The sequence below is a fragment of the Cervus canadensis genome, chromosome 21, assembly GCF_019320065.1.
Source record: "Cervus canadensis isolate Bull #8, Minnesota chromosome 21, ASM1932006v1, whole genome shotgun sequence".
Lineage (NCBI taxonomy): Eukaryota > Metazoa > Chordata > Mammalia > Artiodactyla > Cervidae > Cervus > Cervus canadensis.
In genome coordinates, this window is record NC_057406.1 from 9,427,889 (window position 1) to 9,567,481 (window position 139,593).

Consider the following 139,593-nt stretch of genomic DNA (forward strand, 5'->3'; position numbering starts at 1 on the left):
AAGCCCTCGGGCTATTCCGAGACGCTGTTTACGTATCGGCTCCGACGTACGTAGCGTTAAGCTGGAGCAGTCTCAGCGCTGGCCGCCATTTTGTGCAGTCGCTGGGAAGGAAGGAGACGCCTAAGCCGCGGCACTGCCGGGTTTGAGCGTAGCCAAACCTACCCACTGCTTTTATAACCCCGATTCTCTGTGTTTTGCTCCCGTCTCCGACGAGAGAGGCGGCGACGGTGGCGTCTGCGACGGGAGACAGCGCGTCGGAGCGAGAGAGCGCCGCGCCTGCCGCCGCCCCAACAGCGGAGGCGCCGCCGCCATCGGTCGTCACCAGACCGGAGCCGCAGGCCCTCCCGAGCCCGGCCATCCGTGCCCCGCTCCCAGATCTCTATCCGTTTGGGACCATGCGCGGAGGCGGCTTTGGGGACCGGGACCGGGATCGTGACCGTGGAGGGTAAGGGGGGAGGAGGAGAGGAAAGGTCTTGTGTGAGCGGGGGGCGGGGAGGAGGTTGCTTCCTAAGGAGACCGCAGCCTGCGGTCAAGCGGAAGACTGGGGAGCCGACTGCAGGCCTAGGAGCGAAGCTTCCGACGGGGAGGCGAGGTGACCCGGGACTTAACAGCAGTTTAGTGCGGGGGCCTCTGGTGGGCCTGGGCCCCCGGGTCGCTGGCGGGGCGATGGGGGGAGGGGGGCGGCGGCTTGGCGACGCCCCAGCCCCTGCTTGCGGACGGTCGTCGTGGCGCGGCGCGGCGCGGCCGGGCCTCAGCCCCACAGGCAGCAGGAGGGGAGCTCTGGCCTCCGCCGACTCAGCCCGGGCCGCCTCAGTTTCCCGGCTTTCGAGCCCGGCGGGTTTGAGCGAGTCATTTGATCTCTGCAGGGCTAGTGTTCATCCGTGAAACGCGGATGTTCTTGCTGAGAGAGAAGGATGAGGTCTCCGAGTTCACCCTGGGAAAGTCTTTTAACGGCAAATGGCTTCCCTGTTTATGGAACTGGAAACATGGTTCGAAACTAGAGACTTTTAAGAAGCGGACTTGCAGATTTTAAAATATTTTAAAATTACGTTTAGTTGTACTTTAACTCGAAGGAAGCACATTGGAATGCCAGCGACATTTGCTGGCATTATTTGCTGTCTAAAACTGTTGTTTGGCGGGAGGGAGGAGTTTTTTGTTTTAACGTGTTTTTTTCTTCTCTAATTGGCCTGAAGCATTAACGTCTTGGTCTAACTTGAAATTTTTTGATCTAGTAATGCCACGGTTACTGGGTTGGAAGTTAACAGGATTAAACGTTAAGTCTTCCCAGATGAGATTCAAATCCTAAGGTTCCTGTTAATCGAAAAAGTCGCTTTAAAAAAAGTTTCATCTATGAATAAAAATTTTTGGGACGCCACGTCTTAATATATATAGATTGTGTGTGTGTGACCTTGGGCGAGATCCTGAACCTTTGTGAGCAGATTTTCTCGTCCGAAGATGGGGTTGGTAATTGCATTGTTCCCCGGAATTGAGATGGTGTGTGTAATTGTCTCTGTAGTAGGCATTCTGTTAAAGCTGTTTTCTCCAAACATTTTTGTCTTCTGTGGTTCAAATGCACAACTATCAGACCTAGTAGTCACACGCTCCTCAATTATTATTTGTTTTACTGTGGCTCAGCTGGTAGAGGATCCGCCTGCAATGCGGGAAACCTGGGTTCGATCCCTGGCTTGGGAACGTCCCCTGGAGAAGGGAGAGGCTACGCACTCCAGTATTCTGGCTTGGAGAATTCCGTGGACTGTATATAGTCCATGGGATCGCAAAGAGTCGGACACGACTGAGCGACTTTCACTTACTAAATAAAAAGGACTGTTTTGACTTGTACTTTGTTCGGAAAGGAAATACTTGATTTTAGCTTTAAATTCAAAAGACTATAAGTGAAATGTTTGCTGATTTTAGCTTTAAATTCAAAAGACTATAAGTGAAATGTTTGCTTAGTGTTTCACAGTATAGCCAAATTTATAGTGAATTTCAATACAACCACTTAGGGAAAAGAACTTGATGTTTCCTAGTAAAATGAAAATGACCCAGAATTCCTCTCAAGCCTTATACCCTAGACTCATAGGCCTAGAAAAACCCTTGTACATGTACTTACATATCCATGTTTATAACAGTGTTGTTTATGACAGAATATTAAAACAGTTCAAATGTCTGGATAAATTCGTCCCATAGAATACAGTACAGCAGTGAAAAAAAAACATATCAGGCTGTATGATTCACAAACATAAATATTAAGTAAAAATACAAGGTGTCCTAGAAGGATAAGCTAAGTAACAGATGACAAGACCAGAATAAAAGGGAATGGTTAAAATTGGTATGATGGGGATTCTAACCTTGAAGTAGGCACATAGAAGCTACTGAAGTACTGATAACATTATTTCTTTACCATGGATGTTTTATATATATGCTTTAATAAGAAAAGGTTTATTATTTGAAAAGCCAAAAAATTGAGTTGCTGATCCATACTTAGTTTATCCCATATTGACTTTTAAGTATCAGATATTAAGAAAAGACTTAAAAAATAATGTTTCAAACAAAATAGCCTTTTGTAAGGTCTGTGCCCTAACTCCACTTTTACTATGAAATTTCTTTAATTATTTGAATTGCTATTGTTCTGTTCTTAACTGTACAGAGCTGAAATGGATTATTTTGAAAGGGGAATGAGTGAGGTAGTGCATGTACATGTACAGTCCAAACGTGCATTGTAGATGATTCTGCATGTTAATGTGTAAATCTTCGAAACTGGCATTTATTGCAAATCTAAATTAAAATTAATACTCAAAACATTAATGAGCAGCATAGTATGCAGGGGGTTAGGATATGTAGATATTTAAATGATGCAAATGCACTCAGGTTCTACAAGAGGAAAGGCTCTCTTGGATATTGTAGTCAACCTTATACAGGTGGTAGAAAGCGTATTTTTAAGAATCCCATATTTCAAATTACAGTATATCTTTAGAGAAGGATGATATATAGCTTGGTTAAAAAGCCAATGCAATAGAGGAAAAGGAAAAACTTTGAAAAATAAGGGCTATTTTGAATAAGTCTTGAACATTGTTTTCAAAAGTTCTGTTTTCTTCTAGGTTGTTATTTTAAGGTCTGAGTAATATTGGAGTGCAGCAGCAGCATTAAAATGGCATTTTTTAGGAACAACATTTGTTGTTGTTCAGTCACTAAATTGTGTCGAACTCTTTGCAACCCTGTGGACTGCAGCACACCATGCTTCCCTGTCCTGTCTCCCAGAGTTTGCTCAAATTTGCGTCCACTGAATCAGTGGTGCTATCCAACCATCTCATCCTCTCCCTCCCTCTCTCCTGCCTTGGCTCTTTCCCAGCATTAGGGTATTTTGTGAAGAACCACATAATTAGGCAGCCAATCTCTGAAAATTAGTCTTTGGTCATTTTTCTTTGTAAGACTGACAGTTTAAAGACTTGGCTTTTTTATTTGTAGAGAACCTTAGTTATTGATAGAATTGTTAGTTGCTTCACCTAAAAGGGAGGGAGGAGGGGTCAGTCTCCTGTTTGGTCTTAAGCCTGAGGACGAGTTGAAGGTGTTGATTGGTATTGATCAACAGTAATATAAATGGAATCTGCCAGGTTCTGTCTTTTTGAATGTAAATACTTAATGGTCCCAATAAAATTTCCTGCCATCAATCTTTGTATATTTGTATTTAGAGAAATATCTAGCCAGCTCTTTAAGCCAAGAACTTTTAAGACCATTTTGAGTTCCAGGAAATTGACGTGCTTTAGAATGGTTAGTACATCTACTGCCTGTTGATTAGTAAACTCGTGGAACCACTTGCAAGATGATGTTATGAATGAGTTAGAGTAGAAAAGAAGAATTAAATTTGGTGTAGTGTTTTCAGGAGTAAGGAAATGGGATGAAAACATTGTTATTGGTACACCAAAACAATGTTCTGCACTTTAATAGGTTGAAATACAGAAATGAAGACCATCTTAGTCTTACGATTCTTCTTAGGAAACAGAACATTTCAAGTTTGGCTAATGGCCATATTTGTATTCCAGTTGAACTTGTCTGTTGTGAAAGCAAGGTAAAGCAAAAAGAATGATTTTTTAAATTGTTTTAAAGACCTTAGATAACTTTCTACCTGTCCACAGTTTTGCCCTAATTTAAACTGAATGTCCTCACTTAGCTTCATTTCAGAATATTACATAACAGTAGCGATTTCTGTTCACTTCAGTATCTCTAGCACCACTTAAAACAATATCTGGTTTATAGTTGATACCCAGTAACTATTTGTTGAATGAATATAATTACTGCCAGTTTGTATTGAGTGTTTACTATGTCAGATACTGTTTTAAGTACACAAATATTTTTTTGGAGGGGGCTGGTAGTATCTTAAGAGTTGCATCTTTTTGCATGTTTTTATGGCACCTGAGATATTTTGCTTTAAAAATACTAATAAAAACAAACAAAAAAAATACTAATAAACTGAAATTTTTGATGTTTCTAGATTTGGAGCAAGAGGTGGTGGTGGCCTTCCCCCAAAGAAGTTTGGTAATCCTGGGGAGCGTCTACGTAAAAAGAAGTGGGATTTGAGTGAGCTCCCCAAGTTTGAGAAGAATTTTTATGTTGAACATCCAGAAGTGGCAAGACTGACTCCAGTAAGTTTGAGGGGTGGTATTTATTTACCTTTTCTTCACATGCTGTAGTGAACCAAGGAGATAAATTAGCCAAAGTTTACTCATATATAGAAAGTTTACTCATATATATACAAAGTTTACCCTTGTATTTTTTATTCTGGTGTGGTGGGACTTTTCCTTTGGTTCTTGTTAGGAAAGCTGATACTCGTAAGAGAAAGCACTTGATTCTCATATGTTGGTTATATTTCATCTTTCTGAGTTAACTATTCTCATGTGGAAAATGAAACTCACTACCTGCTTTGTTGACTTAGAAAGTTGTGTGAAGTTGAACATACATGAAAAGCACTGTAAGAGGTGTTAAACATACTTTCCATTGTAATTGTGAATTTGATCATTGTTATGCTTTATTGGAACATAAAGTTTTGCACATTTAGAATAAATTTGTTACTGATTTGTCTTACTTTGTTTCTTAAATAGTATGAGGTTGATGAATTACGCCGAAAGAAAGAGATTACAGTGAGAGGGGGAGATGTTTGTCCTAAACCCGTGTTTGCCTTCCATCATGCTAACTTCCCACGTAAGTGCTTTTCAGTCGGGGATATTAATTGTTAATTTAGCTTGAATGGTCACTGTGGTCATAAGTTATTTAAAGGTTTTGACCCAGCTCAGGATTTTGTTAAAAAGACAAATAGAAACTTTTCACAAAAGTTCTTCGAGTTTTTTGGGTGAGTTTATCTTTTTAATGTGCATGTGTTCTCAGTTTAGAACTTTTTTGGGTCTTTTGCAGGGGTTTTTTTTAATTTGTTTGGTTTTCATCTTTCCTTGGGGTTTTGCCTCTACGTTTTAGAAAAATAGCAAAATAAAATTGCTTTCTACCTGGATAAAATTTGGATTAGATAAACAGTAGGTGGCTTCTAGGTACCTATGCCTTGTACCTTAGATACTTTAGAGCAATGGTTTTCAAGTTTTCGAGAATAAGGGTGGATGGCTATGGCAGTAGCCTTCTTGAGAAACAGCAGGTCAAAGAACTGAATTTCAGTAACTGAAGACAAAACTACTGCTTCTCTTGGAGAGATGTAAAGCTGGATAATTATTGCCTTTGGTGAGCTTAAGTTTTTATAATTTCTTTTGGCTATAGGTTCACTTTTTAGTTTTACCTAAAAACAGTAATATCTGTTCTTGTACAGAATACGTAATGGATGTGTTGATGGATCAGCACTTCACAGAACCAACTCCAATTCAGTGCCAGGGATTTCCCTTGGCTCTTAGTGGCCGGGATATGGTGGGCATTGCTCAGACTGGCTCTGGGAAGACGTTGGCGGTATGTACCCGCAAGGGAAGACTTTGCATATTGTGGTAACTTATTTTGCTGTTGTAAATATTACATATATTCTCAATGCTTAAAATTCTAATTCAGATAGTGGAAGTAATGTTTTAGCTTTTTTAGCTATCTGAAATATGTGGAAGCATTTTATGTTCACATTTGCACTGCATATATGTGTAAGAGATGTGAATTCTGTTTTCCTTTTCCTAGTTACTTAGACATTATCAATTACTGTGATAAGTTAGAACAGTTGATATAATGGCTTAGTTTTGGTATAAGACTGTCCTTCTTTCCTCCTCCAGTATTTGCTACCTGCAATTGTTCATATTAACCACCAGCCTTACTTGGAAAGAGGAGATGGCCCAATTGTAAGTGTGTTTCAGTTTGTTTATACTTCTAAAAATAACTACAATTTATTATGTTTCAGGCACTGTACTTTACATGTGTTCTCAGATTTCATTCTCAACCCCACCTTCCATATCTGGAGGAAATATTGTCTTACTGGTAAATCTTAGGTACAAAGCAGTTAAGTGACTTGCCCAGGGTCAGACAGTAATTAAATTGCTGAGCTCGAATTTGAATCAGTCTTACTTTTCTTTTTTTCTTTTTTATTTTTTTTAATATTTATTTATTTATGGCCACATGTCTTGTGGAATCTTAGTTCCCCAACCCGGGATTGAACCCATGCCCTGCTGCTTTGGAAGCACAGAGTCTTAACCACTGGACCACCAGGGAAGTCCCTCAGTCTTACTTTTAACTACTGTGCCTGTTAGCATCACATGTAGGCATTTTCTGTGCATTAAATACAGATGCGCTGCTTAATTGCCCATCGGTACTATGAGGGATACAAAGGTATAAAATGAGATTCTTGATCTGTGGATAAGTCAGGTTTGGGATGTGTATTTTTTGTGTTTAAGTAATGCTTTTGTAAATGTTTATAGAGCAGCACCATTTTCTTGTTTGATCATTTTCAGTTAATGCTATTTACTGTAAAATTTCAGTAGTGGTCTTCAAACATTTTGAATGTACTTAACATTTTTTTAATAGAGCTTGCACTCACTGTATGTTTGTAAATATGTACATTATACAGTATGTCTTGATGCACAACAATAAGTGCATTAACTTTTCATTACATAATATGTAATGTATTTCATATGGTTAATGGAATTAGCTATATTATCATTAACTAATGTCTAATGGATTGATATACCAAGTGAGAGTTATTGTTACCAGTGTATATGATTCCAGTTTCAAAGTGTCTTAATTTTATTTGACCAACTTCTTGTCACAATGTGTATAAATCATCCTTGTTTTTGCCAGCTTTGCCTGGCCAAGACCTTAAACTAGATGTCAGGAAAATGTCAGCTCTGCTCTTTTCTTGTTCTGATATCTAAGTAAAATTTGGGACTTGACCTGGTTTTTTTACAGGAATATTGTAGCTACTTAATCATTTTGTGAGTTGTTTAGTTAAAACTAGGTAATACAGTCTATAAATCTACTTACGTAGCACACATTAATGAATCGTGTCAAAAGTCAGCCATCATACTACATGGCAAATATTAGTTCTCAAATTGGATTGACCAAAAGATTCATTCAGGTTTTTCTGTAAGATGTTAGGGATATAATTTTTAGCCACATTACAGTGCAATATCTTACACCTGCTGCCTTCTCAAGCTCCCACCCCAGATTAGACAATAGAGAATTAAATAACCTTTTTGTACTTTTTTTTGTTCCCCTTAAACTTGGGGTGGTGTCTCAAATGATTTGTTTGTTTTAGTGTCTAGTTCTGGCTCCTACCAGAGAGCTTGCCCAGCAAGTACAGCAAGTGGCCGATGACTATGGCAAATGTTCCAGATTGAAGAGCACTTGCATTTATGGAGGTGCTCCTAAAGGTCCCCAGATTCGAGATTTAGAGAGAGGTAAGAAAAAAAGAGCGTTTAAGAATTTTTAGTTTCATTTTACCAGGTTTTGTAAGTGAAATTGAAGAAGAAAATAGTGGATTTCTGGTGGGGTGGGGGGGAATCAGTATTTCAGTAGCTTAGAAATTCTCAAATATGGTTAAAATGCTATTTTAGGAAAGTCCAGTGTGGCTAGAGACTTTAACGGGATTTCAGATGTTTATACATAAATTCTTGTTACATCATGTTTTTTCCAGGTACTTGTTGAAGCTTGAACAGCATTTAAAGAATTCTTAGTTGAATAGATCTTTGGTTTTGTTTTACAGGTGTTGAGATCTGTATAGCTACTCCTGGACGCCTGATAGATTTCCTGGAGTCAGGAAAGACAAATCTTCGCCGATGTACTTACCTTGTACTGGATGAAGCTGACAGAATGCTTGATATGGGCTTTGAACCCCAAATTCGTAAAATTGTTGACCAAATCAGGGTGTGTAAAGCTTATGTTTTTTTATACCCTTTGCCTATAGTGGTTCCTTAATCTAAAAGAAAGTCTGTCTTTTCCGGATAGCCTGATCGGCAGACATTAATGTGGAGTGCCACCTGGCCGAAAGAAGTAAGACAGCTGGCAGAGGATTTCCTTCGTGATTACACGCAGATCAACGTAGGCAATCTGGAGTTGAGTGCCAACCACAACATCCTCCAGATTGTGGATGTCTGCATGGAAAGTGAAAAAGACCACAAGTATGAGAGATTCCACTGTTTTGATAATGCTGATAAAACTTTTCCTCTAATAATCTTCTAAAATTAAAGTGTTATGCATAGAAGCCAGTATTTCCTAGCCTTGAACACATTAAAAGCATTGTTTTCCAACAATCCGTTCTTTATGTTATCAGATCATTGAGGTTAAAGGCCAAGAATTCTGGATTCTTGAATTTGACCAGCTCTGATAATTCCCAGCTGTATTGAAAGTTATTTGAAAAGAAGATACTAAAACTTTGAAGGGTTGATACTGGAAACGTAATATATAAGGAGGTCTTCTCTAGATGACTTCATTGTTTCGTCTTTTTTCAGGTTAATCCAACTTATGGAGGAAATAATGGCTGAAAAGGAAAATAAAACCATAATATTTGTAGAGACGAAGAGACGCTGTGATGACCTCACTCGAAGGATGCGCAGAGATGGGTAAGTGCAGCAATGATGTAATTAATTTGCCTTGGACTTTATAATTCAGTAGGAATTTCTAAATTGGTACTCTTAATGTTGTATAGTATATGAATAATTCCTAATATGTACTTGGCTTTTTTTTCTGACAGTTGGCCAGCTATGTGTATCCATGGAGACAAGAGTCAACCAGAAAGAGATTGGGTACTTAATGGTGAGTTCAAAACTAAGCATTGTCCTTACAGTGTATTTCAGGGATAGACCAACATTCTGTAAAGAGCCAAATAGTAAATATTTTCAGCTTTGCAGATTTTATAGTGGTTTGTGTCACAACTGTTCAGCTGCTATTGCAGCACAAATATAGCCATAGACATTATGTAAAGAGAGCCTGGCTGTGTTCCAGCAAAACTTTATTGTAAAAATGGGCTTTGTGCCACATTTGATCTGTAGACCAGAGTTTGCCTAGCTCTGCTCTGGTTTTTTGAATATTGGGGGCATTTTTGTCATCTCCACTGTACTCTTAATGTCAGTAATGATGGGTCTTTATACTACTTTTCCACCACTTAAACCACTTTATCTAATAAGTTCTTGCCTTTATAGATATGTACAGTGGCCCGGAAGCTCCCAGAAATTTCAGTGGAGGCTTCATCATGTTAACTCGGTCTCCATCTCCTCTCATCTCCTCTGAGGATTGAGAGTGGAGCTCCAAGTTCCAAACTTCTATCATGGCTTGGTCTTTCTGGTGACCAACCTCTGTCCAGGAGCTCTTCTGGAGCCCATCGTGTCATTTCGTTAGAATAAGAGACCTCTTATCACTCAGGAAATTTGAGGGATTTAGGAACTCTTGTTCAGGTACCAGGGTCAAAGGCTTTTAAGTATTAGAATAAAAAATTCTCCTAGCATCTGTTTCACAAGGGTTTTAGGAGCTCAGTGCCAGGAACTGAGGGTAGAGACCTATAGATTGGTCTCTATTTCATATATATATATATATATATATATATATGAAACTCTATTTCATATATATATATATATGAAATTAATACATATGTGAAATATATATTATTGAATATATATGTGAAATTATATTTCATATATATATAATATATATTTTATTTTTATATATATATTCTGTTATTTCACAGGGCAAAGCTATAGTTTCCCCTTTCATTTCACGTCTTTTAAACTTCCTCTCCCTTTCCCTATCCCTTCCCCCACCTCGACTTTTGGTTTTATTTGGGAGATTACTTTGCTGTCACAATTTAAGAGAAGAAAAATTCCAACTCATGTTAATTTTGTTACAAACTGCTCCACCATTTTAATGTTACTCATTGTTAGGTAACTTTTTAATCTATTGCTTCTCTGCTAATGGTGAATATAATAAATATTTTCAAAAGAATTACTGTTACCTTTAAATTTAAAACAGCTTGGTATGTTCTGACACCATTACTTGAAATTTTAACGTGGTAGAAAAGGTCAGAGAGCTGGGGATGTTTATTTGGTCACTTTTTAAGGTACATCACATAGCTTTGATTTTATAACTTACATGATATCATCCTTGTTTTGCAGAGTTCCGTTCTGGAAAGGCTCCCATTCTCATTGCCACAGATGTAGCCTCCCGTGGGCTAGGTTTGTATAGATAGGTGTCTCTGTCAATGGTATATGTATCTTTTGGTTTAAAGATTTGCTTGTCATTTCACATTAGAGTTGCATATACATGTGTTTAGATAAATATTTAAAAGAGAAGAATTACATACAAAGTACGTGATTTCCCCCCCACCCCCCACATTTTTTTTTAAAACCTTGGTGGGTTTTTTGTTTGTTTTTTATTTTCTTTTTATTTTCAAAGTCTCTTCCTGCTCCTAACAAACAGGCTTTGGTCTGCAGCAAGGCCTAGGCATGACTATTTAAACAGTTGGAGGGAGAGGAGACATTCAGTTGAACAGCTCAACTTCCTGGTTTTATTCTATTTTCTGGGTGAATAGAATGAGCTTGATTGAACCTAGCTATTAGAAGCTGGTTTCTTCAGTTACTTTTTTCTCCCTCTACAAACATATCTGTGGAGGTACAATTCCATGAATGCCAATAATATTCTTGGGATTTAGTAAGTCTATAAATATGATACCTTTCAGCAATTAAATCTGCTTTGCCCAATTTAATTTACTGAAGTAAAATTATCATGAGCACTCAGTTATCCCCTCTTCCCACTCATAGTCATATTATTGATGTGCTGTCTTCCAATTTAAGATCTTAATCTGAAACTGATGTTCTGGAGTTTAAACCCATTATGATTTTATGCAGAGATGTGGTACTTTAGCCCATTCTGAGAAAAATAGGTGTAATTCAAAACTTATTTTTAAAGAACGACAAGAGTATTTCTATTACAAAGATACTTTTAAATTGACATCTTTCTTGCTGAGTAAGGCGAGAAGCAACCGTATTCCCTGTGATACTCAACATAAAGCAAGTATTTGAACTGGATTACAAAAGGAATGAAGGCTTTTTATACATTGCACTCAACGTATTCCCTCCTTCAGAGGTGGTGACTTGCAGCCATGACTGAAAGATTGTCTCTACCCTCTGAGGTCATGTCTGGATCTGTGCGGTTAGAACTTGGGCCTGTTGGGAGAAGAGGCTGAAGCCTGAAAGCAGTTTACATAAAAGCTTTCAGTGATGGTGGTTTTTAAACAGGCTTGCTATGTGCTGGTAGCTTCTTTGTGCATCTTGCCTAGACAATTTAAAATATTTGTTCCATGTCCCCCTGCATTTCTAAACCAAATCAATTGGCTGCCATTAGAATAACTTAGACTCTTCATCCCACCCCCACTCATCCAAGAGAGGGGAGAGGGAACGTATCTGAGTCTGTTTCTTGTTACTCAACATCAGTGCTTGTTTTGGGCCCCTTTGTTTGCTGCCTTGTAAAAATCAAAAGGAAAGGGGAAACCCACCAAAATGGCAGAATGCTGACCAAGGTCCTACAAGATCCTGGAAAGTGAAGGCTTCTACCTCATAGACAGGGGTGCAATTTTCAGCTGAGTCACCAGGCCTTTTTTCACTTCCTGTCGAACGATGGCCTCTTAAATATTCCCTTCAGGTAAGTTCTCTGATTCCCATAACTTTATAATAGTTGTCCTCAGGAAATAATAGTCATCCTAGTCATCTTTATAATAGTCATCCTATTTATTCCCCTTCCAATGGGATATTTTTAATTTTTCCTTTTTTTTTTGTTTAAACTGCACACTGTTAAGCTGAAAGTATTGAATTTATTTTGTTTTGTTTTTTAACAGAAGCTTTGATAGCAGCTGCAGATCACTCAGTACATGGCCGAGGCAAATCTACATTGGCCGGAAGCAGCTCTAGATGAGCCTATTGGCTAGTCTCAGCCCCTCCCAGTTAGTGATTGGAGATTCAGGCCATGTCATAGGGCTTCTCAGACAAAAAGTTCTTACCCTAGGCAGCTGGCTAAAACAGTAACTTTTTGATTGCTTACTCTGCAACAGCATCTTCTCTAAAGCCACCAAGGTAATATTGTGACAGTGCACAAATAACATCAGGGCAGGCTAGACTGGAGAAAACCAAATTCTGCACTTGCTCTTACATGCCCTTAGCCTGCTATATGTGCACATACAAGAAGCCTTTCTAGTCTGAAGAACTTGCACCATGTCTGTCCCCTATTGAACCTCTCCAAAAATACTCCCAAGTGTTAGTACCTGAACTGTTGACTCCAGTCCCCAGTGCTTTCTAGTAGGAAAGCACAAATCTTCATCCAGTGCAATAATTCAGCCTGCTCTGCTGCCTGTGGTCATACACAATGAGACTGACTAAGGAGCATTCTAGCTCTGAAGATGCGATCATGGAGCATAATTCCCTACTTTCCCCATCTCACATCCATCCTGGCCCTGTAAATTTTTGTTTTCCTTTTGTTACATCATCAACCCTAGCCGGAGACTCACGCTGCCCCCTGTGATAACTGCCTTCTCGTCTTTCTGGTGTGATTTCAGGACTTTAGGGGTCAGTAAAGACTGAGGAGCCTTTATTGTAATAAGAAACAGACATAATGCCCCTTTCTTCACAGGCCCTTTAACAACAGCTGAATTTTTTTTTTTTTAATCATCTCCCCTTTCCCCTGAAATTAATCCAGTCTGGGCAATAGATGCAGTCTGACCCTTTGGATGTAACTTACATTTTTTTATTAATTATTTTTTTCTACAATCACCCCAATTATCCTTGGGGGAGGCGTTGGAGGACCTGAAATTTTTACCCGAACCCAGGTTCTCCGGCGCTTGGCAACCAAATGGGGCTACAGAGAAGCATCTAAGCCAGTTCACAGAGCGAGCGTGTGTGGGGACTTCTCACTGCCACGGACCCTTGATGCATGCTCCCCGCGCTCCAGTGGTCCCGTGTCAGAAGGCGGAGTTTTCGAAAGGAGGCCGCCAAAAATAAAAGGCAAAGAGACGGGATCGGCTGCAGCGGTTTCCCAAAGGAGGAGGGAGTGTGCATCGGTCTGGTAACAAACAGAGAATGTTTTTTAATTATTTATATCACAAAAATCTGTGTTTTATCTAGGATATTTTCTGAATATTCTTTGTAAAATGCAGATTTTTTTTCCACAAAACATTAGGATTCTTTGTTATATTCTTAAATTTGTTTGTTTAAGTAGGTAAAAATATACATTTAGTTGGAAGCATTACACTAACATTTACATACTTAAAAGCTTTAGGAGGTTGTTCAATTCCCAGCAGTGGACAGAACATTAAACTTGTGTCTCAAGGTTTCATGATGTTTTCCCACACTCTTTGGCTATTTAATTTTCCAGGTTATGTAGATAATCTTTGATAATTGAAGTAAGGACTGAGTTGAAGTAACCTTGAGTTGAGAAAAAAAACTCATTTGGCAGAGCTGGGCTTGGTATAGTACAGTGAAATTTTAGTGTAATGTGCTCTTGTGGTAATTGAAAGAAGAAAGATAATTTGGATGTTTCTGCAAAGGAAAATAAGTGTATTTAACTTTGGCTCTGATCAGTTTTGTCTTTTTTTAATATAAGCAAAAATTTCTTAATCTAAGTATCTTAAGTCTCCATGTAAATGTAGTAATAAAGTATATGAAGTTTTTGTGTTTTTGTTTTTTTTTGTTTGTTTTTTGTTTTCATTTTGCTCTGTGACTGGTTTAAAGGTAAGTTTGTTATATTACTGGTAGATTTTGCCAGGCTCTCCCAACAGAGTAGAAGTGATTTGGCCTTGTAGCTTAATGGTGGTATTACCTTAAACATTCCAGTTTTGACAAAGATGGAACTGGAATTTGGTACAACTCCTGTCAGTATGTTGGTTAAAATATGAAAGAGGCAGGAGTTTGAATGGTTGAATGGGATTCCCTTAGGATTTTACAGCTGATGCTTTCTCTGCATGTCCCAAGCATCATTAATCCTCTTTTACTCTGTTGGGATGAGTCTTTTTTGTTCCTGTTCAGAGTGGTTACTAACTTAGTCTTCTCTCCTCTTGCTGTCATCTGCATTCGTGCTTCCCACCTGTTGTTGGCATGTCCTTTACCTTCTCTTTCCCTGCCACATCAACCTACACACTGACTCATCGTTGGCTTTGAAGATGTGGAAGATGTCAAGTTTGTGATCAACTATGACTATCCAAACAGCTCAGAGGATTATGTGCACCGTATTGGCCGAACAGCCCGTAGCACCAACAAGGGCACTGCCTACACCTTCTTTACCCCAGGGAACCTAAAGCAGGCCCGAGAGTTGATCAAAGTGCTAGAAGAGGCTAATCAGGCTATCAATCCAAAATTGATGCAGCTGGTGGACCACAGAGGAGGCGGCGGAGGAGGGGGTAAGGGTAAGTCCTGGAGTTTTCCAGGTACTGCCAAGGTATCTTTTTGTGTGTTCATTGTGCCCTGTTTGTTGTTGATCCAGTGGAGGTTAATGTTAACGTTGCTTAGTAATTGTTCATAATCTCTTTTGAGTAAGACAGTAAGAGGTTTGAGTGACTATCATAGCCTTAGGTAGTATGTTTTGAGTTTTCCATATGGGGAAATCAGTAATGTTATAGAGGCATAGTTACTGGATTTGAATTGGACAGTTGTGAGATATACTGGCTAGGATCTGTGTTTCATGCCCTTTCCCTCAGCTTACTATATGTTGAAGCTCTACATCACAATTCCCTTAGAAGTTTTTAAAAGTACAGACTTTTTTTAAGTGGGCTTGGAATTGAACTAGGAACCTGAACTTTTCAAAACCCTAAAGCTTGAGAGATTACTCTGATGCAATTAAGGTCTGCAAAGTAACATTTGAGAACCAGTGTGCCCTAGTAGAGGATTCCTTTGCGGTCATATGAACCTAGCTGCTTGGGGGTTTTGTTTTTAAATCATCCTTACCATTTTTCCTACATTTTCAAGAGTGTGTTTCTTGGTAATCCTCAAAGAAAAGGCAAAAGATGAAAAGTTGAATATCCTTTAATGTTTACCATTCTTTGAAGGTATCTTCTTAAAGAACCAAATTATGAATATATTTTTAAAGTAGTGATTTGGAAGCTGACTTGGCTAAAGATCAAGAAAGAATATTGAATACTTTCATATCTAGTAACATTTTTATATGTGGTTATGTCTGGATCATATATCTGGCGTTGAAAATTCTTGTGTCTTCATTAGGCGGCCGTTCTCGATACCGGACCACTTCTTCAGCCAACAATCCCAATTTGATGTATCAGGATGAGTGTGACCGGAGGCTTCGAGGGGTCAAAGATGGTGGCCGGAGAGACTCTGCAAGCTATCGGGATCGTGGTGAAACCGATAGAGCCGGTTATGCTAACGGCAGTGGCTATGGAAGTCCAAATTCTGCCTTTGGAGCACAAGCAGGCCAATACACCTATGGTCAAGGCACCTATGGGGCAGCTGCTTATGGCACCAGTGGTTACACAGCCCAAGAATATGGCGCCGGCACTTACGGGGCCAGTAGCACCACCTCAACTGGGAGAAGTTCACAGAGCTCTAGCCAGCAGTTTAGTGGGATAGGCCGGTCTGGGCAGCAGCCACAGCCACTGATGTCACAGCAGTTTGCACAGCCTCCAGGAGCTACTAATATGATAGGTTACATGGGGCAGACTGCCTACCAATACCCCCCTCCTCCTCCTCCCCCTCCTCCTTCACGTAAGTGAAGCCACTCAAGTGGTAGTGACTTGTGCAGACTTAACTACATTTAAAGGAACTCTATCTTTTCCTTTTTTCTCTTCCCTTTTTCTTTCTCTTTTATAATTTTTCCCCAGCCATTGTGATTTGTCTTTTCATGCAGATTAGTTAGGATTCACTGCCAGGTTTCTTCTGCCTGCCAAAATGATCCAGTCTGTAATAACAGATTTTGTAAAAGTATATATATGTATGTATAGCCGACTGGAAGAGATTTTCCCCCCAACTTCTTGCATGTTGAGGATATTTGAGCTATTTTTCATCTTAAAAGAAAAAGTAAGGTATTAGGCCCTTTTGTGGGAGCCCCCCCCCCTTTTTTTTTGTCCTGAGTTTGGGTGAGGGGTGGAGGGTTGAACTCTGCAGAAGATGGCGCCTGTGCTTTAAATTGCTCTCGTACTGGGATAGAAAACCAAGAAGGAGTTCCCTACACATTTTCTGTATTTTTTTTTTCTTTGATCTTTTTCAAGCTGGAACAGGGTTCCTTAGGCCTGATGAGTTTTTAAGACAGTGCTTTGCCATTGTCATTGTGGCTCATTGCTTCTTAAGTGCATTTGATAGTTTAAAAAGAAAAATCCTGATTGGCTTTGTCTCCTTTACATTCTGCCTTCCCCCTTCCCAAGTATTGAAACAACCATTTCTAATTGTCAGGTTAGAAATTAAATTGCTGAGATAAGAGTTTTTATAAGTGTATCTTTAAAAACCCAAATGTTTATTGCAATGGTTAAATGTAGTGTCTCAGCATCTGGGTGGAAGCTGCCTATTTTTCTTCCCCATGACCAGGGACCATCTGAAATATATCTTCCTAACCAGACAGCTGCTGTGAGCAGAAGGAACATAAATGCTCACTGGAAATTTATTAACCGGTTAAATATGCATTCACCTGCAGTGTAGGAACTAGTTTAATTATAAACAATATAGTCAGTGGGCAAATTTTCTTTTTAAACTCAGTATTTGTAGAGCTAGAATAACAGCAACTCTTCACTGGCTACTCAGCCTTTTGGGCCAAGTTATCTTTAAGGGTCTAAAGGGTTTATTGAGAAAGAACTCTTATAAGTCTTCATACTGTGTTCTCTTCAGTGCTTTGTAACAGCTTTTGGATGCACTCTTTCCTCAGCATCCTTTCACACTCAGCTTTTTACAGGTAGGTAGTGCTTAATAAAAGTTACAGAGGACTAAAGCCCAAGTCCTTTTACTTTTCCTCCACCTGAAAGGTAGGTGAGATTGTCCCTTTTGTAGTAATACCAGCTGTTTTACCGAGACTTCCTATAGCAGATGGGCCTGGAAAGAAAATTCTGCTCTTATGTTCACTGTAAGAGGACAAGGAGATGAGACAGCCTCAGAAATCTCTTTATTTCCAGTGTGGAACTGTTACTTTTTTATTGGTGTTATCCAGTATTGTTGATGGTGTAGTTAAAGGGGGAAGCCTTCATTGCATTCTTTGGCTTAGGCCTGAGAGTGCTTACTGGTTTGTAAGATCAAAATATCTAAATGTTTGAGGTCTTTGTTTTCCTCTTAAAATTCTTCAGGGAGAGAGAAGGGATTGTTTCTGAGGGGTACTGAAAAGTGTGGTTGAATGTGCAACATACAGGTAGGTTGTCAGCATAAGCTGAAATATATGCATGTGAGAACTTTGACATCTTTTTTCCCCCCTACTTTCTTCTTTCTTAACTACTCTTTTTTTCTCCTCGTAGAAGTTGAGGCTGAGGGAGGATGGTAGGCACAGGAGAAACACGGCAGCACTTCTCTGTGCTTTCAAACCAAAGTGTCTCCCGCACGAAAGAAGTGTGTCTCAGCACTGATTAGTCCACTGTAGATATTTTTTTTATACACCAAAATCTGATTTTAACACAAAGGTGCCACCATGGGGGTGTCCTCTCTTGTAACTGAAAACATCACTTTGTGAGAAAGGTCTTGGGGCAAACAAGCAGTTAAGTATTTGGTCTGCTTGCTTCCCTTTTTCCACCAGGGATTGTTATGATAAAGTCAAAATAACAGCATATCCTGAAACTCAAAAGCTGTTGTGGCCTGAACACAGCTAAAATCTTAGTATTACTGAGCTTTTCCTATATAGCTCCAGAATGAAGTCTTCTTCTGCCTTTGTGTCTGCCACTCATTCAGGTTCTGCCTTTGCTTCAGAACATGAGCAGAAGAATTCTCATTTGATGCTAATAATTGCAGTCATGACTGAAACTCATTTAGGGGAAGGAGTTCTATATTAAGCTGTGGGGCTGCTTCTCCCCATTGCTCCCTAACAATTCATTGTGTGGACTTCTCTCATCTAAAAGGTTGGTGGCTTTTGCTTGGGATCAGTGCTCTCTATTTATGTCCTTGCTGGTCTCTGAACACATTCCTGTTGCATTAAGACTTGAAAGATTTGTAGATGTGTGATGTTCAGGCACAGGATGCTAAGAGCTTATGTTACTATTCTTAGTTTGTAAATTGTCCTTTTGATACCATCTTGTTTCTTTTGTAGGTATAAATAAAACACTGTTGACAATAAGGTGTGAGATTTTTATTGCTTAAAAAAAGGTGTAATCTAATGATAGTCTCTTATTTTTATTTGCTTCAAGACCATGTTTGATTGACTTGACACCTTAGCACCTAAAACTGTGAAAGGGAGGTGGGATTTAATTGGTCTTAAAGTGAAAAAAAATTTGAGTCACAAAGCATCAAGACAACACCTAGTAGGTAAAAAGCCTGTGTTTCCTCATAACATTTCCCACCTGTTGGTGACACCTTTGTATCTTGACTCCCTAAACATGATGGTCTCCTACCTGGAAAGTGAAAATTAACCACAACAGTATACTCATTTGGGGCTTTTGTCTCATACACAGTAGGGTGTATTTCCAGATTGGGATTGGCTGTTCGTTTTCATGAGTCTCACACCAGGGCCTTTAAGAGAACAAGAGTTGACTCCATCCATTCTAAGGTTTGCTTGACTGTTCAGTTGACATTGTGAGGGTGCACCATACTTGCATGATTGGCCCATTTTAATTACCTCTATAATTTAAGGGAGAGAGAGATGAGAAAATAGAAGGATCAGTGCTTTGCTAAATTCCACATGAAGTATTTCTCTGACTTCAGTTTGAACATTTGGTTAGTTAAATCACCCAGGAGAACACGTCGGATGGCTTGTTTGGTGTCCTTGTTAGGGTGTAGAACATCTCTGATGGCCTTCAAATTGGCATTGGAAGACTTAACTTCTTTCCTTTAAGGACTAGAAGAAAATGAAGCTGAAATTAGAATTTTTCATGAAAGGACTCCTTTACAACTTTGTCTAATCTTAGTATCTAATGCCCTTTTCACAGGTGTTCACTTAGATGTTAAGGGAAGATGCCACTGCCGGTTAACTGCAGATACACTGACTCCACCTTGGACACATACCACCACTCCCTCTTTTGATAGGCCATGAATCTAGCAGTTGTCTTTTTTTTTTTTTTAGCAGTTGTCCTTAATTCTGTTTTTCCCATCTCACAGCACATCACCAGTTTTCATCAGCTGCACTGATGTCCCCATCTCTCTACTGGTGACCTCCTGCTGGACAATTACAATTGCCCCATATCTCCCTACTCGGGCTGCCTTTTCTCCCACACAGCAGTTGGTGGACTGGTTTTCATATGACCCTGTTGCTGCTATTTGTGATTAGAATGCAATGTGAATGTTTTACCCTGACTTAATGAGACCCTAGGTGATAAATCTGGATTGATTGATACCTCTAGGATTATAGGGCTTCCCTGGTGGCTCAGAAGGTAAAGCATCTGCTTACAATGCAGGACACCCGGGTTCGATCCCTGGGTTGGGAAGATCCTCTGGAAAAGGAAATGGCAACCCACTCCAGTACTCTTGCCTGGAATCTCATGGATGGAGGAGCATGGTAGGCTACAGTCCATGGGGTGGCAAAGTCGGACATGACTGAGCGATTTCACTAGGATTATAGACTGACCATACTAGCCATTTTGTCTTGTTATCATGCCAGGCTGGTTTCTGCCTTGGGGCTTACACATGACAACCTTTATTGCCCTAACCCAAGTGTCAAATGTCGTATCACAGCTGTCTTCCCTGCACACTGTACATAAAAATAGGATTATTGGTCTGTATTTTTTCATTGCACTTAGTTTCCTGAAAACATTTTTGTCTTCTGTGTTAGAATGTAAGCACCATAAAGCACAGACTTGCCTGTGTTCACTTCCATATCCCCTCGAATACTGAGTGGATTATTAATCCTGAGCCGGTGCCAGTGACACTGTTCTCCCAGCACCTACCTTTGGTCACATACAAGTAGAAGAAGTCACAGTAGAAGATGGTTTGTACTACCCCAGACACCACTGCAATTTGGTCATAGAAATTCTCAGTCTGGTACCGCCTGATCCAGTTAGCCAGGTAGAGTGCCCGGTATAGCCCAAGAAAGAACAGATAGTGAGTAGTAATGGTCTCAGCCTCTCCAGTCTTGCTGATCATGAAGAGCTGGGGCAGGATGGCCACTGATTCCAGGTAGATGGAGAAAGTCCAGAGGATCTGAGCCAAAGAGAAGGTTCCAGAGGAGGCTGATCAAGAATGGGCCACCTTTAGTTACCAAAACAATGTTTATTTGGTGAGAATATAGTGAAGCAAAACTATTTTTTTTAAGATAAACTATTTCACCATTTTTTCAGGTTTTACTTACTTAATAGCCTCTCCACACAGCTTGCAGGACCAGAGATTGAACCAAGGCCACAGGCAGTGAAAGCCTGAAACCCCAACCACCAGATGGTCAGGGAACTCCAGAATCATGTTCTTGAAATTTTTAAATGTTGTCATCAGTGTATCATTCTACCCCTTTCTTTGTAAGTAAAAAAAATATTTTAAAAGATTAAAGTGTACTGCTTTTTCCAGAACAGTATGAATGTTGCTATGGAACAATTTTTTGGGGGGGAACAATTTTTAATTGTTGCAGAATTCTATCATATAAACTCGCCTTAATTGAGGCTCTGGTTTCTCAAAATACAATCCATGAATATCAGCATCACAATCTCCTCATGCTCATTGCCCCACAGATTCTTGAGTCAAGGGGCCAGACCTACCAAGTTGAAAACGGTCTGGACTGTGCTTTAGTATCCATTAATCACCTGTTGAACAGAGGGTCTCAGCCTTATGTGGTGCTGTGATGCCTGCTTTGTTTATGAACACAACTATTTAGATGTGCCAATTTTTAAGAAGAGCACTGTGGATAGCTTATTGGTAATTTCTAAACTCAACAAGTAACAGCCACAGTTGTGGTAGAAAGCTAGCCCTGACATTACCAAGGTGAGGGTTTTAGGGAATGTGTTTACCTTTGGAAATGAGTACTCTGGGTCCCCTCCCTTACCTCCAGAGGAGTGAAACTGTAGTTCTCAAGGAAGGAGAGGCCAATGACTGGGACCAGAAGAAACTCCAGGCGGAATGTGTCATTCTCACTGTCAAACGTTTTCCGAAATTTCCCATAGATCATGTACACTGTGATGTAGGCACAGAGGAGAAAAACCACCTGAAAAGGGAGACAGACACGGGAATCAATGAAGTCATTTCCCAACCTATTTTTGGGGCTTCAAAGTTACCCTAAATACAGTTCAGTCGTTCAGTCGTGTCTGACTTTGCGACCCCATGGACTACATCAAGCCAGGCCTCCCTGTCCATCACCAGCTCCTGGAGTCTGCTCAAACTCATGTCCATTGAGTTGGTGATGCCATCTAATCATCTCATCTCTGTCGTCCCCTTCTCCCACCTTCAATCTTTTCCAACATCCAGGTCTTTTCCAATGAGTCAGTTCTTCACATCAGGTGGCCAAAGTATTGGAGTTTCAGCTTCAGCGTCAGTACTTCCGATGAATATTCAGGACTTATTTCCTTTAGGGTGGACTGGTTGGATCTCCTTGCTGGGGACTCAAGAGTCTTCTCCAACACCACAGTTCAAAAGCATCAATTCTTTGGCGCTCAGCTTTCTTTTCTTACATCCATACATGACTACTGGAAAAACTATAACTTAGACTAGACGGACCTTTGTTGGCAAAGTAATGTCTCTGCTTTTTAATATGCTGTCTAGGTTGGTCATAGCTTTTCTTCCAAGGAGCAAGTGTCTTTCAATTTCATGGCTACAGTCACCATCTGCAGTGATTTTGGAGCCCCAAAAGATAGTCTCTTATTGTTTCCATTGTTTTCCCATCTATTTGCCATGAAGTGATGGGACCAGATGCCGTGATCTTAAGTTTTCTGAATGCTGAGTTTTAAGCCAACTTTTTCACTCTCCTCTTTCACTTTCATCAAGAGGCTCTTTAGTTCTTCACTTTCTGCCATAAGGGTGGTGTCATCTGCATATCTGAGGTTACTGATAGTTCTCCCGGCAATCTTGATTCCAGCTTGTGCTTCATCCAGCCTGACATTTCGCATGATGTACTCTGTATATAAGTTAAATAAGCAAGGTGACAATATATAGCCTTGACATACTCTTCCCAATTTGGAACCAGTCTGTTGTTTCATATCCAGTTCTAACTGTTGCTTCCTGACCTGCATACAGATTTTTCAGGAGGCAGGTCAGGTGGTCTGGTATTCCCATCTCTTTCAGAATTTTCCACAGTTAGTTGTGATCTACACAGTCAAAGGCTTTGGCATAGTCAATAAAGCAGAAGTAGGTGTTTTTCTGGAATTCTGTTGCTTTTTCGATGATCCAACGGATGTTAGCAATTTGATCTCTGGTTCCTCTGCCTTTTCTTAATCCAGCTTGAACATCTGGAAGTTCACAGTTCATGTACTGTTGCCTGAGTTGGGACCTACCAAACCTGAGGGCGAGTATTCTGCCTTCAGTTGGAAAAGGTGTGTTTGAAATTTCTCTTGGGTCAATGACAGAATCTGAAGCTAATGGTCTTTTTGTTAAGTGACTCCATGCTTCTAACTGGGACTGATAGTGCTACCATGATGACCCAGAGGTGCCCAGGTGTCCTCTCACTGTGGAGCATTAGGCAAAAAGAAAAAAAAGAACAGGTCTTTGTTGAGTGATTTAGCAGTAGCATTCCAGGGCTCTTTTAAAGCCTCAAGTTCTTGGGTCTGCACCAGTGAATTGAGAGCATACTTCCACAAAGACTAAAATTCCTTGACTCAGGTGATAATCAATCCTTCAGAAAAGTGCTCTTTTCCTAACTAGAGTAGCTGTCCTCCAGCATATAATGGTTTTATAATTGGCCTCTAACCTAGGCCAGAGGCTCTCAAATCTGAATGTGCATCAAAATACAGAGGGCTGCCCCTGCCCCTACCCTCAGGGGCAGGGGGGTTTCACTTAGTGGGTCTGATTAGGCCTGAGAATTTTGCATTTCTAGCACATTCCTGTGTGATATTGCTGGTGGTGGTCCAGGACCACACTGGCCTAGAAAAGTGTTTGCACTTCAAAATTCAGATTATTTCCTCAAAGCCTTTTTCTCACCAGAACGAGGCACACGTGCTCTGTGTCACCATACCCCCACGTAACAATACTCATCGCTGCTTGTGATCATATGTTCTGTAAATGTCTATGGACCAGCCTGTCTCCCCTTGGAGAGGAGATTCCCTAAGAGGGTCCATGCCCTGTCTGCCTCTGAATCTAACTCAGGTCCCAGCACATAACAAATGCTGGAATGAGTGAATGAATCAATGAAATGGAGATCACTTCTTCATTTCACATATTTGGAAACTGGCCTCTTTGAATATCCTAGGTCTACAGTTCCTGCCAGGACTGCCCAAGCCAAACCCTTGGGAAGAGAAATTAACTAAGCAGGCAGTGTTTGCTGCTTCTGTGTTGGATTTAAGTAGACAGCGATTTCAGGACCTCAGATTGAAGTTCACACTGAGTTCAACACACCATAAGGAAGAGCATCCTCCATTCTACCAATTCTAGGAACAAGATGCCCAGAATCCCAAAAGGACATCTCTGATATGGAGAAAGAGAACTCACTTTTAGTTAAATACCTTCTGGGAGCTAGGTACATTACATAGATTCCCATGTTATCTTCACAATAGCCCGGCAAGATAGGATTCCGCCCATGTAGCTTTTTCACCTTAAAAACGGTCCTCCTATTAGACAATGTGCCCAACTAAAAACTACATATTTCAGCCTCCTTTGCAGATAAGGATGGTCAGTGACATGCAGATGGAAGTCACTGGAAAGCTCGATGAAAAGGGTTTACCCAGCTGGCAGGCACCCTATTGCTCTTTCTTCCCTTCCTCCTCCTTCCTATCCCAAATGTGATGTGATGGTAGGAGCTCTAGCACCTATTTTGTGACCCTGAGGCAAACTTAAGGATAGATATCACATTCAAGCTAGCTATATCATTTTCAGGGCTTCTTGTTAAAAAATAAGAATTTCAAAATGGCAACAGCAAAGCATTAAACCAAGCATAGGGCCCTTCTGAGCAACTGCATGGGTAACAAACTCAAGTACTGGTCACACTAAAGCCGGCAGAGCAGAAAGTTAAAAGAAGCTGACATTCCAGGCTTAGACTACCCACTTCCAGATTTTGTTTTATGAGTAAGGTAAAAATAAATCCTAACATTATTAAAATAATCTACATCTCTGCTACCAGCATCCAGTTACATCCCATTTTACTGACTCTGAAATCTGTGGACTCTTTCCACTAAATTGTGTTGGATGATTGGTTAAAGCCTCAGAAAATGTCTCACTCCAACACAACCTCACAGCTATGACCCAGGGCTGAAAGCTGTTCAGTTTCTCCTTCTGTAAAATAGGACCAAACTTCAAAGCAACAGCTTCCCACTGCAAAACTGAATCCAAATGGTTCACCTGCACCATCTGCCTTCACCCAGCCCTCTGTCCGCATCCCCACCACCAGCAGGCAGCCCTGGCCTTCTGATCTCCCACTGAGTCTGCCTTCTGTCTGCCTTTTGAATACATCAAGCTTGTTCCTGTCTTGGAGGGGGTCTTTGCACCAGTTATTCCTTCTGCTTGGAAATGTCTTCCTCTGAGCTTTGTTTCCTGTGTCATTCGAATCTCAGTTTACACATCCCCTCTTTGGAGAGGCCCTTCTTGACCACACTCTCTAAATAGCTCCCTCAGTGCAGTCACTCAGTTGTGTCCGACTCTTTGCAACCCCATGGACTGCAGCATGCCAGGCTTCCCTGTCCATCACCAACTCCCAGAGCTTGCTCAAACTCATGTCCACTGAGTCGGTGATGCCATCCAAGCATCTCATCCTCTTCTCATGCCTTCAATCTTTCCCAGCATCAGGGTCTTTTCCAAATAGCTTCGTAGTCATTCTCTATCATGCAACTCTGCTTTTAAAACTTGTTGTCTTTATAATTAAAAGGAAACAGCATCCCATTTTAATTATTTGCATAGCCTTCTCCCTAGCCAGTTTTTCTTGTTTCATTATCTGTCTCCCCAGTTATATTGTAGGTCCCATGAGTACGGGTGTCTTGTATTTCTCCTTCAGGTTCCTAGCTCACATGCATGCTTAGTTGTTCAGTTGTGTGCCCTTTTACCCTATGGATTGTAGCCCACCAGGCTCCTCTGTTCATGGGATTCTCCAGGCAAGAATACTGGAGTAGGTTGCCATTTCCAACTCCAGGGGCTCTTTCTGGAGATCAGAGGTTGAACCAGAGATTGAACCCATGTCTCTTGTGTCTCCTGCACTGACAGGAGGATTTTTCACCACTGGGCCACCTGGGAAGCCCTCTTAGCTCATAGTAGGTACTCAATAAATATTTGTCAGATAAATGGACCAATAAGCTCTCTGAAAGCTCAGGGCATTGTGTTTCCTTTTTTGCTTATTTTTTAACCATTGTAATAGTTTTTATTGAGTTTTTAATATACGACAGGTATTGTATATTTACATGTATTACCTTGTTTAATTTTCACAACAAAACCTTCTGAGGAAAGTACAATGATCTTCATTTTGCAGAGGAGGAAACCAAGGTACACAGAGGCCAGAAGCCTTGCCCAAGCCCAGGCCCCACAGCTACTAACAGCAAAGCCAGGAATCAAACCTATGTCTGGCTGGTTCCCCAGCCTGAGTCCCCAAGCATAAATAAACTGTTTCACCATCTGGGGGTGCTCAGCAGGCCCCCCACCATGGCTGCCCATCCCCCTCACCTTCATTACTGTGTTGTAGATGGAGATGAAGTTGGTTAACAGGTCCAGGTACCTGGTGGTAAAGACGAGAGCGAAAAGGATCTGGCTCTTCCCAGAGATGCCTGCGGTTGGATAGGGACAAGAGACAATAAGAATACAGGCTCCCAGGCTCCCAGGCTCACACACACTCCAAAAGCCCAGGAAAGGCCTCCAGAGTGCCCGCTTAGTGGTGACACCCTGTCCAGGGCACTGTCACCCCCAAGGGTCAGGAAACACTCCTTCCTATTGGATTCCTTCCTATTAGGATTCCTATTGAATCCTAATAGATTCCTTGAATCTATTCCTCTCACCAGACTGTAATCTGTCAGCCAGTCTCCAAATAAAGACATGGATACCGAGTTCCCAGGGCCCCTGCACGTGCCTGCCTCAGTTCTTGCTCTGGGAAAGTTGTAGGGGTGGTGGAAGTTGGGCTTGAGAGGAGAGGTGTCAAGGCTTCTCTTCATTCCACCTCTATTGTTCCATTGACAGTCCCCAAAGCTCCATTTTTTTTGGAACAGCTCACTGGCTCCACAAGGTGTTGATTCATCAGGGAGACCACAGCAGGTGGAGGAAGGCACAGGGCCAGGGGAGCATTCTATTTCATGTTTCCAAATTTTAATGAGTAAAAAAGGTTTTTTTTCTAGTTATAAAAGTTACAACTATTTTTACTCTCTGTAAAACAAAAACCAGGTAATACATGTTTAGTCGCTAAGTTGTGTCTGACTCTTTGCGACCCTATGGGCTGTAGCCTGCCAATCTCCTCTGTCCATAGGATTTCCCAGGCAAGAATACTGGAGTAGGCTACCATTTCCTTCTCCAGGGGGTCTTCCTGACCCTGGGGCTAAACCCGAGCCGAGTCTCCTGCTTGGCAGGCAGATTCTTGAGCAGTGAGCCACCTGGGGAGCTATACACAGAGATGTAAGTTAAAACCCAGCAGTCATCTGAATCACAAAGCCTGCATGTACAACCTTCTAGATCCTTGTTGGCGCACACACGAACACCACACACACACGCATGTACAACACATAATGGGTGCTCAAGTTGACAACACTGGGTTCCCACTTACCATGCTCTTTCCTCATCCACTTTGGTCTCTTTCTTTATGAACTTTTTATTTGAAATCATTTCAGATTTACAGAAGAGTTGTAGACAGTAAGAGAGGCCCCATACACCCTTCACCTGGCTTCCCCTAATGTTAACACCTTGCATGATGTCAGGCGAGCGTATGCTCCTTGGTTCTTTCTCGTCCCAACAAAGATTTGGAGTGACAGACATTAAAGTCATCGGCGTGTCACAGCTCTTGGGTCTTGGACAGACTGTGTTATAGCTCTCAGGTCGCGAACAGACTGTGTTATAGCTCTTAGACAAATCAGTGTTACAGCTCCATGTTACAGCTCTATTTTACTTAGAAAATAGCAGGAAAAACCATCCTCGAGGTGTGAGGGCATGTCGACCCAAAGATGCAAAGAGAAGAGCGCCCCAGCGCACAGGAGAGAGAGAGAGACCCCCAGCCATTTGGCTCCTCTTTTTATATGCTTTTTCCTCCCCCTGGGCCTGCCCTATGTAAATTGGGCTAGCCAGGAGTGTTGTTTGTTCTACCTGAGGTCCTCACTCTGGTCCTCGGACCTTCCTTTGTTCTATTTTCCTGGGCTTTTCCCTTCCTTATCTTTTAGCCACTGCCATTCTGGACTCCTGTTTCCTATTCTAACCGAACATTTGCCAAAACTAAGAACCTAACATCAGTAGAGCACTATTGGGGCATCCCAATAGTGGATAGCTCCCAATAGTGAGCTGGGTAGCTCAGCTGGTAAATAATCCACCTTCAATGCAGGAGACCCCAGTTCGATTCCTGGGTCAGAAAAATCCCCTGGAGAAGGGACAGACTACCCACTCCTGTATTCTTGGGCTTTTCTGGCGGCTCAGATGGTAAAGAATCTGCCTGCAAGGTGGGAGACCTGGGTTCAATCTCTGGGTTGGGAAGATTGCCTGGGGGAGGACATGGCAACCCACTCCAGTATTCGTGCCTGGAGAACCCCCAAGGACAGAGGAGCTGGCGGGCTGCAGTCCACTGGGTCGCACAGAGTCGGACACGGCTGAGCGACTAAGCACAGTACAGCACAGAGCACCGTTGACTAAACTCCAGACTTTATTCAGACCTCACGTTTGCCCACTGATGCCCCTTTTCTGTTCCAGGCGCCAATCCAGGAACGAGGCTGCATTTAGCCATCATGCTCCTTGGTCAACTTTTGGCCACTTTTGATACATGGTCAAGGAGGTGGTTCCAGGGTGAAGCAAGCAGCTGCCCTGCTTCCTGTTTCTCTCACCCCGTTAAACCCACAGTGGTCTGGATCCATCACCAACCCACTCCTATGGTCCATGATGCCCACGTTTCTGCAACCACACATCAACTCTGTCCTCACTCACCCAACTCTTCAAGAGTCAGTGGGGCACTCCATCTATTCCAACCACACCCTTCTCCAGGTTTCTGCCACAGCCCACACTGCCAGCTTCTCACCTCCCCTGGCTGCTCCTGTCCTCCTCAAACTCTAATCCTCAGAGGGCGAGCTCTCTTCTCCCTCTGTCCCTTCATCCCATCCCACATACAAGGGACCCTCCAGCTCCAGACTCTCCTTGGCTCTCTGACCTACATATTCCTGCCTGGTGGAGCCCACCATCTCCCCCTGAATCCTCTCCTTCTCCTGTCTTCCATCCTTCATAAATGCCACCACCATTCGCTCTATGTTCAAGCCAGAAAACCAAGAGCCATCCTTGAGTCTCTTTCACCTCTGTCCCCTCATCCTTGGACTTCACTCTAAATGTGATGGGTCGACTGGGTAGCTGGACACCCAGAAGTGACATTACCTGATTCAGGGTTTGACTCCTTTATACACCTGATTGGTACCTTTTCTAATGATCCCTCTGGTGGGGGACATCCATTCTGGGGAGAAGGGGACAATTTTAATGCCTAAGGATGAACACTGCTGAAGCCCCTCACATTTTGGAGGGCTCTGGGTCCATGTGTCAGCTTTCCTACCAGCATGGCAAGCCTGAGTCTCACACTTGGCATCTGTAAACTGGACTGACATGAGGCCTAACTAGGATTCAGTGTGGAATACAAGTGTCTCCTTGCGGGGTTGGCAAGGGGCCTGGCTGCGGGGGAAGGAGCCCTCTGGGGGAGGAGGTGGAGTCCAGGAGGCAGTAACTAGGCCAGGTTGGGCTGTGACTGTCTATACCACCTCCCAGAGCCTGCACTTAGGTCTGGCCGGCTCAGGGGGCCTCAACCCCATTCAGGAGGGTCCAGTAGGAGGCTCTAGTGGGCGTCACAAGGCTATCCCCCCACATAGCTTCTTTCCACGCCTCCCCTCTTTCCATCCCCAGCCTGCCAGGTCCCTGGGCTTCACTCACATTTTCCCTAGCGTTTTGGGAGCCCTGGCAGTCTTGAGCACATTGGTTTTCCACACTCTTTAAAAACCAGTGAGTAATTTCCACCAAAGCAAGCCACACACAGAGACCTCAGGACGGAGCGGAGAACAGAAGCCTGAATCTGGCCAGGATCCCTTGGGGGACCCATTGACCAGGTGCAGACCTCCTACCCTTTGACAGATAAAGAAAACTGAGGCCCCAGGTCACACAAGGAGTCAGTGGCAGGAGCGCCAGTCTCCTGCCTTTGGGGCTGGGTCGCTGGGGCGTCACACCTGGCCTGCTCCTGGGGGAGGCGCTCACCTCCATCTGTCCTCAACCAGACCTGTGCCGATCCCTCTCCACACACAGAAGGGCCCTCCTGCTCATCCGCCCTTTGCTTTTCCCATTGCTGTTGTTTAGTTGCTGAGTTGTGTCTGACTCTTTGTGACCCGATGAACTGTAGCCCACCAGGCTCCTCTCCAGGCAAGAATACTGAAGTGGGTTGCCATTTCCTTCTCCAGGGGATCTTCCCGACCCAGGGATCTCCTGCATTGCAGGCAGATTCTTTACCACTGAGCCACTCAGCATCTCTGACAAACCATATAATTTAGTTGGTTGCTACCACCGCTGCTGCCTGACGGTCTCCCACCTCTAAATTCAGCCCCACCAGGCCAGGATCTCTGCCAGTATGGCCGGCTTCTACCCCAGGTGCCTGGCAGAGCGGGTGGGGAACAGCGCCCTCTCCTGGTCACGGCGGCTCACCCTGTCCAGGACCCTTCCGCGCAGAGACAGGTCCAGGCTAGATTCTGCCGCTCACTGGAGCCTCTCTCAGCGTTCCTGGCCCACTTCCCCTAAGTGGGAACCCGAGAACCAACCTGTGAGTGCCTGTCTCCCTGGAGACCCCAAACCCAAAAGGCCTCCAGGTCTGGAATCACTCGCTCCCTCTGCAATGACGCTCACAGCACCACCTCTTACCCCCAACCCCTTCCCTCCTGCCGGTAGCTTCTATGATGCTCTCTGAACCTCTCCCACAGCTTCCAGAGTCCCTTCCGAGCCCCCTCTCTTGCTCCAAACTTTCCTTGGCTCCCAGTCCCAACTCCCTAGCCCATCAGACAAGGCCCTTTCACATCCGACCGGCCTCCTACGCCTGTGGCCTGGTCTCCCCCCAGGACCACCCTGAAGACAGGCTGCTCCCCGTTTCCAGGACATGCCCTGCCGTCTATGACACCACAAGGCCTTCCTGTGTGACACAGTGCCTGTCTTCCAAGACAGAGCAGCCCAGAGCTGCTCCCTCTGTGAAGACTTCAGGGGTCCACTCCCTGCCTCGTTGGTCCCCACGAGGAGTCCGTGCCCCTCTCTGTAGGCCCTCACCCCTGCGCCAAGCACAGGGCAGGCGCCTCCAGGACTCCAGTGGACAAAGATGGCTGCAGGCCGCTCGGGCAGCCTCTTAATGCACTGGGTCTGTTTGGCCACCACCGGTCCAGCCCTGAGACATCTCTGACCCTCTAGCGGGGCCGCCAGACTGCCGGGCAAAGGGGGGACCCCCTCCCACCCTCTCTGGGCTTCTGTTCATGGGCAGTTCCGTGCCCACGTGGGCCTAGCTGATGCCTCTCCTGCCACATCACAAGGAAAGCGGGCCCAGCTGCGGGGGTGGGGTGGGGTGGGGGTATGTCTGGCAGGGGGCAGGGGAGAGGGGTGGGGGGAGGGCAAGAGAAGACCCTGAGAGTCTGGAGCCACTTCCTGTGTGTACACCTCCTTCGCCCCCACCTCCCATTCCCCACCTCGGGCCTGAGTGAGGGTAGAGGGCACAAGAGGCCCCAAGTGGTGCTGCTCCTGGGCAGCAAAGGGGGTGTCACCTCCTCTCTATCCCCCTCCTTCCAACCACCAGTGGCCATGCCAAGGGGCGGAATCCTCCCTTCGTCATCTCCACGGGTCCGTTTCCTCTGATACGGTACAATTGTACATTTTCTTTGGAAGCTAAGCTGTGCGAAAACAGTTTCAAGCACCCCAAAGCCGAAGTCCCCACCCTGCAGAGACATTCAGGAGCCTCTCCCCTTCCAGCCCCGCAGCAGGGGCGTGGGGCTATCGCCCCCTCCTCCGCCCCCGGTCCCCACCTCCCGTCCGGGGCGCCCCCACCTCCCGCCCAGGACGCGCGCCCTCACCCGCGCAGCACTTGGACCTCCAAATCTTCCCCAGAAGCAAGATCATGGCCAGGAGATGGCTCAGGTCGCCGAGGATCCGAAACACGTTCATGGTCCGGACCGCGCGCAGCCAACTCCTGGGAAACTTTTCCGGCGGGCGAGGCGGCTGCCACGTCCCCGGCCCCGGCCCCGGCCTGTGGGTCCTGCGCCCCCGAGCTCCGCGCTCCCGTCCGGGCGCCGCCGCTCCGCCAGCGCGCTCTTGGCCGGGCGGTGACGTGGCCGGGCCGGCGGCCGTGCCAGGGAGCCAGGAAGCGCCGCCGCCCGAGATCCCGCCTCCCGGCCCAGCCCAGCGCCTCGGCTCCCGGGGCGGGGCCGTCCCGCGGGCCGGGGGGCTTCCGGCCTGGGCTCGCCGACTGCCGCCCGGGGCCGTTCTGTGCCCACGGGGAGCCTGCCACGTCCCACCCCGCCGATACACCTGAGAGGGGGTCCCCCCGGAGTCCGGGCCCCTGCCTCCCCTACTCGGAACCGAGGGTGACCGTGAGCGAGCCACTGGGCCCCTCATTCTGCGTTGGTTCCTTCATCTATACACAGAGCTAAGAAGACCCTTTCTGGGGTGAAGTGGGGTCCCGCGTGCCACTGCTTGGCATGGGCTTAGCAGGTTGGAAGCCCCCAGAAACGGGTGACCCAGTGCTATTGTCATCAGCCTGGGGTTTGAACTCCCTCCTCCTCCCGCGGGGAGAAGAGCTGGAACCAGTTTCCCCTTCCTTTCACCTGTTCCTTTCAGGAGCCACCTGACCTGACCTGTTGGACAACGGTAACCGAAGACTCGCTGGTTGGGAGTCAGGTGGGCCTCGATTCCAGCCAGGGTGCTGAGAGACTTTCCTTCTCTTGGCCGCAGTTGTTTCATCTGTAAAATGGGATGACGGTGGGCATGGAAGAGGTCAGGTCTGTCAGGGAGATGCAGGATCCTCACTAGCATCTCCCTCTTCTTGGTGTGACAAGATGTCAAATAGGAGCGCAGGCCAGGAGAGACTCCAGAGGGCAGTAGGCCAGCAAGTTGGGAGGGTGAAGGGTGAAGGACCAATGGAGGGAAGGAGTCCTGTCAGTGCTGTGTGGCCTGAGCAGACCGGCCACCCTCTCTGGGCCTTGGTCTCTGCATCTGTAGTAGTGGGTCACATGTGTTCCCCACTTTTGACCCCTGTAACCCGTTTTCCTACTCAGGACCTCTACCTCTCCTTAAATTACTGACTTCCTCTCTGCCCCTTCCCCCATCACAGACAGCCAGAGCGGCTCTGCCCTGATTAAATCTATGACCCCTCTACTGGTGACCCTTCCACGGCCCCTTCACCATGCCTCCCAGGGCATGGCCGTCCTTCGAGACTCGACATGTGGTCCAAGGACCAGGAACACCTGTATTGCCTGTTGGGACTGTGGAATCTCCGGCCCCACCTCAGACCCACTGAGTCAGAATCTGCGGTTAAACAGCATCCCTGGGTGATGTGTGTGCACACGAAAGTTCGAGAAGCACCGATCTAAGCAAAACTAAGAGGGAGGTACTATAACTCCCACTCTACACCGGGAACACTGAGGCACAGAGAGGTAAAGTAATTTGTTTAACATCACACAGACACTAAATAGTGGAGCCTGGATTCCCACACACACAGTCTGATTCCAGTGTTCATGCAATTAAATCATTACCTTACACTATGGGTTGTCACTGGAGGGGGTGAGCTCCCTGTCATAAGAGGTAGGTGAGCAGAGTGGGGTAGGGGTGCCCATTTGTCTAGGATGCTCTGTGGGGACTCCTGCCCTGGTGAGGATAACCATCAAGTATTGAGCACCTACTGAGTACTGGGTACCAGGCACGGGTCAGGCATATTAGGTTCTCTCAGTTTGGCCTCAACAGTCACCTTCTGAAGCAGGTTTTAAAGCCTTGCTTTGCAGGTGAAGGCTAGTGAGACCCAGCGAAGTGAGCTGTGTGGTCCAAATTCCTGTGGGAGGAAGAACCAGGCACTCATTCCAGGGCTGTGATGGGTTCTGAATGGGCTGCTGTGTTCCCTGCTCCCCCCAAACCCTACCCAGATGCCTCCCCTCCCAGAGAAGGCGGCGGCTATTTAAATCCCTCAGGTGTGGCTACGGTTCTGTCTGCCCAACCAGCTGGCATCTCCTTCTAGGCGCCCACCTCCTCCCCAAGCCAGGGAAAAGCACGTGCATTTGCCATTTGGTGAAACATCTGTCCTCCTGAGAAGCAGCCCCAACTGCCAGCGGGGGCTAGAACAGGCTCGAATCCTCCTCTCTTTCTCCAGGGGGACCACAGGGGAACTGGTCCCAGCCAGAGGAAGCCTGAGGAGGGACCATCATTGTGGTGGAAGGAGAAGAACTCAGGCTGGGTGGTCCCAGGGCTAAGGGCTTGTCCTGGGCCGGCCAGAGTGGCCTTGATGTCTCCTCCTTGGGTCTTCACTTTCCCATCTATTAATGGGGATAATGAAGATAGACATATTGCTGACTGGGGATTGATTCCCTGGTGGTCCAGTGGCTAAGGCTCCACGCTCCCAATGCAGGGAGCCTGGGTTCCATTCCTGGTCTGGGATCTAGATCCCACATGCCGCAACTAAAACTCAGCACAACCAAATTAATAAAATATTAAGAAGAAGAAGAGGAAGAAGTATTGCTAACTGGTTACTTGGTCCTCCTTAGAGCTAGTCTTCCAGTTTCCCTATGAAATTGGTACTTCCTGTGTCTCAGGACAGGGAGCTCATCACTCCCATTTTACGGATGAGGCTCAGAAACTTGTCTCTTGCTCCTGCAGGTCACATAGACCTCTTTTCCCCAAAGTTCTACCACTCTGGCCTTAGTAATCATCCCCACCTTTTTCATACCTATCCCATCTTCAAGGTGGAGCATTTTTCAAAGCTCCCCATGAAGCACAGGGAAAACTCCCTCCTCATTTTACCCCCTCTGTCTCTAGTCCATGCCAGCACTCCGACCACCTGCACTGTCAGACCTATCTCTCCCAGATGCTAGGGGTTCCTGACAAGTCCCTCACCCCTCTAAGCCTCACTTTTCCTGACATCTGAAATTTGTCTGCTCTAGGAATGAAATGGAGGGGAAGCCAAGAGGGAAATTTCCTTCAGTTCAAAGGACAAGGATTCTTTTTTCCTCATTAAGAAAGCAGATTGTATGCTTTCAAAGTCAGATTTATGGGAGAGAGAATGGGGGAGTTGTTTAATGATAGAGGCAAAAATGTATATACAGATTTTTTTTTTTCCTTCCTGGTCCTAATCTTTTGTTACATTGCACCACTGTATGGAATATCCTGCTAACTGTCTCAAATTCTGTGTGGATGTAAGGTGAAAATCACGATCACGAGGACGTCCGGCCACCTAATCAGCCGTCTCTGGCTGGGCAGGACCCTGGAAAGAAGAGGAAGCTATGGACCTGGGCTCTTGGGACTCTCTTTGAGTTCCTGGGGGCCACTAAGGCTTTTTCTGTTCTTGGCAACAAGTGGACACTCCTCCACCCGCCATGGAAAGAATGAGCTTTTCCAAGGCAGGTGTTTCAGAAGCTCCCCCCCTTCCCACTCTGCTCAATGTATTTTGAGTGATGTTCCGTAGGAACTAGTGTTCGCCCCACTTTCACGGGGCAGGAAACCAAGGTTAAAACCTCTCCTCAACTTTCAGTCCCAGGCACATTTATTGATGACCAGCTGTGTGCCAGATGCCTTGAAAGCTGTTGTAGGTGTAGACTTAAGGAGCCCTTGGGGCGCCGTGGGGGACAGGTGCCCGGGCAAGGATATGGTGCAGAGGAGAGTGTAATTACCCTGGGGGTTGGGGGAGTCAGGAGGGAGAACTGCAGGTAGGAAGGCTTTCAGAGAATGCCAGAGTGGGCTCTGAAGGATGAGTAGGAGCTTGCCTTTAGGGCAAAGCCAGGGGGAAGAGAGTACAGTCCCAAGTAGAAAGAACTACAGGTGCAAAGGTGTAGACATGTGTATGATACCACTGACTCTCCCAGCATATTTTATTTGTAGCAATCTTTAAAAGGTCAATGAGTGGGTTGGGGCAGGGCGTGGGAAGAGGGAGAGGGGATGGGACTTCCTCAGAGGTCAAGTGGTTAAGACTCCATGCTTTCACTGCAGGGGGCACAGGATTCAAACCCTGGTGGGGGAACTAAGATTTTTCAAGCTCCACTACTTATGAGCTGTCTGAATTTGGGCAATTTGTTTAATCTCTCCAAGTCGTAGTGTTCTCATCGGTCATTTGAATGCAAACCAAGTACTGATTTCAGATGGGTAAATATCAGGGTCAAAGTTTAGAAACCTAGGTTTCTAAAGCGCTTTGCAAGGAATAAACCCCGTCAACAAACGCCAGCCCCGGGTCCCGTTTACAGGACATCAAAGCCCAACGAGGCAAAGTAAAGCTAGGAGAAAACACGGAAAGTTCATGTCCTCGGGAAGCGATCACTCCCTCGCTGGTTTATTCCCCGAGAAGTGCAAAAACGATTATTATTGGTAACCTCTCGCCCGAGGACGCCTTCTGGGGTGCTGGAAATGTTCTGTATCTAGATCCGAGTGATGGTTACATGGGTTTTTAACAAATGTAAAAAATGGATTGAGCTGTACACTTGAGATGCATGTATTACCGTTTGTTAATTACACCTAAATTAGAAGTAAAAGTAAAAGAAACCAACCCTGGCCGCGATGCCCCCTTCCTTCGCCTCTGGCGACAGGTGTCTTTCGGTGAGTCCTAAGGCCAATATCCGCGCGCGGCGCAGGCAAAGCGCTCTGAGCCGGGAGTCGGGCACGGCGCACCCGGGCCTGGGCGAGGTTCCCAAGGCAACCGCAAGCCGCTCTCGCCGCGTCTCCCGAGTGACTAGGCGCCACCGAAGCCCCGGAGCCCGGATTACGGAACGGGAGCCACGGAGCGAGGCTGGAGGGAGAGGGCGGCTGGCCAAGGGCGGAGGGCAGAGACTCCGCGCCCTTTGTCCTTGCACTGGCATCCCGAGGGCATCCGGCAAGCTCCACTCCCCAACCCTGACCGTGGCCATAAACTGCTGCTTGAACCCACCCATCCCTAGGGATTCCTTCTCGGCTTTCCAGGTGGGGAGATGGAGGGTTTGACTACTCCCCTATATCACAGAGCAAATTAGGGGCAAAGCCAAGCGCGACACCCTGGTGGCCTGCTTTCCAGCTTGTGTCTGGCAGCCAAATGGATGGCACATAGGGCTGTGTGCCGGCATCTTCTTGGAGTCTGGTTCCAACTCTGCTAGTGACCTGCTCTGTGGTTCCCTCTCTTGTCTGGGTCTCGGAGATGGGGACAATATCACCACCATCTCAGCATAGCTGCTACCAAGTATGTGAAATAAGGGGTGTAAAGGTGGCTTATAAACTGTTAAGTGCTTTGCATGTGTCAAGGACCGTGACCATCGCTAACCCACTGCCTTCTGCTCATCATCACCCTAGCCCCAACCACAGCCTGGGGGACAGCCAGCTGCACGTGAACTTGGGGTCCGGAACTCTCTGCAGGTGAGAGTTCCCTGCCCCCATTTTCTGCTTCCTAAGAAATGGGTTCTGAGATCTCTCCCAGATACCAGGGATCCTTTGGTCCCCAGACTGTCCATTTAAAGGTGTTCACAGAGACATCACCCTCCACCCACCCTCCTAATCTTCCACCCTGCGGCTGGATCACAGGGGTTCTCCACTACAAGAGGACATCTGGAGGTTCCAGAACGTTTGAGGTCCCAGAACAGAACCCAGGACTAACACTCCTCAATGCCCTTGAATGCCTCATGCCGGGCGTGTTTGGGCAGTTGTGTGTGCATGTGCTGTGAGGCTATAAATATATATATTGGTGTATATGTGTCTATTACACATGTGCCCGGCATGCATATGTTGGGGTGTGTGTGTGTGTACTTGGGATGTGTATTTGAGTGTGTGTATGTAAATGTGTGTATTTAGGGCTGTGTGGTATGTGCTTGCAGGTGTGTGTTGTATATTTGTGGCATATGTGTTTACCCATGCATCTATTTGCGTCTTTGATGCTGTATATGCATATTTAGGTGGACATTTGTGGGATTTGTACTTGTGGTGTGCACAAGTGGGTGTGTGAAGCTGTGAGGTCTGTGATTGTGCAAGTGTGCTGGGGGTCCTGGGTGCAGGGACTCTTTCTGTCCCATCTCCCTTCCTCTGGGTGACCTTCTCCTAGCTAAGGACTGTGGCTGAGGCCACAGGCATGCTTCTGCTTGCTCTTGCCCTCGCTGCAGACCTGTGGCTGCCCAGGTCTTGAGCTAGCCCAGGTCTTTGACCACTGTGGGCACTGGGGGCAAAGAGTAGGTGGGTGAACCTAGGGCCAGGACTCGTGTGCCACCCCCTCTCTGCCTGGCCTCCTCCCCTCCCCACAGCAGGAGCAGCAGCGGGAAAGGTTGGCGGAGGGGGGCTATTTTGGGAGCGTCTCCTTAGCAACAGCTGCCACGGCCGTCTGTGGCGGTTTTTCTATAGGTGCTAAAATATTCCACCCTGGTGACTAGTGAGTGCTGGGGGGTGGGTGAGGGTGGGAGCGGAGGGCGGCAGAGACCCCTGCAGTCCTCTGTTCCCAGGGCACAGCTTGCTAGGATGAACCCCCAGTGTCCCTTTCCCCACCTCTGGTCCTCACCCCTCAGGATATCTGGGGCTTGAGAGCCCCGAGACAGGCCAGCTGTGTCCCGAGGTGATTTTTAATCTAAGCAGCTGGGCTTCCTCAGTTTGCCCCATCTGTAGAATGGGCTTGTCTGACTAAGAAACTCTCTAGGTGAAAATTTCTGGACTCTGTGACTCTGCTATTTTGAGGTAGACTTTCCCTCCCCTCCCCAGCTGTCCCAGCTGCCTGGCCCAAGTTCCCTTCCCCTCCAGTCCTCCTAGCTCTCTGCACAAGCTCTCAGGGCTCCTGTTGAACCAGGGAGGCCTGGTTGGGCTCCCAGAGTGAGTCTGTTAGTGGGTGCTCTGCTGGCCTGGGGTGACCTTTCCCCAGAAAATAGGAGAAGGTTCAAATCGTGGCTCAGACACTTGCTAACACCCTGAGCAATCTCAGGCAAGGCACTTCCTCTCTCCAGGTTTCTTACCTGTGAACTCGGGGTAGTCAGAGTCTCCACCTCAGCAAGCTATTATCAGGGTCAAATGGGAGAATGGAGAATGGGAAGGAAGCTTTGGCAAAACATACAGATGAATGAAGGTTTTTACTATCATCCTCATCAGACTTCAGAGCAAGTCTCACCCTTGCAGAGAGAGGTTCCGGGCCACCCAGGGCCAGGCCACATGCCTCAGTTTCCCCACCGGTAACAAGTGCTGTGTCGTAGAGCTCCTGTAAAGGTTAAATGAGACAACACTCTTGAAGGCCTAGAGCAGGGCTGGCTGATGACAGGCACAAAAAAGGAGGCTTGCTTCTGCGGTCAGTTCAGTTCAGTCACTCAGTCGTGTCAGACTCTTTGCGACCCCATGGATTGCAGGACGCTAGGCTTCCCTGTCCATCACCAACTGCCAGAGCTTCTTCAAACTCATGTCCATAGAGTCGGTGATGCTATCCAACCATCTCATCTTCTGTTTTCCCTTCTCTTCCTGCCTTCAATCTTTCCCAGCATCATGACAAAGCCTATTAACCCTTTGGGACCCCAGGCCAGATTGCTCCATGACGGATTGAGGCCTCTGAGGTCCAGTGAGGAGAAGCAACTTGCCCAGGGTCAGCCAGCTTCTGACACCCAAGCCTACCCCCTGCAGCCTTTGTCTCTCAAGCCTCCCCCCAACTCCCCACCCCTGCCCTGGCCCTCTACTCAAAAACGGCAAATTCTTCTTTAGTCTTTAATCATCTCAGAACAGCCCCTTCAAGTGGATATTATCCTCCCTTCTTTACATGTGAGGAAATTGAGGCCCAAAGAGGAGAGGTGAGTCGTTCAGAGTCACACAGGAGTGGGTGGTACCGGAAAGACTCTTTTCTCTGGGGTCTGTAAAGCTCTCCCTGTCCGGAGGTCCCCTTTCGGCCTGTCCACACTTCCCCTCAGCCCGCCCTTAGCCTCCACAGGACGCCACTCCTTACAGGAGATGAGCAGTGGAGGCCACAGACTGCAGCCCCAGGTCTAGCAAGTGGACCATCACCAGAGGTTTCCTCTCAATCCCTGCAACTCAGAGCCACCAGGCCTCCTCCTCCCCTCTCGCTGAAGCCACTACCCCTGAGTCCCCACTCTCTCCTTAAGCTGCCACCCAGAGACCTAGCATTGGGTTCGATCCCAGGAAAACAAACTCTCTAGGTCTCAAGATACCCCTGTCCCCATCTCCCCCTCCTTCCCACTCCTCTTCCTTCCCCTGAACCCCTCGCTCCCAAGGCAGCCACCAGGCCAAGCCTCTGGCCAGGTGAAGAGACCACAGGCCATTTGCCTCACCTGCGTCGTCTCCCACTTTCAATTCATGGAGAGGTATGATAGCTACCAGGCACACATGGCCGCTGACCCAGCATTCAGGCTGCCTGAGTTCCCCACCATTCACACATTAAAGACTTATTGCATGTGACATCGGGACATTGGTCCTAGTTGCCTGCCTGGGAGGGCACAGCAGGGTAATGAGGAAGCAGGGCATGGGATGGGCCATGCGCTATGGAGCTCTGCACAGGGCTGAAGGGAGGACCGAGGAGGGATGGCCCTGTTTATTGAGCACCTACTATGAGCTGTGCGTTTCTAGTGCATCCACCTCACTTGATCTGCGCCTGTGAGGTCCTCACAATGGTGAGGGTGCTCATTTTACAGACAGATTAAATACAAAAATTTGCTCAAGCTCATGCAGCTCCTAGGTGCTGTTGAGCCCAGGTTGGCCTGACTCCCAAGCCCACTTAACAAGAACCAAACCTGTGCCCAGTGCTGGATGAGTGAATGAAGAGGTGATGTGTGACTTCTGCTGAGGGCAGCAGGAGGCCTTCCTAGGGGAGGTGGCGTGGAGGCTGCACTGGGCAACTACAGGAATTCTCAGGGCATTTCAGGCAGGAAGAACAGCATGTGCAAAGGCAGAGAGGTGTGGAGGCATCTGGTGCGTTCTGGAATCCATAGGAACCAGGGTGTATGTGTGGGTATCTGGGGTGTGGGATAGGTGGGACCTCACTCTACACAACATGGAGGAGTCGGGACTGGATCCTTTAGGGTGGGAAGGGTCTGCAGAGATTGGAAACCATCATGGTGGTTCACGTGCTCTGGTTCCTGTGGCTGGCGCAACTTCAGAGAATCGGCTTGAAGGAGGAGCCAGAGATTTCGTATTCGAGAAGTTCTCAGTCTGGCTTTGGGGTGCCTCAGTCTCTCTCTCTCTTAACTGGGGCCAGTCAGAGATGTCCAGGCTCCCAGGGAAGTCCTTCTGGCTGTCTAACTGCAGGCATTCTCTCATCCTCCTACCCTGCCTCTTCCAACCTTCCGCATCCTGGGAGTGTTGGAGTGAGGTGACAGAAAGGCCACGGAAGTGGCTGACTACCCAGAGACTACGAAGCGCTGGGGTCTTCGCCCTACGTCCAGAGTGTGGGGCCCAAACCTGGGCGCTACTCAGTGCGAGAAGGTGCGATCTTCCCTTTTAGAGACACTCTGGGGTAATGGGGATGCAGAGAAAGAGAGCCTGGGGTTTGGTCCACCTCTGGGTGACCTTGGGCAAACTTGTGACCCCCTCTGATCCTCAGTCTCCCCGTCTGTAAAACGGGGCGGTGCTACCTAGCTGATTGTGAGGGTCGTTTCAGCAGGGCCACACCTCCGTCGACAGGAGCGGGGTGTGTAGGGTCCTTAACTGCCCGTCCTTCAGGAGAGGAAGGGGCCGCAGAGGGGGGCGGCCCGGCGCCACCGAGCCGGGTACCGACCCTCTCCCACCCACAGTCCCTTCGCTGCAAGGAGGAACCCTCTCCACCTGCCCCTGGGGGGGTGAGGGGGGCGAGAAAACCCGGGAGCGGACACTCGGAATGGGCTCCGGGAGGAGCGCTCCTGGAGCGAGGAGGAAAACCCGGGCAGGATCTCGGGCAGGAGCGGACCGCGCGGCCCCCCAGCCCGGGCTCGGCCCCGGCCGGCGGGCGTTTGGGACCGGGGTGTGATGCCCGGTTAAGCGGAGGGGAAAGGGGCAGGGCCGGGCCCCGCGGGCCGCCCGGGGCTCCGGGGCTGGGAGGGTGGGGGGCGCGGCCTCCGCAGTGGGGCGCGGGTCACGTGTGAGGAGGGGCGAAAGTCTCGCAAAGCGGAGCGGGTGCCGCGAGTTGGGAGTTCTCGGCGCGCCGCGGGCGGCGGGAGCTCGGGCTCCCGGGCGGGCGGGCCGGGGACGCGGCGCAGGCGACGGGGGCCTGGGTCCGAGAGCGCGGGGGCCGCAACAAGAGTGGGAGGGAGAGAGAGAGACAGACAGAGACCCCGAGCGAGACAGAGAGAGAGGGAGAGACCGGGCAGGGGTGGAGGACGGCAGGGAGCAGACTGGGAGGGCGACGGAGACGAAGACCGGGACCCGCGGGGAGAGAGACCCAGGGGGCGGCAGAGATCTGGAGAAACAGCCCAGCGCGCGGCGGGGAGGTGGCGGCGGATCCCAGGTCGGCCGGCCGCGGGGGTCTAGGGGCCGGAGGCGAGCGCCGCGGGGCCGGGATCGGAGCGCAAGGCGGGGGACTGCGCGGAGGGGACATCGAGAGAACGGTGGGGGCGGCGAAGGGAAGGCGCCCGAGGCGGGGGCGGGGGGGCGCGCCAGCGCCATGGGTCCCCGGACCCCCGCGCTCTGAGCCCCGGCCCTGGGGCCCGACGATGCTGAAGCCGAGGCGGCGCCGAGGGTGCGGCACAGGGCAGCGCTGAAAAGTTGGGCGGCCCGCGGGGAGCGGCGCGGGACGGCCCGGAGACCGGGAGACCCGGGGACCGACGGCCAGACCCACAGACAGCCGGGGAGGGGGGGCGGGGCCGGCCCGCCGAGTTCGCGGGGAGGGGGCGCCGGGACTCCCCTCTCCCCGCCCGGGACGCCGCCCGCCGGATCGCGCCTGGGATGTAGAGCCGGCTCGCCGCCTCCCGGAGACTCGTCGGACCCTGCGCCCCGCGGTAAGCCGGGCCCGCGCTTGCCGCTGGCGCTGTCCTTCCGTCTGTCCGGCCTCGTGCGTGTCTGTGTGTCCCGGGACCTGGCGGCTCCGGCCCCGCTCGCTCTGAACCTGATCTCTAACCCGGGTTCCCGCTGCCAGGCGCGCGTTCAGCGCGGTCAGGCGACTCCCTGGGATCTGGTGAGTTTTGTCCTCTATCTGTCGTCGTCGGAAGCATCGAGGTCTGGGTTTTTGCCAGAAAACGGGGGTAGAGGTGAGGGAAAGGCGCCTTGACCTCCTGTCCCGGCCATGACCTTCCCTGCTTCCACCCACCTCCAGTTGTCACACTGGGTTGGAGGAGTTTCGAGGCAGGTGACTTGTGGCAAGGGGGGAGGGGGGAAGGGTCCTTCTCCTTTCCATCTCCCCAACTGCAGCCTGTTGGCAAAGGGCCCTGACAGAACAAAATCCCACTTGTGTTTCGAGCACCTACTTTGGATCCCAAGACCCTAGGGTGGGTGGACGGGTATCCAGGGAAGAAGGCAGTTCACGTTTCACAGTGTGGGAGGCAGGCTGTGGAGAGAGGCTAGACTGCTTTTCCCTAACCAGACGGAGAACCCCCAGGAAAGAGGTCTGAATGAGCCCTGGAGTAGGGAAACTTCCCTGCAACTGCAACGGTGTCCAGCGTTCCCCCCACCAGCATCTCCATCACACTTCTGCCCCCAGGCTCTACGATGGGGATGGGCTGGGGGTGAGGGAGAGACAGGTGGAGGGTAGCCTGGCTAAGTTGGCAGGTGAGGGCCTCAAGAGCAGTAGGGTGTCAAGAAGCAGATTGAGGTATTGGGGAACTAAGAGAGGGAGGCCCAAGAGCCATCCATGCAAGGTTCAGAGAGGAGCTGGACCGCTGAGTGTGTGTACGTGTGTGTGTGTGTGTGTGTGTGTATGTGTGTAATATGTCTATTCTGCTTCTCCCCCACATCCATTCTTGTGACCTCCAGGGCTTTGGGACTTTGGGGAACCCTTGACAGTATTTGGGGGGCCTGAGAGCCAAACTGTGGCCCTAGCTTGGACAAGGATGAAGGGAACAAAATTTAGAAGAGGGCGTGCAACATGGCAGGAGCCAAGGCTATTGGCTGTTGAGCTGACCCATAGCCAAATCAGAAGGCTGAACCTAGAACATTCTACCCTGTTCTCCACCGAGAGGATGGGCTTTCTCTGGGGTTTTCCATGCCAGGCAGTGGGCCTTGTATATCCTCCACTCAGGCTCCTAGGAATCAGCTCAGCTAGCTGAGGAGCCAGCACGGTGGACAAGTCCCTCTCCTCCCTGACCCTCAGCCTCTGTATCTGTGGAATGAGGACATGACTGCGTGTCCCACTGACCTCCAAGTCGGGGTGGGGGGGCCTTGGCTCACGTGAGCTGAGAGCTATTCACAGGCTGGGGAACGCACTGAGCAGTTGGGAGTGAGGATTCCTTTTACCTTTGGGAAGATGAAGCGCTAATGGGGAGAGGGGAATATGGCCTGAAATAGGGCTGACCAAGAAGAGGAGTGTTCAGAATTAGAGGAGGGACTTGGGGCTTGGGAGCTAGTCCTCAGGAATCTTTGGGTTACCCTTGAATGAGAAGCTTCTCTCCCATAAAAAGTTTTGGGGATAACTTGGAATAGACAGAGCTGGCCTTGAATTTCTGCTGGGTGACCTTGGGCCTCTTGCTTGACCTCTCTGAGCCTCAGTTTCTCCAACTGGAGCGTGGTACTGATGGTACTGCCTTCACTGGGTTGCTGAGTGATTTATAGACTATGTCAGGTCTTGGGAAGCAGCGGACACAAGCCCAGAGCATAGTAGGTTCTTAACAAACATTTGCAGAGCTGAGAATGAAGTCGCTTCAGGAGATGCTGTGAAAAAATTTCTCAGCTTAGGATCTAAGAGGGAAGGGGAGGAGGAACCGTGTAGGCTTACAGGGCAGGCTGGTTCTTAATGTGGATCTGGGGGAGGCGGGGGCGTGTGCTGTGGGGGGTGTGAGGAGGAGGGGGCCCCTCTGCCGGGACCACTGAGTCACGAGGACATGTAAGCGACATGACAACCAGCAACATGGTAACCAGGAGACTAGCGGCGGTGGGAAACGGAGCTGGAGCGGTGTGTTGTGGGGGGGTGGGGGGGCAGAACCGGCAGCACTGGGCCTGGAGGGTCCGGGGAGCAGCTCGGCTGGCCTCTCAGAGTGAGGAGGGGAGGCTCCGAGCCCAGGTTGAGCTAGGGAGGAGTTGGGGGCCAGAGTTGAAGGAGGGAGGCATTTGGGGGTCTGCTGGGCAGGGGGCCTTCTCCCGCACCTCCCAGGCTCCTCGCTCCTCTCCTCCACATCTCCACTTTTCATGCCTCTCCCCCTAGGATGCCAAATTTGGCTCACGCAATCTGTCGTCTCTCTTCTGAGATTGGCACCGGGACCAAAGCTGAGTGCATTACATCAGCGCCGCTCCCCCTGCACGAGGAGAGAAGGAGAGGGAGGGACAGAGGGCTGGGGGGCAAGCGGCCAACCCTCAACTTTCTTTCCTGTCTTCCTGCTCACTCTTCCCCCTCAGTCTCAGGTGTTGAGGGCTTCTGGAAGCCGCCAAGCCAGGCCTCGAGACCGGATGAGGGTCTAATCGTGGCGATCCCAGGACAGTGCAGGAGGTCAAGACCATGTCGCTGTCCCCCTGGCAGGGTGAGGCCCGGGAGGCAGGGACCCTGGGTTCTGGACCCCAATCTGTCATTGCCTGGCCTGTGTGACCTTGGGCAGCCCCCTGACACCCCCACCCCAGGCAGAGCCTACATCTGGATAGAGAACAGTTGGCCATTTGACATCTTGGTGACTCTCCTGAAGACAGATGCCCTTGAGTCCTGCTGCTTTCTTGGTCACAGAGTAGGAGTTCTGAACTTTGGCTCTCTGTGACCTTGAGCAAGTGATTTCACTTCCCTAGGCCTCCATCTCCTCACCTGTAAAATAGGGCTGGCTGATAGAGCCCTCAAAAGCACTAGATGTGGAAAAGGTACTAGACACGAAAGAGGAGTATGGGGGAAGAGACAGGGTCTCTGGCTTGAAAGCAGACACTCAGAGACCCGGTGGCTTCTGGCACGCCGGCCTGGAGGTGGGGTGCAAGCTGAGCAGCCACTGACAAAACCGGGTTTCAATTCAGACAGAAGGGTTGGCACTTACCTCGCGGATCTGATGATCTTATTTATTTATTTATTTATTTTGCAAAAGTGGAAGCTTAAGCCCAGAGAGGGAAGTAGACCCCCCGCCAAGGTCACAGTGATGGTTTGGAGTTGGAAGAAGCAGAGCTGGGGCCTGAACCCAGAGCTCCTGGCTCCCAGCCCCAGCTGCAAGCAGAGAGACAGACAGGCACACACACGCCTCCTGTGGAAGGCTGAGCCCAGCCCGACAGGACCCAGGAGCTCTGAGGGGCTCTGAGAGACCCTCCCATCTCCCTGTTTGCTTCTTGGTTGCCGCACCCCCACCTCCCCTGACCATTAATCTCATCCCTTGCTTAGTCTATTTGAAGAGCTGTCTTTCAGACTCATTTTCAAGCCAGTTTCAGGCAGTCCCTGCCAGAGACAAGCTGGATTGGGGGTTAAGATGGAAGATGCTGGCCCCTTCTAGAAGATTCCCAGAGCTGGAGGTGCTTCTGTGGATGTTTTGTGAAGTAACGAGCTCTTCATTCCAGGAGTTATTCAGACAGAACCAAATGAGTACCTGCCAGGGGCCTGAGCTGGTGACTCTTGCTTTTTGGATGAGGTTGATAACATCCTCATCTCCAAGATCTCCAGGGTCTCTGCTGTCCCCAGGAGGGAGTGGGAGGCAGCCCTGTCACTTACCGGCTTTCAGAAAGAAACAGCGTCGCACCAGACATCAGGCTAGGAGCCTTTGTAAAAAGGCTTCTCATTTAACCCTCCGAGCAACCCCACAATGTTGAACCGAGGTCCCCGTATTACAGATGGGGGAGCCACGGCTCAGAGAGTCTCTGTGATTTGTCCAAGGTCACACAGCAGGGAAGTGGAGGAGCCTGGATTTGAGTGCTGGCCAGTCCGATTCTCTGGGGCTGTCCCTGGGACTTCCTTGAGGAAGAGTGGAAAATGTCCCTCCCCTGGGCTGGGGCTTGGCAAGAGATGGCGTGTCGCCCCCACAACATGACACCCCCTCAGAGATCCTCTCAGAGCTCCGTTCTGAAGACATAGAAATAGACATGCACCTAGGAGGAAAACTCATTTTACAAAGGGGAAGACGGAGGCTCAGAGACAACAAATGGCCTGCCCAAAGGTGACTGGACGGTTAGATTTGGGCCAGGGCCCCGTCCCCTGCACTGGTGGCAAGGAGGGGTCTTTGGGCTGATGGTGGAGTAAGGTCTGGGGCTGGGGGTGCAGACTGCGGGTGGTTTGGCAGAGAGCTGCGTGCGTGGTCCTGGGCTAGGGGAGCCAGCCTTGGGAACAGGGAGAAGGGTGCAGGAAGAGAAACCAATGGGGACGTCAGGTCCACCTCTGTTCTCCCTGGTCCTGCCCTAGGGCCGCCCACAGGTGTCACTGTCATACAACAAGCGAGGTCTGGAGAAACCGTGGGTGGGATCTGTCTGGTAAGAGAGAGTGTCTTGGAGCCAGGAGCCGCGGGTGTGGCTCCCTGTGTGACCTTAGATCAGTTCCTCACCCTCTCTGAGCTTGGTATGCCCATCCGTGTGGTCAAGAATCTGGACTGAGTGATCTGTGCCCACAGCGTAGCTGCGGTTGGGCTGTCCTCTCAAAGTGCTCCTCCCATTTCCACGAGGACCCTGGGCCCGGGGCGAGGGGCAGGCAGGAATCCTGGGGGTTGGCATAACCTTTAAGCCTCCTCAGCGACTCAGTCCTCCTTAGGGTGTGGGGGGGATCTCGGAGCACAGCCCTTCTTCTCTTTTTCATCTTTATTTTTCTCCTGCTCCCTCTTCTCCTCGCTACGTGGGCTGATCGCTGCTCAAACTTTTAATTCAGATGGTAATTGAAATAATAATATGGGCTGAGGCCCCTCTGCTTGTGACGCTGCAGCTGGTGGAGCTCAGCTATGAATAGACCTTGAGTCACACGCGCGCGCGCGCGCGTGCGCGCGCTCCTGCAGGCGCGCGCACAAGGGACTGCCGGGGTGGTGGGTGGGGTGCAGCCAGGGGGCGGGAGAGCTCACGCTCCAGCTAGCTCTGGGTCTCGCCGCCCCCCCCGCCCCACCCCGCCATTCCCAAAGCCCGCCGTCTGGTTCCCATGTTAAACCTGACTTGGGCGTCGATAATTCTGTCTATTCACAGAGGGGGAAACTAAGGTTCGGCGAGGGGGAGGGGCCGACTGGACACAAATGGAAAGTGACCAGACTCGGTTTGAAACGGAAGGGGTTTGCCAGGCTCCAAGACCACCGCTTCTGTTCAGGACTCACAGGCCAGGCAAATGGGTGGGAGCAGTGCTGGTGTGCGGCCTCCAGGGGCCATGCCTCTCCCGTCTCACCTCCTCCCAACAAACACACACCCCCTCTAACTCCTGTGCTCTCTGGCCCACTATCACACACACTTTCTCTCACACACTTGCACACACTCACATCCGTTCACTCACACACTCATACATGTGAATGGCTCTGATGGATGGCGGCTGGGGCGACAGAGGTTTTCCCAGAGGTCTAGTTGCAGGAGTGGGACACGGTCCGATGTGCCAGGCTCTACACTGGACTTTATGTTCATGATCTCACTTAATCCTCTGCAGCACCCCGCGAAGGCTATCACTCCTACTTCCCAGATGAGAAAACTGAGGCTCAGTTAGAAGGAAGAGTCTGTTCCAGGTCCGACAGGTAGAAAGAGCCATGTGTCACTTGTCCTGCTGGGAATGCAGCCAGCCCCAGTTCTAGGCATCCTTCACCCCTCCATTTGGCAGGGCTCTCCTTCCCCTCCTTGCGCCCATCCCCTCCCCACCCTGCGCCTGTGGCTACCTGGCCAGTCGTTGACCAGCCCTACTCCAGATGCTGGAACATCTGGCCCATGAGCAGGGGGAGGCACCCATGAGGGGCACTGGCAGGTCAAGGAACAGGGCTACCAAGAAAGGTGGGCCTCGGTGGTCCAGACCCCAGCTGGAGCTATGTGGGGAGTCGGCGTTGCCATGGTGACCCATCACCCAGCATCTTGGGTGGAGGCCTGCTTGGGTGGGCCTGGTGTGGGGTCGGAGGGACTTCAGAAGGGCAGGGGCAAGATGCGGTGGAGTATGGGTGCAACTGGGCAGAAACAGCCCCTGGACAATGGAGGCCACTCTCCCCACCTTCACCCTGCAGCCTTGGTCTGCTCCTGTGTCTGCTTTTTCTCTAGCACTCTGCTGGGAGCCCAGAGACCACAGTGATTTGCCCAAGGTCACACAGCTTGGGTGACAGAGTTGGGGCTGGACCGAGCCCAGGACTCCTTCTGATTCCTTTGCCTATCCCCCCCAGGGCTACCGACACCCCCTGTCTTGTGACATGCTCCCTGTATCTACTCGGGGGATGAGCTGATCTCCTGGGAAAACCCCTAGCTGGGAGAGAGGGGTAAGGGCAGTAGCCCCCCTTGTCACAGTGGGTGCAGCTGAGTGAAGAAGTTTGCCCAAGTCAGGTAGGCCTGGGATTGGATCACTTACTTGTTCCCAGTGACATTCACCAGGTCAACGTCCCCTGGGAACCTCTCTTTGCTCCTCTGTGTAAAGGGACAACTTATGGTGATGGGGTTCGGGGGGGGAAGAGCCTGGCTTTTTCCTTTTGCTCCCCCATCTGTTCTCAGAGCCCAGCCCAGCCCCATCTGGGCTCCTAGGGTGGGAGAGGACCTTCGCGAGGCCAAGGAGGAAGGGCTATGTCCACCATGAGGGGATGACCCCATTTTACTGATGGGGAGATTGAGGCCTCCCGAGGGGCCTTCACCCAACCTTGTCTCAGAGGCAGAATCGGCACCAAGCTTTACCGTCTGGCGTCTAGGACGCCCCAGTGAAGTCTTTTCCCCACCCCACCCGAAACTCCTCTCCAACCACCTCCCCCCTCCACATTCCTGTAGGAGCCTCCCTTCTCCACTGCAGCCCTCAGAAGTTTAGCCCTCCCTCCCCAGCCTGGAAGAGCTAAGGTACCACTCAGCCTGGGACACAGATGGGATCGGGGTCAGAAATTTGGGAACTCCATGAGGCCACCCAAGGAAGGTGGCAGGCCCAGACCTAGAGGGGCCTGCTGTGGGCAACGTGGAGGGGGGCAGGCACTGCTGCAGTCACTCACCCATGGGCATCAGAGGCCCCCCCCCGCACCCTTTTCAGGGGGAGCTCCCCACCTCCTGGGGCAGCCCACTTGTGTCTGGAAGGTTCAGCTAATTGCTACCTGTCTGGCCCTGTGGCCTTAGCTCTGACTCGGGCCCGAGGACTCCAGCCTGTTCCCCTCCCGGAGGCAGACCAACTCTCCCCTGCTCCCCCCAAGGCTGTGTTCCTTTGGCCTCTGTGGTCCCTGTGAGTGAGGGACAGAAAATCTGGGTTTGAGTCCAACTGCACCCCTGAGCAGCTGTGTGGCCTTAAGCAGCCTTTCCACCCCTCCAAGCCTCCATCCCCTGACCTGCTGGGTGGGCTAGTGCCCCTGTGCCTGCGGGTCGCTGGGGAGATCTCGTGAGCCTGGGAGTATAACCTGGCCTATTGCAGACACGGGCTTCTGTGTGTCCCGACCACTCAGCGGCCACTCTTGGCAGACTTCCAGGTCCTCGGCCATCACCTTCAGGCTCTGCTGCTCTGGCTGTGTTGAGTGTCGGCACCTGACCTCTCCGCTGAGCCCTCCAGACCTGCTGGGCGGGGGTGCAGGGCTGGCTGAGCACCAGGGCCGGGCTGTGCAGCTGCAGATCCTGAGGCCAGCTGACCTTGGAAAGAGTCTCTCTCTGGCTGGGCCCCAGGGCCACCCCATAGACACGGAGCAGGAGCCGGGTCACAGGGAGGAGAGGGACCCAAGTGGGGCAGAGAGCAGGCCATGGCCTCGTGCTCAAGCTGGCCCGAATCCCCGAGATAACAGGCCAGGGGACAGCGAGAACAGACAGTCAGCCCTGGGAAGGACTTCCAGTCATCAGCTGCCTTAATAGGTTGGCACGGCCTCACTCCCCACACTCGACGGAGCTGCTGAGAAGGGGCTGAGATCCCTATCATGGGAGGTGGGCAAGCAACTGCTCTGGCATCTGTTGTAGGGGTCAGCAGTGGGTTCTAACCCAGAACCTGGAGTCCCTCCTGTCTGGGCCACAGCGTGGTGGTCCTATGACCCTGAGGATCTGACAGTCTGGTCTAAATATTCCCCCTTGGCCTCCAACAACTCACCCCACATTTGTGCCCCGCCCCCACAAAAGCCCACGATCCAAGAATAGTCACTCACAGCTTCAAAATAAGCCCTAGATCCCATCTCAAACCATTCACAGCTCCTAAGCACCACGAAGGTCTGTGCTTTTCAACCTGCGTCCCGGTCCTGACCCGTTAGTGGTTATGAAATTGAGTTTGTGGGTCCACTACTTATGTTTTTTTCTTTATAATGAAACAAAAAAATTTCAAGCACTTATATGTAGTGAAGGCAAATATTACTTTGTGATGCTCCTGTGCGTGCGCTTAGTCACTCAGTCTTGTCTGAGTCTTGCGACCCCATAGACTGTAGCCCTCCAGGCTCCTCTGTCCATGGGATTCTCCAGGCAAGAATACCAGAGTGGGTTGCCATTTCCTTCTCCAGGGGATCATCCCTACCCGGAGATCGAACCCAGGTCTCCTGTATTGCAGTCAGACTCTTCACCGACTGAGCGAAAAGAGTGAGGCTCCTATTTCAGCTTTTAAAGTATGTGAACGGTATTGTATAACAAGTACCAATGTACAGTATGTTTGCTTTTACTCTGGGTCTTGATCAGAAAGTTGGAAAGCTTCTCCTCCATGAAGACATTTTGGAGGCACCACTGAGGGAGGCTTGAGTGTCCAGATTCTTTTTTTCTGGGATGTTTGGTTTCTGGGAATGTAAGTGCCAAGAATTGTTGCTTTTCTCTCCTCAGACCTCACTGACTTTGCCCAGTATTCCACTTAGCTCCAGGCCCCTGAGCCTCCTGGTCAACCACTCCACGCTGGGGCCTAGGTCCCACTTGCTGCCCCGCCCAGCCGTGCTTCCCCTTTGGGGAATGTCTTTTGCTCCATGTCTTTCTGAGGACCTTCTCTCTAAGCCCTCTGGCCGTGAGGACCCTTTCCTCCTGTCTGCAGATACTTCTACAGAGAACTAAGCAAAGGAGAGTGCTCTCGTATTCATTTTTTTCTCTCCGCACACAGTAGGTGCTCAATAAATGTTTATCCACTCCACAGTAATTTAGAGTGCTCTCCAAGGGAAGGCACTGAACTGTGTTGGACACACACCAGGCAGGAGTTGTTGTTGAGTCACTAAGTCGTGTCCGACTCTTTGTGACCCCATGGACTGTAGCATGCCAGGTTTCCCCGTCCTTCACCATCTCCCAGAGCTTGCTCAAACTCAGGTCTATTGAGTCAGTGATGCCATCCAACTGTCTCATCCTCTGTTGTCCCCTTCTCCTGCCTTCAATCTTTCCCAGCATCAAGGTCTTTTCCAATGAGTTGGCTCTTATATCAGGTGGCCAAAGTACTGGAGCTTCAGCTTTAGCATCAGGCAGGAGGGCAGTTGCCATTCCAGCTCAGCATGTTTTTAGGGTCATGAAGGAATGACTAAATGGAGTCTGAGAGTCTGGCCTCAGGAGCCAGCTCAGATGGTCAAAGGTGACGCGTGAGCTTGTAGCTCTTTGCCTGCACATAGTAGGCATTCTGATAACGACAGTCCCTCATGGCCATGGATGAGCAGGACTGTTCCTACCGCTGTCTCTGGCCCTTTCGAGGCCTGTCTGCCGCTTTCTCCTGCTGGCTCTGCCTGTGGCCCACACCACCACTGCCCCCTCCTGTTCTTAGAGCTTCTCTTCTGGGCCTAGGACCTTGGGCACCTCACTGGGAGGACGCTTGGGGACACCTGCGAAGAAACCAGTGTTCCATGAGTGTGAGGTACAGGCCCAAGGCCCCAGAAGTCCTGCCCTCTCCAGCACCACAGAAGGTCTCCTTCTGGTCCCCGCTCAGAGGCCACCTCCACTGAGAGGTTCTCCCTGACTCTGGTGACAAAAATAGCTCCTCCTGGTCACGTTCTGTCATATCACCCTCCTTAGGTCCTTTACGGGAATTATGACGAGCTGAAATTATCTTGGTTTTGGCAGTCGTTGGATGTTTATAAAGTGTCCCTGTGTGCCACGCACTGGGGTTCGGGGGGAAGCCGAGGGTGGAGGTCCCGGCACTTGCAGAGATTGTGGGTGAAATAGGTTTGGATCAGTCAAACGCGGTGTGGAAGATCAGGACGCAGACAGAGAGCACCTGGGGGGCCTCTCGGAGGAGGCAGCCTTTGAGTCAAGACTGGCATGGTAGGAAGGTACGATCCGGGGAGTCTCAGAGGATCTTATCCAGAAGGGGCGGCCACTGGACAGACCCAGAGGGGCAAGAAGGAAGGCCCGCATGGCCGGGGGGTCAGGGCGGGAGTGGAGAGGGGAGGTCAGAGGGCAGGAGGGCTCGGTGGGAAGCAGAGCTCCACGCTGAGGAGTGATGTGGGTCCTCAGCTCTTGCGGAGACTGGACTGCATGGGGGATGGAGGCAGGAGGCTCAGCGAGGACCCCTTGGAGTTGCCGGCGGGGGTGTGGCTGGCAGCAGGGAGGGCGCTGCAGGCTGGATGGACTCAGCGTGGGGCCTGAGTCCAGGTCTCAGTCCCTCGGTTCACCCGCTGGGGGAAGCTCCTGAACTCCCGGTGGGAGCAGTGGGGAATGAAAATAACAGCACCCAACTCTGCGATATCATGAGGGTCAAAGGAGCCTCCGGAGCTTGGCCTAGAGTAAACACTTGTTTTAATCACTCAGTTGTGTCCAACTCTTTGTGACCCCAGAGACTGCAGTCCACCGGGCTCCTCTATCCATGGTTTCCTTCTCCAGGGAGCATAAACACTAAATGTTGGTTATTGTGCTGTTATCCTGATGCTTGGGTTTGGGGACGGTTGAAGGTGTGATGCCTGAGCTGCCCCCGGGGGGTCACAGACTGAGATAGGGAAGGCAGGGGAGGGGTGATCCTCCCATCTTGGCTGGGTTGGGTTCACGATGCCTCTTAGATGCCCAGCCGACCCTGGAGTGGGAGCTGAATCTGCTTGTCTTGGGAGGGCGATCGGGGCCAGGTGGTATCTTAAGTGGAGGCTGAGCCTGGACACTGAGTGGGTTCTGAACAGAGAGGCTGGGAGAGAGGTGACCCGGAGAGAGGCCCTCAGACCTGGAGGACTCGAGGAGGGAGGCAGGGGCGAGCCAGAGGGCTCCGTGAGAACCGCTGGGAGGATCGTGGGCTCACAGGAGCCTTGGAGGGGCTGTGGAGAGAGCTGGATGACAAGTCATCCCCTTCAAGAAGCGTCTATGCACAGTTGATAACCCTTTACCCTCCAAGGTCACTTTTCTTTTTTTTTTTCCATTTATTTTTATTAGTTGGAGGCTAATTACTTTACAGTATTGTAGTGGTTTTTGCCATACATTGACATGAATCAGCCATAGATTTACATGTGTTCCCCATCCTGAACCCCCCTCCCCCAAGGTCACGTTTCATCTTTGCACATGCGCGTGAAGTGGGTGTTATCCCTCCCCTTTTTATGGAAGCAGTTCAGAGAGGTTAAGACATTTTTCCACGGCTAGTCAGCACCTAAGTGAATTGTTTGTTTGCTTCCCTTCCGGGATCACAGTCCCTTTTGAGGACCTTATGAATGCTATGACCCTTGTCAGAAAATACACATATGTACACACTAATTTGAAAGTTTTCTATGTGTCTTTTGTTGTTGTTGTTGTTGTAGGTGATATATTCAAATGGTTCTAAAATTAAAAAGACACAAATGGGAATACAGTGAGAGTTCTTCCTCCCACCCCTTCCCCAGCCAGCTGCTTCCCCTCCCCGGAGGCATCCCATGTCACCAGTTTCCTGGGTCTCCATCCACAGACAAGCCCAGATGAGCAAATATGTGTATCTATAAATTTCTTCCCTCTCCTTTTTTGTACAAACGGTAGATACTATACTCAGTGTTCCCCACGGCTGCCTTTTCTTTTCACTTAAAAACACATCTTGGAGACCCACACGGCTCCTGACCGGCCTCCCCCTCCTTTTTTCCTGGCTCCGTGGCGCACCATCCTGTTTGGGCTGCTTCCAGTCTGGGTCGGGCACACCCGGCCCCTGGCTCCTCGAGTGCGTGACTGTCTGCAGGCCCCGGTCCCAGGAGCCCACACACGTGTCACAGGCAGACCCGTGGCTCTCTGAAGCCACCCGGGGTGGCCACTGCGAATTACCCCTGGCACTAACTCTGACCCCCTTACCCACCCCTGCTACCCACACCTCTTCTCAGGTTTGGCCTGTGAGCCCCGTGGAGAATCCAGGGAATCCTGTGTGAGCCAGGGGCCTCAGCCCCGACTCCCCCAAGTCTGAGACCTACCTGCCCAGCCCCAGCTCCTGGAGATGTGTTTGTTGAGCAGCCAAGGATGGGACAATGGGAAAGGGGCTGGTCATGGGGACAATGCGGGGAGGGGCTGGCCAGGATCTCCACTGCCACCCCTGACTGGGGAGCTGGGGTGGGGAGGGCAGTTGTGGGCTGTCCTAAAGTCACCTCTGCTCCTGCCCCCTGCCTTCCCCTCCTCCCCCAGCTCTGCCCAGCACCTTGCCTTCTCCTCTACCCATGAGGAGTCTTCACCCATTTTTGGTTGGGGAGAGAGAATGTGTCCCAACGGGGAAGTCAGATAGGGCCACTGGCTTTGGTGGGCTGGGCTGATCTGGTCAACTGGTCAACTCTGCTCACCTCCCCCCTTCTCCCAGCTTCAGGGGTCCCACTGTCCTCACAATCCCCTCCCCCTGCTGCTTGGCCGCCATCTGCTGAGCCAGGTTTTCATGGACATGTAGGAGATGCTCGGCGCTGGGTCTCAGGCCCCTCTCTCTTCTCATCCAGCATTCCTGCCCGGGAGATCTCATCCACTCTCACACCTTACAACCTCCCCCAGGGGTGCCCATCAGATGAGTCTCCTGGACTTCCCCATGTGGCCATTCCAAGGCCACTGCACACTGGGAACTGTTGTTCCTTAGACCTGGTCCTCTTTCAGCATCTCACCATCACCTATTCCTGACACCCCTCTTCCCTACCCTCCACCTAGCCCACCCCCACAGCCTGGGGGCTCTCTGTCCAGAATGTGTCCCCAGTCTCTTTACTTCTCTTGAGCAACACTGCCACCACCCTGGCAGCTCCAAACCGCCCATCATCGCCCACCTGGGCAGCAGCAGTAGCCCTCTTGCCAACCTCTAGCTTCTACTGTGCCCCACACAGCATCCTGGCACATCTCATCCCCCAGTAAGCAGGCACGCTCAGGCAGCGGTGGCCTCTGAGGCCAGACAAGGGCAGGGATACCACTGGGGCCATATTGAGGATGTTTTATTTCTGAAGCCCAGTGCTGGATACACAAGGGTCTATTATAATGACTGCTTATTCCTAGTTATCTTAAAGATGTCATGTGGAAATTTAAAGGATCAAACCAGGCAGAACCTGACCACATGCCGCTTCCCATAACCATGAGGGCGAAGTCCACAACCCTGCGCCCCCCTCCCCGGGGCCTCCTCTGGGGCAACTCTCCTCCCTCTGGCTCACTTCATTCCTGCTCTCTGGTCTTGCTGTAGATTCTCTTTCTGGAATGTTCTACACTCACTTTTCACACAGACACACAACTCTCCAGATTGTCTTGGCTCCCAGCTACTGCTCAGGTCTCAATTTTAAACGCCATTTTCTCAATGAGACTTTCAGGGGACCCTCATCAAACCAGGGCCCGTTGTCTTCTCTCTCACATCACCCCATACTTTTCCTTCAAGCAGCTCGCTACAGTCCATGGCTGCTGCCTAGGCAAATGCTTGTTATGTGTTACGTAGAAGCTGGGTGAGTCCACACCGGTGCCCGACCCAAGGCAAGTGTGCAGTAGGAGCTGAGTGAGCGCCCTTGAGGGATGAGCACGCGGCAGTGAGGGTCCCTAGAAGCCACAGCAAGACTGTGGCTCCCCCACTAGTGAGGGAGCTGAGGTTCTGGGAAAGAGAAGCCTTTGGGGATCCGCCTTCAAATTCCTATAAGGAAGAGGACAAAGTGTTTGAGGGGGCCTCTTTAGTGGGACTGTCTGGCCAATAGAAGGGGTTCCTTTGGGGTAAGGACCTGCCATCAGTCAAGGCAGGGGCCAGGCCTCGGCAGTTCAGCAGAAGGCATCCCTGAAGGTTAGAGCCGGGCCCTTGGGTCCTCCTGCCACTTGGCCATGACTGGAAGGCCCATCTCGACTTTCTGGGGAATTCACTTTCAAAATCTGCTCACCGGTTGGCTGAATGGTTGGAGGGAGAGGTGGGGTGCGGAGCTGGAGGAAGGAGCCAGTTCACCCCACACTGCTCAGACCTGGCCAGGCCTGAAGTCAGGGACCCAGATCTTGGCTCCAGCTTGCCCTCTGACTCAGTTTCTCCTTTCCCGATAAGATTGAACTGGATAGAACTCGGCATGTAGAAGGGCAGACGTGACAAATGCTTACTAAGTGGAAGAGACTTTTGATGTGACAGCATTCCTCCAAGGCCAGGAGAGCAGACTGTCTAACGAATGTGCGCTGGCATCAAGTGCTTGGGTCCAAATCCTGGCTCTACTACTTGTGGGCTGTGTGACCCTCGGCAACTTGCGGAACTTTCTGTGCCTTGGTTTTCTTTCTTCTAAAGCAGGGATTGGGAATTTCCTGGCGGCCCAGTGGTTAAGACTCACACTTTCACTGCAGGGGACACAGATTTGATTCCTAGTTGGGGAACTATGAGCCCACAAGCCACAAGGTGTGGCCAAAACAAAAAAAAAAAAATTAAAAAAATAAAGTAGGGCTGAAAATGGAAACTTCCTCTGAGGTCACGGTGAGGACGGCAGGAATTGATCAGCGTAAAGCACTCAGAACAGAGCCCGCCCAGAGCAAGTGCATACTAACTGCTGTGTGCATTTTGCTCCGTCACACCGTGCCCAGTGGGGGAGGGACTGCGCGTGCAGTGGGATTTCGGGGTACCAAAGAAGGTGTGGGGGAGGACGAGCGTTTCTTGAGTCCCCACAGTGTGGCCTGCACGTTTAGGACAGTTGACAATCTACTTCTGGCCCTCAGGACACCACCCTGCAAGGTAGGCGTTACTATGTTCCTTTGCAAATGAAGACACTGAAGCTTAGAGGTCAAGGAGCCTGCTGGTGCCAGACAGGACTGAGCCTGCTTCCTGCCCGGCTCTGTGAGAGTCTGAGGCCACTGCTCTTACTCACCTGCTCCCTCCTGCTGGTGGAAGAAAAGTTGGATGGGGCCACGTGATGGTGCAGGGTGGGCTTCAGGGCAGGACATCTGAAATCCAGGGAAGGAGTTTCAGGAAAGGACTGTTTGTATCACTTATCAACCTCTTACTCTGTGCTGGGCACCTGTGCATGATCCCATTTACTCCTCAGTGAGGCATACTATTCTTCCCACCTAAGGATGTGGCTTGCAGGGACCAGAGAGGTTAAGTAACTTGCCCAAGGTCACACAGTCGGAAAATGGCACAGAGACTCCAGAATCAGAGTCACTGCCCTGGGAAGGGGACGGTGTGGGATCTCGAGACTCGTCAAGAGAAGGTAGTTCAACCTCTTGGGGGCCTGAAGAGCAGGACAGGGGCCTGCAGAGGGCCGTGGGCAGGACGGAACACCCTTGTGGCTAGATCCATCCTCAGCTGCCTCTTACTTTTGGAGGTGCTGAGCTCAGCTGCCTGCATTAAGTCCTTTTCCTCCTCCAAACCCCCGGGTGTATATGATGAAAGAACAATCCCCCCGTCCCCCAACCAGATAGTCCAGGCCTGAGAGGCCTCAGTCAGAGCTGGGGTAGAGGGAGGCCCTGTCCTCCTCAGACGGCCGGGAAATGGGACAGTGGTGTTAATTCCTCCCACCTCCCCAGGGAAATCATACCTCCCACCCCGGCCCTGCACCACCCACCTTGCCCCGTGGGTTCACCCTCTGGAGAAGTCAGTCTCCCCTCCAGGCCCAAGAGGGACTCATGTCAGGGGGAGGCTGCTTAGACTTAGAAGCACCCACCCGATCGCCTGCCTAATTACAGACGCTGTGCTGGGCCCTTCTTTCATTCTACTTCCTTCTTCCCCACTCCCCTGCCAGAGAGCTATTAAGGTCCCCCATCTTAGAGATGGTGAGAAGGAGCCCCTGGCTGGAACAGTTAGTGGTGGAGCCAGGTCTTGAATCTGGGTTTCTGGACTTCCAGGCCAGTGTTCTTATCTCATCCTCTTCATCTTCATTATCATCATTTTCATCTCATCTCATTCTTTGCGTTTTACCTGCAATGCCCTGTTGACCTCTCAGCCTGTTTTTCTATTATATAGGTGAGGTAGGCATTGTTAGCATCATGTCCATTTTGCAGATGAGGAAAGTGAGGTCCACAGAGGACATGCTAGAAGGTTGACAGAACTGAGCCCAAGAGCCTAACGTGCTGGTTAAAGCCCCAAATGTGAGGCTTTAACCAGCCCATGTTTCCATACAGTTGAAGAGGAGTTGAGTGACGGGCAAGGGGCTGCGAGGAAGCAGGGCTGGCAGCTGGCAGTGCAGCCTCGGAAGACTTCAGAGAACAGGGGGGCTCGGGCTGAGCCTGGAGGGCTGGGGAGAGGGGGTCTGGGTTGCATAGGGCATCGTGAGAGGTGAAGGGAAGGCTGGGAACCAGGGTGAGCCGGGGCCTGCAGCCAGCAGGCCTGAGTCAGAACCCTGCTTTTGCCTCGTCTGCTGTGTGACCCCCATCTCTGCTCCCCCACCCCCACCCCACCCCCAGCCTGTGATTCTTCAGCTGGGAAGAGAAATAATAACCCTGCTTGTTGCTGTGGTAGGTGCTTAATAAATACTTGTTAAATTAACAAAGAGTTGCAGTGATGCTTCAGCGAGAGAGACCAGGCAGCTCCTGGCATAGAGTTGGCACTTCCAGAGTGTTCCTTCTCTGAGGGCGGCCACCGAGAAGGATGGCAGGTTGAGCAGGGCCCACACTGAGCTGTGTGACCACAGGCCAATGCCTTCACCTCCCTGTTGCCCCACTGACACCAAAGGGAAGCCCGAGGGCCTGCCATTGGGCTAAGGACTCCCTATATCCGGGCTTCTGCCCCCCACCTCCCTCCTGCATCTCGGGGCTGAGTGCGCCTGCCCTCTCTGGGTCTCAGGACCCACTGCTGCTGCTGTCTGGAGCCAGAGGGCCTGCGTGATGCGCCTGCAGACACCACTGTGACTCCCACAAGGTACAGGGTGCTTGTGGGGAGACCCACCCCACAGCTCGCCCGGGCTGCTGGAGCCTTCAGGAGCTGCTGCCACTTTATCAGCTTCTTTTTTTTTTTTTGCAAAAGGAGTTGTGGGCAAGGAGGGAGTATTCAGTGTCATAAAATCATAAGGAAAGCCTAAAAGGACACAGGTGGTTCTCCTGCCTCTCCGGACCCCCTGGCAGGCAGGGTCCAGCCCTCCTTAACTCCCTAGGAAGGGGCAGGAGAGCAAGCCAACAGCCCAGCTAGTCACCTTCACTTCCTCCCAGAGGCTCAGGCGTCCGCCAGCTGCCGACTCGCATGCTGCAGCCCTGTTCTCGGCCTCAGTTTCCCTAGTTGTCTAGGATCCAGATGTTCACAGCACAGCGAAATTAAAAACCAAAAAAAAAGTAACTTGCACAGCATTGTCGATGCTTCACTTGACCAAGAAAGGACATTACATTTTTAAAAAAGCAACCGGCATCTCCCATCCCCATCATTTCCCCCAAATCAAGAACATTCACCATGAAAGATGTTGCAGGCTGCACTCTTAGAATAAAGGACAGGGACAGCAGGAAGCGCCCAGCGGGGAGGGGATGGGCTTGTCCCAGGTCACCCAGGGAGGCAGCCAGGGGGCCAGCCCTCAGGGCCCCACCGTGGAAACCCTGTTCTCCACGCGAACGCGGCACTTTTGGTGCAAGCGGGGTGAGACCAGCTCCCTGCCTTCCAGAAAAGTACACTTAACTGTGGCCATGGTGCAGGCACCTGAACACAGGGCACTCTTGCTCGCTCTCTTTTGATAAAGCATCTATATTCAGAGGGGACTGCTACCCAACTGTCGATGCCCGTCGCCTCTATCCCATGATCTGTGGCCCTTTCTCTTTCATACTTTTTCCCTCAGGCCCTTGTGCCTTCGCCAGGAAGACCCGTGTGACAAGCGAGGGATAGAAAAGCTTGCCGTCTCCTGGCCGCAGTGACCCAGGAGCACTCGGCGAGCCCGGGACTCCTCACTTTGCGGTCATCCTGGTGCGGGCAGCCGAGCCCCCCACCCACCCACTCCGCTCCTGAAGGGGCTGCGGTGACGGCGCAGTGGTGTATCTGGACGAGTCACTGCAGACGAGGGGCTGGGCCTTTCACCAGCCCAGGGTCTTCAGGGGCACGCGCGGAAGTGGAGGGTGACGGGCCAGGGGGCAGCACCTGCGCTCGGTGACTGCTTTCCCAGCCGCCCAGGAGTGGAAGTTTCTGATCCCGAGTTGATGCACCCGGCGGGGGTGGCCCAGGGCCTGGCCCAGGGCAGGGGCTCGGGAAATGGGGTGCTGTAACCGAGAGGAGGCGTGGGGCCTGGAGATGAGCTGAGTCCCCCCACCGGGCTACCGTGTGGGGCTGGGGCTGAGGGACCAGGCTGATGGGGGGGCGGGGCCGATGGGAGGGCGGGGCTTATTGGAGGGCGGGGCTGATGGCTGGGCGGGGCCGGGGGCAGCGTTGAAGTGGATGGTTGAGTGTAGAGGGTGGGGAGCATGGGGGCAGGGACGTGCGGAGCCTCTTCCTGGGGCTTGGCTGAGACTCCTGTCACTTCCACTCAGGGATGGGAAACAGCAGGCAGTGCTGGTGCGGGGAGCGCCGTGGAGAACCCTCTCCTGCAGCACCAGAGGAAACCCCAAGGTCAGGGCCAGTCCCTTTGGGCAGCAGACAAGGCCCGCAGCTCCGCGGGCCCCTGTGTGGCCTTGGGCAGGGCTCTCACTCTCTCTGGGCCTCACCATCCTCAGCCACCAAAGGCCCAGGTCACTGCACTCTGTCCCCTCTATCTCTATCCTGCAAAGCCACGGGCGTTAGGTCCAGGGCCTGCCTGGCTGGACTGGGCCCTCTCTTCCCACGCCCCATATCCTACCCCAACATCCTCCAGGGAGGAAGCTCCTCTTTCCAGGAGCACCTTGACCTTCCAGGAGTGGGAGTGAGGTGATCATCCAGGGCTGGCCCAGCTGCTCTGGGACCCTTAGCAAGTTCATCCCAGCTCTGAGCTTCCTTGGCCTCAGATGTAAAATGAGGGTCTTTTCTTTGGGGGCAGGGGGTTGCTGTGCTGGGTCTTCATTGCTGCTCACTGCCCAGCTTTTCTCTAGTTGTGATGAGCAGGGGTGACTTTGAGTTGCAGTGCTCAGCTTCTCATTGCAGAGGCTTCTCTTGTTGCGGAGCCCGGGCTCCAGGGTGCACGGGCTCCAGTAGTTGTGGCGTGAGGGCTCAGTAGCTGTGGTTTCTGGGCTCGAGAGCACAGGCTCAGTAGTTGAGGTGCACGGGCTTAGTTGCTCCGAGGCATGTGGGATCTTCCTGGACCAAGGATCAAACCTAAGTTTCCTGCACTGGCAGGTGGATTCTGTACCACTGAGCCACCAGGGAAACCCCAAAATGAGGGACTCGAAATCATTCATCTTGAAACCCTTCCTTCAGGCGCTGGTTCTTTTTGTGGTGCTCACGGAGGCATTGGCGATGATGAGACAAAGCGAAAAGGGACGTATTTAGTGAAGGAAGACCTCCCTGAAAGCCATTTATAGCCAAGAAGGTACATCTGGCCCCCAATCCCTTTAGAGCTACCACCCAGAGTCCTGGCCATTGGGAGGCTAGGGGAGGTATCAGAGAGGGCCTGACTCCCAACTAAGATCAGGACCTCTTAAGGGCTGGCATTGTCCCCATTCATTACCTGTTAGATCTTCAGACCCGTGGGTCTCACTGGTCCCATTTTACAGATGAAGAAACTGAGGTTCAGAGCCATCAAGTAACTTGCCCAAGTTACATGGTGGATCTGGGACTTCCAGGACTAGGGGGATCCAGGGAGCTCATTTTAAGGGGGGGAAGGGAGATGAACCCAGAGTCAGGGTGGGGTGACTGTGGGGGAGGAGGGGGGGCAGGGCTCGCTCTCCCTGGGCTGAGAGAGGGAGTTTCTCCTGGGAAGAGGCAGGCGCTGAAGCCGTTGATCTCTAAATTACAGCGTTGGCGCGCACCGGTTGCTGCGGCAACCGAGTTGTCCTGAACCGGGGAAGTGTATAAACATTGCCACAGATGCACAATTAGATCAGGAAGAAGAATAGAACAGAAAATAGAAACTTCCAGCCTTATATAATTCTGGGCCAAAACGTTACTAGGAACCCGGGCCTGGGCCCAGCCCCAGCCCTGCCAGCCAGCTGGGGCCCTGGACAGCACCATCTCTCTCTCTTGGGGACCCCATGGAAGGCAGGGGTGATAGGGGGGTCTGCCCTCTGTGGGCCCAGCTGGTACACCCGCCACCCGGCAGGGTGAAAGGCCGCCTCCACTGAAACAGCTGGGGACGCTGACAGGCAAATCCTACCTCTCACGAGATTCCTCCTGCTCCCTGGGAAGTGGGAAGGAAGCCAGGAGGCACTGGCTTTCACTGAGCACCTATGGTCTCCTTGGGTTCCTGTGAGGTAGGGGTTTCATCCCCATTTTACAGATGAGGAAACTGAGGCTCAGAGAGGAGAAATGAGTTGTCTGCACTTACATACATAGCTAGATAGTAGTAGTATGTCTGCCTCCCGCCTCCCGCCACCCCGCCCCAGGTCTCCACACAGTGAACTCAGTGATACTGACAGCACCTGGGGGCTAAGAGTTAGACACTCCTGGATTTGGACCCACTCACCCGCTGTGTGGCCTTGGATAAATCACTTTCCCTCTCTAAGCCCCCATTCCCTCACCTGTGCTAGGAAATAGGGATGCTGACCCGGGAGTCAAAACTTAGAGCGCCCCTCCCCTCCATCTTGACTGCCACTTTGGAGTCTTCATCCACCGCAGCTCCCGACAAGTCTGGGGACAGGACAGGAACTGAGGTGGGGCTGTGGATCCCAGTGCTGCCCAACAGAGCCTTCTGCCATGAGGGGACTGTCCTGAACCTGCTCTGTCCGGCATGGGAGCCATTAGCCACATGTGGCTACTGAGCCCTTGAAATGTGGCTAGTGCAACTGGGGAACTGAAGCTGATGTTTTATTTAATTTTAACTGAAAGTAAGAGGCACAGGTGGCCGGTGGCTGCTGAACTGGACAGCGCAAGGGAGTGTCCAGCCCTCGAGAGACCCAAAGGGCAGAGGCTGAACACACGGAGGGGAGCAGGGCCCAGAGCATTCACAACAGCTTCTGTTCAGGGCCAGTGGGATGATCGGTGGGGAGCGGTGCTGAGATGAGCATCAGGAAGCTTCTGGAAGGGAAGGGAAGAGCAATCAAAGGAGGTTCTGGTGGGGGGATGATGGGCAGAGGGTGCAGCATGAGGGGCTGGGACTCAGACCTGAATCCCAGTGGCCTCAGCTCCTGGTCTGGCAGGCCCGAACCCTGGAGCTGGGCTGGCCACAGAGGCACTTCCTTGCTGTTGTCAGAACCATCTTCACATTCTGCCCGAGGGGTGGAGGAAGCCTTGGGTCCTAGTCCAGGCTTTTCCCCTCCTGGGCATCTTTGGGCAGGTTCCTTGCTACCCTGGAACCTGGGTCCCTGGGGGCACTTGGAGCGCATCCCCCACAGTACCCACTCGCTCCCTGGCACCTCATGTGTCTGGCTTCTCCCCTGCAGGCCCTGCGTCTTCCCAGGTGACCACGCCGGCTTCAGGACATGCACGGGCACAGCCGAAACGGGCAGGCCCACGTGCCCCGGCGGAAGCGCCGCAACCGCTTCGTCAAGAAGAACGGCCAATGCAATGTCTACTTCGCCAACCTGAGCAACAAGTCGCAGCGCTACATGGCGGACATCTTCACCACCTGCGTGGACACACGCTGGCGCTACATGCTCATGATCTTCTCTGCGGCCTTCCTCGTCTCCTGGCTTTTTTTCGGCCTCCTCTTCTGGTGCATCGCCTTCTTCCATGGTGACCTGGAGGCCGGCCCGGCAGGGGCCGCGGCGGGGGCCCCGGCGGGAGGCGGTGGGGCAGCACCGGTGGCCCCCAAGCCCTGCATCATGCACGTGAACGGCTTCCTGGGCGCCTTCCTCTTCTCGGTGGAGACGCAGACGACCATCGGCTACGGGTTCCGGTGCGTGACGGAGGAGTGCCCGCTGGCGGTCATTGCCGTGGTGGTCCAATCCATCGTGGGCTGCGTCATCGACTCCTTCATGATTGGCACCATCATGGCCAAGATGGCCCGGCCCAAGAAGCGGGCGCAGACGTTGCTGTTCAGTCACCATGCCGTCATCTCGGTGCGCGACGGCAAGCTCTGCCTCATGTGGCGCGTGGGCAACCTACGCAAGAGCCACATCGTGGAGGCCCACGTGCGGGCCCAGCTCATCAAGCCCTACATGACCCAGGAGGGTGAGTACCTGCCGCTGGATCAGCGGGACCTCAACGTGGGCTACGACATCGGCCTGGACCGCATCTTCCTGGTCTCGCCCATCATCATTGTCCACGAGATCGACGAGGACAGCCCGCTCTACGGCATGGGCAAGGAGGAGCTGGAGTCGGAGGACTTCGAGATCGTGGTCATCCTGGAGGGTATGGTGGAGGCCACGGCCATGACCACCCAGGCCCGCAGCTCCTACCTGGCCAGCGAGATCCTGTGGGGCCACCGCTTCGAGCCCGTGGTCTTTGAGGAGAAGAGCCACTACAAGGTGGACTACTCGCGCTTCCACAAGACCTACGAGGTGGCCGGTACACCCTGCTGCTCCGCCCGGGAGCTGCAGGAGAGCAAGATCACCGTGCTGCCCGCCCCGCCGCCCCCGCCCAGTGCCTTCTGCTACGAGAACGAGCTGGCCCTCATGAGCCAGGAGGAAGAGGAGATGGAGGAGGAGGCTGCGGCCGCTGCCGCCGTGGCCGCGGGCCTGGGCCTGGAGGCGGGCTCCAAGGAGGAGGCGGGCATCATCCGGATGCTGGAGTTTGGCAGCCACCTGGATCTGGAGCGCATGCAAGCCACCCTCCCGCTGGACAACATCTCCTACCGCAGGGAGTCCGCCATCTGACCTCTGAGCCCGCCCTCTCACTTCCCACAGGAGCCTCGCTGGGGGGTGGGCTGCCAGGACACCCCCTCCACACTCAGGACAGAACTCACCCTGGCTCCGGACCTTCTGGAGGGACATGGGGGCTTCAAAGACTGGGAGAGCCCTTCCTACTGACTCCAGAACCCAGGCCTGGGACAGGGCCAGGACACCCTTGGTCCGGTCGGCCCGATTCCCCAGCACCTACCCACTGGCGGGCTCAGGAACCTCAGAACCCCCCCCTTTCCCCACCAACCCTTCAAGGACATTCCCCCTTTACTCTCAGAACCTTGGGGAAGGTGCCTGGACTGCTGGGGGGGTGGGCATCTCGGGGTTCTGGGGTGGGCCAGTGGCTAGTTTGGGAGGGTGGGAGGGGGGTGCGTTTCTTCTGCATGACTGTGGTCTGTTGCTCATGACTTTCTTTTGTAAATATCTATAAATGGAAAGATGGAGGCACTGAATCCACCTTCTGCCATGTGTACCCGCAGGACCAGGCGGTGCAGGCCCTCTCCGGGCACCCCGCCCCCTCCCCACCCAGCCGGCTGGTCCCTCGAGGCCCTTGGAGCCAGCTGTCTTGGCCCTTGGATAGTGTTGGGTTTGGGTGCAGAAGTGGGACCCCAAGGAGCAGGATAAGGGCCGTCCCTCCCTGCGGTCCCTCTGGGCCCATCAGCCCAGCCCAGATTGACAATGGAGATTGTAACTATATATTTTTAATAAAGTATATGGTCCGTTAGGGGTGGGCTGGTTGAAGATGGAGGGTTGGGAAGAAGAGACAGAGAAAAAGAGGGACAGAGAGAGACCAACATGATGTGTGTCTGTGTGTGGTATGTATGTGCATATGGGGTGTGTGTATGTATGTATCATATGTATGTGTGTATGTAAGTGTGGTGTGTATGTGTGTATGGAATGTGTGTGTATGTATGTGTCGTATGTCTGTGTGTATGAAGCATATGTAAGTGTGGTATGTATGTGTATATGGGGTCTATGTATGTGTGTGTTGTATGTGTTTGTGTATTGTGTATGTGTGATATGTATGTGTGTATGGTGTGTATGTATGTGTGTATTGTATATATGTGTGCTATGTATGTGCATATGGGTGTGTGCATATGTGTATGCATATGTGTCATATGTGTGTGTAAGTGTGGTATGTGTTATGTATGTGTATATGGGGTCTATGTATGTGTGTGTTGTGTGTATTTGTGTATTGTGTATGTGTGTATGGTGTGTATGTATGTGTGTCTGGTATGTATGTGTATATTATATATGTGTGGTATGTATGTGTGTATTGTATATGTGTGGTATGTATGTGTGTATGCTGTGTATGTATGTCTGTCTGGTATGTATGTGTATATTATATATGTGTGGTATGTATGTGTGTATTGTATATGTGTGGTATGTATGTATGGTGTGTATGTATGTGTGTGGTATGTATCTGTGTATTGTATATGTGTGGTATGTATGTGTGTATGGTGTGTGTGTGTGTGTGTATGCTGTGTATGTATGTGTGTCTGGTATGTATGTGTAGATTATACATGTGTGGCATGTTAGTGTATATGGTGTGTATGTGTGTGTGTGTGTTGTATATGTGTGGTATGTATGTATGTATGGTGTGTATGTATGTGTGTGTGATATGTGTGTGCGTATTGTATAGTTGTGTATGTGTGTGCCCTTCTCTGAGAGACTGACCCTTGGAAAGAACTTTAGTACCCGCTGGTCTCCTTTCTGGGTCAGTGGAAAGGACCCTAAATGGGCGCAGGAGGCCTGAGTGGGTCTGAGTCAGACTTCTGCTGCTAACAGGCTGTGTGGCTGTCAGCCAGCCGCCCATCAACTCCCGGCCTCAGTTTCACTCTCTGTAGCATGGAATGAACCACACCTCCTTTCAAGGGACGATGACATCCTGTGTGGAGGTCAGCCAACCCTTTGTAACTCAGGGAGAATTGGCAAGGGCCTGCTTGGTTTACACCCTCACAAACACACACACACACACGGGGCGGGGGTGATGAACTTGACCGCAGGACACTGCGGTGGGAAGGGACCTGGGGCAGCTGGGAAACGCGGTCAGAGTTGGCCTCGGTCTCTGCCTCACTGTGGGTCCTAGGGTGGGTCTCTTCCCTTCCGCAGGCTTCGGTTAGCTTGTGCTGTGTACCAGGCCACCCTAAACGTAGACAACACTGGTTTATTCTTTCTAAGGTTGTGTGGGTGGGCTGGCGGGAGCTCCCCGCCCGTTTCTCTGGGCTCACTCTAGCAGCCTTGCTTAGCGTGGAGGTCAGCCAGGCCATAAGGTCCTCACTCGCACGTCGGGCAGTAGGGCTTACTGCCGGCCTGGGGGCCTCAGTTCTCCTCCACTGGGCTCTCTTCCTCCAACAGGCTGCACCAGATCACTTCACGGTGTCTTGGGGCAGCAGTCGAAGAGGGTGAAGGCAGAAGCTGCAAGGTCTCTTGAGCCTAACCTTGAACTTGTATAACGTCACTTCCATGGCATTTTATTCGCTAATCCAGGTCACGATTCAAAGGGCAGGAAGTTGACTCCATCCTCTGGGAGCATGGTCAAGTCCCTTGGCAAAGGGTATACATACAAGGTGGACCTGTGGCCATCCTTACTAGTTTGTCCCAGAATCTTTGAGTTGGGGTTTCCTTCCAGCTCTAAGTCTATTGTATGGGCCAACAGTGTACCCAACATTCAGGGTACAAGGAAGCAGAGGGCACCCTCCTTGTTCCCAGGAATCTGCTACACAGATGCCCATCCTCTCAGAAAACACAGGGAACATGGAGGCAGGCTCAGCTGCTGTGAAGTGCCGTTGGCTGCTTTCTGAAGGTCCACAGTTCATATTGGCCATTTGGGTAAACCATGGTGCATCCCACATGCTCTAACAGTTTAAGAAAATAACCCAAGGCCTCTTTCCTGGAGAAAGGGGGCAAAGCGCCAAAGAACTCATCACAATGTCTCTTATTATTTGCATATCAGCTTTCAAGGTAGGTGGACAAGGATTTGGTCTCAGAGAGGAAATGGAGGCCCAGAGGCCTGAACCAAGGGGCTGGCCTGAACCAAGGTGAGAACAGTCAGAGGCCCAGGGGCCGGCTTCCCCTTCACTCCATTCTCCCTGAGGTCGGGGCTAAGAAAGGGCGGAAGGGGCTTCCTCTCTTCCTCCTTTGTCCCTATCCAGATTTCCCAGAGTGCACCTGTGACCTTTGGGGGCCTTGAAGGGGCCTACAGGGGCCACTCAGCCAGACACAGTGTGGCTGCTCACCTACCCATGTTCTCAGAAGGGCCTTGGGATGGGTGCACCCCAGGGTCTCATTCCCCCACCCCGGTGATGTCCCTCCATCCAGCCCTGCAGGCCCCTGGGAGGACTCACTGACCTCATCCCCTCCTGCCTGCTTCATCTCAGTGATGCTCTGGTACCCAGGGCAGCCAGCAGTAGCTAAAGAGGACCTCAGACTCAGGTACCTTCCACCTGGAACATATGGTAGAGGTTGTCCGGCCCTCCACCCATAAGGACCAGGGGGACAGAGTGTGCCGTCCACCCTAAGCGGGCCTGCCATCCAGAGTGATACGGGGGTACTTCAAGATCCCTCCTAAACACCTTCCTCGTCACTGGTTGGCCACTTTGCTCAGACACTCGTGACAGCAGCTTCTTAAGAAAGGTCCCTGTCACTGTTGAGATGCGCATGTGATACAGGGTAGGCAAGTTTTGACAAGAGTCCTCAGCAAGGACTTTCTGGGGTGTCAGAGTGGAGGACACTGGGGTGGGGAGCACAGGGACTTGGGGGGGTGAGCAGCGGAGCCAGCCCAGAGCTCAGAGGCGAGCACACAGCTGCAGGGAGGCTCCAAGGCTGCAAGCCTGCTGCTCCATCGCTGCTGACTCACCTTGGCTCTCCCACCTGCTCCCTTCACAGCCCTCCCACCTGCCTTCCCCTCCCCTGCTCCCCGGCAGGCAGCTCCTCTGATCTCTCACTTCACTCCTTCACTCCCGGCTCCTGGCGGCCCTGAAATGGGGGTGGGGAGGTAGATCACTGAATCTGGGGGTGTAAGAACATTAGATATCACGAGCTTGTAGTCACAGAAGGGGCCTTGGAGGAGCCGTCAAGCCCTTCCTCGGCTCCCACCCCTCTCTCTCTCCTGTGGGGCCAGGGAGTGGGGACCCTGCCTCTCCCCTCTCTACCGTCTTTCAGTCACAGCCCCGGCTGGACATCAAGTGGGAGAAAGGGGGACCAAGGTGGGGGCCAAGGTGTAAGAGGGTGCCACTCACGCAGCTGGCAGCTGCCCGCATCCCAAATAAAAGCCCCACCACGGGGGCCTAATTCTTGTAGGTTCATCTTTGCTTGCTTCCTTCCTGCCAGCTTCCAAAAAAAAAAAAAACCAACTCATTTTCCTTATGAACTCACACTGCTTAAAGAGAAATAGAAAAGAATCTAGAAGGCATTCAACTCAGCTGTTTCACCCCATCAAATCCTCACCCTATCTGTGTTAGGCCTTAGTTAGCTCCCGTGGCTGTGACCCTGGTCCCTTCTTCCTGGATCTGGCTTTTCTCAGTGTAGCTTTTTGTGGTTTATATTGGTATTGATGGATTCTACACATTTTCCTTCTTCTTCTTTTTTTTTTTTAAATACAGAGTCCCTGCGGCCCAGCACTGCTGAGAAAACCCCTAGCAGGGATGAGGGGGTAGCTGATGATACTGGTGGTTTTATTTCTTTATCTATTTATTTATTATTTTGACTGAGATGTGCAGTCTACAGGATCTTGGTTCCCTGACCAAGGATTGAATGTTGGGCCTCAGCAGCAAAAGTGCAGAATCCTAACCACAGGTTTTGTTGTTGTTCAGTCACTCAGTCGTGTCCGACCCTTGGCGACCCCATGGACTGCAGCACGCCAGGCCTCCCTGTCCATCACCAGCTCATGGAGCTTGCTCAAAGTCATGTCCATTGAGTCAGTGATGCCATCCAACCACCTCATCCTCTGTCGTCCCCATCTTCTGTCTTCAATCTTTCCCAGTCTCAGGGTCTTTTCCAATGAGTCAGTTCTTCCTATCAGGTAGCCAAAGTATTGGAGCTTCAGCTTCAGCATCAGTCCTTCCAATGTATATACAGGGTTGATTTCCTTTAGGATTGACTGGTTTGATCTCCTTGCTGTCCAAGGGACTCTCAAGAATCTTCTCCAACACTGCAGTTCAAAAGCATCAATTCTTTGGTGCTCAGCCTTCTTTATGGTCCAACCCTCACATTCACACATGACTACCGGAAAAACCAGCTTTAACTATATGGACCTTTGTTAGCAAAGTGATGTCTCTGCTTTTTAATACTCTGTCTAGGTTTGCAACAGCTTTTCTTCCAAGGCTCCCTTTCCCTCCTGTACGTGGGTGAATTCCAGTATTTCTCCAAGATACACAACGCTGTGATCAACATCTTTCTGCCTTTTTTTGTTTGTTTTTTAACTTTTTTTCCCTTCTTATGGCTGTTTGCTTAGGCTAAGCACTAACCGAATTCTGGACTGTGTTTGCCAGACTTTCTAAAAATGCAAACCCCCAGCACCTGAATCTTTCCACAAGGACAGTGTAGGGCTGGGGCTCCCAGGATTGGAAAGGGGAGAAGTTTCAAAACCAAGCCCCACCTCCACAAGCTCCTCAAGCTTGTGGACAGGCTGGGAGTAGGTGAGGAAGACTGACTGGCAATGCATGCAGCGCTGGCACCAGGGCACAGAGCCATGAGCAATGGCACTTATGCCAATATTTATGAAGATTGTGAGTATGAGAACTAGGGGGTCCTAGCTTTGAATTCCGTCTCTACCAGTTACCAGCTGTGTGACTTTGGTCAAGTTGATTTATGTCTCTGAACCTGTTTCCTCATCTGTTAAAAAGGGCCATTCATATCTATGTCACATGCTTTGCAGTTTGGATTAAATGAGATCTCATATGTGACCAGGCCCAGCGTGGCCTTGGGCATATTGTTGGATCCAAATCATGTGAATTACCTTCCAGTCAGGATTTTGATGGGCTGAACACACGAGACACAGTTTGCAAAACTGACCTCTGAGCTTCCTGGCAGCCATGACAAAAGGGAAGCCTGGTAGCTCACTTAGCTCTCAGTGTATGAGGACTGGGAGGCTAGAGAAAGAGTTTGGGTTCTGAATTACTGTGTGATCCTGGCTAATCTCTTCCATTTTCTGAAACTCATTCCCCTCATCTTCACAGTTAAACACTGGACTTAATAACCTCCAGGGCCCTGACACGTCTGACAACCTAGGGCTCTGTTCCGACATCCTTCAGAACATCTGAAGGTCTTGGGGACACGGTGGGGAAGGACAGAACTGACATGTGGCAAAATTGGGAGGACGCCCAAGTCTAGTTTGGCCCCCTCCTCCAATGACTGGTACCCTCCAACGCCCCCCGCCCCCAAACTCACTCCACTCACTGCCTCAATTCTGTTATAAGATCCCTACATAAGTCCTTTGGGATCCCAACCAGAGGCATTTGCCCAGGTCCTGGCCATCAGCCCCACCCATTGCAGATTTCAGAGGGCTTCTGTGTCGTTCATCCGTTTCTTCATGGAACAAACATTTGTTGAGCACCTGCTGCGAGAATGGAAGAGCCTGGTCTAGGAGAAGGGATTTAGCACTGAACCAAACAGGAAAGGTGGAGCTGGGGCTCAGGCCCGCTGCCCTTCAGCCTTGGGCTGTGGCACTGGAAGAGAGCTCTGGGCTGGGAGTCCTGAGGCCCCTAGCCTTGGCTCTGCCACCAATGCCAAATGGGACCTTGGGCAATTCCCAACACTCCATGCTCAAGCTTGGGACACCAGCCAGGGATGCTTGGTTACAGTCGCCATAGCTGTCCACTGCGCTGCAGGTACCATAGCAACAGGGCAGGTAGGCCAGAGCCCCTGCTGGCTGAGGGCTGGCTTCAGCTCTAACAGTGCCCACGATGGGGAGGAAGCCAAGAGGGACCCCTGGTCCCCAGGACGGGGGAAGACAGGCCCCGGGGGCGGGGGCTGAGATGTCATACAGAGAGGCAGGTGCAGAGCCCTAAATCCAGAATCAGACCCCTGACCCCCCACCTGTCACTAGGATTACCTCCTCCTGGGATGTGGCCTCCCTGGAATGAGGGTCCGGAGGCCAGCACCTGTGCCTCGTGCTTCCGGGAACTTCCTTGCCTGGCAGAGCAGAGATTCAGCTGGCTGTCTCCCCTCCTCAACTCTTTCCAGGCTGTCTAAGCCTCTCCTTCCTCTCCTCCTCCTGGACCTCCCTGCCAACACCTGGGCCAAGGGACTAGAGGAGGGATCCAGGAACGTGGGAGAGGGCTCAGGGCGTGTGGACAGTTGGAGGGCATATTATACAGCAATGTGGGAGCAGGTGACACAGTCAGAGCGGCTCTGACAGCGGTGGGGGAGGTGGAGAGACAGACAGAGCCAGTGACAGAGACGGAGAAACACGGGGATGGCGGGCGAGGGAGGTGGCCTGCGGGAGGACGGGGGCTCTGAGCAAGCCCGAGGGAGGCAGAGGGCAACTCAGACAACCAAGCGGAGAGCCGCATGGAGTCCAGCTTGGCAGAGAGACCCTCACTCAGTCAGAGTGGAGGGCAGGGATGTGCTGGGGATGGAGGGCACAGATATTGGGGGGGGGGCGCAGACGGTGGCCTCCCCCACACATGAGGCCTGGTGTGTCTGCGGGGAAGGAGCTGGATGCTCTGGGGCCCCCAGATGGAGAAACCCCAGGCCTACATCCAGCGAGGCAGAGAGGCCAGTGGAGACCCCCTCCCCGAGGGGCGTTCTCAAGGAGAAGCCTCGGAGGGGCAGCTCCATGGAAAAGACCGAGGCAGCCTGACCAACAGAGCAGCTGATGAAGAGCCCTGTGCGCCGGTGAGGGGGCAGTTTGGGGTCCCCTGTATCACTGGACTTCCTGCTGAGGGCCTGCAGGGGCTGGACTATGAGGCCACTAAAACCCAAGCTGGAGATGAGGAGAAGGCCAGAGGGGACAAAGAAACCCACTCCCAGCTGCTGTGCTGGGGACAGGCCTGGTGCCAACCCCCGCTTAGCAGCTGTGTGACCCCAGCCCCTTCCCTGACCGTCAAGACAGGGAACACGGATGCTGGTCCCTGCAGCCTATGGGTAGGGTTGGGGCAAGTCCGTTCCCAGCTGTGAATCTGCCCCTCATGTCCAGCACACACACCCCCTTCACAACTTGAAGTTAATCTCAACAACCTCTCACCATGAAATGCCTGTGCTTTATAGGTTACAGAGCCTCTTAACCTCTGATTTCTCATTTGACCGACACCACCCCCCCATCAGCCCTGGAAGGGCAATGCTATTATTATCCCCATTTCACAGATAAGGAGCCTCAGGGAGGCCCCGTGTCTTACCCATGGTCATGCAGCAACTCAGGGCTCCACCCCAGGCTTTCTGGCCTCACAGTTGACGGTGTTTCAGGCCCTGAGCCGCACACGGTGGACACGGGCTGAGAGGAGGGCGAGATGGGGCGGGGGCGTGCACGTGGCGGGAGTCAGCTACTTCGGGCTTGGGAGGGTGGCTGGGCCAGGCGAGGAGGAGAGTTCAGCAGATGAAGGGATCTCTCCCCGCAGAGAATGGGGAGACCTGGGTGGTCCAGCAGCAGAGGAGTGAGAGAGATGGGAGAGGCCTTCGGAGGGCTGAACATGGATGCCAGTGGGCCCGGGGTGGGAAGTGGGCAGGGAGACGGCACCGCAGGCCCAGGCGGGCGGGCGGCAGCCCTGAGGGGGTCCGGCCTTGGTGCAGCCTGTGAGCTGCTCCTGGGGCCTGCGAAGGAAGCTGGCCGGGGCACTGGGACCCGATGGGGCAGCTTTCTGGGCTCAGCAACGAGATGGGCAGGAACCCCGGGTGCTGCCATAGGAGCATCAGCAAGGGATGGGGGGGATGGGGGGTGGCAGGACAGGTGACTGACGGGGAGATGGGAGACATGGCGTGCGTGGCTCCGGCCCTCTCCCCGACAGGTGAGAGGGGAGAGGACACGCGCAATTGAGCACGGCAGGCGGCCAAGGTGGGAACCCGTGGCGAGGATGGACAGGGCTATTTCTGGCTGGGTCTCTGCAGGGAAGGTGGGGGTGAGAAGGGGCCCACAAATGGCCTTGCTGCCACCCCCCGCCCCGGCAACCAAGAACCCTGGCTGGGGGCAGGCGGGGGCACGGCCTTTGGCTCAGGAAGGCCCTGGCTCTCGGTGGCATCAGGAAGGAGCGGCAGAGAGGGCAGGGGTGGGAGCTGGCAGGCTTGGCGAGGGGCCAGCGGTGCCCCTTCCTCTCTGGGTTGTCCTGGCCCATCTGCTCGCCCTCCCCGGGCTTCATCTGTAGGAGCGACCTGATAAAAACCATTCCGCGCATTCCTCTCTCCTCAGAGACAGGTGGGCCTGACCTGAAGGGCGGGAATTGGGTTTACGGGAAGTGGCAGAGGCTAGCAGAGGCTAGGCTTGGAAAACTCCCTCCAGCCCCCCAGCCCCGCTCCCTGTCAGCCTCCCTGGGAGACACAGACCTTGAGCCCATCTCTTCAAATGAACAGATGGGGAGACTGAGGCCAGGACAGGAGAGGGGACCGCCCGTGTTGTGTCGTGTCATGCAGTCACTCAGAGGCCCCAGCTGCGGCCGGGGCAGCCCAGGCCTGCTCCTGCTCCTCAGTTCTATCTGTGAAATGGGGGGTCACAGGCGCTTCCTTCCCCGGGGTGGCTCAGGGGGTCACCGAGCTAGCAGGCGAGAGGGGTTGACGCCCAGTTGGTGCCCAGGACACGGTTTCGCCTTCTGCGTGTTGAGGTCACGCTCGGGCACACCGCTGAGGTTAGCACACAGTGTCGGGTGGCATCCGGGCCCCTGGCACTGCTGCTGAGTGACCTGGCACAAGCTACGTGGCCTCTTTGAACCTCAGTCTGTTCTTCAGAGAAATGGGGCGCTCCCCAGCTCCCTCTCCCAAGGCAGCCGGGAGGACAGAGAGAGAAAATGAATGCTTCAGGCTCCGGAGCAGCACGGCCTTCTCCCTCTTCTCAGCCTGAGCGCCCCCCACCACCACCTCGCCACTCCTGCTGGGCAGAGAGCCTGGCCTCGGAGAGACTGCGGCAACCTCTCCCGTCTGGCAGGGAAGTGATTCCAGCTCGCCTCGGGCCCCCAAAATAGAGTCCTATTTTAGCTTCCAGCTCCTCCGTGGAGAGGCCCAGAGAGCCATGCGAGGGTGTTTGGCTGCCGAGGGCATGCACCAACCTCCCACCCCTCCCCCATCCTGCCAGGCACAGCCAAGCCGTGCCCTTGGGCCTCTCCTGCCTCCTGCTAACTTCCCCCTATCCCGGGCACCCAAGGCCCTCCCCTGAGGCTGGGCTGCCTGCTCCTCCTGGCTCAGTTCCAATTATTCCAGTTCTAATTGAGGGTCTCAGTGCCACCTAGACGCCATTTCTCCCGGAGGCGCATCATGCAAATCAGGACCTCTCTGTTCTCCATTGCATTTTTCAAATGAGGCCCCCCAGGGCCCTCAGGCCGGTCCCTGTGTCCACAGTCCTATCTTAGGGGGAGCAGAAGTTCTCATGCAGGCAAACGAGGGAGACGGGATGCTGGGTCAGCAGTGCAGACACACAGCTTACTCTTGTGTGGGGCTAATATCCTGTGGGGCCACAGTTTCCTACCTCAGGGCCTTTGCACCTGCAGTTCCCCTGACCAGAATGCCCTTCTCCTTCATCTTCAGATGGGACTGGGTGCCAGATGGCCTGTGCCCAGAAGACACACTTTTAGCCCCACCATGGTCACTCTGGAAGGAGATCTAAGCAGAGGGATGGCGGGAGCAAAGCATGGTCTCGTGAAAGAGGGGACTGGGGCCAACGGGCAAGGGTTTCTGGAGGCACAAAGGAACTTCACTGTTTCCCTTGTTTGGCAGACAACAGGCACAAAGAAGTGAAATGATTTGCTCAGGATCACTTTTAAGTGAGGAAGCTGGAATCTGAGCCTGGGGTGGAGGCGTGTGTGTGGAGTCTGTCCCCAGTGCCATACCCTGAACCCTCTTAACTGGCCTCTGAGCAGAGGCTCAGGAGGTTTGTTAGACCGGAAGAGAATGGAAGCCTTGATGGGATTCCAGCCCATGGGCCCCCTGCTCACCCGCTGTGCATCTTCGCATATCTCGCTCAGCACACCTGCCTCTCCTGTCAGTGTGGCCCTGAGAACTTTCCCTGTGGAGGTTGGGGGTTGGGGGACCCACATCTCAGGTCCCAGGTCTGGTGAGTCGGTGGTGGGGAGGCGGTGGAGATAAGTGGGAGGTGGGGGCAGGGTGGGGCGGGCAGAAGGCTGGAGACAGTTCAGCTGCATCCCAGTGCACCAGCCCACGGGTCAGTCGGCTCCTCTGGGTTAAAAGTAACATCAGAGGCTCAAGCAACCTTTCCAGAAGCCCAGGCTCACAACTGCCCAGCAAGCAAAGCATAGAGTCCCTCTTCCAATAGTTCCAGTCCTCCCAGAATCCAGCCTCACTGGCCAGGCTTGAGACACATGCCCACCTCTGAGCCCACCACTGCGTCCAGGGGCATGGACCACTCTGATTGTGGACATGAGCTGTGGGCACAGACAGGCTCCTTGTTTTAGTCATGGGACTGGCAACCTGGGGTGGGGGAGGGGTAAGGCAAGGCCAGAGAGGCTGAGAAGGGAGGAAGGAAGCCAGGAGCCAGAGATGAAGGACAATAGCTGGGCAGGAAGAGGTCCCCCCTCTCCAGCCTCAGCTAATGTCTGGTCAGATGTGAGCACAGAACCCAGGAGTCAGGGGACAGGTTCTGCTGGCTGTGACCCCAGACAAATCACACCTTGTCTCTGAGACTCAACTTTCTCATCTGTAACATGGGTGCTATAGTGGTACCGACCTCATGGGCTGTTACGAGAAAGGAAAGGAGATTAAGCACTTAGCTCATGGCAGTTCTTTTTACCCTCATCCTTTGAAGTTCACCTTTTAATCCCTGTGCAGGTGTTGACCCTGGATCCCTACCAGATAGTTGGCAAAGCCCCTTTCTAGCCATCACCTGCGGTGGCCCTGCTCCTCCGCTGGGAGGTACTGGCTTCACACCTGTATTGTCTTACAGGTGTTAAAACAGTCCTGGCAGCTCGAACAGCCTGCGGTTCAAGGTTCCTGGACGAGTCAGAGCCTGGACGTTGGCTTGAGATCGATACTCTTCCATCACAGCAGCTGCTGGTTGACTTTCAAAAGGTGAGGGTAGGAACTGGTCCTCGCCTCAGTTTCCCCTCCTGCTGCAGAGGGAACCAGAATGATCCCATCCTCCCCTCCCCGGGGAAGTGATTACTAATAACTTAGTTCTCGCCTCCTCTTCGCTGGCCGCATGCCAGCCCCAGGGGTCCCTGCGCCATCCCCAGGGTCCCTGTCCCACAGCGCCGCCCCGTGGTGGCCTCAGGGACTGCATTCTGAGTGCACCCGACGAACTTGAACCCTCACTCCAATCCCCAGGGTGGGGGAGTCCCCGCCCATCGCTCCCTGGGTCTCTCCCTGGAGTCCTGCTCCGCCCTTTCTCCATCCCCAAACCTGTCCACATCCTTCACGCCTCCTTTTCACCAACACTGAGAGGGCGCCGCACACCGGCTGCTTACGCCCTCCTCCACCACCGCGAGGAAGGACTATTCGCCCATTCTAGGCTCAGAGATCTAAGCCCAGGAGGTGAAGCCACTGTCAAGGTCAAGCAGCGAGGAAGGGGCAGAAGGTTGGAGGAGGGATCTGAGCTCGGGTGTCTTTGTCCGCATATTTTGTTTGGGGCACCAGAATCTGCTAAGAGCTCTTCGCAGACATTATCCAGTCCAGCGTTGCTCCCCCTGTGGCCCCAGGCATCCAGCTTAGGTCACGACCGCCCTGTCCGGTGTAGTAGACGTGATCCACAGCGAGCCCTTGACACTTGGAGCTGAGAAGCGCTGTGAATGTGAAATATGCACCCGCTTTCGAGGACTTAGTACCTAGAAAAAGAAAACAAAATATCTCATTTATAATTTTTTATGGTTGATTACATCTTTGGCTATATTGAGTTAGATAAAATATGTAATTAAAGTATTTTATTTTGATATTAAATATATTTTATGTATTAAAATAATTAAAATTTTCTGTAAGGAACATTTCACCTGTTTCTTTTCACCTTATTATATGATTAGTACTAGAAAATTTAAATTGACAAATGGGCTTGTATTTGTGGCTCCCATGTACCCACTCCAGTATTCTTGCCTGGAGAGTTCCATGGACAGGGAAGCCTGGCGTGCTGCAGTCCATGGGGTCACAAAGAGTTGGACAGGACTGAGCAACAAATACTTTCATTTATTTCCATAGGATAGCACTTGACAAAAAGTGCCCGTTCCTGTGTCCCATGTTAGACCCCTGACACCCTGTCTGGGATGGGACCCAGGGACCTGCATGTTAACAAAGTCTCTTCAGGGGTTCTGCAAACCACCAAAGTTTTAGTTTAAGCTCCAGGCTTAGTTTCTGGCTTGTCCGTGGTTATATTTCTCAGAATCTGGCATAGGGCATGACATGGAGTTCAGTTCAGTCCAGTCTCTCAGTCGTGTCCCACTCTTGAGACCCCATGGACTGCAGCACGCCAGGCTTCCCTGTCCATCGCCAACTCCCAGAGCTTGCTCAAACTCATGTCCATTGAGTTGGTGATGCCATCCAACCATCTCATCCTGCCGTCCCCTTCTCCTCTCGCCTTCAATCTTTCCCAGCATCAGGGTCTTTTCCAATTAGTAAGTTCTTTGCATCAGGTGGCCAGAGTATAGGAGTTTCAGCTTCAACATCAGTCCTTCCAATGAGTATTCAGGACTGATTTTCTTTAGGGTTGACTGGTTTGATCTCCTTGCAGTCCAAGGGACTTCAAGAGTCTTCTCCAACACCACAGTTCTAAAGCATCAGTTCTTCAGTGCTCAGCTTTCTTTATAGTCCAACTCTCACATCCATACATGACTACTGGAAAAACCATAGCTTTGACTAGAGGGACCTTTGTTTGCAAAGTAATGTCTCTGAGTTTCAATATGCTGTCTAGATTGGTCATAGCTTTTCTTCCAAGGAGGAAGCGTCTTTTAAGTTCATGGCTGCAGTCACCATCTGCAGTGATTTTGGAGCCCAAAAAATAAAGTTTGTCATTGTTTTCATTGTTTTCCCATCTATTTGCCATGAATTGATGGGACCAGATGCCATGATCTTAGTTTTCTGAATGTTGAGTTTTAAGCCAACTTTTTCACTCTCATCAAGAGGCTCTTTAGTTCCTTTTCACTTTCTGCCATAAGGGTGGTATCATCTGCATGTCTGAAGTTATTGATATTTCTCCTGGCAATCTTGATTCCAGCTTCTGCTTCATCCAGCCTGGTATTTCTCTTGATGTACTCTGCATATAAGTTAAATAAGCAGGGTGACAATATACAGCCTTGACGTACTCCTTTCCCGATTTGGAACCAGTCTGTTGTTCCATGTCCACTTCTAACTGTTGCTTCTTGACCTGCACACAGATTTCTCAGGAGGCAGGTAAGGTGGCCTGGTATTCACATGTAGTAGGTGCTCATAAAATGTTTGTCATTTGCATTATCTCATCCAGTACATACAGTAGGTAAGTAGAGGAGATAAGACATTTTCAAAAAACAGTAACCATGGAGTTCTAAATATCAGTTAAAAACTCAAAATTGACTTACATATTCTGAGAAAAAATATGGCCAATATATATTGCTAAAGAACATTATCCATATAACCCCATCAAACAAAATATTTTTATATAAAGGGTAGGTGGCCTGATTTCTTCAACAAACAAGTTGCAAGGAAAATAAAAGACAGTGGGAACCTGTACATTGAATGAGAGTAAGGAGACATTGACCAATGACACACTCTCACAGTCCTTATTTAGGTCTTGACTCAAACAAACTAAAAAATCATATTTGATGATTTTAAGAAATTATTGTTACAGGATGATAATGGGATTTGGGTTTTTTTAAGTCATTTTCTTTTAAAGATATATATACAAATATTTAAGCACTAATTTATATGACATATGAGACTTGCTTCAGAATAATATGGGATGGCAGAGCTGGTGGGGATAAATATTTATGTTGATTTGGTACATGTCTAAACCGATTGATGGTTACAGGAGAGATCACTTTATAAATTCTGTGCTTTTGTATAAATATGTCAAATAATTTCCATAATACAAATATTTTCAAAATAAGAAGTCAAATCACCTCTCACCAAGAAGAGAGAGGTAGTTTGGAAGTGATCTGGCCCAGGTAAGAAGAAAAAGGGAAGTGAATAGTCCTTCTTTACCTATAAAAAGATCAAAATCAAAAGACTTATTATTATTTAGACAGTTAAGACGAAAGCATTATTAGAAACAAGGAATATTTAACTCCAAGAAGATGTAACAATTCTAAATTCTTATGTACCTGATAACATACCTCAAAACGAATAAAACAAGGCAAAGAGAATTAAATGAATCCATTATCAAAATTAGAGATTTTTATCACAACTCTTTCAATGGCTGATATATTAAGAAGATAAAAGAAACACTAAGGATATGGAAGACATATAAGAAGATATTAAATATCATTAGCAAACAGGGGTATTAAATTAAAGCCATAACAAGGTGGAATTTTACTCCCACTAGCTTGGCAAAAATTACAAAATTGAACAGTTCCACATTTGGCAAGGATATGGCTCAGTGGGGGCTCTCTTTCCTTCTGGGTGGGAGTAAAAATTGGTTCAGTCTCCTTGGAAAATAGTTTAGCCTTGCCTGATAAAGTTGAACATGTTGCACACACAATAATTGAACGGTTCTCATCCTAATTTTGTTATATAAGAGAACATATATATGTGACCAACCTGTAAGGAAAGTCAGAGGAGGAAGGCGTGTGCACCTTCCAAGGGGCACTAAGATGTGTTTCTAAGGTGCCGGAAATTTTTATGGGTGGTGAGTACATGGGTGTCTGGGCTTCCCTCATAGCTCAGTTGGTAAAGAATCTGCCTGCAATGCAGGAGACCCAGTTCGATTCCTGGGTTGGGAAGATCCCCTGGAGCAGGGATAGGCCACCCACTCCAGTAATCTGGCCTGGAGGATTCCATGGACTACACAGTCCATGGGCTCGCAGAGAGACGGACACGACTGACCAACTTTTGCTTTCACATGGGTGTCTGCATTGTTTTTCTTTAATTGTATGTCTTTCACATGTATATGTTACAATAAAAATGCACATCTGTATGGAAATACAGGAAAGTTGGAAAGAGATGCCAGACTGTTCACAGCGGCTCAGTGTCATGCTGGGGTGGGGTAGGGGCGGATTCACACTTTACACAAATATTGCTTGGTTGTCTGCATGGTTTTTACAGTAAGTGTGTATGACCCAGGTGATATTAAAGACCCAACGAAAAGCAACAGAGACAAGACAATACCCAAATACAATTAACATGTGTGCTTAGTCGCTCAGTTGTCCGACTCTTTGCGACCCCGTGGATTGTAGCCTCACAGGCTCCTCTGTCCTCGGGGTTTCTCCAGGCTAGAATACTGGAGTGGGTTGCTATGCCATGAGAAAAGTGAATATGCCACAAGGGCATTTCAGGAGGCAGGTCCATGGAATGGGAGGAGTGGTCACTTTCTGGTAAGTCATTCGATTTCTCTAAGGCTCAGTTTCCTCATCTGTAAGATGGGCCTCATGGGGTCTGGTCTCATAGGATCTCAGGAGGACTGGGTGGGGATGAGACGGGTGAAGGGCCTGACCCAGGCTTGGGCCCACCATGAATGTTCGGTACGCAGAAACGCACATAAGAAAGGGACGAGTCTTTTGGATTCCAGAGGAGGGGGATAGAGAGTGTGGGGCTGGGGACACTCAGCTGGGGATGGGGAGGGCTTCTGGGGAATGTGTGTGTGCCAGGCCTTGGGGGACGGGGAGAATGTGGGGATGGGGTAAAAGAATGACATATTTGACTAGTGAATAGGGGATGAGGAGGAAGGTGCCTGTCCAGGCTGGCCAGGTCTGAGGATGGGGGCAGCGAGGGGGGAACGAGGTGGGGAGGGAAGAGGCATCCCTCAGAATGAGGGCTGACACAGGTTTCATTTGGAACCAGAGACATCATGCAAATAAATGCAAAAGATCATGCAAATTAGCCTGGCTGGTGGCCAGTGGAAGAAGACCCAGTTGGTGATTTTGTTCCCGTGGTGTGGCCCAGGGCCACCTGTAACAGAATCACCTGGGGAACTTATCCTAGCCCCCCGCCACCCCCAGACCCACCGCTTCCATCCTTTGGACTTGCAGCCAACATGTTTAACATGTTTAAGTGGCTTCCCTGGTGATTATTTACTTCTGAACTCATGTATTAAACATGTGCATAGTGCATTATAATTATAACACATTATAATAGAGAAGATAAACATTCAAACAGAAAAGTAAATCTCCTTTCCTCATTCTCCAGCCCCTTACCCAGAGGTAAGCACAAGTACCAGTTCCTCTGTGTCCTTCTGGAAGCTAATCCACACATTCTCAGGTGATTCCCTCTGACCTTTCAGATCCGCAGCATCTTGGAGTCTTAAAGGTGATGTCTCTGGGTCATTCACAGACCAAACTGTCACTCATTCGCGTCTCTGTTCACGCACTCAAACTTCACTAAGAACCTGCAGGGCCCATGCCAGGCACCGCCCTGCCCCCAGGAGCTCAGACAAGATGGGGAGCCATTTGCCAAGGCAGCACTACCCAATGGTTAGCTCCCACCTCAGGAGTCAAGATGCCTGTTTCAACAAGATCCTCCCTGCCTGAGCCTCCATATCCCCAACTGTATCAGATAGTAATGGTACCTGGCATTCAGGGCAGCGATGCTGTGTGTCAAGAGTAATGATGGGAGGGACTTTCCTGGAGGTCCAGGCGTGAAGACCCCACGCTTCCAATGCAGGGATGCAGGTTCGATCCCTGGTTGGGGAAATAGGATTCCATGTGCCATGTGGTGTGGCCAAAAGATTAAAAAAGGGAAAAAAAAAGGGGGGGGGGAAGAGTAATGATGGGGACAGAGCAGTCTCTTTAATAAATGCTCGTTTCCTTCCAGAAGACAAGTCCTTGCCGGGAGCAGACACAACGGGAACAGGGAGACTTTTCCAACATAGACAGGCCGGGCTCCGGGCCAATAGGAAGGAATTGAGGGTGGGAAGGGGGCTTTCTTATCTCTCTTCTGTCTCAGGCAGAGATCTCTCCAGGCTGGGGTTTGGGGTGCTCTGGGGCCTGAGAGAGCAGCTGTAAGTACAGCATCTTTTGGTCTTGTGCTCAGGGACAAGGTGGTAAGGGAGCCAAGCAACTCACTCTGGATCTCTCTGAATCAGTCCTTACCTTCAAGGCATGCCTCCTCCAGGCTGTTCCAATCAGAAGGGGAAAGGGAGGGGGTGCTCATTTCCTGCCAGGCTTACAAGCCGCCTGCCGCTCGGTCTGGCACTTTCATACCTCTTTAAATCTAAATCTTCCCAACCCTTCTAAAGGAAGCTATTTCATATCATTTCACAGATGAGCAGCTGAGACTGGGGCTTCCCAGGTGCACTAGTGGTCAAGAAGTGAAAGAGAAGTTCGCTCAGTCATGTCCGACTCTTTGCGACCCCGTGGACTATACAGTCCATGGAATTCTCCAGGCCAGAATACTAGAGTGGGTAGCCTTTCCCTTCTCTAGGGGATCTTCCCAACCCCGGGATTCAACCCAGGTCTCACACATTGCAGGTGGATTCTTTACCAGCTGAGCCACAAGGGAAGCCCAATACTGGAGTGGGTAGCCTATCCCTTCTCCAGTGGATCTTCCCGACCCAGGAATCAAACCGGGATCTCCTGCATTGCAGGCGGATTCTTTACCAACTGAGCTATGAGGGAAGCCCTACCTATCTGCAAATGCAGGAGAAGTATGAGACACAGGTTTGATCCCTGGGTCGGGAAGATTCCCTGGAGGAGGGCATGGCAACCCACTCCAGTATTCTTACCTGGAGAGTCCCATGGACAGAGGAACCTGGCGGGCCACAGTCCACGGGGTCGCAGAGTCAGACACAACTGAGACACAGCTGAGACTTGGGGAGGTGAAGAGACATACTCAAGGCCACACAGGGAATCAGCAGCCGACTATTTGTCTCCATGGGGGCTCTGAGCCTCCCCTGTCCTCTCCTTAGGACTCTTCCCCAAGATCCTGAATCTTTGAATCTCCCGAAAGTAAAGATCCAGGGTCTATGGAGGGGTTGGGATGGCTGAGTTCCCGTAGCTCAGACACTCAGCACCCAGCAACCCTGGCTGATCAGACCTCTCTCCTCCTCGCTCTAGGCCTCAATGATCTCATCTGTCAAATGGGTAGATTACCTCCCCTGTCACAGGAAGGATGTCTGCGATTACAGTCCATCCTGGGCTCCTCCCCCTGCCTTCCCAACTCCTCCAGCTCAGAAGGCCCCAACAAGCTCAGCACCCTCATCTGGCCTTCTCTCAGGCACCCAGTTCCACAACCCCCATCTCCTGGACCAGAATCCTGAGACGTTGCCCCTGGACGTTGCCCCTTCCTTGCCCTCAAACACAGTCACTAAATTCCATAGCTTCTCCCCGCAAAGAGCTCAGGTGTCTTCCACTCTCGCAAAGTTGCAAGCTCTTCAAGAGTGTGCCCCAGCCAGAGCCTTAGTCTGAGCCACTGAGCTCCGGGAACCCTCTCTTTCAGGTTGCAAAGCCTCACGATTTCCAGGCCAGCACATCATTCAGGCAGATCCTTGGCGGACCCCTCCAAGGCAGAGAAATGGGTCACCGGCCCTCGGCCACCGGTTCAAATGACATCACCTCCCAGAAGCATCCCTAATTTCCCAGTTGTACGTGAACGCGTTCAGGGCACTTCTCGGGGTCGCGGTCTCAGGCCTGGGAGTTTCAGGGCGGTCAGGGCCTGTTTTCTCTCTGCCCGTGGCCCTCGCGTCGCCCCAGGCTTGGCCCCAACGAGCACCTGCTCTCGGCCTGACCCAGACCCAGCAGCACCACCGCAACCCGCCTGCAGCGCCCGTGGTGGCCACTTGGGGGCAGCAGGTGAGCGCCCTCTGTACCGCGCTCCTACCCGCCGCCCGAGTTTTAGCGCGGGGAGACAGCCTGGGATGAGGCGGGAGGAAAAGCTTCCTGGGGTGGGCGGGGGGAAAGGCGGGTCGCGGGGTGGAGGGAACCTGGACCTGGGTCTGGCCTGGCCCTGACTTCCCCCGCGGACCTAGGCGATCTACGGAGCCTCACTTTTCCCATCAAGCTAATGGACTATGCCATCTGCAAGGGCCTTAAAAAAAAAAAAGTGACTATATATTGTCTATTTATTTACTTATTTGACTGCCCTGGGTCTTAGTTGCAGCATGAGGGCTTCTTAGTTGGTTTTCATTCAGGATCTAGTTCCCCGACCAGGGATCGGACCCAGACCCCCTGTACTGGGAGCAGAGTCTTATCCATTGTGCCACCTGGAAGTCCCTGCAAGGGCGCTTTTGACCCTGGTAATCCCTGAGCTCAGGACTCCCCTGGTAGCTCAGTTAGTAAAGAATCCGCCTGCAATGCAGGAGACCTCGGTTCGATTCCTGGGTTGGGAAGATCCCCTGGAGAAGGGATAGGCTACCCACTCCAGTATTCTTGGGCTTGCCTGATGGCTCAGCTGGTAAAGAATCTGCCCGCGATGCGGTAGACCTGGGTTGGATCCCTGGGTTGGGAAGATCCCCTGGAGAAGGGAAAGGCTACCCACTCCAGTATTCTGGCCTGGAGAATTCCATGAACTATATAGTCCCGGGGGGTCGCAAAGTCAGACACGACTGAGAGACTTTCACTTTCAATCCCTGAGCAAGGTTTAGTAACAAATGGAGAGTGACTTTTGTGCCTGGTGTCCCTGCTCACAGAACAGAGTCTTGCCTTGGTCTGATTGAAACCCCTCAGGCCCAGGTGGGGAAAAGGAGCCAGAAGAGGGAGGCGAGGGCCCTGAGGTCCCTCCTGACTCCAAGCGCGGCCCCCCACCCGTGGGATCCCCATGTGCAGTCAGTCCCCAGAAGGGAGGGGACCTGCCTGCTCTATCGCCAGGACAGGGCAGCGCTGAGCCTCCCTCCCTGCCCAGAGCTTGCACCGCTGACTCCCTGGAGGCTTAAGAACTTAGCGGCCCCACTCCTACCCCTCACCTTGACTTGAAAAACATTAAACTTAAACAGAACAAGAACTGGCAGCTCACTCCATGTGTACAGACAGAGAAGGGGAGGCTCCGTGGAAGCTCCCGGACTCAGCAAACAGCCCCCACTCACTGCCTCCTGAGGGTCTGCCACCAGGAGCCTGACCCGGCTGCCGGGACTTGTTTCCACGTGACCCTTTTCAAAATGTCGCTTCAGGGCCAACCCCACACAGGCCCTTCCATCTCCCTCAAGAGGGAGGAGGAAGCCAGGGGTGGCCTTTGCAGCCTCCAAGCATGGCCCTTCTCATGAGCACAGATAGCAGCCCGGACAGGCTGAAGAAGATACTGATGTTCAGAGTGGGTCAGAGGTGGGGCCAAGACTTGAACCTCCCTCTCTCTGGACTGACTATACCTCTGAGCTGCCCCCTGCCCCGCTCAGAACAGGAAAGGAGGGCAGAGGGATATCTGCTGAGACTCTGCCTTGAGCCTGGCCCGGATCTTGCCTCACTGGATGTTCCAGCTGCTCTGAGGAGTGGCGCCATAGCACCTCCTGGCTTACACAGGAGCCCAGAGCCCCGGCCACCAGGAGGGAGCACAGGCTGGGGTTTGAAGCCAGGTCAGCTTGGCTCCCACCCCTAGCATGGAGGCTAGGGTCTGACCTGTCTCCTGCACAGGGGCCCTGCAAGCTGCTTCCGCATGTGACCCCAGAAACCAGCAAGGGGAACAGCTTTTTCATTAAAAAAAAAAATGTGTAACTGAACTCAAGGAATCCTAGCATCTTATGGACCTCCCGCCTCAGCTATCATACACAGCTATGCCCTCTGAGAAGACCCTCAGGTCGGTCTTCTTCTAAAAACCTCCTGGGACCCCCACAATCTGCAAGATACTATTCAGAAGCTTTGGTCTGGCACTCAAGGCTCCCGGCTCCAGGAGATCTCTGCCGTCACTCCTCGGGGTGATGCACCAGACCCTGCACCCACCCTGTGGGCCCCAGCGCCCATCTCCCGGAGTGGCCCCATTGGAGTCTCTGCTTCTGGAAGTCCTGCTCCCTCCCTCATCCCTTGCCCTAGCACTCCTCCCCTGGGAACGTCCTCCCTTCATCCTCCAGGGGTGACCTGGCTTCATCTTCTGAGTGTCTCCTGTCTGGCTCGCTGGGGAACCTTCCCTGGAGAGCCACAGGGCAGGGTTGAGTCTCCACTGACTCCAGGCCCTTCCTGGCGCCAGCGCACAGAAGTGGCTCAGGTGACATGCGCTGAAGGACTGGTTTAAAGCAGCTCTCCTGTCCACCCTCTTAATTCAGTGGGAGCGAGTGGGACTGGTAGAGAGTCAAGTGTCAGGAGCCTTGGGTTCCTGCCCTGAGATTTGCTTTGTGACCGCCAGGCAAGTGTGTCTCCTCTCTGGACTCTGGTTACAGCCTTTTAGGAAATGTGGCCTCCTGGGAAGTCAGTTCCATGGAACTCGCTCCGTCTGAGAGCCATAAGGGCGGCGCAGGCAGAATCATCAAGGGCCATGACCTTGTTGACAGGGCCAAGGCCATCATCCCCACGGCGGAGTTTTCTAGGTGCTCACACACCCCACCCCCGCCTGAGCTATGCCCAGCACTTAGCTGAACCCGCCCTGGGCTGTTAGAATGCCAGGGAGGGGCCAGAGCTCCATCACTGCCGCCATCATGCTCTTCCTCACTACCGTCATCTTCATTACCACCATCATCCCCGTCATCATCAAGAAGTTGAAAGAATTTCCTTCTCTGGAGGGCCCATCTCTGGCTGGAGACAAGCCTGCTCTCTGTACACACAGTGGGCTGGACCAGAAGGCTTCTTTAGACCCCTGGGAGGGGGGCTGGAGGGAAGTCCCCATGACTCTTTGTCCCTGACCTCCTCAGGGGTGCAAGGGAGGGAGGGGACCCCACTTTACTGAGGACCTGGTGTGTGCTCGGCACAGGGCTCTAGCTCCATGAGCTTCAGGGCGGAATTCTTTCCCCATCTGAAGCGGCGGCTCAGAGGTTGCACAGATGTGAGTGCACGAGGCGGGGTGTGCTCAGACTCGAGTCTTCTCACCTGCAGTTTGCTCATCCCCCGGCCCGGCGATCCCACGTGCTGCGAGGCCATGCACTGTGTCGGGAGCCAGGCTCGGGAGCCGTCCTGCCCGCGTTCAAAGCCAGCTCTGGCTCTTTCCAACCATGTGCCCTTGAGCAAGTCACTGCCCTCAACATCTGAGTTCTCCAGCCATTAACCAAGGATACTAATAGCGCCCGCTCCCAGGTTGGCATGACGGCTGGGTCAGAGCCCAAGTCGGGTACTGATAAGCCTTGGCCAGCAGGATTAGCATTTCCCTGCCAGGCCAACTCCTCTTCCTCCTCCTCGCCAACTACCCTCCCAGGCCAAGCTGCTCTCTCCCTCCTTGGGAGCTTTTCTCATCCTCCAAGGTGAGGGACAGTTACCCCCCTGCACCTCCTCACGTCAGCCCGTGCCCCTCCTGAACGTGGTGGGTGGCAGTGTCCTGCCAGGGCCCTCCCCGCCTCCCAGGCCCAGCCCAGGGCTAGCCCTGGCAGGTCTACTGATGATAGAATGGGTGAGTCCACATCCATTTCCTCCTCCCACGACTGCCAGCCACCTCTCACCTCCCAGGACTTTGTGGAATCTTCCCTGACCTTCTGCTGCCTCATCTCACAGCTCAGGCCTTGGGCTCTGCAGACCTCCCCAACCCTCCTCCCTCCACCCTTCAAGCACAGGAGGGGGACTGTCCCTACAGTCTCTCCTCTGCCCTGCACACCTCCCAACCTCAGCACCGCCCTCCAGGAGCCTGGAGTCCTGACATCCCCTACCCGCTGGCTGTGTGATCTTAGGCAAGGCCCTGCCCCTCTCTGAGCCCCTGGGATGGCAGGTCTAAAGGGAGGAGAAGAACCCACATCTTCGTGCATTCCTCTGAGATTGAAAAGAGGGGGTGGGGAGCTCTTTGTAAACTGGAAAGGGTGGTGCACTTCAGAGATCTGTGTTAGCGGACATTAGATGCTGGCTGGAATGGGATTGGAGTGGTGGGGGGCTTTGGGATAGAACCCCATCGTAGGTTGGGTTAGAAAGCCCCCCCTTCTCTCAGAAGGCCTAAGTGGGAGCGAGGCTTGTGTCCTGTGGCCTTAGAGTCAGAAGACCTGGGGTCCCTTCCGTTGAATCATTCATTCCTGATTGGCCTGAGGCCCTGCTTTGGGTGAAGACCGGTGCCAAGTACTGGGACCAGGTGAATCCACAGACTCTGTCCCCAAAGAGCTGAGAGCCTGATGGGCTAACAGTTCTAGAAACCCTTCCCCATCACCAGTGTGAACCAGGGAGCCAAACAAGGAGGTGTGACTGCTGTCAAGTGGGAGGGGGATGTAGAGGGGGTCCTAGAGGGGGTCTCAGAGTGAACCTGAAGTGGTCAGAGTCTCCATCCCCCCCCCCCAGAACCCCCTGGTAAGGCCTCAAAAAGCCTCAGAGAGGAGGCAAATCAAGTCTTGAAAGAAACTGCCATAATTCAATCAGAAAAAAGAATCCCATTAATTGAGTCAGAGAACCACTTAATTGAATTTCTTTCCAAATGCAGGCCTATTCAAAAAGTCAGTGAATCCAAATGCTGCTAAATTTAAAGTAAACTCTCAAATAATTTAATAAACAGGCCAGTCCAGTCAAATCCCTGATAAATCTAGCCCGGAGTCATTCCAGTCCTATGACTGCTCATGCAATCAGCTTATCCTTTTCTTTCTTTCCTTTTTTTTTTTTTCTTAAATAAAGTGTAATTCAGGCAAACAATAGTCCACTTTGGTAAATAACCAGAAAGTTCAGGATGAAGATGGCCGGCGCCAGTTAAATGAGAGATTTGTCACGCCTACTGGCCAGCTGGGGTGACATGGTGTTGGGACGGTCAGGGGGAGGGCAGGAGTCATAGATGTGAGCGGGATGTTGGCTGCCCCATGCACCCCAGCCTTCTGCTCTTAGGGAGTCTTTCTCCAGCTCTGAGCCTCAGTATTCACATCTGAAAAATGGGGAGGTAGCTGTGAGGATTCAAACAGGAAACCAAGGCAAGAGCACCCTTCTTCCCTCATTCCCTTCTTCACCTGGGGCATCGTAGGAGAGGAACCTGCAAACTCTGTTGACCCATGGAGTTTCCCTTTCTGTAAAATGCACTCTTAAATTTTTAATTTAATATAGTCTTTGGAATGGAAAATATTTTCACACGAATCAAAATTCCAAAGTTACCAAGGAGGATACAGTAAAAGTCTCCTTCCCATGTCTTTTCCCACAGTCACCATTTCTTCTCCTGGAGAAGCCCCTCCCTGACAGCATCAGCCTCAAATATTGCTAGCCAGAGATACTCATATAATATACATAGAGGGACTTCCCTGACTGTCCAGAGGTTAAGACCCTGTGCTACCACTGCAAGGGGGCATGGGTTCGATCCCCAGTCAAGGAACTAAGACCCCAAACACCTCAAATCATGGCTAAAAAAAAGATGATGGATAGATAGATAGAAAAAGACAAATGCACGTTCTTTCTCCTTGCCGTCTTTTTACATAATAACAAACTACATACTGTAATCAGAAACTTGCGTTTTTTTTTTCCCTACTGAACAATACTTCATGTATTAATAGATCTTTCCCCATTTGTGCATAAAAATACTTCCTCATTCATTTATATGACCTCATTATGGTCCACTGGATGAATGTTCTATGATCTTTTTTGTTGTTAGAGTTGCTAAGTCATAACTGACTCTCTTGCGACCCTATGGACTGCAGCCTGCCAGGCTCAGATCCTTATTGATGGACATAAATTTTCAACATACACACATTCACAGCTATAAACAACTCCCTTTTTTTTTTTTTTTCACTTTTTTTTTTCCTGTAGACCATTTTTTTAAAAAGTCTTTATTGAATTCTTTGGAAGGACTGATGCAAAGTTGAAGCTCCAACACTTTGGCCACTTGATGCAAAGAACCGACTCATTGGAAAAGATCCTGATGCTGGGAAAGATTGAAGGCAAAAGGAGAAGAAGGTGGCAGAGGATCAGATGGTTAGATAACATCACTGACTCAAGGGACATGAATTTGAGTAAACTCTGGGAGATAGTGAAGGACAGGGGAGCCTGGTGTACTGCAGTTTACGGGGTCACAAAGAGTGAGATTCAACTTAGCAACTGAACAACAACAATAACAATTGAATTTGTTACAATAGTGCTTCTGTTTTAGGTTTTGATTTTGTTGGCCTCCAAGTATGTAGAATCTTAGCTCTCCAATCAGGGATGGAACCCACACCTCCTGCGCTGGAAGGTGAAGTTTTAACCATTGGACCACCAGGAAAGTCCCCTAACAATCCTTCTCGTAAGCTAATTTCCTCCTGTGTGACAATAGTAAGAGAAATATCTGGATTTGGAATTCTGAGGGCAAGGGAAATGTGCAGTCATCATTTTGATGAGTGTCATCATTGCTCTCCTCTAGAACTGTACTTGTTTACTCTCCTAGGGATGAAAGGGTCTGTTTCCCCAGAGCCTTGTCATCAGTGTGTTAACAAAATTCTGTATCTTTCCCAACCTGATAGGTGAGTGTGGAATCTCTGTGTAGATTTAATTTGCAATTTTCTTAGTTTGAATGAGGCCTCCATCTTTTCTAAGTTTCTGAAATCTTTGCATTTCCTTTTCCGTGAACAGTCTTTCCGTATTCTTAGTCATTTTTATGTTATATTGGTTGGTTTTTTCCTTACTGATTTCTAGGTGTTCTTTGTATATTAAAGAAAGGGTGATCATAAACATTTTTCTTCTGGAAACTTCCAGAGATAGTCTATGCACATAGAAGCAAAGACATATATATTACAGTGAACACTTTGAACTAGAATTTGCTGGAGGTTCTTTTCACTCAGTGGCCCAGGGGTCTGAGCTGGGGGGCTGGGATCCCTCCAGTCAGAACCTTGGAGCTGGAGCTGAGGACGAGGTTAGGCTCTCCTTTCTGGGATAGGAGTTAATGACCCCCTAGGTCAAGTTCCAGCAGGCTTCCTTAGGCCTTTGCGGGCAGGGGACACTACCTGGGAAGAGCAGTCAGGCTTCATGGTCCACTGCACACTCATCATCAGAATCCTGGTCCAGTGCTCTTTGCACTGTTCACTGTGTAATAACGTCTGCATACTCTCAGTATGTGACGGGCCAAGCCACACCCTCCTCTATCCCTCTTGCCCAGGGCAGACATTTGTGATCACACGTCCCCAGTGAGGAATGGGGTTGTAGGCCACAGCCCGAATCACACTGCAGGCCTCATTCATAATGGTGGGCTCATTCCTCTGCCTGTACTCCCCACAGCAAACTCCTACACATGCTTAAAGGCCCAGCTTTAGTGATGCTTCCTCTGGGGAGACTCCACGGCTCTATGGTTCTTTTTGTTTTGTTTTGTGGGATCTCTGGTCCCTGAACCAGAATCAAACCCAGGCCCACAGCAGTGAAAGCATTGAGTCTTAACCACTGGACCGCCAGAGAAGTCCCATCTTTTGTTCTCTTTTTTCTTTCTTTAAAATTAAAAAAAAATTTTTTTCTCTATAGTTCTGATCACTTTGTCTATGCCTATATTTACCAGAGCAAGAAAACACAGTGCTTTTTAAAAAATTTATGTATTTATTTATTTATGTTGAATTTTTTTTGAGGGGGAGCTCATGCCATATGGCATATGGGATCTTAGTTCCCAGAGCAGGGATCAAACCCATTTTCCCTGCGGTGGAAGCACGGAGTCCTAACCACTGGACCATCAGGGAAGTCCAACACTGTTTTTTTTTTCCCATTTCTCTGTCTTTTAGTATCTCCTGAGATGAAGTACCAAAGTTTACCAAGGGCACAGTTTTGGGCCTTAGTTTCCTGATTTGAAACGGAAGATCAGAATATAAAGCCAACAAAGGATTGCTGAGAGGATTAAATGAGTCAGTTCATGTAAAATGCTCAGCACAGTGCCAGGCACATAATAAGCGTCCAATATGTGGGAGCTATGGTTATCACTAACCCTGTGACCTGGGCATACCATTTCTCCCAGCCTAGTTTCTTTATCTATAAACTGTAGCATGAACTAGCAGACCGAATTCATGGTCATCAATGGATGCTAAAATCACTGGGTAAAAGTTTGATGAGAACTCTAAAACAGAATGATGAGATTAATGATTCCTAAAGCCACTGATCAACCTTAGCATTGCTAAATGGTGGAACACCCCGACCTGTGGCTCCTTCTCTGATGCGCTGGGAGGGATACAACATCATCCATGAAACATTCTTGAGAGGATCATTGATTCCAAATCAAATCAAGCTTCCAGGGACTTCCTTGGTGGTCCAGTGTTTAAGACTCTGCCTTCTGATGCGGGGGGCCTGGGTTCGATCCCTGGTTGGGGAACTAAGATCCCACATGCTACATGGCCAAAAACAAATAAATAAATAAAAATTAATTAATGAAAAAAATCAAGCCTTCAGTTTTTAGAATCTACATCTAATTACCAGTTTATGAGAAACATAGAGGATAGTGGAGCATGTTAAAAGACACCACAGGGATGCAGTCAACCCATTCTAGATGGTGGAAAACTTGGTCTGGACTATTATTCAGCCATGAAAAGGAATAAAATATTGATACACGTGGCCACATGGTGGAAACTTGAAAGCATGATGCCAAATGAAGCCAGACACAAAAGGCTGCATATCATGTGATCCCATTTATATAAAAAGCCAAAGTAGGCAAAAGACAAAAGTGGCTGAGTGGTCACCAGCAGCTGGAGGAAGGCAGAAATGGGGAGTGATTGCTGGTGGGTATGGGGTTTATTTTTCTAGAATGATAAAAGTTTCAGGGGCTTAGATAGGGATAAAGTAGTAGTTTCAAAACCCTGTGAAGCTACTGAAAGCCATCAAATTGTACACCTCCTGAATGATGAATTTTATGATATGTGAATTACATCTCAATGAAAGAAAGAGATTTAAGAGATTTATCAATCATATATAATATGTGGGTCTTGTGTGGATCCTGATTCAAGCAAACCAACTATAAAAAGATATTTTGAAGATAAATTAGGAAAATTTGGACATGGACTGCATATTAAATGATCTAACAAAATAAATGGTATTATTTTTGAAAGATGTTATAATAGTTGTGTGTGGGCCTATGTTTTGTTTTTTTAACAAAGTCCTTATCTGTTAGAGATAATTACCAAAGTATTTATAGGTAAAATATGATCTCTGTATTTTTCTTTTAAATAATGTGTGTGTGGTTGGGATTGACACATACACATTACTATATATAAAATAAGTAACTAATCAGTACCTACTGTATAGTACAGGGACCTTCACTCAGTACCCTGTAATGGCATGTGTGGGAAAATAATTTAAGAGTGGCTATATCTATTTACACATAACTGATTCACTTTGCTGTACATCTGAAACTAACACAACATTGTAAATCAACTATATGCCAAAATTTTTTTAATGTGGGGGGGTAGATAAAACAAGAATAAAAAATGTTGATATTTGTTGAAAATTAGTATTGGGTATATGGGTTGATTATACTATATCCCCTCTACTTTTTAGTATTATTTAAAATTTCCATAATAAAAGATAAGGCGGTGAAAGGATTGACTTTTCTTCTCTACATTTTGCTTACTCTCAATTTTTGGTAAAACATAGATGGTGCTTTTATAATCAGAAGAATACATTAAGGCTATAAAATGAACTGAGGAGGCTGAAATATCTGACCTGTTAACCTCAGAGCTTGGTCTCCCAGAAGTTATATCTGTGCCCCACCTCTCACCCCACCCCTAGGGTCCTACCTAGCCTTGAGGCTTCCTGGGTGGGAGGGAGAGACTACTAATTGCTTCTTCAGGACTATTGCAAGGATTGCATGAAAGGGGCTTATTCTAAATTATAGGAAGTGCTCAATTAATGGGAACTATTTAGGAGATAGAGGGACTTTATAAAAGTGAAATAATCCTATTAGATGAAAATACAGGAAACAAGGATAAAAAACAAGCTTCATAGTGCTCCTACCCAGAAATAACCACAGTGAACTTTTTCTTTAAATGTTCTTTCCCATGCAGGAAATTGTGTTTTGCTTTAAAGGACAACTAAGCTTGCTGTCACCACTCACTTACAGCCTGCTTTTATTCTCTTAATATTTTAACATATTTCCTTGTATGCTTAGCTGTTTGTAAACATAATCTTAGATGGTTGCGTAATATTCAGTTGGGTGTGTTTGTGCTCTTCACCTCACCCGGGTGTTCCAAGTTCACCACAATAAAGAACACCACAGGGGACATGTGTGCCTGAATGACTTCCTCAAGATAGATTTTCAGAATGAAATCCCGAAGCCCAAGGGCCAGCACCTTTTCAAAGGACTTGGAGAGGTGAACCTCTTGGTGCTCTTGATTTTTGCCACCATTTTGCTAGAATTTTCAACACTGAACTTTGCCAAATATAAACAAGCTCTGATCATACAAAGAAGATGGAAACAGTTCCTGACTATTGCTGTCAGATGCCAGGTAATTTCCCCTGACACCCAAGGGCTGGAATCACCCTTCTTGGCCATTCACTCACACCCTTTAGCAGGAGGTAGGGTCAGAGGGTAGTACCGAGAGGGGGGTAGGAAATGAAGAAAATACTCGCGGGGAATCACACGCCACCCCCGTCTCTCCAATCATTCCTTACCCCAGGTGCTGTGAACCTGGAATCTGAGAACTCAGCAGTTCTGTGTAAGCAGAGGGATTGGGGGGTGGTGGTGGGACCCCCCCTCCCCCCGTCTCAGTCCGCCCACCCCCGAGGGTCGCACTTTGGAGGCACCGCTGATGGATGGCAGGGGACCCAGTCCGAATGAGGTGTGCGTGTCGGGGGAAGTGTCCCCAGCACCTCACCCCGCAAACACGAGAATCACGAATCCCCGCGGGCCTGGAAGCGGGGGCGTGGCCGGGAAGTCGGGGGCGGGAGCGATCTGGGACGTCAAGGCCCCGCCCCTGGCCGGCTCCCTCCTTCCTGCGCGCGGCGCCCTCGCGGAGTCCTCACCTGGAGGGACAGGTGTGCGCATCTCGCATCGGAGGCCAGCCCACGAGTGTCAGGTGAGTGTCCGCAGGAGCTCCAACCGTGGGGGCTGAGAGGAGGGTCTGGGGTGGGAATCCTCACTGGATGCAGAAAAGAGCCTGGTTAAAGAGCGAAGCTGGTCCGGCGTATGAGGAGGTACTGGTTTCTCCCCAAACTCCTACCGTATTCCTTGTTTATAGTCACGTTGTATTGAAAACGTAGACTTCGGAGGGATTTGAAGGAGGGGAAGCTGACGGGGAAACAGCAGATTTCCAAATATTTCAACCACAAATTATTTTTTTACACGATAACTTTTCTTTGTTGTAAAAGTAACAGACACTGATTGACTCTTTGGCAACTGGATAAAATTAGGAAAGAAATCATCCATGGTACTAACACACAAGCAAAACAACTGTGGCTGTTTTGATGTAATTCCTTTCAATCTTTTTTCCAGAGGCAATCACTGTAATGTAACTTTATCATCCTGTGTGTACAGTTTTTATGTCTTCCCCTCTTAATATTGTGTCATACGATTTTCTTGTGTTGTTATTAGTCATTCCAGTATGTATAATCATTATTTTTAATGGCTGCATAATGTTACATTTGAAGGATGGGCCGTAGTTGCGTACCATTCTGAACACTTGGAGGAAGGATTAGAAGGGGAGACAGAGATGTATAATAAAAAGAACATGGGCTCTAGGTCAAGCAGGCCTTCAACAAGGGAATCTTGGGAAAGATCTTTGCTCTCTCTAAGCATCAGTTTCCACATCTGGGAAATGGCTATATAAATCTGTTTCCCCAGGGTATTGTGAGGATTAAGTGAGCTAATTTATGTAGACAATCCCCATCTCCCACCCAGCTCCCATGGTTCTGGCAGAAAAAGGGTCCACATGTTTGCGAGTTTGGAGGAAGGATTTGGACCAGTGGAAACTGCTCTATGAGTGGAGCAGAGGAAGAGCTGGGGAGGGAGGATGGGTTCTTGGGAAAAACCCCAGAATGAAGAGGCCTCTGGGTCTGGGAAAGATGGGCATGGCCATCCACTCTGTTTGGGTCAGGCACAGACAGGGCCCCTAAGGCCCCAGTGGCAACCTCCAACCTCACAATGGATTCATAGGTTCAACTCCTTGGGACGGCTTCTGGAAAGAGTTCAGAGTGAGCGGATTGAAAGAAACGTAGAATGGGCAGAAGTGAAGCTTAGTAGTCAACCCCTTGTACAGATAAGGAAACTGAGGCTCGAGCACTGGTGATTTGTTCAGGATCCACACAGGCAGCAGTAACAGAGCATGTGTGGAGTCCCAGGCTCCTAATACGCTCAGGGGCCTCCACACCAGAGACTACTCAGTGTAGGAGGAGGAAGAGGTCAGGGCTGAGTCACCAGCTGCACTTATACCAGGCTAAGTTGTGCTTAGAGAAAACAGATGTCTCTGTTCTGTGAGCCTCCATTTTCTCATCTGTCAAATGGGGAGAATAACTCCTCACCTACCTACTTAGTACCCACTGCCAGGCCTGCCTATCCACAGCTAGCCAGCGCCTCCTCCACTTTCAGGGACATAGTCTGTCTCTGGTCATAGACCCTCACCCTGAGCCCCTCATCTTCTTGACCTCTAGCCATCTTCAAGGGGGCGGGAGCTGGGAACTTGTCAGCTGCGCTAGACTGTGGCCACACTTCAGTTAGAGTGGGAAATCCACACTCCCTGAATCATCTGGATGATTTCCTGACCTGGGATGTTCTGTTCTGTGTTTCTAATTTGGCTCTCCCGTAATGTACCCCGACAGCCTGCTCTCACTGGATGAGAAGGACTCTGAACCCTGGCGGGAACTCCTGAGGACTAAGAAAATCTTGTACTGAGGGTCTACAGTCCTCTGAGGCTCTCTCTCTTTTTTTTCATCTTGGCCAAGCCGCGGAGTTTTCAGGAACTTAGTTCCCTGATCAGGAATCAAATCCCCCAGGTCCCAGGCAATAGAGACGCAGAGTCCTAACTACTGGACCATTAGGGGAATTCCCTTGAGGCTGTCTGTTTCTGCCAGGCCTGTCACTCCAGGACAGTAATGAGGGTGTCAGGGTACCCGTAGCAATTGGGTGTCTGGGATCACTGATGTTCTGAAACAGAATCGGGGAAGTCACCTTCCAATTCACAGATAAGAACTTGAGAACTAATACTTGTTGAGAGCCTCATTTGCCAGCCTCTTGTTCTAAGTGCTTTTGAGCCATACTATGAAATTGTCACCTTATTGTTCCCATTTTACAGATGGTGAAACTGAGGCACAAAAAGTTAAATAAATTACCCACATGGAGCCAGGATTCAATCCTGGGCATGCTAACTTAAGTGTCTGTTCCCATTACTGCTGCCTCTTTAGCCTACATTGATGTCTGATTTGATGCACACCTGTTTCTCCAAATACATATCTGTTGTCATCTTCTGCCTGGACCATCAGGGCTTTCTGGGATGTTGATATCCTGCTGACGTCCTGTTGATATCCTTAACCCTGGTCACACTGATTTCTAATGACTCATTCTGGGTTCTGAGTCTCCTGCAACTGACACACTCCATTGGAGGAGGGCCCATCACAAGGCCCAGACCAGGCCTTGGCTCTGCTTCCTGTAACTGAGTTGGTAATAACTGCACATATCAATATGTGTCAGGCTCTGGCTACAGACTTTTGGTCCATCACCCCTTTTAATCCACTTGAGTGCTATTACCACACCAATCCCTGAGATGATGAAATGAGGCTTAGGAAGGTTCTATAAACTCACCCTGCCACATAGCCCAGAAGTAGCTGATTGAGGACTTGAATCCAACTAGTTAAAGCAGGGTCTCTACCATCACTGCCTCTCAAGTGAGAACTCATTGCAGGGGTCCTAAACACTAGTGCAGACTTTGGCTGAATACCCAGTCTGTACAGATAATTTTAAACATGCCTTTTGTATTTAAATGTACGTCTGTTTGTTATAACTTAAGTGTGTGTGTATATATATATATTCTGTGTTAATGAGTGTGTGTGTGCTGTGCGCACTGTCTCTCCAGTCGTGTCTGACTCTTTGCGACCCTATGGACTGTAACCGGCCAGGCTCCTTTGTCCATGGGATTCTCCAGGCAAGAATACTGGAGTGGGTTGCCCTCCTCCAGGGGATCTTCCTGACCCAGGGATCGAACCCATGTCTCCTGAAGTTCCTGATTTGCAAGCAGATTCTTTACTGCTAAGCCACTGGGGAAGCCCCAATGTGTGCATTATAAAACAAACATTAAATTAGAACACAGGGAATTCCCTGGCGATCCAGTGGTTAGGACTCCACACTTTCATTGTCAAGGGCTCAGGTTCAATCGCTGGGTCAGGGAACTAAGATCCCACAAGCCATCCAGCATAGCCAAAAATAAATAAATAAAAATAAAATAGAATGTTTAGAAGGCTAAGGTGAATAAGAATACAAATTCCATTTTTTTCTCTTCCCACACCCCAGTGGGTCACTGCATGAACAGGTATCTACTCTGGACATAACCACCTTAATGGGCCCCAGAATCCCCTGGATGCTTCCCGAGTGGGTGAGCAGACTCATTCAGTGGGGGCCTGAGATACATGGGCAGGTCCAAGTTGGCCCAAGGGAGACAAAGGCAGAATGGGGCCCAGTCCCCGAGGATAGGGTGAGGCTCCAGGGTGGATCTGGGAGGGTAAATTGAGCCTTTCATAGCCTTTATGAACATTAGGTCAGATTCTCCTGGGCACTGTCAGAGTTTTGAGCTGTGAAACAGCTGGGGCCATCTCCAGCTCCCAGGATTGAAGAATTCAACGAGGTTCAGTCATGAGTGCCCTAGTGCAGCCGCTGGCATGTTGTGTATGCGATAAATGTCAGTTTGCTAGTTCAACTCCTGTCTCTTCTTTTCACCCATGTGTAGAACTCAAAGCTGCTCTAAGCTAACAGTGGATAAATCCCCTATTTAGCTGTTTTCGATTGGAGACCCTGCTGACCTCCACCTTCCTTTTCAACCTTCTCCCCAGAGGGAGAGGGATCCTGGGTGCCATTTGACTGGTCTCCCCACAGTGGCTCCCCAACCCCCAAATATCTGAGGTTCCTTCCATAGGGCATTCACTTGGGCTATTCTTTTTCAGCTTCTGTCTCCTCGCCACCCTCAAATCCTACCCACTTTCAAGACCCACCTCCCCCCACCCTCCCCAGTGGTGACTCCTGAGTCTCTGAAAGGGCTGGGGCTCAGTGAGCTTAGAAGGGGACCCAGGGACTTGTCTGGATGCTGTATGTGTGCAACACCTCACTTGAATTTAAGAAAACCCAGGTTGTACATCTCATAGAACACCCCAGTGGAGGGCGAGGGGGTGGCTGGCCACCGTTTGGTGCCTCTGCCGACCGCAGGCCACATGGATCTGTCTGGCATTGTTAGTCCATCTTTTTTCTTCAGTATACCTAGACTCCCCCCGGTGGATTGTCAACTCCTGGTGAACAGGGTCCTGTGAGTACCTCTCAGGCCCTGCGAGAAGTTGGCATCAGGAAATGTTTGTGGACAGGCATGTGACACGGTGAAGAGATGATGAGTCGCAGCAACTATGCTGAGTTGAGAAGTGTTGTGGGAATTGGGATTATTAGCCGTGGCAATCATCGTAATTCCCGTGGCCTGGCTAATGAGTGGTTGTGTATCCTGGGGACGGGATTCCTTGGATTCCCAGAGGCTGGAAGGTGCAAGTTTTGAAGAGAGTCAACAGCAGTGTGAACAAGGGAGATTGTGCCTTGTTCAGAGGGCCAGGTGAGCCCAGAGGGGCGGCCAGGGGACAGGCTGAGTTGTCGGAAGGAAGTGGATGGGGGTGGGGGGCGGGGCTAGAGGCAGGGTGATGTGGTCCTTTGGTGATGCTGGGGTATTTTTAGTGCTCACTGTGCCTTTGGGACACGTGGCAGACATTCCTAACTCCTCTGGGAGTTAATTTCCCTTAAGAAGACAGCGGCATAGGAAATGCTGAGAGAGGGTGTGCCCCCGCGGAAGGGCGGGCAAGAGCCCACCACAAGAAGGCCCGGAGAGGGTGAGGAGAAACCACAGGCCTGTCCCTGAGGGGAGGCTGTCAGGCAACATCTGGCCCAAGGATGGAAAGTGCCCAGCCCCGCCTCCACCCCCACGACCACACACCCGGGCAGAGTTCACTCATTGCACAAGTATTTATGGACACCCAATACCAACCGAGGGCCCACAGGGGCAGCTACAGGAGGGGTCCGTTCTCTAGGAGATTATGTTCACGAGCATTAAAAATAAACAAGCCTCTAGCAGTTCATAAAGACAATAAAGTCAGGGTGATCCAGCAAAGAGAGCCGGAGGACAAGGCGGCCTGCTTTAGATTGTGTAATCGAGGAAGGCCTCCGTGAGGAGGTGACTTTTGAGTTGGGTGTTGAACCACAAGTAGGAGGCAGTCATTGAAGACCTGGGTGGTGGAGATCATTGTAGGCAGAAGGAGTGGAGGGTGAGGGGCCCTGAGGTGTGACGAAAGGAAAGACAAGGAGGAGAGAGGTTCAGGGTGAGACCTGAAAGGCAAGTCGGGGCCAGATCGTGGCGGCCTGGGAGAGAACGTGGATTTCACGCCGCTAGAAGGAGCTGTGATGTATTTTCAGTAGCAGAGGGACACGACTTCAGCATTAACAGACCAGTGTAGTGTCCAAGTAATTCAAACCAGGTTCAGAACACAGTTGGGAGGCAGAGCTGACAGGAAGTGCACATGTTTTGAATATGGGGGTGGTGATGGGAAGAGAACCCTTTCCCACTGGGCCCAGATGTGTGTGACCTCAGGTGTTTCTTAACAGAGTGCCTGAATGTAGAATGTGTAGGCCATTCCCCATCCGGTCCAGCCTTGAGTTTATGGACAGGAAGACTGAAGAAAGAGCCTTACAGGTCTCCTTGTCCAGCCCTCTGGGTAGGGGCTGTGAATTCTCCAAGGTCCCACTGAAATTCAAGCCTCCTGGCCCCGGTCCAGGCCACTTGCTGCCCTGCCCTGCTGCCTCTTGGCTGAAGCTGGCAGAGGAGGGAGGAATCCCTGCCGGAATGACCTGACTAGTCATGACGATGTGGTAAGGTCACCCAGAAGAAGCGTGGCAAAGCAGTGGAACCTGGAGAGGGCAGGCCAGGGCAGGGCAGCCTTGTAGGAGCAGCCGGGGGGTGAGGGGGACATCCTGGAAGGGTCTGGGGCAAAGGGCCAGGGTGAATGGAATAAGGCAGCATTTTCAGGCTAGCATGCCTGAGGACAACCTCTGAGAGCAGAGCCTATGTGGGCCACTGACCCTTGGGGGTCTCGGGAAAGACACAAGTAGGAAGACCCCAGATAAAATTCTCCTAGAACCAAGAACACAGGTGTAGACAGAGAGTGGGCAGGGCCAGTGGCTCACCTGGGCCCAGCTAGGCCTGCGTCCTTCCAGCCCACCCACCCCAAAGGGACTGGTGGCGGCCCCTCCAAGGGGAGGTAAGGTAAGGAAAGAAGAAGGAATCCAAGACAGGCCTGTGTTCGCTCCCTAACTGCTCCTTAGAGCAATCAATAGCATCAGCATCTTCCTCTTATTCAGGGCTTTCTCTGCACTAAGGTGTTCTGTGCATGCCCATCTGTATTATCCCCACTTTACAAATGAAGCTCAGAGAGTTGAAGGAATTTTCCTAGGGTCACACAGTTCGAAAGTACCAAAGTCAGCTTTTTAACCATTGTGGGCTACTGTCTCAGACTCCCTCTGTGACCTTGAGCAAGACTCCCCAAGCCCCAGGCTCTCTGCCTGTGAAATGATGGAGTTGGAGTAAATGTGCCCCATGAGGCCCCCTGTCTCTCCACTGGGGTCCAGAACTGATTCTCCGGTAGAGGGGCTTGGCGGTCTGATGGAGGGGACCAGGGTCCTGTCCTGGAGCTGTGTTCTTCACCAGCCTGGGCAAGGTAGTTAAGAGCATAGACTCTGCCAGGCCACCATCTCTCCGGAGGACACACTTGAAGATTGAATGCAGGTAACAAGGCTCAGGGAGGCCTGGCACACAGTAGGTGCTCAGTAAGTGATAGCTCTTAGTGTAGACTCAGAGCTAGCGAAGGCTGTCCTTTCACAATCCACGGTTCACTCCTTCGGCACGTATTTGTTAAATCCCTTCTGTGTGCTGGAAGGACATTAGTCTTGATACTGGTGACCTAGTGATGACCCCAAAGAGCTTTAACTCATTGCCTTCTGATATTCCAGTGGGCGAGGCAGACCAAAAAAAAAAAAAAATCAAATAAATACCACATAGAATAAGGTGGATAGTGATAAGTGCCAGGACTCACTGGGAAAGACCCTGATGCTGGGAAAGACTGAGGGCAGGAGGAGAAGGGGGCGGCAGAGGGCGAGATGGCTGGATGGCATCACCGACTCGATGGACGTGAGTTTGAGCAAGCTCTGGGAGATGGTGAAGGACAGGGAAGCCTGGTGTGCTGCAGTCCGTGGGATCACAAAGAGCCAGATACGACTTATCGACTCAACAACAAATTGCCAGGAAACAAAACGAAGCAGAAAAGGAGAGGGAGAGGGAGGCAGTGTCTGGAGGAGGGTGGGGATTGGGGGGGTGGATCTTACATCAGGACTGGAAGGCCTCCCTGTGAAAGGGACTTGAAGGTCCTGACCTGAGCGAGGGAGGCTGATCCCTGTGGGAAACATGTCCTTGGCAGCCAGAGAGCCAGGCCTGAGATCCTGAGGCTTTGGGGCAGCCTTGGGGGACAGATTGTGTAGGGTCATTTTTTTTTTAATGGTTCTTTTTTTTTTAATTCATTTTTAAAAAATAATTTTATTTATTTATTTATTGTTGGATGCGCTGGGTCTTCCTTGCTGTGTGGGCTTTTCTCTAGTTGCAGGGAGTGAGGGTTAGTCTCTAGTTGTGGTGTGCGGGCTTCTCATTGCAGGGACTTCTCTCGTAGAGCACGGGGACGCCTGGGCTTCAGTAGTTGCCGCTCCCCAGCTCTAGAACACAGGCTCAAAAGTTGTGCACAGGCCTAGTTGCTCTGCGGCATGTGGGATCTTCCCAGATCAGGGATCAAACTGTGTCCCCTTCATTGCCAGGTGTATTCTTTACCACTGAGCCACCAGGGAAGTCCCCGTAATTCACTTTTTCAATATTTTCTTGGCCACACAGCACAGCATGTGGGATTTCAGTTCCCTGACCAGGGATCAAACCCTCATCCCTGGAATTGCAAGCTCTTAAGTCTTAACTACTGGACCACCAGGGAAGTCCTATGTAGGGTCATTTTAAGGACCCTCCCTGCTGCATGGTAAATCTACAGTGCCCTCACCCTGCCCCAAGATTCAGGTTGCAGGTGCCTTGGGGGTGATACTGAAATCTTTCTCCTCATCATTGGGCACCACAAGCTTCCCAGCCCAGGGCTCTGGGTTACCAGAAAAATCGGTTCAAGCTCTCAGGAATGGCTGCCCCTGACCCAGTAAAGAGGAACTGAAACCCAGAGCTGGACTCAGTGATTAGCTCTTCACTGACATCTTTTGTCCCAGGCCTGATTGCATTTTCTGGGTGGGTGGGTTGGTAAGGGTATATAGGGAGGGGGGCTAGGGGGACTCCAGCCTGACACATCCTTGGTACGCCCTTTAAAGTTGGGCATTAAGTCCTGGGAGGAATCATTGAGAATCCAGTCTGGAACCCAGCCTCAGGCCCAGAGGCTGCTAGATAGAAGTTTTCCTTCCCTTTGAATCACCTCCCCACCTTGGCTGGGTTTTTCGTCCCCTCAGTTTTCTCCTGAGAGCTGAGAGGCAAAGTTCTTTAAAAGGACCCATGGGTGGTGTCAGAGGGAAGAAGGAAGGGGAGAACTTGGGCCCACAGAACAGCTAATCGGAAGGGGGTGTGGGGAGCATTCTTCTGAGGGAAAGACTGGGTGGGGACAGAGGGGAGAGGCTGGGGGCAGGCCTCGAGCCAAGGAGTGGGTCTGAAGACTGGTTGACCAGGATCAGCAGTGGTGTGCGTGTGTGGAGGGGGGTCAGTTACAAGTTTTGGAATGGGAGGGGACATGTGACAAGACTGGGACGGGAAGCTGGGCCATCTGACTGTTGTATGTGTGCGTGTTAGTTGCTCAGTCATGTCTGACTCTTGGCGACCCCGTGGACTATAGCCCACCAGGCTCCTCCGTCCATGGGATTCTCAGGCAAGAATACTGGAGTAGATTTTCATTTCCTTCTCCAGGGGATCTTCCTGACCCAGGGATCAAACCCAGGTCTCCTGCATTACAGGCAGATGCTTCACTGTCTAACCTACTAGGGAAGCCCCTGGTTAATGTGTACCTGGAGGCAAAGGTGAGGAGCCTCAGATTTCTCTCCGAACCAGGGAAAGGATAGAGGAGGATTCCATCTCCTCTATTGAGAATTGAGAGGATTAAATGAGATAGTAGCTGCTGGTTGGGGGGCGGGGGATTATCAGTCCTTTCTTGGAGAGAGAGAGCTAGGAAACAGGGCCATGTAGGAAGCATGGGATGGTTGGCAGTGATGGAGAGGACAGTGGTGTATCCACCCTGCTTAGTGGTGCCAGGGGAGGCCCTCTGCCTGGGGACCCAGGCCTGGCACTGTCTCTTACTCAGGAGAACCTGCAGTCACAGGCATGGTTGGCCTCCCTGGACTCTGGAAGCAGGATTCAGGGTTGATGAGATTGGGTTGGAAACAGATGACAACGGAAGGGTCTTGGTAGCCAAGCCTGGAGGCTGGCTTCTAGGACAGGTCACACTTGGGGGCCTCCAGGAGATGAAGGAGTCATCAAAATGGTCAAAACAAAGCTGACATGAGGAAACCAGGGCCCTTGAGCTGTGACCAAGTGGGTGGCTGCCACCCAGGCCGGCTAAGTGTGGCCAGGGCCCAGGGTGAGTTTGGGCCCAGAGTGGCAGTTCTCCCAGTACTTCAAGAGAAGTAGGGAATACAGACCTGTCATCTAAAATCTTTCCTTTTTTAAGAAATTTATTCATTTATTTAGCTGTGCCAGGTCTTAGTTGCAGCGTGTGGGAGCTTTCATTGCAGCATGTCAGATCTAGTTCCCCAGCCAGGGATTGAATCTGTGCCCCCTGCACTGGGAGCATGGAGTCTTAACCACTAGACCACCAGGGAAGTTCCAAATCTTTCCATTTTAAAACTCTGGGAATCAGTTAACAAAGCAAAAGAAGTAAAAACAAGAAGCACCACGCAGGCCAGGCAAAGCCTAGCACTTTTGGCCGGTGACGCTCTCTGGCAAAAGTGGCACTGAGGGCAGGTCCCCGGTGAATGCCCCAGACCTCTCCTGGAAGACTTGTCCTCACTCTCCTGCTCCTGGAAGCGAGATCATGACAGACTCAGTTTCCCAGGGCCCGATGGGAGAACAGAGACATCTTGGACTGTGTGGCCCTGGGCCAACCCCTTCCCCTCTCTGGATTGCGGTTTCCTGGGCTCTAAAAGAACCCAGTCTGTGGGGCTTCTGCCAGTTTGGAGACTGTGTGACTAAGTCCTCAGGCTCGAAGGAAGATGCGATTATTATTGACGTGACTCTTCCCACCAACCATGCTTCTGGGATTGGATGCAGCACACTCCAGAACTTGTGTGTCCACAGCCATGAATGGCTGTGTGTCATAATTTGGAGCTCTGCATGGTACAGTGTAAATATCATTGTGTTAATAACTCTGCCCTGGAACCTTTCATCCCCTGCTCTGGAAGCCAGTAGGAAGCCATAATTAATTCTTGGTGACCTGGGGAGGGGTGCAGGTGAGGAAACCTGAGCCCAGAGCTGGGAGGCAACTTGGCTAAATGTGCACCACTTGGGGGACCCTGACTCAAGTGTTGGTTCCAGGGCAGGGAAGGCAGGAACCAACCGGTGCCAGGCCGTTCCTGTGTGGGGTGGGTCATTAAACGTGTGAGGACAGGATTGGGTTTGAGGTCAGCTCTGGGCCCACGGGTTTGAGCTGCTGGAAGAGGAAGAAGGCAGAAGAGAAAGGTCGCTTTTGATTTTTTCTCTGGAGGGGAGAAAGCAGCACAGCCTTGGCTACCTCTCTGGGCCTTTTGTCAACGTCCCTCCATCTCTTGCTGTCTTGTCAAATAGTTGGCCCCTGAGTCAACCTGGCCTGCGTGCTCAGCAGCAGTGAGGCGGAGCAAGCCCTCAACTCTCTAAACAATCTCCTTTTGCAGTAACTCACATAAACACCGGCCTTCGGAGGGGCCCACGGCTAGGGTGTGAGAGGAGACAGAACCCGGCAGAGGGGAGAGGACGGTCTGGGGCTAGAAGACCCCAGCTTTGGGGGCGCCTCCTCCTCCCCACCCCCACCCAGGTTTTTCCACCTGTGCCCCCCACTGGATCAGTGGTGTCCGTGTCTGTGTGCGCTTCCTGGCCCCACACAGAAGACCCCGATCCAGGAAGGCGCTCCTCGCGAGGCTGGGGGCGGGGGACCGTGTTTCCCGGCTGCGGGCCCCCAGCGTCCCCGGGAGCAAGGGGGGGCGCGGGCCCTTTAAATCCTCCGAGGCGGCGGCGGCGGGTCGGGGATGACATCAGCGGGCGGGCCCGGGGCTCAATGGGAGCCGGCGGGCGCGCGCCGGGCGGGAGCGCGCGAGCCGGCGGCGGGGGCGGTCGGGCAGGAGGGCCCGGAGGAGGGAGGCGGCGGCTGCGGCGGCGGCGGCGGCGTTGAGAGCCAGATCCTGAACCCGGTCGGGGCGAGCGGAGCGGAGCGCGGCGGCGCGGCGGCGGCGGCAGCGGCTGGGCCGGGAGAGGCTGGCGCGGCGGGCGGCTCTGCAAATCCTCCGGCATCCGCCCCGGCGGGTCGCCCCCGCCTGCGGCAGCCCCCCGAGCAGCGGCCCGGCACCGGCGCCTTCCCGGCGGGGTAAATATTGGGGGACCGCGGGCCGGCGGAGGGGCGCAAACCTGGGGGGAAACGGGGCTCCCTCCGCCTCTTTGTTTTTGCGCGAGAGGGAGGGGGGAGAGGGCGGACACACGCGCGTTCGCACTCGGGTATGGGGGGGCTGCCCGGGCGCCGCCCGCTCGGCCCGGCGAGGACAAAGGCGCGGCTGGGGACGAGGAGGAGAGGAGGGTGACTATTTTGCAGGCTTGCCCCGGGGAGCCCCCCCACCCCCAGTCCGGCTCGTCTCTCTCTCCCGAGCTGGACCCTTCAAGGCCTCGGCCAGCCTAGGCGGCCACCCCTGGCTGCGATTTGAGGACGCTGACGGAGGTGGGGGGGGGGGCGGTCCGGGACTGGGGTGCCGGGGACACCCGATTCTGTTGATTCGGGATTCTCGGCCAAACCCTGGGCTTCGATAGGCTTCACCAGCCCATCACTAGCGCCCCCCACCCCTCCGCTCCTGGCTCGGGTGCTCCAGACCTGGGGGTCAGCAGGGCTGCTCCCGCGTGTTGGATGGGGGCGCTTGGGGGCCCTGGGGTGATGGGGTGTCTGGTCACCCAGGCACCGACTCGTGTTTTCCTTTGTGGAGAGAAAGAAAGGGGTGGGGGTTATTTATCAGATCGGATTCTCCCATTTCTGCCTGTGAGAAATCCATGTTTTGCAAGTCCCCATGGAAGAGAAAACTATGTTTGTGCCCGGGTGTCTTTAGAGAGCGGATTCCCAAGCTCTTCACACCAAACTCAAAGTGGGGTGAGCCCCCTCCCCAACTTTTTCTCTTAGTTTTCTTGCATATATTCTTGGATCAGCCTTCCTCAGGAGAAGGATTTGGGGACAGGGCCAGGGGATCCCCAGTGAATTAAGTTGCACCCGTTCAATAAATGCTTGTGTCTGGGGCTGCTTTGGCTGTCTGGCTGGGATGTCCCTCCAATTTTTATTTTAATGATCCAGGGAGGGAGGTGGGCAGGGAGTAAGAAAACTGCCCATGTGCCATTCAGCTTGGTAGTTTGTCTCATTTTTCTTAACCAGTTGAAACTCTGGAATCTTCACGTCCGCCTTTTCTATCCCCTTCATTTATTCCAGCGCCACCCCCCCTTCCCCCCAAAAAGAAGCAGCAAAGAACTGGAAAGCCTCTCCCATTCCCGCGTCAAGTCTTTCTGCTCTCTGGGAGGCTTTTGGGAGGACAGTGCTGGGACAGTCTAGGCTCTCCTTGGGGCCCTGGCCCCTGGGGTGTAGGAGCAGCCCAGGGTGGGGATAGGGGGTGGGTTGCCTGCAGGGCTAGTGGTTTGCACCCTCTCTTCTCCCCATCCCTGCCGACAGCCGGGTGAGTGGGGAGGGGCTGGGGGGGTCATGTGCAGTGTATTTATGTAAGACACCCAGACGGGAGGGCATGGGTATTTATATAACCCGGCGTGGGTATTTATGTAATATAGGATGCGGGTGTATTTATGTTCCTTTCCGAACCTGCGGCTTCCCCGGCTGCCATGTGTGGTCTCTGAATTGGCGTTGGCGGAAAACGGACTGTGGGGGTGGCGGTGTTTGTGTGTGTACACACCCGCGTCCCCCCGCCCCCACCCCCCGCCCCGTGCCCTCCCCCCAGCGGGGCTCCCGGTACACGTCTGCGTTTCTTTCTTCCTTTGAAGTGTCCACACAGGATGGTGTGTATGTGAGGTGTGTGGCGGGTGAGTTTCCCGCAAATGTGGAGTGGGTTCTCCTGGCCGCCCTGGCACCTCCGCTAAGACTGGCCGGGGCGTGTGGGCAGAGGCCCTTGGTGGAGAGCCCGGAGTTTGGCCGGCGCGGGGTGGAGGCTCCTTCCTTGTGACCACTGCTGAAGGGCTAGCGGCGGCTCCCTGGGAACTGGCGCTGGGGTTGGACGTCTCTCCCGGGCAGGAGCTGTCGGCTCCTCGCCTCCACCCCGGTGGGCAGAGACTGACCACGACCTCGTGGAAGAAAGCTCTCCTCCCACCTCGCCTCCCAGGTGGGTCTGGCTTTCCTGGTCGTCCTTGGTGTGGGGAAGGGGCCGAGACTCTGCTGTTTTTCCCCCTTCCTGCGCGGCCCCCTGGCCCTAGCATGAGCGGGTGGGTGGGAAGCCGCCAGGTAGGGCAGCAGGAGCCCTGTCTGGGCCTTAGGGGAGGAGCCTTGCTGCTGGAGGGCAGGTGGGCAGGCGGCGTGACCTCCCTGGGCCTGAGTTCCCTGTCTATAGAGAGCGGCTCGTCTTCCTAGTTGTCTACACTGGCTGTCTTGTAGACACTCTGTGATCTTAGTGGACTCCCCCACAACCCTCTCCTTATTTCATAGGCCCCCCAGAGCAAGACCTCACCTCCCAGCCTTGGAGTTTCCTCCCCTGCTGGCCAGAACCTCGAATGTGCCCAGATCTTTGCCCCAGGCCAGAGCAGAGGGGTCCCTCCCAGGGTGGTCCCTGCTAGTTCAGAGAGCTTGAGAGAGCTTGGACACCCAGGGTGGGGCACAGCAGGGAGGGAAGTGCTCAGATCGGCACTGTCCCCCCAGACCTCCTCTCATCCCAAAGAAGCTGACGGGCGGCTCAAAACTTGGCTTTGGTCCCCTCGGTTGCTCTGCAGGGCCTTCTTAGGAGACCCTCCAAGTCTTGAAGAAAGTCAGCCCCAAACTGTCTGTTTATCCGTAGAAGGCCGTGCAGAGAGTCCTGTTGCAGTTCTTGGTGTTGCGAGGTTGAGAGAGGGAGAAGACCGGAAGCTGGATGTTCTGGGGGCCCCTTTCCAACCTTCCCCCTGAGTTGGGGAGATCTCTCTTTGCGGGGCCCAGTGCAAACTTGCAGAGTCTACCTCTGGGAAGACCCGTGCAGGTTGTGGAGACCTGGCCTTTGGTTCTTGGTGCTGGAAGCCTGGGGTGGGAATGGGGCCATTGGGACCCCATCATTTCCAAGTCCTAAGGGGGCTGCGGAACTCCTTTGGGGACCCTCCATTCACTCTGTCCTCCTGTCCCTGGAGGTTGGAATTAGCTGGTGGTTGCCATGGCAGCAGCCCCAAGGTGATCAGCTTCTCCATCTGCCCTCTCCATCACCCCCTCTGTCCTTGATTTTCCTTTCAGGGTCTTTGCCCATTGTGACTAGCCTGCGCCAAGAGGCTCCTATTGGCGGGTCCCCAAATGCCTGTCCCCCGAGGAACTGCTTGCTTTGCTTTTTCCTCCTGCACCCTGTCTCCAACCCCCTTCTTCTGCCTGGCTACCCTGACACCTGTTCCGATAGCCTCACCACCTGTGGAGGCTGTTGGGCTACCTGACCCGTGGTTGCCCTTTAGGCAAAATGAGGCCAAATCCCTTCCAGGCCAGCCAGAGGGAGATTGCAGTGTCCCGAGTTTTTTCTTGTGGCTTTGCGGGACCTTTTTGGTGGGGGAGGGGTGGGGTCTGGGGGCTCACCCCCTTCCCAGCTCCCCTCCTCTCTGACCCTGTGTTTCTGCTTCCCTCCACAGGAGTGAACCATGGAGCTACGTGTGGGGAACAAGTACCGCCTGGGCCGGAAGATCGGGAGCGGGTCCTTCGGAGACATCTACCTAGGTGAGTGTTTCTGGCTCCAGCTCAGTGGGGCCTGAAGCCCCTGGGACAGCCCTGGGGGCTCGGAGGAAAGATGCCAAGATTTCATGCTCTGAAGCTCGAACGTGACTCCGTGTTTTGGTTGTTTTGTCCCAGACCCATCCCAGGTGGGGAGGGAAGCCGCAGGCTGGGGGTAAGGCAGGCCGAGGGACTCCTCAGTCAGGGCAGGAGGGTGGGCGTCCGGGATGTCAGTGCTGCCATCCGGGCTGCAGGAGGTATTTTTAACTCTGGGTTTCTAGCTGCAGATGATCTGGGTTTCCAGCTGGGCGTGGGAAAGCCCAGGCTGGGTTAGCACCCCTGTCTTGTCTCCTGGGAAGAAGGATGCTGGTGGACAGAAGTGGCCGGGCCGCTGTTGCTTCCCCCGCTAGGCCCGCCCCCGCCCTGTGGTCTGGAATTCAGCCCAGGAAGACTTTGGAATGATGCAGGCTCCCCACTAACCTTGGGGGCGGGGGTGGTGGTCGTAACTTTTAGAATCTCTCTCCCCGGATGTGCTTCCTGTTGAAAGGCTGAGCGTGGTCTCCTGTTGTTGAGTAAATCACTGACATCTCACCCCTGTCCTTGATCCCAGAGAATGCCACTTTCTCAGCAGCCCTGGATCAGGGCGGGGTGGGGGGGGGTCACGAAGTCAGGAGGTGCAACCCTTCCTTGGCAGTTGTTGGTCCAGAGAGAGAGACTGTGTTGGTCGATCGGGAGTGGGAGTTGTTAGAGTGAGGTGGCAGCCCCCGGGATTTTTCCCCGTCACTGTCCCGGTGCTCTTGGCAGCATCTGTGCCTCTGTTTCCCTCCTGGAAAAAGAGTCGTTGGTCAGTTCTGTCCTGAGCGGAGGAAGCCGACAGGTCATTGTGCCTGGCTTGTTGCTTCAGACCTCAGCGGGTTTCTCTTAGCCGGTGGTCTGGGTCCCTGCCCTCTTGGGGTGCGAGGGCTTCCCAGTGGGCCACTGCTTCCCCATCAAGGTCGGGGGAGACATGTATGCCCACGTTCTTCGGGAAGTACTTGTGTTGGGAGCCCTGCGCGAATGTGGTCTCTGCTCACAGCCGCCTCTGGGGACAATGCCGAGCTGTCCCCGCTTTACAGATCGAGACAGGGTGGAATGGTCACGTTGGCCACCAGGACTTCTCTCCAAATCTAGAAAAGACAAGGCATTCCCTAGCGTTCCAGGGGTCAGGATTCTGTGCTTCATTATCGGGTGTTTCGATCCCTGCTCAGGGCACTAAGATCCCGTGGGCCAAGTGGTGTGGCCAAAAAAGAAAAGAAAAAAAAACAAACAACTAGAAAGGGCAGACTTTCTACCCACAGCCCTCCAAGGAGTGAGAGTGTGGAGGACGGGACGTAGGAGGGAGCCGGCAGACCTGGCCTGGTGCGGTCGGTGAGGTTTGTGCGATGCAGCAGGTTTGTGTGATGCTGCTGCCTGGCCGACCAAGGACTTCCAGTGGAAGTCTTCCATAGGGGAGGGCGTCTTGTAGGCTGGCAAGTGCCAGCCGGATGTGCACGTTGTGGTCAGGCACCTAGTAGACCACCCTCCTGGAAACACCGCGGAGCCCGGGGCAGGGGGGAGGGGACAGTGCAGGCTGATGGAAAGGTCTGCTCTGCGACTCCAGCTCCTGTGGGGTGGGGGCGGGGCGCTGGCTTGCATCCATACTTTTGCCCCAGGGCTCAGCATGTGGGGGTTCAGTGAAAGCCTCTGAAATGAAGGAATGAGGAAATGGGGGCCGTGACATGCAGAGGCCTGTGAAGTGGCCTCCTTCGTGGCAGGGGAGAAGAAAGTTGGGATGTGGGGGGCAAATTCAGGTCCCCGGTCTATTTCTCATGGGCTTTGTAACCTGGGATAAGTCATTTTCTCTCTCTGAGCCCCAGCATTCTCATCTGTGAAAGAGGGAGTACCCCATCTCCTTCCTGTTTGTGAAATTGGGGTGGATATAAAGGATCCTCTTATTGTGGCGGCTTCGGGCTCAGGACTGAAGCCTGGAGCCGATGGTTTAAGGCAACTTTTGGCAGGTGCACACCTGCTTCTAGACAACACTGAACCCCAGGCCTTTTCTTTTGCAGAAGGGAAACTGAGGCCCCAAAATAGAGGACAACCCAAGGTCATTCAGAAAGCCAGTGTTCCTGGTCCTCCCTGGGACAGGACTTCTGTTTATCCAGTAATCATCTGTGTGTGTGACTCACTCAGTCATGTCTGACCCCATAGACTGTAGCCCACCAGGCCCCTCTGTCCATGGGATTTTCAGGCAAGAATACTAAAGTGGGTTGCCATTTCCTTCTCTAGAGGATCTTCCCAACCCAGGGACCAAACCTGGGTCCCCCACATTGGAGGCAGACTCCTTACCATCTGAGCCACCAAGGGAAACCTTAATTCCCAGGAATCATCTAGTTCATTTTAAAATCTAGGTCCGATTTCACTCCCCCAATTTACTTTGGAGTAAATTCTACCGGGCTCTGGGTACTGGCCTTTCTTTTCCTCGCTGTGTGCCCTTGGACAAGGGATGACCTCTGCCAGCCTTGGCTTCTCCGTCTGCGAGGTGGGGTCGTGGGACCCCCAGGGTGGTGAGAAGCAATGGGATCGCGGCGCAGACCCTCTGCATGTGCTCGACCCAGCAGTGGGGCTTTCCTGTGGTGTCCCCCAGCCTTCAGTCTTGGTTAGGATTTGCTGCTGTCAGAGGAGCTGGGTCCTCTTGGGCCTGGGCGGGGGGCCAGGAGCCAGTTCTCCACTGACTGTCCTGCCTTCACCAGTGCACAGGCTGCGGGGACCCTGGCCTGGTGCAGTGTCCTGCCAGCTCCTTCCTGGGCCCCTCTTGCTGGCATGGGGGTGGCAGGGATTTTAGGGCCTGCCCGGCTGGCCTCGCTGGCTCCCTTTGTTCAGCGCTCTGGCCACACTCTCATCGCTGGTGCTGGCGCCAGGGCCTGACTCCAGATGGCCTCCGCAGGTGGGGCTGGGCGCGGCCTCCAGGCCCTGCTTTCCAGGATCGACCGAGGGCAAGCACATTCGTGGATGTGGCTTCCCGGCCTGTAGTAGTCCTCTTCAGGCTCCTCCTCCCTCGCCCTTGGTATTGCAAGGGGCTGGCCGGCAGGCGTGGCCCACTTTGTTAGGGCCTCACCTTGGCTGCGTGGGGTCTGGAGTTGGCCAAGCTTGTGCCACCTACTCTACCAGCCGCTGACCGGCTGCCCTCAGGAACTCTCTAGACCTCTCCTTAGTCTCTGGGCCTCAGTTCTAAATGCGGAGGGGATGGTGCACCCCAGTGGGTGACTGTGGGGGTGCTTCAGCCCCATCTTCCATCCAGCCAGGTCCCTGATTGTGCCGGTGTCTGAGGGAGCCCCCACATGAGGTTGGTCATCCCCCTCCCCACCTAGAGCTTGCCAAGGTCCCAGACCCTCAAGGGCTAGCCGGGCCGAGCCCTTCTCCGTGTCCAAATTTGTTTTCCAGACTGTCTCATCCCCGCCCCCCCGCAGAACTGCTGTATCCAACCGAGGGGCCACCTCTGCTGCCCTCGCCTGGCGCTTTGTACCTAGTCAAAGTTATCCATTGTCATTGCCACAGAAGGTGAGCTGAGCTCCTCCAAGGTGGGGCCGGCTCAGGGCTCAGTGTTTGTCTGTTGAGTGATGAATGAGATGCTAGGGAATTGAAATTGAGAAAAAAGCAGCAGCTTCAGAGATGAAGTTTCAGATCCTGGCTCTGCCCCAGCCGGTTCTGTGTGACCTCAGGCCAGTTACTTAACCTGTCTGAGCCTCAGGTCCGCAGCTGTGAGAAGTAAGGGAGGTCTGAGAGTGGACTTGGGACTTCCTGGTAAGAGTTCAGGGGCAGTGCGGGCATCTGGTGGAGGTGGTGGGACCTGGAGGCAGCTTGGCAGCAGTGGGAGTCAGACGCCTTTGCCTAACAGCTTAGGTCCCTGCTCGTCTTTGGTGTCTCAGTTTCCACACACACTGAATAGAGATACAAGCAGTAGTCCTTGCAGGATGGTGTGTAAGAGCTCACGGGGCCCGAAGACCCCTCCCCTTCACCACCCCTCCCTCTCGGGGAGGGGCGTTCCCCCTACACCTCTGCTCTCTGCACAATCTGCTGAATCATAAGTGCTGAAGGCCCTGCGTCAACTGGTCCCTGCCCCCTGCCTGCATGGGGCCACCGTTGTCTGGACAGTTGCAGCAGCCTCCGTGCAGATTCCCCCCCCCCCCCCCCACCCCGACTTCAAGTTCTCTCCTGTCCTTCTGGATATACCAGTGGTCCCAACAAGGGGTGGGACCACCAGATTTTGTCACACAGGGGACATTTGGCAAGGCCTGGAGGCAGGTTTGGTTGTTCGCTCAGGGTGGGCAGAGTCGGGGAGGCTGGAGAACACCCTGAAGTGCGCAGGATGGCCCCATCACGGAATCACAGGGCCCTGTAACAAGGCAGCCAGGCCTGGTGCCCAGAGGCTCAGGCTGATGCCTAGGACTGTGGCACTTGAGACCCTTCCCATCTCCTCCGCCCTCGCCTCTTCAGCTGTCTGCTTCAGCCCCCTCGAGCACCAGCTGCACCAGAACCACCCAGAGCTCACTGCATCCCACTCCCGTCGGGCCTTTGCACGTGCTGTGACCACCCTGGCCCGGTCCTCTTCACACCACAGGAGCCCTTGCAGCCTTTCCTGCCACTGCTAGGCTGGTGGACTGCAGTGAGCCCCAGCCCCCCGCTGCCCGCATCCTCACTGTCCCCCCGGAAACAGGCAAGGCTTTCCCCAGTAATGAGTGTTGATGTTTCAGAAGCACCTTAGAGTCTGCAAAGCGCTTTCTTTTCTCCCATTGGGCACTGAATTTGGGGATCTGCTTTATTTTCTTTTAATTTTAATTTTATGTGATTCAGAAATGAAAATACACACAACCGAAGTCCAGAATACAAAAGCATGCTAAGTGAAAGAAGCCGGTTACGAAAGATCGCACATTGTATGATTCCGTTTGTATGAAGTGGCAGGAGTAGGCAAATTCATAGAGACAGAAAGTGGCTCTGTGGGAGTGGGTGCCTAGATTACGGGGGTGCTGCTGGGGGAGGTGGGGAGTGACTACTAAGAGAATAGGGTGTTTTGAGGATGGTGAAAGTATTCTAAAATTGATTGTGGTTTCGGTTGCATAACCTTGTGAATGTACAAAAAAAACACTCTGTGAATTTTAACAAAGGTTTTGAAAAAAAAAAGGGCAACGTATAACTTAGTATCAGAGAAATGTCCTTTCCCTCTCCTGCCCTGCAGCCTTGTGGATTTCTCATGTTTCTTTTCAGTGTTTCTTTGTAGATACAAGGAAACACAGATACATATTGTGTCCTCCAGCATAGAATACATACTGTTCTGTACTGGCCTTTTCACTTCCTGTATCTTTGAGATCTTTCCACTTCTGCACGGAGAGAGCTTCCTCATTCTTTCTCCATTGTGTTCCGCTTTATGGATGGGCCTTTCTTTATTTAACCAGGCCCCGAGCTGGACATTTGGGTTGTTTCCAAGCTTTTACTGTTGCAAACAGCCTACAGCCCACAGCCTCATCCAGGCCTGTTTTGCCCTGTGTGTGCCTGTTGAGTAAACTCCCCCAAGTGGAAGCTGGAGGGAGCCAGGCGGCCCTGCAGCCCAGCTTCCCCAGTTCATACGGGGCCTGCCGCTGGGGAGGGGAGCCCTCTGCCCACAGACAACGCAGGCCAGCTTACATGGACTTGGTCTTTCAGGATAATATTAACTTAGATTTTCTCTTACGGGAGGTCGGCTCTTTTCATGAGTAAGCCATTTTATACCAATAATTTCTTTCTGTCTCCGTGAAGTGTGTGTTTCACTCCTTCAGCCTGTTTCCTGTGGAGTCGTTGGTCTCTTTCCTACTGATTTGTAGGTGCTCAGTGTATATTAGGCTTCCCTGGTGGCTCAGAGGTTAAAGTGTCTGCCTGCAATGCGGGAGACCTGAGTTCAATCCCTGGGTGGGGAAGATCCCCTGGAGAAGGAAATGGCACCCACTCCAGTATTCTTGCCTGGAGAATCCCATGGACGGAGGAGCCTGGTGGGCTACAGTCCAGGGGGTCGCAAAGAGCCGGACACGACTGAGCGACTTCACTTCACTTCTGTAAAGTGTGTTTGACTCCTCAGCCTGTTTCCTGGGGAGTCGTTGGTCTCTTTTCTACGGATTTGTAGGTGCTCGGTGTATGTTAGTGTGATATTAGTTATTTGCCCTTGATAAAAGTTATGAGTATGTACTGTCAGTCTTTGGACTTTGTTTCTGGTGTTTTTGCCATGGGGAAGGAATTCCGCTTTTGGAGGGGAGGGAGACTTTTTTTTTTTTTTTAATGGCTTCTGGATTTTAAGTCAGGGATAAAAAACCTTTCAGTTCAGTTCATTTGCTCATTGTATCCGACTCTTTGCGACCCCATGAACTGCAGCACACCAGGCTTCCCTGTCCATCACCAACTCCCAGAGCGTACTCAAACTCCTGTCCATACAGTTGGTGATGCCATCCAACCATCTCATTCTCTGTCGTCCCCTTCTCCTGCATTCAGTCTTTCCCATCATCAGGGTCTTTCAAATGTGTCAGTTCTTCGCATCAGGTGGCCAAAGTATTGGAGTTTCAGCTTCCGCATAAGTCCTTCCAATGAATATTCAGGACTGATTTCCTTTAGGATGGACTGGTTGGATCTCCTTGCAGTCCAAGGGACTCTCAAGAGTCTTCTCCAACACCACAGTTTACACCACAGTTTAAAAGCATCAATTCTTCGGCACTCAGCTTTCTTTATAGTCCAACTCTCACATCCATACATGACTACTGGAAAAACCATAGCTTTGACTAGATGGACCTTTGTTGGCAAAGTAATGTCTCTGCTTTTTAATATTATGTCAGGTTGGTCATAGCTTTTCTTCCAAGGAGCAAATATCTTAATTTCATGGCTGCAGTTACCATCAGAAGTGATTTTGGAGCCCAACCATTGTTTCCCCATCTATTTGCCATGAAGTGATGGGATCAGATGCCATGATCTTAGTTTTCTTTTCTTTTTTTTTGATCTTAGTTTTCTGAATGTTGAGTTTTAACCCAACTCTTTCACTCTCCCCTTTTACTTTCATAAAGAGGCTCTTTAGTTTTTCTTCACTTTCTGTGGTAAGGGTCATGTCATCTGCATATCTGAGGTTATTGATATTTCTCCCTGTAATCTTGATTTCAGCTTGTGCTTCAACCAGCACAGCATTTCTCGTGATGTACTCTGCATATAAGTTAAATAAGTAGAGTGACAATATACAGCCTTGACGTACTCCTTTTCCGATTTGGAACCACTCTGTTGTTCCATGTACAGTTTTAACTGTTGCTTCTTGACCTGCACACAGATTTCTCAGGAGGCAGGTCAGGTGGTCTGGTACTCCCATCTCTTGAAGAATTTCCCACAGTTTGTTGTGATCCACACAGTCAAAGGCTTTGGCATAGTCAATAAAGCAGAAGTAGATGTTTTTTCTGAAACTCTTGCTTTTTCGATGATCCAAGGATGTTGGCAGTTGACCTCTGGTTCCTCTGACTTTTCTAAATCCAGCTTGTACATCTAGAAGTTCTTGGTTCACGTACTGTTAAAGCCTGGCTTAGAGAATATTGAGCATTACTTTGCTAGTGTGTGAGATGAGTGCAATTGTGCAGTAGTTTGAACATTCTTTGGCATTGCCTTTCTTTGGGAAACCTTGCTTACCCCCAAATTAAAAGCAATGCTCCCTTCTTGTAACATCTCATTGTTTTATTTTTTAAATTAAATGTATAAAACATGTGCACCATTTAAGGCACTCTTCTCACCACTAGTTGGAGGAAGACAGCTCTGTCACCCTGAAAACCCCTAGTACTCCACCCCATCCCACCCTCTGCTTCTCCCACACAGAGGTGACAACTGTCTGAATCTTAAATTTTAAGTTATACCCTTTTATTGAGGAGTTTTATCACGTTTATATCCCTAAACTATACATAATTTAGCATGGAACCTTTTGAAATTGAGACAATCAGAACTGTGCTTGCATCCTTCTGTCTCTTCCTTCCTCTTTTTTTTTCCCCCTGAAATTGAGGTGAAATTCCCATGACATGCTGTTAACCATTTAAGAAGTGTACCATTTAGTGGCATCTAGTACAACGCCAGGGGCTTCCCTGGTGGCTCAGACAGTGAAGTGTCTGCCTGCAGTGCAGACCTGGGTTCGATCCCTGGGTCGGGAAGGTCCCCTGAAGAAGGGAATGACAACCCACTCTGGTACTCCTGCCTGGAAAATTCCATAGATGAAGGAGCCTGGTAGGCTACAGTCTGTGGGATGGCAGAGTCGGACACAACTGAGCAACTTCACTGATTCACTAGTACAATCCCAGTGTGTGTGACCACCATCCCTATCTAGTTCCAAAACATTTTCATCACCCGGAAGAAAACCCTGCACCTGTTCAGTGGGGTAGCCTGTCCTGTAGCCTGTCCTACTTCCCCCTGCCCCCAGTCCCTGGCAGCCACCAGTCTGATCTTTATCTGCATGGGTTCTGCTGTTCTGGGCACTTCATGTAATGGAATCAGACAGCATTTGCCCTCTGGAGTGTGGCTTGCCCACTGCACACTGTGTGTGTGAGGTTTGTCAATGTCTCACAGCCCGTGTCAGTGCCCGGTTCATTTTCAGGGACAGGCAGGGTGGCTCTCCACGCCTGCGCTGGTGGACTCTTGGGTGTCTCCCCCTTCTGGTCTTTGTAAGCAGTGCTATGCCTTGCTCTCTGCTCAGAGAGGGTTCGGGTGCAGAGAGCCGCCCCATAGCCGTCGTGCCTGTCTCCCCCTGCGTGGGGCATCCCTGGGCACCTGCCCCACCTTTTGGCCATCTTCCGGGGCTGGACGTTGTGGTCCTTTGCTGCTGTGCAAAGGTCCTTGCTTGGCCTCCCAGCGCTCACGTTTCTGAAGGGTGTACCCTTGGGAGTGGCCTGGTTTGACTGAGGATGTGTGTGTTCAGCTTTACCAGACAGAGACCAACCTGGTTTCCAAAGTGGTTGAGCCAACTTACACTCCGATCTTTGCCCCCCGTGTGATCGTCTGCTCCACTCGGGGCTTGTGGTGCGTGGCATGAGCTGTGTTGTCTTTCCTCAGATTGCCGGCTGTTCCAGGCACGTTTGTGGTGGAGCCCCATCTCGGGCATCCCTGGGTTGAGGTCCTGGCTTTATCCTGCCCACCTTCTTCCAGCGGCTGTCTCCCGCTCTGGACTTTCTGTGTTGTCTCTGTGCTGAGATCACACCATTTAGTGATGGCAGCTATTGACCCCCTTGGCTCCCAGCAGGAGATGGCCTCTCCGCTTAGCCCCCAACCTTCCAGCTCAGCCTACCTGTGACTGTAGCTGGGGAAATTGAGGCCCAGTGCAGCTTGGATTGGGATCTTTCTTGAGACAGCCCTGCCCCTCTGCCTGCTGTCTTCCTCGGCTCCACACCCCACTGACTGCGCCTCTCTCCAGCTTGGGAGACCTCAGTGGCTCCACGCTGCAGGACACACTCCCCTGAGTGGTCTGGGAACGTTTTTGGCCCTGCCCTGACCCCTCACATCCGGCCGCCTGCTGCCCCAGCCTCCGATTCTCTGCATGGCCCTCAGCCCTCCCCTCCTTCCCCCAGCATGTGCTGCAGCTCTGGTTCTCCCTTCCTGCCCAGGCTGGGTCAGGGGCCTGCTCTGTGCCCCTCAGTTCCTCTGCTTCCCGTGGATACAGCCCGGGGCCTCCGCCACCTTTCAGCCTCTTCCCAAGGGACACTGAGCTGCTCAGGGGCAGGCCTGGAGTGGTCCTGGCCTGGGGCTGCCTGGCCAGCTGAGTGTGACCTGGGTCCCCCTGCCCCCGCAGGTGCCAATATCGCCTCTGGTGAAGAAGTTGCCATCAAGCTGGAGTGTGTGAAGACGAAGCACCCCCAGCTGCACATCGAGAGCAAATTCTACAAGATGATGCAGGGGGGAGGTGAGGGCCAGAGGGGCGGTGGGCGTGGGGGTGGGAGCTCCGCGCCTGTGCCTTGGGCACTCACACGGGGAGGGGCCCAGGGACTGGTGGGCTGGGGAGTGACGGCGCCTGACTGCCCCACCTCCCCGCAGTGGGGATCCCATCCATCAAGTGGTGCGGGGCCGAGGGGGACTACAACGTGATGGTCATGGAGCTGCTGGGGCCCAGCCTCGAGGACCTCTTCAACTTCTGCTCCCGCAAGTTCAGCCTCAAGACCGTGCTGCTCCTGGCTGACCAGATGGTGAGTCCCCCCATCTCCTCCCTCGGGCCAGGGGGGCACTGGGTGCCCAGCCGGAGGATGCTGGAGCAGGAAGCCGTGATAGCGACATGGGACCGGGACCAGGGGACCTTGACCATCAGCCATGGCTGGGGGAGGAGGTATTAAAACATAGACTGCCAGTTTCCACTCCAGACCTGCGCAGCTGGGCTCCCACGGAAGGCCTGGGACCCTGCCCTCGGGTGACTGTAAAGCCTGTAGTCATCCAGACCTCAGGCCTGTTCCCATGCAGCGGCCGTAGGTGAACTGCTGGGCCTTGTCCTCAGGAGTGGCTCCCCTTTGTGGAGTCATCTGGGACACCACCTAGTGCCATGCCCATGGACGAGCGTTGCTTGCGTCCTCAATCCTTTTATAAATTCAGGGGAGAAAAATTTAAAAAAAAAAGTAAAGCACAGGATCCTGGCCTTGGGGGACTTTCCTGGTGGTCTAGAGGTTAAGACTTTGCTTCCAAGGCAGGAGGCGCATGTTCGATCCCTGGTCAGGGAACAAAGATCCACATACTGCATGGCACAACAAAAAAAAAAAACCCAAAAATCCTGGCCCTGGAATGGTACATGGAGATCTTGTTCCCCAGGGTCTGTGTCTGTGTCTGCCCTGCAGAAAGTCCGCAGACATCCTGCAATTTTAGGCTAAATGTGTGTGCGCAGAGAAGGTTGTCAGATTCTCACAGGACATGAAACTCAAAGAAGTCTAGGTTTTTTGAGTTTAGGAAATATTCAGAAGCTTGAGGCCCAGGGAGGGGGCCAACCTGCCAGAAGACAGATTGTGTGTGTATTTATTAACATGTGTTTCTACACTTGATCTTAGCCAAAAGGCCGAGAAGCGATGAACATGTGTTTCTAACACATTGTTGAAAGGAAGGTCCTCTGTGTCTCCCTGACTTTGGTATCCTCCAGAAGCCAGAGATTAATTCCTGCCTGTGCGCTTCATCTCTGTCACCCCTGCCCACCAAGTTTAGGGTTCCATGTACTCCTGTTCTCCCAAGTCTGGTTGGCAGAACAACCTCTGAAATGCCTCTCTGGTTCCTTGAGGGCCTTTTCTGTACCCTGAGGGTATAGAGCCAGGCAGAGGCCTGAATGCCTTTCTGGGCTTCCTTTCTAGATCTTGCCATTCACTTTCCTGCTCACAGTGAACCTGATGAATCCCTCCATCAGAGGTTCTCTCTACTGTCGCTTCCTCCAGGAAGCCTTCCCTGACCTGCCCCTTCGAAATCATCGTACATGGTGGTTGCAGACTGATATTGCTCCCCTGCTTGTGGCAGGGGTCCCCATCCATTGGAAGGGACCACGGGTGTGTTTTCCATTTGTAGGGCCCCAGCCCCCAGTCCAGGCCTGGCTCCGAGCATCTGGCAAAGCCTGCTCCCCCTGCCTCAGCACTTGCTGAGTGACTTGCTCTCCCCTCCCCCAGATCAGCCGCATTGAGTACATCCACTCCAAGAACTTCATCCACCGGGACGTCAAGCCCGACAACTTCCTCATGGGGCTGGGGAAGAAGGGCAACTTGGTGTACATCATTGACTTCGGCCTGGCCAAGAAGTACCGGGACGCCCGCACCCACCAGCACATCCCCTACCGGGAAAACAAGAACTTGACTGGCACTGCCCGCTACGCCTCCATCAACACCCACCTGGGCATCGGTGAGTGCGCAAGGCCTGGAAGCAGAGGGTACCTGTGGGCTGCCCACCAGGACCTTGGCTTCCTTCTGCAGCCTGGGTTTATTCCGTGGCTGGTCACACAGGCAGGTCTTCTCCTTCGCAAGAAGCACTCTTTATCTCATGCCTCAGTCATCCCCACAGCAGCCTTGGTGGGCGAGGATGTGTCCCCATTTTTGCCGGGTGGGAACTGCAGGCTCACCGTGTGACACAGGCACCTTAGGCCGTGCTGCTTAGCAAGCGTTAAAGTCGGGTCTGACCCAACCCTGGCTGATGCCACTGCTTGTGCCTTATCCGCAGGGTGGGCTGGGCAGGGAGGCCCCGGGGTGCCTACTGCATAGTGGCTAAAGGGATGAGAGCCTGAGCTGGAGAACTAGGCCTCGGTTGAGTGAGCAAAGCCCAGCCTCAGGCCCCTGCCCTGTAGGAGGGGTAATAGTGCAGCAAGCCAGCATGGGGTGGGGAGGGGGGGCTCCTGCTGAGTGCACAGGTGGGGTGTTCACCTTAACCAGGGACCCCTGGAGAAAGGGGGTCCCTCAGCCAGGAGCCCGGGTGGACCCTGCCCCTCACCTTGTCCTTGACTTTGCAGAACAAAGCCGTCGAGACGACCTGGAGAGTCTGGGCTACGTTCTCATGTACTTCAACCTGGGCTCCCTGCCCTGGCAGGGCCTCAAAGCGGCCACCAAGCGCCAGAAGTACGAGCGGATCAGCGAGAAGAAGATGTCCACGCCCATCGAGGTCCTCTGCAAAGGCTACCCCTGTGAGTGGCCCTCTGGGGCAGCGTGCTTAGCCTGCGGTCTCCAAGGCCCCTTCTGAGGGGCCAGCGAGGCTGCACAGAGCCTGTTCTGGGCCACCACTGCCCAGCACCAGAGCATCCGTCACTCATAGCTCTATTGTTGTTCAGGCTCAGCTCTTGTCCCCAGCCCGCACGCCTCGCAAGGGCTGAGTGTCAGGAACAACTCCAGGGTGTCCTACATTTTAACTCACTTCCGACACTACCTCCCTGGAGGAAGCATCAGACCCTGCAGTTAAGGGCTCAATCCTACGTGGCTGTTCCCACCACACTTCATATGCCAATCACGAGTCCAGGTTGCCGCCTGTGCTCCTGATCAGTTGGCTATAAATCTGGGGTTTCCCTCTTTGGCCTCGATTAATTTGGCTCACTCAAGTCAGGGAAAGACATTTCACCAGTTTATGATAGGATGTGATAAAGGATACCGATGAGCAGCCAGTTGAAGACAGACACGTAGGGTGAGGTCTGAGAGGGTCCCGAATGCAGGAGCTTCTATCTTGAGTGGAGCTGGGGACGTGGTCACCAATCAGGAAGCCCTCCAGACCCTATGCTGTTGTGATATTTATGGAGGCTTCATCCCATCGGCATGGCAACCATTAACTCCGTTCCCAGACCCCCTCCCTTTTCTAGGGAAGCGAGTAGGGGTGGGCCCCGGGAGTTCCAACCTTCTGATCATGGCTTGGTCTTTCTGCTGACCCGCTGCCATCAGGAGCCACCTGGAGTATCCTCCGTTGAGGACTGAACAGGATGCTCCTTGCGCCCTCACCACTTAGGAAATTACACGGGCCTTAGGCACCCCGGGAGAGGAACCAGTGTGTGTGTGTTCTCTTGTCTCACAAGGGCCCTCTCTCACCTCTGATGTTCAGAGGAGGAGACCCAAGTTTTCCTCCTGTGGCTTAGAATTTCCATCAGGTTCTCGACTGTTTTTGGGGTAGGGAGGACGTCGTCCTGACCCATCTGAGGTCCGGGGCGGGGGCTGGGTAGGACAGCGCCATCGGGGGGCCCCAGGAGCGTGGGCCTCACGATGGCACCTTCTGTCCCCCCTGCCCCCCGCACCAGCCGAGTTCTCCACATACCTCAACTTCTGCCGTTCACTGCGGTTCGACGACAAGCCCGACTACTCCTACCTGCGCCAGCTCTTCCGCAACCTCTTCCACCGGCAGGGCTTCTCCTACGACTACGTCTTCGACTGGAACATGCTCAAATTCGTGAGTCTCCTGAAGGCCGAGGCGGGCTTGGGGGACTGGACCGGGAAGGCCAACGTGACCCTGTGGTGGGCGGGGCTCCCGGAAGCCGGGTGCTACGAGCTGGACGGCGCACGTGACCCCCACTCCAGCCTCATCCGTGCGGACGGCCTGTGCCGCCACGATCAGCCGGGCCCAGGTGGGGCGCCGCCTCCCACTGGACCCAAGAGGGCCCGCCTGGGCCTCCTGTCCGTCCTGGGCGCCTGGGTGAGCGGGGCCCGGATGGCACTGGTGGGCCCCCCCGCTGTCTTGATCCTGGCCTGCAGCGTCTTGCTCTTGGTGCCCTGCACGTGCCAGCTGGTGGCCTTCGCTGAGTCCCCCTTGGCCAGCCTGGACCCCTTCGTTGTGGCTTCCTTCTCCCTGGTTGTGGCACCCTGGGTCTTGCTAGGCACCTCTCTTCTCTCTCTCTCTCTTAAGAGTCGTGGGGGTGGGGTGGGGAGAAGTGTTCGTCCGCTGGGCCTGGGCCTCCGGAGTCTGTGACATCCTGTGTCTTGTTTCACGTCTCTTCTGGAGAAGGGGGCTTCCTCGAGCCAGGCTCAGCCCCGCGACAGCGAAGCTGTTGCACTGCCCAGCCCCCGCCCCTGTCCCTGTGTCGGGCCGGCGAACCCACCCATGTACTGGTAAGCGCCTCCAGGCTCTGACTTCTCCGATACTTACCGCCTGGCGGGGTGGGGGAGCCCAAGAGGCTGAGCCTCCGCTGTGCCCTCTCTGTCCCTTCCAGGTGCCCGGCGCCCCTGGGCACCCAGGGCCCTCCACACAGGCCCGTGGAGGAGGTGGAGGAGCTGCCCCCCCAAAACTACTGGCCTGTGGTCTGGACGGCAGGGCCCCAGTTCTGACATCACCAGGTGTGCCCAAGCCCATCGGGGCCAGGCCTGAGGAGACATCCCTTGACATGGTGGGGGTACACTGGAGAGGGCCCCGCTGTGAGATTCTTGGGGACGAATCAGCTGCCTGATGAACAGAGCCTGAGGGAGATCCAACGTTCCTTGCCTGGGAGGGCCTGGTGGCAGTGGACCCCAGGAACAGCCTTGGCCAGACCCTGCCAGCAGCCTCTGTATTGAACCTGAACTCATTAAACGCCCCTTCCTGGACCGCGTGTCCTCGTGACTGCCTCTTCTTGGCGGGCACCCTCCTGCTGGATGCTCAGGACCGAGGCCTTGTTCTCCAGGACCCTGGGATCGGCGCTTGGTCTCTGATCGGCGCTCTCTCTGACTCTCAGACAGTGGCCTAAGAAGCAAGGCAGAGGTTGGGCGGAGGATGGAAGTATCCTACAGGCTGGAGGATCCCAGGGGTGGGAGATGGGCAGTGGCACCCATCACCACAGATCTTCTGGCTGGGAGCACAGCTCTCGCCCCAGGGTGCTGTTTAGGGTGCTGTGCACACCCTCTCATCCGTGTACAGAGGCATTCGTGAGTCTGGTTCGGGGCCGAGTTTGGCCCTTCCTCTCGGTACAGCTCTGAGAATGGATTTTGCAAAGTCTGGGCCTGTGCCTGCCAATGTGGTAGCCACTGGCTACGTGTGGCTGATTTTTCATTAAAGTTAATTAAAGCTGAAAACCTACTTCTTCTGTTGCGTTTGCCATATTTAAAGTTCTCAGGAGCCACAGGTGGCCAGCTAGTTGCTGCCACACCCGTCAAGGTGGATATGAACACATCCATCATTGCAGAAAGTCCAGGGGCACCTGCAGCTCCAGAAGGCTCCTCACAGAGCCTCTCATGGGACCATCCAGCCCACAAGATCTCACCTCAAACCAGGCTAGGAGCACTCTCTCCACCCATTGCTGGCACCCCAACCCCTTCCTGGAGTTCCCGTCGAGGCAGGCCCTGGAGCCAAAAGCTGGACAGAGGTGCCAACCTTCCGCACCGATCTCTGACTTGAGGGCCATCGGACAGGATAACTGGGTACCTTTGACCCCGTCCCCGCTATGGTGAGCTTGACTGCCTCCCGCTGCCCCTGGCAGAAGTATCTGTGGACATGCCCTGGGGACCTCCCACGTTTTCACCTGGAGACCAAGCTCCTCCCACTTCACCCCTCCTGCCCTGCCTGCAAGAAGCCTTCACCAGCACCTACCAGTAGACTGGACGCCATGCTGGGCACCGAGGGCTGCAGACTCTTCCATGGGAAGGATCCTGTCCTTGACTGAGAACTTCCCTCCTTGGAGGGGCCACGCCGTATCATTCAGCATCAGGGCTCCGGAGTCCCTGGATACCTGGAGCCTGGGATGCTGCACAGAGCCACTGTATTCTGAAGTCCAACCAGCCAGCCAGGTGGAAACTCGGCACTGCCAAGGACAGGGGTCTGCACGACACAGGGGAAGGCTCGTGTGACTTGGACGCTGACCTTTTGTGTCTTCTCGTGGGCAAATAAAAGCCGAGAGACCTCCCTGGTGTGCATTTCTTGAGGCATCACTTGGGTTGGGTGGAAACGAGCTGAGTGACTCAGCTCCTTCTGCCGCTGGGCCACTGTGAGCCCCAACCTGCGGTGGGTGAGGGCTCCAGCCCTCTGCTCAGCCCCAACCCCTGGGGGAGTCACTTGACTTCCCTGAGCCTCAGTATCCCCCCACCAGAGAGTGAGTTTGGACCTGCCTTGCAGGGTGGATGCGCCCCCTCCCCGAGGGATGTTTAATGAGTGGGCATGGCAGCTCTTGTCACAGGTTTGGCCCTGCTTCTGGCTCAGTCGTTCTCTTCCCTCCATCTGTTAACCGAGTGGGTGGGAGTCTGGGGTGAGGACCAGGGGTCAGGCGGTGGCGCCCTGGTGCTTCCCGGCCTGCCTGGACAGGCTTGAAGGTGGGAGGGCAGAGGACGTACATTTCTAGGATGTTCCACTGAGTCCTCTGGGAGCATGGAGAGTGAAGCAAGACTGGGACATAGCCCAGCTCTGCCCTGAGCTATGCGGCCCGAGGCCTCCCGAGGCCTCTCTGGGCCCTGGTTCTTCCTGTAGGATCCAAGGATCCTCTGATCCCCCAGGCACAAGCTCCTGGAGTTGCTTTTAAGTCCAAAGCCAGCCCCCATCTCATCTCCGAAGGACAGTCAGGGCTTCTCGGCCGGTTCTCTGGGAGAGACAGGGTTATAGGAGCCTGTGGCCCCTGAGCAGGCCGCCCCTCCCCCCCACTCAGCCTGCAGCTCTCTCCTCCACAGATGCGGCCCCCCTCATGCCAGCCCCCCGCCCTTCCCTGTGGACGACCCCAGGACCAACTAGGTAACGCGGCCGCTGCCGCCCCCATGCCACGCTCCTCTCTCTGGGCCTTTCTCCTTTCCTCCTGCACTGGGGGTGGCAGTGGCTAGAGGGCAGAGCCCCCCAGGGGCTCACGCACCTCTTCCGCCCCGTCTACCTGCTGGGCCTCTTTCTTCCATGGGGCATCTAGCCCATGCCTTCTCCAGCTCCCATCCCAAGCAAGGCAGCATCTGTGTGGGTCCCTTGGGCCTCTTAGTTGTGAAACCATTGCCAGGTCCAGGGGAAGAACAGCCCTTTGAAAAAAATCCCCCTAACTGGGCCCTGAGAGGCCTGGTTTGAGTCCTGGCCCCACCTTCAGCTCGCTTTGTAACTTTTTGCTTGGCCTCTGAGCACCTGCCCTGCTGTGTTTGGAAGAGTCAAGGAGTCAAGGGCCCTCTGTACATGGGGGCGGTGGGGGACCTAGGTCGGTTGGCCATCCTGGGGCATCAGTCCTCCCAGCTCTGACTCCAGGCCCCACGAGACCAGGACAGAGTGACCTCCCTCTGCTCCCTAGGTCGAGCTTCCTCCTGGGCAGTCTTGGGCTTTGTTTTTTCTCTGTGCAGTGTGATCAGGGGGCATCTCTGGGTCTCTTGGGCTGCCTGCTTTGTGGGGAGGCGGTGGGACCAGAGGGTTTCTGAGACACCCCCTGCCCCTGGCCTGCCTCCCTTGCTCTGACCCCGATGGAGTACTGGATCCCGGAGCTCCCCAACCCTGCAGGGCTGACCAGGGTTTTCGTCTCATGCCTGCAGGGTGCAGCCCGAAACCCCGAGGACGTGGACCGGGAGCGGCGAGAACACGAGCGAGAGGAGAGGATGGGGCAGCTCCGGGGGTCGGCGACCCGGGCCCTGCCCCCTGGCCCGCCCACGGGGGCCACCGCCAACCGGCTCCGCAGTGCAGCCGAGCCTGTGGCTTCCACCCCTGCCTCCCGCATCCAGCAAGCTGGTGAGTGTGCACCTTGGGCAGCGGGCAGGGGGCGCAGGGCAGCCAGGGCCCTGGGTGCTGAGGGCAGCTTCCCTCTCCGCCTGCCCGTCCACACCCGCCTCGCCTTCTAGGCAATACTTCTCCCAGAGCGATCTCACGGGTCGACAGAGAGAGGAAGGTGAGCATGAGGCTACACAGGGGCGCGCCCGCCAATGTCTCGTCCTCCGACCTCACTGGGCGGCAAGAGGTCTCCCGGATTTCAGCCTCACAGGTGAGCTGCCCTTGCCCCCAGCCCCTTCTGGGCCTCACCGCTTCCCCAGCAAGGCAGTGGGAGTCGGGACCCAGCCCTCTGGCAGGGGGCCCAGCCTGGGTGGGTGGCAGGGAGCTCATAGCGGAGGGGCTTGTGGTCCCTGCCATCAGCACGCCCCCGCCATCCCCACTCAGCACAGGATGGAGGGGTGGTTGGACCCCATCGGGTGGCCCCCACCTAGGGGCTGTGTGTGGACTAGGAAAGTGGGGAAGGGAGGATCTGGGGTCCCCCTGGGAAGGGGTCCAGCAGGGGTGGGAGGGAGAGCCACTCTGGGCCTCCGGAGGTGGTGGTGGCACCCCAGCAGGACAGATCGAGAGCTGGGGAGCCCACGGCCTTGAGCAGCTGCTGGGCCTCCCAGGGCCGTGTGCTTGTCTACAAAATGCGAACATCTGGGGTGCTTGAGATCACACACCCACTCCTTCCCTTGCGCGAGGGGCTTGGCGGGGTAGAACGCTGCAGTGGGGAGAGACTTGCCCAGTTATCCTGCCAGCAGCTCAGCCCCTCCCACCCTGCTGCCTCCCTTCCTCCCAGACAAGCGTGCCATTTGACCACCTCGGAAAGTGAGGAGGAGCCCCCATCGGACCAGTATTTGCTTAGGTGAGTCGACGTCTGCTGTAGTCACAGCCCAGCCGGGTCTGGACCCCCACGGCCCCCGGAGGAACCCATGGTTGTGCTCTGAGCAGGCCCAGCACACTCCAGCTAATTTCTGCCGGAAAGCCCTCTGTTTGTATGGGGCCGGCCTTCCATCCCCACGCTGCCCTAACTGTTCTGGGAAGTTGGTAGCAGGGATGGAAGGCTAGGGCCCACCCTGTGACCTTCCCCAGGGCTCTAGCCCGGGTCTTAGCCTCTGGGCTGTTATGCTTCATTCATGCAAACCACTTAGCGTAGAGCTTTGAAGTCAGGAGTTTACCTGCTCTCTGAGTAGGCCCTTGGTGACCTCCCCAGCCCCGGTGGCGGGAGGAGTGGGGGGCGCCCTCTGGTCAGTATGAGCCTTGATGGGACCTGTGGTTGCATGAGGCTTTGAGGCGGGGTGTTACAGCTCAGCTCTCTGGGGCCCCATCTGGAAGGCGAGTGTGGCAGGGACTAATTTGGGGGGGGATGTGTCGGGGAGGGGTAGTCTGAGCTCCCTGGGGAATATGCACGTGGCTGGCAGCAGCTGACGGGCTTGACCTCACATTAGCTGCGTGTGACCTGCGTTGTGGACATGGATTCCACAGGTAGCTCTGGGCCAGCATTCGGGGTTCACCTTTGTCAGCCTCACACCCAGGAACCAGCCGCGTTCATGGCAGGGTGGAGTGTTTGTGTATCTGGGGGGTGGCTGTTCACCAAAAGAGAGGAGAGAAGGTGATTCTGTGTCTTTTCTGGGAAAATGGAGCACCTACTGTAACTCAGATGGTAAAGAATCCGCCTGCAGTACAGGAGACCTGGGGTTCGATCACTGGGTTGGGTAGATCCTCTGGAGGAGGGCATGGCTACCCACCCCAGTGTCTTGCCTGGAGAATCTCCATGTACGGAGGAGCCTGGTGGGCTACAGTCCATGGGGTCACAGACAGTCGGACTCGACTGAGCGACTAAGCACAGAGCCTTGGGGCTGGGGAGGCTGGACAGCTGGTGGATGGGTGACTGGGGCGGATGCCCACCTGATCTGTCTTCTTTCTCCCCCTTTCTAGTGTCTTCACTGTATTTTCTTTAAAAAAAAAAAAACAACAAAAAGATGGGGAAAAGAAACCACTCAAAAGAACAAAAAGAAAAAATCCCAGCACAAAACCAACGATGGATTCTGTTTCGAATTTTTTTTATTTTTATTTTTTTTATTTGCCGATGGCAAGAAGATGGGATACCCTCGGCACAGAGAATCCTGTCCCTTCACGTTCCCTGCCGCCCACAACCTTCAGGCTGCCAGAGGCTCCCAGATACCAGGCTACACTCACCGGATGCCACGGCCCCACCCAGCCACCGCCTGACTTGGCCGGGAGGGACATTTCCGCACTGGAGCTGCAGCGGGTCCTCACGGGTCCTCGGGAGGTGGCCCGAGGCGCTGGGGGAATGGATCGGCTGGTCAGAGGCAGGTCCTGCTGGGTGTTCGTGAGCCTGGGGACCTTAGGAGATCAGTGCAGGCCCCACCACCCCCTGAGATGAAGGTCACCAACTTTCTGTGTTGGGCGTTCGCCAGTGCCTCCTTGAGCGTAAGGGTCCCTTCTCTGCCTCCCCACAGAGACCTTGAGGAGTGGGGTGGTGAGGCGGTGGGGCTGAGAGTCCTTGTGGGCGTGTGTATGTATCTGCCCTCTGTCTCCCAGGACAGCAGGTGTCCCGCCCGCCTGCCAGGCTGACTTTTCTTATGCCCCTGACAAGGATATGGGGGTGGGTGGTGACCTCCATGTCCCTCAAGAAGGGCACAGACGGTCCTTGCCACCACCGACCCCTGAGACTGTCCTCAGCCTGTGGTCCCGCTTTTCTGGTGTTGGGGCAGAATCCGTGGAGACTACTTCCAGAAAGCATCTGGCTCCTGGGTTAAGAATTAATTCCCTGGTTCTGACACTCACCTGGGTTCCCCCTTCCCAGTGTTCTGTCTCTGTCAGGAGGAGCCTGGGGTTCAGGGCTGGGCACTGGATTTATCCATCCCACCTAGTTAACCCTTTTTTACTTTATTTTTGTTTGTTTTTTTTTTCCATGTGTGTATTTCCTAATTTATTTACCTCCGTTTCCCCTTTTATTCTTTCTTCTTTTTTTTAATTAAAGAGCAAAGCTTTTTATTACTTTGTAATTTAAAAAACTGAAAAAAAAAAAAATACCGAAGAACTTTGGGGGGAATTTTGTACTTTTTTCCTGTGTAAATATTGGACTTTTTTGAGCTTTATTGTGGTTGTTAATTTGAAGTAATAAAGTAGAAAAGGATAAAGTGACCTGGGAAGCCCTTGGTCCACCTCTTTGCTCTGGGGGCTTCTCCCCAGCAGACCTGGCAAACCGGGTGTGGCTGGGGGCACTCGAGCAGTGCTTGCTACCTCCTTGGGGCTGTTTCAACCCTTTGCTTCAAAATCAACACACAGGGACGTTCCTGGTGGTGCAGTGGTTAGAATCTGCCTTGCATGGGCTTCCGTGGTGGCTTAGTGATCAAGAGTCAGCCTGCCAATGCAGGAAGCACAGGTTTGACCCCTGGTTCTGGGAAGATCTCACATACCGGAGGAGCGACTTAAACCCGTGAGCCACAGTTGTCGGGCCTGTGCTCTAGAGCCCAGGGCTGCCACTCGTGAGGCCTGCACACCTATAGAGCCCGTGCACTGCAGCAAGAGAAGCCACCGTGATGAGAACCCTACCCACCACGACTAGGGAAAAGCCCCAGCAGCAGTGAAAACCCAGCACGGCCAATAGGTGAATAAATAAAATCCGCCTGGCAATGCAGGGGACACAGGATCAATCCCTGGTTAGGGAACTAAGATCCCGCATGCCACGGAGCCGAAAATACTGAAACCCATGTGCTCTGGATCCTGTACGCCACAACTTGGGAGTTCGTGCACTGCGTGAAAGATCCTGCGTACTGCAACTAAGCCCCGACACAGCCGGTCAAGTCGGTTCAGTCGCTCAGTAGTGTCCAACTCTGCAACCCCATGGACTGCAGCATGCCAGCCTTCCCTGTCCATCACCAACTCCCGGAGCTTGCTCGAACTCATGTCCATCGAGTCAATGATGCCATCCAACCATCTCATCCTTTATCATCCCCTTTTCCTCGTGCCTTCAGCCTTTCCCAGCATCAGGGTCTTTTCCAGAGAGTCAGTTCTTCACATCAGGTGGCCAAAAGTATTGGAGCCTCAGCTTCAGCATCAGTCCTTCCAATGAATATTCGGGACTGATTTCCTTTAGGATGGACTGGTTGGATCTCCTTGCAGTCCAAGGGACTCTCAAGAGTCTTCTCCACCACCACAGTTCAAAAGCATCAATTCTTCGGCACTCAGCTTTCTTTATAGTCCAACTCTTACATCCATACATGACTACAGGAAAAACCATAGCTTTGACTACATGGACCTTTGTTGGCAAAGTGATGTCTCGGCTTTTCAATATGCTGTCTAGGTTGGTCATAGCTTTTCTTCCAAGGAGCAAGCGTCTTTTAATTTCATGGCTACAGTTAACCATCTGCAGTGATTTTGGAGCCCCCCCAAAATAAAATCTGTCACCGTTTCCATTGTTTCCCCATCTATTTACCATGAAGTGATGGGACAGGATGCCATGATGTTAGTTTTCTGAATGTTCAGTTTTAAGCCAACTTTTTCACTCCTCTCATCAAGAGGCTCTTTAGTTCCTCTTCGCTTTCTGCCATAAGGGTGGTGTCATCTGCATATCTGAGGTTATTGATATTTCTCTCAGCGATCTTGATTCCATCTTGTGCTTCATCCAGCCTGGCATTTCTCTTGATGTACTCTGCATATATGTTAAACAGGCAGGGTGACAATATACAGCCTTGATGTACTCCTTTCCCGATTTGGAACCACTCTGTTGTTCCATGTCCAGTTCTAACTGTTGCTTCTTGACCTGCATACAGATTTCTCAGGAGGCACGTACGGTAGTCTGGTAATCCCATCTCTTGAAGAATTTTCCACAGTTTGTTGTGATCCACACAGTCAAAGGCTTTGGCGTAGTCAATAAAGCAGAAGTAGATGTTTTTCTGAAACTCTTGCTTTTTTGATGATCCAGCAGATGTTGGCAATTTGATCTCTGGTTCCTCTGAGTTTTCTAAATCCAGCTTGGACATCTAGAAGTTCTTGGTTCATGTACTGTTAAAGCCTAGCTTGAAGAGTTTTGAGCATTACTTTGCTAGCTTGTGAGATGAGTGCAATTGTACAGTAGTTTGAACATTCTTTGACATTGCCTTTCTTTGGAATTGGAATGAAAACTGACCTTTTCCAACCCTGAGGCCACTACTGAGTTTTCCAAACTTGCTGGCATATTGTGTGGCATCATCCGACACAGCCAGATGAATATTAAAAAAGAAAAAAACTATACACAAACCACCTGGTGACCTTGTTACAATGCAGCTTCTGACTCAGGAGGGCTGGAGTGGGCCTGAGGGTCCACATCCTAACACATTCCAGGTAATGCCGGGACCTGCTGAGTAGGGAGAGTTCAAAGCACTCTTCACAGCATTATTTTATCTGCAGTTCTGAGTTATCTTACCCATTAATCCAGAGTTGAGTATTAACCTCCCTGCCTTCAGATGAAGGAACACCATGAAGACAGTTGTGCCATAGATGACCCTGGACAGTCTCTTCAGCAAAGCCCAAGCTCCGATAAAGAAAGAGCCCTCAGCCTTAGCGGCCTTTGTCTGACCCAGCTTATCCAAGAATTGGTCTAGCAGTCCATGTTTATCCAGCACACATTACTGTCCTACTTCTCATTCCTTAACCCAAGAGCCACTATTACCATGATTTCTGCCCACAGGCAAGAACTCAACTTAGGGAGGGGATGGAGGGCTCTGAGAGGCCCCTTTTAAGTCTTGGGCATTGCTCAAAATCCCCATAATTAAAGTCTCTTCCAGTGCTGGCATTCCACAGTCTGGCTCAGCCCTAGTAAAGGGTCTCCTGCTGGCCCTTCCTGTGAGACTGAGGAAAAGGTGGGTCCTTAATGCCTGTGTGTGTGTTACTCAGTCATGTATTGACTGTGTGACCCCATAGCCTGTAGCCCACCAGGTTTCTCTGCCCATGGCATTTCCCAGGCAAGAATACTGGAGTGGGTTGCCATTTCCTTCTCCAGGGGATTTTCCCAACACAGGGATGGAACCGGGTCTCCTGCATTGCAGGCAGATTCCTTACTATCTGAGACACCAGGGGAATCTTAATTCCTCAGTTTCCAGTTCAGTTGCTCAGTTTTGTTGGACTCTGTGACCCCATGGACTGCGGCCCGCCAGGCTACCTTATCCATCACCAACTCCCGGAACTTGCTGAAACTCATGTCATCATCGGGTTGGTGATGCCATCCAACCATCTCATCCTCTGTCATCTCCTCCTCCTGCCTTCAATCTTTCCTAGCATCAAGGTCTTTTCTAATGAGTCAGTTCTTTGCATCAGGTGGCCAAAGTATTAGAGCTTCAGCTTCAACATCAGCCCTTTCAATGAATATTCAGGACTGATTTCTTTTAGGATTGACTGGTTTGATTTCCTTGCAGTCCAAGGAACTCTCAAGAGTCTTCTCCAACACCACAGTTCAAAAGCATCAATTCTTCAGTGCTCAGCTTTCTTTGTGGTCCAACTCTTACATCCATGGGCTTCCCTTGTGGCTCAACTGGTAAAGAATCTGCCTGCAATGTGGGAGACCTGGGTTCCATCCCTGGGTTGGGATCCTCTGGAGAAGAGAAAGGCTACCCACTCCAGTACTCTAGTATTCTGGCCTGGAGAATTCCATGGACTGTATAGTCCAGGGGGTTGCAAAGAGTCAGACCCAACTAAGACACTTTCACTTTCTCACATCCATACATGACTACTGGAAAAACCATAGCTTTGACTATACAAACCCACCAGAAAAGGCCAGAGGGTCCTGCTTTGCAGGCAGTGAACCACATGGAGACCTGCCTTGGAGCAGGGTCACTCTCAGCCCCTCGCAGCTGGCTTCAAACAGTAGGTGTGAAGTTAGCAACTGTAGGCCCTGAGGGGAAATACAAGGAGCTAATCTTTTTTAAAAAAGATCTTTTTATTTATATATCTTTTGCAGTGAAGGTTTTACTTCCTGCTAATACAAATGTGCTTATTTGCTGTACCCTACAATATATGTAAGTTTTGGTTTCCCTGGTGGCTCAGGTGGTAAGGAATCTGCCAGCAATGTGGGAGACACGGGTTCGATCCCTGGGTTGGGAAGATCCCCTGGAGAAGGAGATGGCAACCCTCTCCTTGCCATTTTTGTTACCAGTATTCTTGCCTGGCAAATCCCATGGACAGAGGAGCCTGGTGGGCTACAGTCTGTGGGGTCTCGAAGAGTCAGACACAACAGCAAGTGCCACTTGCTCACACTAAAAGCATATGATGTCTTAGTTGTTAAGTCTGATTCTGTGACCCCGTGGACGGTAGCCCACCAGGCTCCTCTGTCCATGGGATTCTCCAGGCAAGAATACTGGAATGCGTTGCCATTTCCTTTTCCAGGGGATCTTCCCCACCTAGAGATTGAACCTGAGTCTTCTGCATTAGCAGGCAGATTCTTTACCACTGAGCCACTAGTTAGTGCAGTCACTCAGTCATGTCAGAGTCTTTGCGACCCCATGGACTGCAGCACACCAGGCTTCCCTGTCCATCACCAACTCCCAGAGCTTACTCAAACTCACGTCCATTGCGTCAGTGATGTCATCCAACCATCTCATCCTCTGCCGTCCCCTTCTCCTCCTGCCTTCAATCTTTCCCAGCATCAGGGTCTTGTCCAATGAGTCAATTCTTCACATCAGTTGGCCAAAGTATTGGAGTTTCAGCTTCAGCATCAGTCCTTCCATTGAATATTCAGGACTGATTTTGGAAGCCCAATATCTATGGAAGAAAGAGTTTTTTACAGACTTTTTTCCCCCCTTAGATTATATTCTGAGGAAATGTGGTCACAGCACAGTGCCTGGATGTAACTTGAAATCATTCTTTTTTCTGTGTTCTGTGTGGTTATTAATTTTAATAATGAGTTAGTGTCCCCCCCTTTCTTTTGGTTTAATTTTTTTTTTTGAGATATTACATATATGAACATCAAGCTGTGTAAGTCAAGTTATGGGACTTCCCCGGCAGTCCAGTGGTTAAAACTCTGCCTTCCAATGCAGGGGGCATAGGTTCAATCCCTGATCTGGGAGCTAAGGTCCCACATGCCATAGAGTGCAGCCAAAAATCAAAAATAAATAAAAGTCAAATTATAGAGAGTCATAATGCCATCCCTGCCCCCTCCACTGTGTTCCTACCCACGATCATCACTGGTGTCTGGTTTCTCTTTCCTGTGTTTCTTATTCAGGGAGCTAATGTATATGAGAGGGGGTGGTGGCTGACAGCCTCTGAGGAAGTGATATTTAAGCTGAAGCCAGGGAGTGACCAGGATGCGTCAACCAGGCAAACAGTTTATTTTTATAAAGTACGCCAAACAATTACCCGGAAATTTTGCCCAGATTGGAGGGGGCAAGCATGCCACTTAGTGAATCATTTTTGTTCATGCAACAAATATTGGGGCTTGTGGGTGCCAGTGCTGGGCTGAGGGGGAGTGGAGTCCAGGGGTGAGGGGTGGAGAGCACAGTGTGAAACCCAGAGGGCTGGCTTGGTCCCTCTGTGACCTGGGGCATTGTCTGGGTCTCGGTTTCCTCTCCTGTAAAGTGGAGGTGCTATTACCTGCTTCAGAGGTTGTAAGATTAAATAAAACCACGGATGCTCATAAGGGCTGAGGAGGCTACTGGTGCCAAGCCCTGTTCCCACCCTCTCTGCTCACAAGCATCCTAGGAGGCTGGTGTATTCTGATGCTCGTTGAATGCATGAGGACATGGAGGCACCGTGGCCCATGCTCCTAACCTTCACTCTAGCCCAGTGTTGCGTTAAGTGCTCAGTAATGGTTACTGCATATT

General features: G+C 51.8%; 4 protein-coding genes across 17 annotated transcripts; 3 read left to right on the forward strand and 1 right to left on the reverse strand.

Moving 5' to 3' along the window:
* The first annotated feature begins 309 nt into the window (after positions 1-309).
* DDX17 (DEAD-box helicase 17) lies at positions 310-18,687 on the forward strand. Of its 2 annotated transcripts, none has more exons than XM_043441733.1 (13): positions 310-445; positions 4,490-4,640; positions 5,097-5,196; positions 5,807-5,940; positions 6,246-6,311; positions 7,721-7,862; positions 8,168-8,328; positions 8,410-8,582; positions 8,913-9,023; positions 9,155-9,216; positions 10,569-10,628; positions 14,600-14,842; positions 15,654-18,687. In XM_043441733.1, the coding sequence occupies exons 1-13, from the start codon at positions 396-398 to the stop codon at positions 16,157-16,159; spliced, it is 1,959 nt and encodes a 652-aa protein (XP_043297668.1). In that variant the 5' UTR covers positions 310-395; the 3' UTR covers positions 16,160-18,687. The 2 variants fall into 2 exon arrangements, with proteins under 2 accessions (XP_043297668.1, XP_043297670.1); XM_043441735.1 differs by having other exon boundaries at positions 14,600-14,836.
* On the reverse strand, positions 18,685-32,130 carry KDELR3 (KDEL endoplasmic reticulum protein retention receptor 3). The gene is made up of 5 exons (XM_043441736.1): positions 31,859-32,130; positions 26,277-26,377; positions 21,532-21,690; positions 20,450-20,702; positions 18,685-19,404 (listed from the first exon to the last, which is right to left on the reverse strand). Exons 1-5 carry the CDS (start codon positions 31,947-31,949, stop codon positions 19,364-19,366), a joined length of 645 nt encoding a protein of 214 aa, XP_043297671.1. The 5' UTR covers positions 31,950-32,130; the 3' UTR covers positions 18,685-19,363.
* Positions 32,131-42,207: 10,077 nt separating this feature from the next.
* On the forward strand, positions 42,208-66,888 carry KCNJ4 (potassium inwardly rectifying channel subfamily J member 4). Of its 5 annotated transcripts, none has more exons than XM_043441602.1 (3): positions 42,208-42,877; positions 62,647-62,758; positions 64,767-66,888. In XM_043441602.1, the coding sequence occupies exon 3, from the start codon at positions 64,806-64,808 to the stop codon at positions 66,138-66,140; it is 1,335 nt and encodes a 444-aa protein (XP_043297537.1). In that variant the 5' UTR covers positions 42,208-42,877; positions 62,647-62,758; positions 64,767-64,805; the 3' UTR covers positions 66,141-66,888. The 5 variants fall into 5 exon arrangements, with proteins under 5 accessions (XP_043297537.1, XP_043297536.1, XP_043297538.1 ...); XM_043441603.1 differs by lacking the exon at positions 42,208-42,877 and adding an exon at positions 53,109-53,290; XM_043441604.1 differs by lacking the exon at positions 42,208-42,877 and adding an exon at positions 61,850-61,866.
* Positions 66,889-97,261: 30,373 nt separating this feature from the next.
* On the forward strand, positions 97,262-133,942 carry LOC122423369 (casein kinase I). Of its 9 annotated transcripts, XM_043440347.1 has the most exons (12): positions 108,871-109,108; positions 112,567-112,651; positions 122,484-122,594; positions 122,726-122,874; positions 124,318-124,546; positions 125,148-125,318; positions 126,411-126,559; positions 129,733-129,793; positions 130,558-130,750; positions 130,861-131,000; positions 131,571-131,636; positions 132,710-133,942. In XM_043440347.1, exons 2-11 carry the CDS (start codon positions 112,576-112,578, stop codon positions 131,585-131,587), a joined length of 1,296 nt encoding a protein of 431 aa, XP_043296282.1. In that variant the 5' UTR covers positions 108,871-109,108; positions 112,567-112,575; the 3' UTR covers positions 131,588-131,636; positions 132,710-133,942. The 9 variants fall into 9 exon arrangements, with proteins under 9 accessions (XP_043296278.1, XP_043296277.1, XP_043296285.1 ...); XM_043440348.1 differs by lacking the exon at positions 129,733-129,793 and having other exon boundaries at positions 108,874-109,108; XM_043440350.1 differs by lacking the exons at positions 129,733-129,793; positions 130,558-130,750; positions 130,861-131,000; positions 131,571-131,636; positions 132,710-133,942 and adding exons at positions 127,109-127,215; positions 127,317-127,686 and having other exon boundaries at positions 108,870-109,108.
* The last annotated feature ends 5,651 nt before the right edge of the window (positions 133,943-139,593 follow it).

Excerpts from the sequence above, each read along its gene's own strand:
- DDX17 (XM_043441733.1), top strand. The coding sequence starts at position 396 with ATGCGCGGAGGCGGCTTTGGGGACCGGGACCGGGATCGTGACCGTGGA. Across the intron at positions 4,641-5,096 it reads AAGTGGCAAGACTGACTCCA|TATGAGGTTGATGAATTACG; the intron begins GTAAGTTTGAGG and ends TTTCTTAAATAG. Across the intron at positions 5,941-6,245 it reads GCTCTGGGAAGACGTTGGCG|TATTTGCTACCTGCAATTGT; the intron begins GTATGTACCCGC and ends TTCCTCCTCCAG.
- KCNJ4 (XM_043441602.1), top strand. The coding sequence starts at position 64,806 with ATGCACGGGCACAGCCGAAACGGGCAGGCCCACGTGCCCCGGCGGAAG.
- LOC122423369 (XM_043440343.1), top strand. The coding sequence starts at position 112,576 with ATGGAGCTACGTGTGGGGAACAAGTACCGCCTGGGCCGGAAGATCGGG. Across the intron at positions 122,875-124,317 it reads TGCTCCTGGCTGACCAGATG|ATCAGCCGCATTGAGTACAT; the intron begins GTGAGTCCCCCC and ends CCCCTCCCCCAG. Across the intron at positions 125,319-126,410 it reads CCTCTGCAAAGGCTACCCCT|CCGAGTTCTCCACATACCTC; the intron begins GTGAGTGGCCCT and ends CCCCCGCACCAG.
- KDELR3 (XM_043441736.1), bottom strand. The coding sequence starts at position 31,949 with ATGAACGTGTTTCGGATCCTCGGCGACCTGAGCCATCTCCTGGCCATG. Across the intron at positions 26,378-31,858 it reads GAGGTCCAAGTGCTGCGCGG|GCATCTCTGGGAAGAGCCAG; the intron begins GTGAGGGCGCGC and ends ATCCAACCGCAG. Across the intron at positions 20,703-21,531 it reads ACAGTTTCACTCCTCTGGAG|ATCCTCTGGACTTTCTCCAT; the intron begins GTAAGGGAGGGG and ends TCTTTGGCTCAG.